Consider the following 144,179-nt stretch of genomic DNA (forward strand, 5'->3'; position numbering starts at 1 on the left):
AAAGTGAACATAGAAAAGAAAAGATGAAGAATGGAAAAAATTGAATAAGGTCTCAGGGAACTAAATGAGAGCAAAAGGCATGCAAACACACATGTCCCAGAAGGAGAAGAGAAGGGAAAAGGGGCAGAAGGAATATTTGAAGAAATAATGGTAAAAATTTCCCAACCCTATTGAAGGACATAGATATCCATGTCCAAGAAGCACAACGTACTCCCATCTGAAAAATTCCAAATAGCCCAACTCCGAGACACATACTTATCAGAATGTCAAATGCCAAAGACAAAGAGAGAATTCTGAGAGCAGCAAGAGAAAAGCAATGCATAACATGTAAGGGATGTCCAATAAGATTAATGCAGATTTCTTACCAGAAACCATGGAGGCGAGGAGACAGTGGTCTGATATATTTCAGATACTGCAAGAGAAAAACTTCCAGCCAACAATATTATATCCACCAAGACTGTCTTTCAAAAATGAGGACTAAATGAGAATATTCACAGATGAATAGAAACAGAGAATTTCTAAGCAAGAAACCAGGATTTCAGGAAATATTAGAGGGTGTGCTACAGCCTGAAAAGACAGGAGAGAGAGACCTGGGAGAGAGTCTAGAAATGAAGATTGTCAATAAAAGTAACTAAAGTAGTGAAATAAAATAGGTAAAACGCAAATCGTCAGGAATAAACTTAACCATTGGTATAAAGCAGTTGTATTCAGAAAACTGCAACTCAGTGTTAAAACAAATCATAAAAGCCCTAAATAACTGGAAGAACATCCCATACTCATGAATTGAAAGACTAAATATCGTGAAGATGTCAAATCTACTCAAATTGATACACAGATTTAATGCAATCTTGATAAAAATTTCACCAGCAATAAGGAAAAATTGAAAACAGGATCATAAAATTTATTTGGAAGGGTAAGGAGTCCTGAATAGCCAGAAACATCATAAAAAGGAAAAGTGAACCCTCATCTCCAGACTTTAAACCATATTACCTAGCTATAGTGGTAAAAACAGCATGCTACTGGCCTAAAGACAGACACAATAGACCAATGGAAGCAAACTGATGGTTCAGAAACAGACCTCACAGGGATGGTCAAGTGACGTTTGACTAGCCTGTCTAACTCACACAGCTCGGGCAAAACAATCCATTCAACAAATGGTGCTGAAAGAATTGGACAGCCATAGCAGAAAGAAGGAACTAGGACCCCTATCTCATACCTTATCCAAACATTAACTCAAAATGGATCAATAACCTAAACATAAAAGCAAGAATCATAAACCTTCTAGAAGAAATTATTGGAAAATATCAAGACCCGGTGGTAGGTGTTGGATTCTTAACGGAGCTAAGAGGAGGACTGAGTCGACTACTGATGTTTGAGGTATGTGGAAGTTTTAAGTAGCTTTACTGTAAAAGTGTGGAAAGGTATAGAGTGGATGGTAACATACAGTGAGTAACCTCTGGTTTATAAATGGGACTGTGACTGAAAATGGTAGTCTAGTTATGTAAATGTCAACTGACAGAATGCTAGAGAATAATCTAGGAACTGGCTAGCACTCTAAACCAAGAGGTGTACGAGACTTGTGGTTGATGGTACAGATGCAAGAGTGTCCTTTGTTAGCTAGAACAGTTGTCTATCACTACTGCAGGGTGTTGGGAATGTGGAGAAGCATGGGAAAAATACAGCTGGCGTGACCTCCGGACTGTGGTTAGTAGTAGTCATATAATATTCTTGTACCTATGTGAAAGATGTACTGTGTTGATACCAAGGCAGTATGTAAAATGTGAGTCAAATGAACACTATGGACATGGTATCAATCAGATGATATTATTTTATCTCAAGCAAATGATAGGCTACATTGTGGTGTGTTCATGGAGGTGTGTTGTTTGGGAATTCTGCACATATGCATGATTGTGTTATAGAAGTTACAGCTTCTGTCATAAAAAATATATTTAAAAAGTAATAAAGTGTGAGTTGGGGGAAAAACACACCAAATGCAAGGTAAGGTCTATGATTAGTAGTAAGATTTTGACAATATTCTTTCATAATTTGTAGCAAACGCCTCATGACAATGCAATATGGTGGAGGAGGGTTGATGTATGTGTCCCCTGTATGATGTTATGCATGTTTGCTCAGTAAGTTCACAACTTTTACTATGCACTTAATTTTGTTTATGTGTGTTCATATATAAATGACATAAGGGCAATGGTAATAGCAATGGTTGGGGGGAAAAATACTTTGTTTAGAACATTTTGACAATGCTCTTTAATCACTAGTTAAAAAGGCTTACCAACGATGCAAGTTATTGGTGGTAGGGTGAATTATGATGTTATACATGTTTGTTTTGTAATTCACAATTATCATTATACACTTATTGCGTATGTATGTTTATGAATGAGTGATATACTTCAATAAGGTTCTTTTAAAAATTGTACTCAACGAGACCAACGGGTAAAGTTGTAAAACCCCAGATAGGTTAGGCTTAGGGAAAAGGGCCCTAAAGAGTCGGTTTCCCCTCGGAGCTGGGGTTCGGTTAAGAGTTTGGAAGGAAAAAGGCCTAGCTTGGCCAGTGGAAGTAGAAAGAAAAGAGCAAAAGGTCAAAGAAGAGGAAGAGGCGACCTCCTACACGCCCCCCTGGGGGCTCGGGGGAATCTGAAGGACAGGGGAAGGAGACCCCGGCGGCCTAGTCCCTCCTCGGCAAGAAAGGAGCCACATCCCGCGGGCCGGCCCCCACGCCGGCGTCCCAGGCACTCGCGCTCGCGGGCGGGAGCGGCGGCGGGAACACGAACCTGGAAGCCTGCGAGGACCTCTAGGCAGCGCGGCCGTCCAGGGGCACCGCGGGAACCGAGAGCTCCAGACACCCCCGGCCTCCCACACCCTGAGGTGCGCAGGGTGCGCCGTGAAGGAGGCGGGGAGGCGGGCGGGACGCCCACTTCCGGTGCTCCGTGATTGGCCCCAGCTCCAGGCGGAGTTTCCTATTGGCCACCGCGCTCACCGTCTTATTGGTCGGGGCGCCGAGGTGGCGCGCTTTACCGTTAGTGCAGGCTGCGGGTCCGCGGGCGCGCGTTCCACGGCGTCCCCGGTGGGCCCTGCTCGGGTGAGGGTCCCTCGCGGGCGAGGACTCGGCGCAGGTGAGAGCCTGGACGGCGTTCCCCGGCCTGCGCCGCCCGCCCGGCCCTGTCGGCGGTCCGGGGCCGGGCGAGTAGTCGCCCTCGCCCTGCCCCCCTGCGGGTGCCGCCTCGTCCCTCCCGCGGCCGAGCTGCCCGCTGTGGAGACGGCGCGCGTGCCGGGCTCCCGGAGGCCGGGCCAGGGCGGGGGCGGAGCAGGGCCGAGCCCGCAGGCCGCTCAGGGCCGCGCTCTGGGAGGCCCGCCGGGGCCAATCCCGCTGCCCGCGTCTCCTTTCCCGTGGCCTGCGGTGCGTGGGGCGTCCTGACACACGCGGGGGTCCCGGCCCCTACTCGATCCCCTGGTTGTGGGGATTACCCCCTCAGGCGCCTGCAGTAACCGGGCTTCTCGGCAGGAGAGGCAGATGGCTAGTTAGGACAGGGAGCCGTGGCGTGTCCGTCACTGCCCTGAACAGAGCCGAGGACGCCCGAATGCGTCTTGAATTCAGATTATTCCTTATAATTTATCTATTCATTCGTTTAACTGAGTCTGCTGCTGCAGTCCATATGGATATTCTGTGATTTCCTCTTTTAATGTGTTGCTTAACACGATTCTTTTACCTTTTGATTTCGTTGTAGCTTAATTCGTCCTTAGTTGTCGTTTTCCGCTTCAGAGAAGCATAAAGCTCAGTTGTTGATTCCTCAACAGCGAAGATTTTGGTTTAGATTGTCCTAAAATCTTTTCTTACAGATTGAGACTTTTCCAGGTTAGACAGTGAACGGCTATGGAAAAAAGTCCACACGTCTTTTTGCAATCTCTTAAGGGGAAAACATAAATGAATTAATAAACGGTTTGAGTGGATTGGATATGTTTTCCGGTATTTGGTATGAATATGTGTATATTTGGTGTGAAATTAAGTGTATTGCTCAATTCGCTTACTCTCTTTAGTACTAGCGTCAGTCACATAGGGACCAATAATCCTATAATTTTAATGGAATTTTTACTTTTACCTGTTTTTAATATTTTTGAAAAAGCGCAAAGATACCTGAGATTTAGTGAGCACTACAATGTCTCAAGCATGGTTTCAAGTGCTTTACATGAATTATATAATTTATCAAGTAAGTAGTATTCCCGTTTTAAGGATGAAGGAGTGGAGGCACAGATAGTTAAGTAGCTTACCCAATGGTTCAGTTGTGAATAGCAGTGCGTGAATTCAAACCCAAGTGGTCTGACCCTGGGATCTGGGAAGATTCAGTTTCTTCAGGCCAGACACTACGTGTATTTTATGTCCAGCTTCTGCAGAAGTTCCTCTGTGACGGAATATAGGACCTAACTCAATTCCGTGTTCTCCTTTGATCCTTTTTAGCCCTCTGGATTATACTGTTTCAGGCAACATGGCCTCTAGCCTACGACATTAGAAGGAGTCAAAAGGTGGAATAACACTTCTAGTTTTCCAACTTTGAAGTGTTCCATTAACTTCTCTGCCTTCTGTCGTTCGCAGTTCAGATGACTGGTTTTATTTTGGTTTTCTATCTTGCTGAAGATTCCAGAACTGGGTTTTCATTGCTTCCTTTCTACACCAGAGTATCCCATTTGTTCCTCCCTCATTGTCCTGCCATTTTAATCCTTGGCAGTGGGTTTCTGTTCTCTTTGTTTCTGAATTTGCACCCCCCCACATACCGACTACCCCCAATTTCACAGAATCCCTATGCTTTGTTTTTATTTGTGTTTTTTACTTTCTTCTGAAAAGACTCCCCAATCTACGATCTACGCAGCATCCCTTCCCCCTGGCAGCTCACCACAATGCTCAGCGCTGTCATCAAGGCCCCTTGGGCTTATTTGTATTGTGTGCTTGTTCGTGGTTGTTTCTCCCATCTTAGAACAATGCTTAGCATTAGATTTCCCTGGTTATCTCTCATTTGAAAACTGTTCCCCAGACCAGTGCTTTGATGGCCCTGTCAGTGGCCTTGCAGATGAGAGCTCACGTTCACATTTGGCCCAGGACACAGTGATAGCTGCTTTGTCTCCTTCTGACTTTCCTAAACTGGATGACCGCTTTAGATGGACACTGCAGTGGGGTGTGCCTCTGCTTCTCTGGTAAGGCCCAAGGAGAGAGGGAAATGTTAAATTCCCCTGACCTCCCGATGAGCATGGAGGGAGCAGATGCCCTTTGTTTCATTGGACGGCTCATTTGAGCAGGGAGTGCAGGGCCACACCGTTTTCCCCTCGTCCCTGCCTTGATGGTCACTTCTGTCTACATCTCCCAACCTGGTTAGGAGGAAATGGAAAGGAAATGCAAGAGAGGAAGCTGAGCATATTGCCTTGCTGACATGGTAAGTCAAAAATACACCTGGCATTCGATCCCTGAAACGCTGCCCTTGTTTTGTCGTGTAGTCTAAGAATCAAAACGGCTCCCCTCGTCATCATTGATTCCATCACGGGCCCTGGGGACCCACCAGACACAGCCCGCAAGTTTGTTACAGAAGTACAGGACAGGACACTGCCAGATGATTTCTTTGCTCCCCTGCGATATGGATTATTGGGTAACATTTCCTGGTCTTGCTTTACTGTATTATTACTAGCTTTAACTCTGGTGTCTGAAAGCATCTTTCAGAACCATGAAATATAGTTGCAGGGGTTTTGTCTTTTTGCTTTTACTTTGAATGTTTGAATAGAAAACAAAATATGGAATTAAGTGCATCTTGTGTGAATGCTCCCCCAATCTTCAGCCCACCTCTGCGGAACTCCTTGAGTAGCAGTCTTAACCAAGAGTGCTCATCAAATTCAACCTGGGTCACTTCCAAAATATTAACCACTGAACACCACCTTTTGACTCCTTCTAATGTCGAGTGCCTGAAAGGGTAAGCCTGAATGCTGTGTCTTGGTGAAAAGCTCCTAGGTGACTCTGCAAGGTTCCTTTGTCTAAGAACCATACCTGTAGTGCAGGAGCCTCATTTGTAATCCTGGCTGCACATTGGGATCCTTGGGGAGTTTTGAGTAAATTCCATTTCCTGGGCCCACCTGCAGTGACTCTGACTGAAATGTTCTCAGGTAGTGCCCAGCATCAGTTGTTTTGAAAAGCACCCGGGTGAGTCTAATGTTTAGATTAAACTGTGCAGTATTGTTTAAAAATATCAAGATCAAGGATCAGCAGGATAAGTACAGTCAGGTGGGGCCCCATAGGGAGGATACTGGTCTCATATTCCTGGCTTGAGGTCTGTGCCCTTCACCTTCAAGAATCCCCCCACCTATCAGGGGATCTAGCAAGGGTGGAATTTGCTCTAATAAACAGTTGATCAGAAATTTGAGTTTCGTGACCCTGACCAAGAACAGTCATGTCTAAACGTAGGGGAATATTTTATAGCATTTACAATTGTTTTACTCAAAGCTTACTAATGGGGAAAGAGTTATAGGAAAATGTTAACCAAAATAAATGGGTTATAAAATACCATTTGTGTGTATGTTAAGATCAGGCTCCATCAAAATGTAACACCAGAATACCAGAATTTTAACAGTCACTATATTTAGGTAGTAGGTTTATTATAATTTTATGTTTATATCATTTCTTGTGTTTTCCAGTTTTCATGAGTGAGCATGTATTGCTTGAGAATTCCTCCAAAACTTTATTAAAGACAGGTGTTTGCAGCCTGCTCACCTGTTCTAGTCAATCCAATCCAAGACCCATAGGTGGGCCCCCCACTTCTCAACCCTTTCTTCATTGGAAAGAACATGGTGATAATTAAACAACCTAGAATTTAAGCTTTTAATTTAAAAATTTCTACCAAGTATAACAACAACTTAGTCTGTTTTCTTGCCGTGAAGTATAGAAACCATTCTTGATTTACTTTAACGGAGAAACATTTGTAGCAACTGATTGTTTATACTGCTGCCACACTTGTATGTTCTAGATCAGGGATCAGCAAATTGTGTCTGCAAAGGGCCAGATGGTGAATGGTTTGGGCACTGCCTGCCGTGTGGTCTCTGTCACCACTGTGTAACTACCATGGGAGCTTGAAGGCACCATGAATAGTACATGAATCAGTTGACTTGGCAGTGTTACAGTAAAACTTTATTTACACAGTAGTCCAGGGTAGGATTTGCCCCACCGGCTATAGTTTGCAGACCCCTACTCTAACTCAAAAATGTTAAGAAATGCAGGTCCTATGTTTTTTTCAAAACCTACCCAATTCATTAAGGCTTATGAGATATGAAAAATTTTTAAACAGTTCTCAAAAAGTATTTTTTTATTTCAGTTTGTCTTTTGATTTTATGTCACAAAGTAGAAGGAACATATCTGCATATTTACTGTTAAGAAAAAAATTGAGAAAATGGGAACCTATGCATTATTTTTCATTCCATCGATACGTGCATAGAATATTGTTTTAGATATTTTATTTATCTGTTCTTTGTATTTTTTAAAGCTATTTTATGTGTTCTCTATCTGCATTAAACTTTAAATTTATTGTGCACTAGGAATTTATTTGTGCTCTTTTAGGTCTGGGTGAGTCAGAATACACGTATTTCTGTAACGGGGGAAAGATGATTGACAGACAACTTCAAGAGCTCGGAGCCCAGCGTTTCTATGACTTGGATGTGCAGATGACTGTGAGGTGAGAAGAGTGTGCCTCACAAACACTTATTGGCCTAATAAACACTTATTTCCACAGCATGGGAGTTAATGAGTTTTGCTTCTTTTTTTTAATCTCCTGCACTCAAGAAGTTGGGCTAGAGCTTGATTCACCTCTTGATCTGCTTTTGTTTTCGGGTGTCCCTCCTTCAGTATCTGCTACTGGGAGGAACTAGAGAACATGCCTCCATGTAGTTGCGTTTCTTTTGAAGTGTGTATTTGCTACAATTAGCCTTTCCTTTAGGACTTAAGAGTGTGCCTGGGTGCCCCATCTCCTGTGCACCCCGGGGAAGACCTGGAGAACAGAGCCGCCCTTGCTGAGAGAGGACGGATCATTGGACTGTGGCCTCAGAGGCCCTCCTTGGTGCTCCGTCCCTCACCATCACAGCGTCCATTTGCCGCCTCAATTTCTGTGTTCCTGACTTCTATTTGATCTTGTTTTTACAACTTGATAAAGTTGCCAAAACTTCACCCTGAGACCTCCGGCTCAGGTCCTCCTCACGTGTTTATTCACAGATCTGACAGGTGCTGCCCTCTGACGCACTTGCCCCTGGCCTTTAACTGTGTTAGCCGGTGACAGCACCCACATCCTCACGATTGTTTTTGTTTTGTTTTCTTACTTGATGCATGTATTAAATGAACTTTCACTCATGAGAGATGTATTTACCAATGACAAGTTTGCTATTGTCTTGCATTTCTACATATTACCACTTTACTTTTGTGTGTCAGAGACACTTGTTATGTTTTCACTCAAGTCATACCAGCATCAAAATCTCCCACATCCAAATCTCCAACTCCCTCCTTTGCCGTGTCTTTTATCTTTGAGTCCCTACCCACCAAAGGGTGAGGAGTCAACACTCTGGTGATGGGGCCCAGTCAAAGCCCTAATCATAATTTAATCCTTCCCAGGTACAGACCAGTTTACAAACATAATCCGGTATGTATTTTTGGAATTCATAGCTATATCAACCTGCTACAGAGGATAACGGGTTGGAAAAACACAGGAGTAGTGTAAAATAGAAAAGATTGTTTCTATTTTACAAATGCAGAGAGTAAATAGTGGAAATGTAAGCTGTTACAGGCGAGTTGATCAATATTTTCCAAACGTCCTGATGCCGGGTTCGATGATAGAGTCACTCTTCGTCCCCCGTCTCCCATGGGTGCTCTGGGGCTGGTTTACCTGGAGTTCCCAGCGTGCAAGGCTGTGGCTTTCACTGGGGTTCAGGGTCAGCATCCCTAGAGCTCGTCCCTGCCCTTCCTGTCCTGGCAAGTGACCTACTTTCTGTCCCTACAGTTTTGCTTTTTTCCAGAATGTCATATAAATGGAATCAGTGCTCAACTTTTTGAGTCTGGTTTCTTGCACTGAGCATAATGCATTTGCGATTAGTCTGTGTTCTTGCTTGTGTCTGCAGTGTGTTCCTTTTTTATTGATAGGTAGTGTTCCATTGTATATACCACAGTTTATCTGTTATTGAAGTATATTTGGGTTGTTGCAGTTCCTGATGAGTAAGAGTAAAACCACGATAAACATTCAGGTGCACGCTTTTTCCTTTTCCTTTTTCTTGGGTAAATGGCTAGGCATGAGATTGCCGAGTTGTACGTTCAGTGTATTTTTACTTTTATAAGAAATTCCCAAGCTGTTTTCCAAAGTGGCTCTACCATGTTACATTTCCCCCAACAATGTGTAAGAGTTCAGTTGCTCTATGTACTTGCCAGTAGAGGCATTGCCAGGATTTTTAACCTGAGCTGGTTTTAATTTGCAATTTTATTGTTCTTGTTGGTTTTGTTTCCTATTTCCAATGAATGACAAATGATGTTGAACATCTTTTCATGTTTTGAGTTGCCATCCGTGTTTCCTTTGGTGAAATAACAGTTTGGGTCTTTTGACCATTTTATCTCGTGTTTGCTCGTTCAGTTGTAAGAGTACTTTATATATTTGGGATATTGGCCTTTAGTCAGATATGTGTTGTGTAAATATTTTCACCTAGTCTGTGGCTGGTCTTTCCATTCTCTTAAAAGTTTCTTTAGCAGAGCAGAAGTTTCAAATTTTTAATCCAGTTTATCAGCATTTTTCTTTCTTTTTTTTTTTTTTTAAGATTTTATTTATTTATTTATTTAATTCCCCTCCCCTCCCCCGGTTGTCTGTTTTCTGTGTCTTTTTGCTGCGTCTTGTTTCTTTGTCCGCTTCTGTTGTCATCAGCTGCACGGGAAGTGTGGGCGGCGCCATTCCTCGGCAGGCTGCTCCCTCCTTCGCGCTGGGTGGCTCTCCTTATGGGTGCACTCCTTGCGCGTGGGGCTCCCCTACGCGGGGGACACCCCTGCGTGGCAGGGCACTCCTTGCGCGCATCAGCACTGCGCATGGGCCAGCTCCACACGGGTCAAGGAGGCCCGGGGCTTGAACCGCGGGCCTCCCATGTGGTAGACGGACGCCCTAACCACTGGGCCAAAGTCCGTTTCCCAGCATTTTTCTTTTATAGTCCATTTATTGTTGTGTCTGAGAAATCTTTGCCTAACCAAAGGTCACAAAGATTTTCTACTTTGTTTTCCCCAGAAGTTTGATTGTTTTTGGTTTTCCATTTGTATCTTGATTCAATCTTAGTTAATTCTTGTGTAAGGTGTGAGCATCACTCCGGCTTTGTATTTCTTGTGTATGTATATTCAGTACCATTTGTGGGAAAGACTGTCTTTTTTCTGTTGAATTAACTTTACAACTTTGTGAAAAATCAGTCAAATACATTGGCTTATTGCTGATCTCTCTGTTCTGTTCCATTGGAGACTGTTTTGTGTTTCTGTTTCCAGCTGCTAAAACAAATGCCATGCAGTGAGTTGGCTTAACAGCAGGAATTCAGTGGCTGAGAGTTTCAGTGGCTGGAAGCCTGAGACTTCCTTGGCTTTTTCTTTCCTATGGCAGTGCTCGTGACGGCATCTTGTCCTTTCTCTTCCAGGTTCGGTCGACTTGCAGCTTCTTCCGTGACTTCTTTCTCTGTCTCACTTTCCCTCTGCTTAGAAAGGACCCCAGTTAATCCTGCTTGGAGCCCAGCCTGATGGAGTTAGGAGCCTGCTTACCTGAAGAACCATGGAAGAGACCACTCACTAAGGGTCCACACACCAGCATGCCGACCAAGGCCAGAAACATGTCCCCTTGGGATCCAGAATTCACTCCACCATACTTTGTCAAAACTGTACTGCCTTGTTCACTCTGAAAAATGAGGCTTAAAATCAGGTAATGTCAGTGTTCCAGCTTTGTTCTTCATTTTCAAAATTTCTTTGGCATCTATTTAATTAATTTTTAATGGATATTTCTCTAGAGTATGTTTCCTTGTATTTTAAGCAGAAATGGACAGAGATTTTTAAAAAAATAACTGTCATCATTAGTAGTAGTATTCAGAGCTGGCTTTTGCCCTCTTGAAGCATTTAGGACAGTTTGTTTCCTTTGGAAATCTCCTCAGATTTTTACCTCATTTTTACTTCTCTTGTTAGTTATACTGTCTTTTTATTTTTTTTTAAATGTTTTTGTTTTGCCCGTACTAGTTATGGTTGTCAGTAGATAGTCTTGAATGAAATTCTTAGACACATCCCCAGATAGAATTGAAGACCGTCTTTTCCAAAGTTTTATTTTTACTGGAGAAGTTGTGATCCTAGCAGCTGTAATGTCTTGCAGTAGTCCCCGTGTGCCTGTAGCAGTACCTCCTTTCTAATTTACCCTCTCTGTTGAGAGTGTAAGATGTTACCAATACATCTATCTGGAATTACCAGCTGTTCCTAGGCTAATTCCCTGCAGCTGTAGGTGTGAGCTGCATTAGTGTGGGGCGGCATGGGCTCCTCGGCCGCCTGCTGGCTCAGCTTGCTTGTGCCCTGGGGACCTAGTTTTGCTCAATACTGAACCAGCTGGCTCCAGATCCTAAGGGCATTGTTGCTGAGTTTTCTGGTCCTGGCTTGGCAGTTCCCACAGCTTGCGATGGGTAGTCCTGGTTTGTGATCCCATTGTGGGCCTTGCGCAGGTGCTCTGCCTCTCCCAGGGCCATGTTGTACCCGTCAGGAGAGGGTTTCAAAAGACTGTAATTCTCTGCTGCATTTAGCGTGGCCCTGTTCCAGGACGCTGGGGCCTGCGCTGAGATACTCCCCTTGGGGCTCACCCGCATGGCATCTGCGCCCCATCACTGATCTCTAACAGCATGCAGTCTTCTCTCCTGTGTAGTGCAGGGCGGCAGCAGGACCTTTTAGAGCTCCATCACCTGGGCCTGCTCCGGTACTGATATAGAATAGTCAAGCGGTATCAGAAACCAGCTTGACCCGATCAATGTGTAGAGAACAATATAACAGAGAGCTGCAGAATAAACTATCTTTTCACACATGCCATTGAAATTGTATAAAATTACTATATATTTGACCATAATACACATCTCAGTCATTTTAGAGATGAAAATCATGCAGTTTGTTTGATCATTGTGTAATTAAATTAGAATTCAATAACAGGTAACTAAAAATCTCTCCAAGTGCTTAGAAACTGCACAACTTTCTATACAACCAGTGGGTCAAGGAGCAAATTACCATGAAAATGAGAACACACTTTGAGCTTGTGAAATTTCCCCAGTACTCTAGAGAATTGAATGTATATGTCCACAAAATGAATTGTACAGGAGCTTTATTTACAGAGGTAACCTATAGTTAAAAACAACTCAGATGCTCATCGGTAGGTCAATGGATAAGTAAACAAAATATGGTTTATCTATATAATATATGTTCTTAGACACATACTAGGTGAGCAAGAGCCAGTTTTGGAAGGTCCTAAGGCACTTATTAGGGGTTTGGGCTTCCCCCGGAAACACTGGGGAGACTGAGGCATTAGAAGTGTGGAGCGATGTGGGCAGCTTAGCAGAGTGGCCCCAGACTTGGGGGCCTGAGTGGGGATGGAGCAGGGGTGCACAGCTGAGGCTGGTAGGCCTTCAGGGAGTCAAAGGGATTGCTTAGTCACTTCCGGAGGATCTGGGAAACATTCCTGTTTCTTAAACACTGGTACTGGTACTAAACACTGCTACTGTTTTCTTTTCTAGAGATGCTAAGAATATGGCCAAGGATGTAAACTCTGAAGGAAATAAGGCATAACCTTCTGATTTTATGAGGCTTTGTGGGTGTTCATTATCCTTTTCTCTAATCTTGTATATTTCATGTATTTTATAAAAGAAACCAATCAAAGAAAGTAGTGAGACAGAAAACCATACCATGCAAGTACTCTGACATACGTAACCATGTACATGTTGTATCTATCAAGCAAAATAGAAATAAGGTGAAAGCCTTCAAAGGAACAAAGAACAGTGGTTGTTATTGATAGGTATAACAAGAAAGCTTAACCATCAAAAACTTGCATGCACCTACCAGTATTTCTTATGACTTCCAAACTGATAGACCCAAAAGGGGAAAGTGACAAATCTTTAACCATCATGGGTTGTTGGGATCTGATCCAGGCCAAGTCGTTATCCACAGTTGTTCTTTCTCTTGGACACTGGTAGATTCCGAGTTTTAGGTTGATATTGGTCTGCTGTTTCCCCACAGTGGTTAATGGTGAAAATAAGTCTCTGTCCAAATTCTGCCATACGTACAGATGTTTATTAAAGATTGGTTATTAGCAGTCAGTACAAAGCATTGCCCATAGCCTGTTGTGTAAGCTTGATGAAGCCAAGCCCTGTCTTTTGAGGTGGGGCAGCCGCCTCTCACTGGCTCCCCGAGGTGGTTGTGATGGGTCCCAGGCTGATCCTCTTCCTGCCCAGTGGTGGGCACCGTGCTGTTTTAGGGCTAGGCCTCAGGCACCCCTTAGGGGTGTGTGTTGGGGGGAGTGGTGGGTAGGGCGGGGCTCTAAATTGCTCCAGCCCATCTCAGAATCTTGGATGCCACTAGTCTAACTTCAGTTATTCTAACAAGCTGCTGTTGTCCCACTCTTTTCAGGAACATTCATAGTGCTTACTGGTAGAGGTTATTGTTGATTGGTGAAGAAATTAACAGAACAGCTTGAGGTAGCCATCTCTGGAAGATGGATTTCCTGAGTAGATGCTCACTGTACTTAGGGGGTTCCTTATTTTCTGTGTCATAGAAACGTGGTGTGTGTGCTGAGGTATTCTAAGGTGAATTACACCCTAATATTGGGACAGCGAAAGGCTTCTTTAGTCATAAAGTGTCAGAAAAATGAGAGGGAAGATGAGAATTTGCATTTCACCATGAGCAAACTTGCTGTACCCAACGAATGGGGCACCCACGTTGATTTCACATTGCCTTATTTTATGCAATTTACTAAGTAGTTATGACCTAGATCATAATTAATTCTTAAAATGTTTCAAATTGGTTTCAAGTTGTCTTTAAATAATGAAAGATGCAAATAAAAACCATTTTTTATTTGCCATTTGTGACTCTACTTATTCTTTTGTGTAAATACCAATTGCCGTTTGGTGTAATTTTTTAAAATGAAATAATTTATTTATTTTTAATGTTACATTAAAAAATATGAGGTCCCCATACACCTCCCCACCCCCTGACCCCACTGCTCCCATAACTGCAACCTCCCCCATCATCATGGAACCTTCATTTCACTTGGTGAATACATTTCTGAGCACTGCTGCACCATGTGGTCAGTGGTCCACATTATAGTTTACACTCTCCCCTAGTCCACCCAGTGGGCCTTGGGCAGACATACAATGTACAGAAACTGTCCCTGCAGTACCACCCAGGACACCTCCAAGTCCTGAAAATGCCCCCACATCACATCTCTTCTTCCCATTCCCACCCTCAGTACTACCATGGCCACTTTCTCCATCTCAGTGCTACATTTACTTCCATTACTAATCACATTAGTTCCAGAAGAGAATATCAGTAAGTCCACTCTGGTCCATACTCTACTCCTCCATTCTGTGGACCCTGGGATGGTTACATCCACTCCACCTCTATATCGAGAGGGTGCTTCAATTCCGCTTGGATGATGGATGCAATTCTCCTGTTTGCAGTTGTAGGCACTCTTGGCTCCCTGGTGTGGTGGTTGACCTTCTTCTCCTCCCTGTTAGCTGGCTGGGGTAAGTCCAAAAAACCACAGGGTAGGAGTTGCAAGACTGTTGAGGCTCCGGGCCTGCCTATCACATTTGTTTGGTATAATTTTTATTCTCCTTGAGGAACTTTTAAGACGTCTTATAGTACAGGTCTACTGGCAAATAAATAGAACTTATTTTCCCTTTATTTTATTTTATTTTTTTCTTCTTTATTTTCTTTTAAATGTTCCTTTCAAAAAATATGAGGTCCCCATATACCCCCCACCCCACCCATGCCACCCCTCCCACATCAACAAACACTTCCATCATTGTGGCACATCCACTGCACCTGGCAAGTACATTCTGGCGAACCACTGTTAAAGATATTTTTGCTGGGTTTAGATCTCACATTGCTGGCTTTGTATTTTTTTCAACTTTTTAAAACTGTCCTTCCATTGACTTCTGGCTTGCATAGTTTCTGATGAGGTATCCAAAAAAATTTTCTTTTTTTCCCCGTTCATAATATATACGTCTTTCTCCTTCTGGTTACTTCTAGACTTTTAAAAATTATCACAGATTTCCATTATTTGAATGTAATGGGTTCTGTTACAATTTTTTTTATATATACTGTTCAGGGGGTGTTGAGCTCTGTGGATCTATGTCTTTAGAGTGCTTAAGAAAGATGAAATTGTTGGCCAGAATATATTTTCTCTACCTCTCCAATAACTTCTTCTTGAAGTTTATTTTCCATATTAAGTATCTTTTTTTAAAGATTTTATTTATTTATTTCTCTCCCCTTCCCCCCCACCCCAGTTGTCTGTTGTCTGTGTCTATTTGCTGCATGTTGTTCTTTGTCCGCTTCTGTTGTTGTCAGCGGCATGAGAATCTGTGTTTCTTTTTGTTGCATCATCTTGTTGTGTCAGCTCTCCGTGTGTGTGGCACCATTTCTGGGCAGGCTGCACTTTCTTTCACGCTGGGCGGCTCTCCTTACGGGGTGCACTCTTTGCACGTGGGGCTCCCCTATGCGGGGGACACCCCTGCATGGCACGGCACTCCTTGCGCGCGTCAACACTGCCTGTGGGCCAGCTGCACACGCATGGGTCAAGGAGACCCGGGGTTTGAACCGCAGACCTCCCATGTGGTAGACGGACGCCCTACCCACTGGGCCAAGTCTGCTTCCCCATATTAAGTATCTTAATGTTGTGTTCACAGAGGCTCCAATGATTTTTTCCATCTTTTTTTGCCTGTGTGATCTTGAGTTTGAATATTTTCTACTTTTCCATCTTTGATTACTATTTCCTCTTGTGCAGTATCTGATCTGATGTTTCTCCCAATCAATACCTTTTTATTTCAGATCCTTATATGTTTAAAGTTCAATTTCTTTCTATTTTTTAATCCTTTAGTTTCTCCAGTTGCTTTGTTCATATTTTCGTTTAATTCTTTGGGTATACTTACAACAGCACTTTTACAGTCTTTGCTAAATTCATCATCTTTGAATTTTCTGTGACTTTCTATTCACAACTTTCTCCTAGTCATGGTTAATAGATTTTAGTGTTCTTCCTATGTCCTGTAATATTTAATTGGATATGGATTCTGCCAATATTATTTCATCAAATGCTGAGAGTTTGTTGTCTTTCTTTTAAGCATATTGTGCATTCCCACAGTCACATGAGACAGTTTTACAAAACCTCTGAATATTCACAGATATCCTCTGTGAGTTCTCTTTTCCCAGCTATGCATGACTAATACCGGGTCTTTTATTGTAGTGATGTTTATAGAATGTAAACATCCTATTTTAACAACTGTCAGGTGTATAATTCAGTGACATTAATCGCATTCACACTGAGGTCGTACCGTCACCACATCCATATTGGACCTTTCAGCATACCAAAAGGAAAATCTGAACTTAATAAGCCATAATTCTCTGTTCTGGTACCACTCATGATCCTGGTAACCTGTAGTCTATTTTCTATCTCCATCCATTTCCTTTCTTTGGGTATTTCCTCTAAGTGGTAGCCTAAATATCCTTGCATTGCCTTATTCCACTCAAGATGTTGTCTTCAAGGTTCATTCATGTTGTGGAATGTATCACAACTTTATCTTTTATTGACAGGATAATATTCCATTGTATGCATGAAACCCAGTTTTTCTATCCTTTCATCTGTTTGATGGTCACTTAGATTCCTCTCTGACTATTGAGAAATGTTGCCGTGAACAATGATGTATAAATATCTACTTGAGTCCTTGCTTTCGATTTTTGGGAATCTACACGGAGAAGTGGGAATGTTGGTTCATATGTTAATTCTATACCTGACTTTCTGGAGTCCCAGGGGATTAATTTTCAAGAGGCTGCGCATGACTAGCAACAGAGCGTGAGGGTTCAAGTTTCTCCACATCTCTGCTAATGCTCATTTGCCATGTGCCTGTTGAGTCCTGAATCTCAGCAGAGTTGGCCACATCTACTCTCCAGCTCACAGGACTCATGCAGTACAACTAAGAAGAAGATCATGATGGACAGTACCCATCCCATGCATTTTTAAAAGTAGGAGCCATCTAGTGAGAGTGAGGGGGGCCTCCCAGTGGCTGTGAGTGGCATTTCCTTAATGACGATCTCTGTTAAGCACCTGTTCATGTGCTGCTTTGACAGTTTTCAGTGGAGAAATGTCTATTTAAGACCTTTTCCCATTTTAAGTTGTATTTTTCAATATTTTCTTGTATAGATGAATGTATTGTTTATGGATTCCTTATATTAATCTCCTTTCAGGTTTAATGTCTCCCATTCTTTAAGAAATCTTGTCAGTTTCCTGATAATGTCCTTTGATTTTAAAAAGTTGTTTTTAATTCTGGCAAAGTCCATTTTATCTGTTCTTGCTTTTTGGTGTTGTTCCTTTGGGTGTCATGTGTGTGAAGTGACTGCCAAGTCCAAAGTCATGAAGGATTTCCTTATGTGCCCTGGTGACTAACCCTGGATGACCCTGCCCTGGGGAAGGCTGGTCTTGCCAGTTGTGTGGAAGCTGCCCAGGAGGTCCTGGGATCACATCTGGCATTGATGCTCAGAGCTCATCCCAGATGGAGGTTCTATTGCTGGAGAGCAAAACCACAAGTGGGCATGGTCAGGTGGCAGTTCAATCATTAAATTCCTGTCCCTTTTAACAGACAAGTGAGGGATAATAGAGAGGCAGTAAGAGATGATTGCTTTGTACCCAAACATATAGCAGACAATGTATTAAGACATTACTTTGAAAATTTTGAAAATGAGTACTTCTCATTTCAATAGAATGATTGTTGTTGGTTACAAATTTATTTAAAGCTCTGCTCAGTTGAAGTCCTGTATAATCAAAACCATAGCTGAGGTAGAAAAGGTGGATTTTTCTGCTTCTTGTCCATGTCCAGTCTGCTCATTCACTCACTGACTGTGGGGACCCATAGATCTGGGGCTCCTCACCAAGGTGGAATTTAAGGTCCCATAAAATGGTAGGATTGGATTAACTGGCCGTCGGACTCTCCTGCCCTATTGTCCTTGACCTAGTCCTCTCATTACTGGAACTGAGCTTTCCACCCCTGTTAGCCTGATTACCCAGTGCACATTCCAGGCAATGGGCCTGAAACCCCTTTGAGTTCAGGTGCTTGCTTTTCCCTGTTGCTGAACAGAAACTCTCTGCAACAACCCCTCTTGCCCACATACACTTCCATGGTATCTGTCACCACTCCCATCCTGAACTCTACATTCTGCTGGAAAGACCAACCACCAGCCATTTTCCAAGCTGTGGATCCTGACCCTGCTCTGGACCATATTCCTCACTGTTCCCAACAACGCAGATGCTCAGCTATGTGGGACAGCCTCCCTTCCCTCCAGCATGCGTGCTGTCCCAGGAGAGAGCATTCGATGCTGACTTAAGAAGGACATTGCTATAAAACATTTTTATTGGAAGTTGTGAAGGTTTCTACCCATCCTTGTGATTGCTTGGATGTGTGGAGCGGACCCTGCTGTTGGACTAGTGCATCCATCTCCATCACAGATTCCCTCCTCTTTTCTTCCATTTCCCCTTGGATAGTTGCTCTCCTAAAGGACCATCCACTGTACACGAGGCACAAGTTTAGCCACCACGACGGGTGGACTTGGGTATGAACTCATTCACTGAGATGACCCCTCAGGGACCGTTCATTGTCCTGTAATGGCCTTGCCAGTGGGCAGCTTCCATAATTCTGGGACTCTTGTGAAAGCTTTGCACAGATTCCCACATGTACGCACCTCATTTGATTTGATGAAGTCTGATGAAAATTGAGAGGTCCTCTTCTAAGCTCCCAGTCTTAAATGTGGTTACAAATCCATCCTTGATTCCCTGCCCCAGCCTTCCTTGCAAACACTTCACATACTCTTGTCCATCAGCTGGGAAATTCTTTTTTTTTTTTTTTTAAGAGACACAGACCCCTGGTGCCACCAGGAATGCCAGCGGACACATAGGAACACACAGCAAATGGACACAGAGAGCAGACACAGTGGGGGGTGGTAGGGAAGAGAAATAAGTAAAATAAATCTTAAAAAGAAATACATTAGAGACACACAGCCAAGTTGAATTGCTTAAAGATAGAATTAGCGATTTCAGGGACAGAACAAAAGGAACTGCAAAAGACAGGAGAACAGAAAGGGACAAGAATGGAAAAAATGAAACAGGGTCTCAGGGAGTTGTATGACAATGCAAAACACAGAAACATATAAGTTATCCATGTCCCAGAAGGAGAAGAGAATGGGAAAGGAGCAGAAATATCTGAAGAAATCATGACCAAAAGCTTCCCAACCCTTAAAATGACATAACTGTCAATATCCAAAATAATAGTGCCCCTTAAAAATACAAATCCGAATGTACCTACTCCAGGACACCTACTATTCAGAATGACAAATATCTGAGATAAAGAGAATTCTGAAAGCAGCAAGAGAAAAGGAAAGTATCACATCGAAGGGAATCTCAGTAAGATTAAATACCAAAGTTTCATCAGAAACCGTGGAAGCAAGAAGAAAATGGTTGGAAACATTTAAGGTGCTGGAAGAGAAAAACTGACAGCCAAGAAATCTGTATCAGGCAAAACTCTTCTTCAACAATGAGGGTGAGTTTAAAGTCTTCCCAGAGAAAGAAAAACTGAGAGAGCACCTTACCAAAAGACCAGAATTACCAGAGATATTAAGGGATTGCTGCAGCCTGAAAAAAAAAAAAAAATAATGCTGAGAGAACAGACTTTGAGAAGAGTATAGACATGAAGATTAGGAAGGGTACTTAAAGGTTCAAATAACAGGACATACTAAGATGTGACAACAGAAAGACAAAGACAAAATGAGCTTCAGGGGGAAAAGGATCTGTGGGGGCTCCCTTCCTTTCTCTATTCCTAGTCCCTAGAACAGTGCCAGCCAGGGGCTTTCAAAACAAATACTTGCTGAATGAAGCCACTGGATGTGGGAGCAGGTCTCCTCCCCACACATCCGGCACCACCCCAGAAAAGCAGCAGGAGAAGACAGAGCCAGCTTTGGAAAATGATGTTTTGGTCGCTGTGTTTGCAGTGGCTTCTACAACACAGTGATCATGTCCCCGCAGGGCTCTCCTCAGCCAGCACCCCAGCCAAAGTGGGATGTGGGAAAGCCCCCAGTGTCTCAGGATGTGACGTGAGAGACCTGAGTTAAAGAAGCTACACAGAAAACTTTAGATGTCAAGTGCATCACCTTCAGCTCAGAGCTGGGCCATGCCCAAGATCCCTTCCCTGGGTGGTGCATTTCCTGCCCATGGCAGCCCAGCCCAGGGAGCAGGGTTTGGGGGCCTGGGTGTCACCCCAAGGCACAATACTGTGTCCTCTTACCCACAGGCTTGTAGGCATGGGGGGAGGCCAGAGGCTCCCTGGAGGTCCCCACCCCAGCACTTTCCTTTCCACCCCACCTGAAGCATCTGGAGTCACACATTGTAAAACACTAAGGCCAATGGGTTTTCCGTGCCCACACCTAAGAATCCCAGTTTCTCTGGGAGGCCTGGTGTCTTCCCCAAAGACTTAGAATCTCCCCCAGTAGGCTCCCTCTAGACCTATTCTCTAGGATAGGCAGCCCAGTGAGCACCGAACCAAATTGGGCTTTTCCTGCTGAAATCCTCACGAGGAACCAGGTCTCCACCTAAGTGATCCCCATGCTCCTGAATGCCCACCTGGCCTACTAAGTGGATGGAAATCAGGTGGGCAGTTTTCAGGATGTCCCAGGGATGATCGTCACCACAAGCATGATTATATGGACATATGCTGTCAACAATGCCATAGTCTCTCCTGAACAGACACTGCCAGAAGTGGAAAAGGTGTGTGGGATGAGCACTTGGAAGGAGCAGAAAATGGGGGGGGGGGGGGGGTTCCAGCTACAAAGAGAAGACTAAGAAAAAAGACAGCTTGTTGTGCTGTGTGCCCTGGTTGGAGTACCAGTCCCTGTTCCCCGACATTCCAGCTGACCTCATTACCTCCTTGAGCTGCAGTGTCCGTGCCTGTCAAATAATGAGAAAGACTCCCTGACCAAGTTGGACTCTGGGCCAGGTCCTAAGATGCTCCACATCCTGAATGCAGCACCGAGGGCAAGGAGATACAAGGAGAGAAGCAGGTCTGTGGAACTCACCATGCAAATGAAGCCCAAAGGGAGAGGGGATGGCAGGAGCCTGAGCTTCTAGTTTGGGGTGAAGACAGGTTCTGGACCACAAAGTGAGGATGGTTGCTCAACATTAAATGTACTTAAGACAATGATTTGCACACCACAACAGGGTAATAATAAATATTAATTTAATACATACCTAAAAAGAAAAAGTAAATATGACCATGAAAAATAAAGAACATAAGGGAAAATGTGATAATGAAGAATAAAATGACCTGCTCAGGAGGGGGAAAGGAAGGCTCTTTTTCTTGAGCAGGCCCAAGATAGAGACATACGGCTAAGCCCTGGTCTTCTGGCAGGGATTTTTCCTGCTCCTTAGAGGGCTCTCCTGGGAACCGTGATGTGGGAGCCGGGAATGGTCCTGTATCCAGCTCAACCTCTGGCCATGGTGGTATACATGCCAACATCTCGGGTATAGACACGAAGTGAAAACTCAGGGCTGGAGATCCATGAATGCACCATGATGCTTCTTCAAACTCCAAACCTAGTCTAACATCCAAAAATGGAAGAGGCTCCAGACCATCCTGTGCTGGTGCTGTAGCAGGAGCTGGACCTAGGACAGAGACAGACAATGGAGATGACAGCGTGGTTTGAAGAGGAGAAGGGCTCTCCAGCATGACAGGATTTTGGTGTCATATAGGAGCAGACAATAACCGCAAGCTATATAGATGAAAAAGCAGAAACCCACCACACCCAACCAAGGGAACTCTTCTATGTAATGGGAGAACTGATGGCCACTCTCGAGGTGCTTTTGCTCTTGGACAACCCCAGATGAGGAAACCTTGCATACATTAACCACCAGTGAATCAGCTCAGGCTCACAGGAACTGACACCCATAAATCTGGACCTCTGGATTGGACTCCATGGATTCCTTCACCTCAGGGTGGGGATGGTGCCACCCCTGAAATTCAAAGAAGTCATTTCATACCCATGAAAGTGTTCAGGCCCTGGAGCATCAGTGGGTCCTGGCACTGGGCAAAGTTCCCACAAGGATGGTCCACGAAGTTCTGGTGTGGATGGTCGAAGGCACTGTGAGAGGAGAGTAGACCGTAGATCAGAGAGGCCTTGCCTTGCCAGCCACATTCCCTTCCAAAGGGAACCGTGTGTGTGTTTCAGGAGAGTTGCTGTCTATGGCCCTGCCCACCCCATGTCCTGCAGCCAGTCCACAAACACTGTCAGACTGGGCAGTGGCTGACTGTCCCATAGCTGGGGACACAGGACTCTTGTCAGCCATAGAAGGCTTATGTCCAATATTTGAATGTATCTTGCCTTCAATAGGGACCCTTGACTCATTTCTGTCAGTCTTCCCGGTCCCCAACAGGGGCAAAAATAGTTTCCAAAAAGACAGGGAAAGGTAGCGAGTGCTTTAGTCAATGCTCTGCACTGAAAACTACCTGCTCTGAAATGCCTGGTGAATGGGCAACGGCTGCCCCCTTTTCCAGGTCCTAACTGTACCTCAGCCTGAGGCCGAGGGAGCAAGACCTGCCCTTTGCAAGCAGGCCTCTGAATGTCTCCTCCCTTTCCTACTGTTTCTTTCTTACCAGGGACACTGCCTTCTCCCTCCTTGCCTATGCAGCTGAGTTCCCTCAATAGAACCGGTAGGCAGAGTAATTAGCAGTTCGCCCAACACATCTATTCCCTGGGACCATGGATCCGGTTGGTGCGATGGCTCAGATGGGGACAGATCAAACCAAGAGGGGAAATGTCAAATCTTTGTGACACATGAATAGGACCTCCACTCCTCCCCTCTACAGCCACTGCACATTTCTGATGTAGCTGTGGAGTTTGGAGCCCTTGGTTCTGACCTACAGGACACTCACATTTTTAACGGGTGCAGAGTTTTTTTTATCTCCATGACAGACCAGGAGGACTTGTGCATACCTAGAGAGAGCTGTGATCATCACACCAACTTCCTGTCGAACCCCATGCTCCTGAGCTCAAGTGTAGCTGCTGACTCCCTAGGGGAGTGCAAGCTCAAGGGGGCAGGGAATTGTTCTCCTTCATTCCTCAAACGAAGGTAAATTTGTCAATGTCCCTCCACATATAGGGAGCCACAGTCTATATGTGAATTGAGCTCCATGATCACATTTCCCCATGTCACAGTGGGTCTGGACAACCGTCTGAAAGCCCAGAGAACGCTGCTATCCTAGGAATTCAGATGGGACCTCCGGGACAGATTCCTCAACATTCTTTCAACGTGGGAAAGAGTCCTGTCCCTTCCGAGAGGGTGTTGAAGGCTGTGACAGACGCTCCCCAGCAGAGGGAAGAAAACAATCTGATAAGCCCCTGGGCCTCGGTCAGCCCATCAGACCTGGTTTCAACTATCCACAGCTAATGTGCTTAGGTTCTGAATACGAAGCTGTGGTGTGTGTCCCCTCACTCCTACCACCTGATGGACAAGGAGAGATGTGAGAAGGGAGTTGACAGACCCAGTGAACAAGAAATGTGGAGTGAGTCATGGATGTGGAAGGGGCCTGGTTCTCACCTGGTGAGGAGCCTGTCCAGGATGAGTTGTGTGGGCCTCACAGTAAGGTCATGCATTTCAAAGCCAGAGGAGAATGGGAACTCCTCACCCAGGTGGTAGGGCCCGAGGTTATCTTCTGGCCCCTCTGTGCAGGGTGCAGAGATGACAATCTGCTTCCAGAAGATGTCCATCTCAGCTCCATCAGGATTGCTCTGAAAGGCTCTAAGAGCTCTGGCCAGGTAAAGGGCAGACCGTAGAAATAGCCATGGAATAGGCAGTTAGCACCAAGATGGTGCCAAAGCCCCAGGGGCTCCAGCTCTATAGGTGCCGCTTTGCCCTCTGCTGTGTTTGGAGAAGGAGACACCACTGCCCATGGAGCAGGCCATAGAATTGACACTGGAATTTGAAGAGGACGAGGGTTCCCCACCCAGGTATCTTTTCCATGTGTCTTTTAAAGGCAGAAAATAGCCCCAATTCTATCAGATGCCAAAAACCTAAACCCCCCACATCCAAACCAGGAAACTTTTCTAAGTAGTGGTTCACCTGATGCCTCATCAGAAGTCACTCTTACTCCCGGACCATCCCCGCCCTGGAAATCCTGCCTGGGATAACCTCCCATGCTGCCTGTTCAGGCTGACAGGCATCCATTCCATATGTCCTCACCTCCGGGCTTGGGCTCGCTGCATTCATGGCCCCCAAGTTGGGCATGGGAAGGACATGACTGCCATTTCAGTGTCACAGAAGTCATCTGCACATGCACGTGGGACATGGGTCCCTGGTGCATCAGTGCATCCTGGAGATGGGGAAAGTTCCCACGAGGATGGTCCCCAAAGTTCTGGCATGGATGGTCGAAGGCACTGTGAGAGGAGAGTAGACCGCAGATCAGAGAGGCCTTCCCTTGCCAGCCACATTGCCTCTGAAGGGAACCATGTGTGTGTTTCAGGAGAGTTGCTGTCTATGGCCCTGCCCATCCCATGTCCTGCAGTCAGTCCACAAACACTGTCAGACTGGGCAGTGGCTGACTGTCCCATAGCTGGGGACTCAGGGCTCTTGTCAGCCGTAGGAGGCCTATGTGTGGTATTTGAATGTATCCTGCCTACATCAGGGGCCTAGATGCATTTCTGTCACTCTTCCAGGCCCCCAACAGAGGAGAAAATAGTTTCCAGAAAGACAGGGAAAAGCAGCGACTGCTTTAGTCAATGCACTGCACCAAAATCGAGCCGCTCTGAAATACCTGGTGAATGGGGAACTGCTGCCCCCTTTTCCAGGTCCTAACTGTACCTCAGCCTGAGGCCGGGGGAGCAAGACCTGCCCTATTCAAGCAGGCCTCTGTGTGTCTCCTCCCTTTCCTACCATTTCTTTCTTACCAGGGGCACTGCCTTGTCCCACCTTGCCTGGACAGCTCAACTCCCTCACCAGACCATCCAGGCAGAGAGATTAGCAGTTGGCTCAACCCTTCTTCTTCCCTAGGAACATGGATCCGGTGATTGCTATGGTTTAAGAGGGTTAGATGAAACCAAGCAGGGAAAATGTCACATCTTTGTGACACATGAATAGGCCCTCTACCCCTCCACCTCTACAGGCACTGCACATTTCCGACTCAGCTGTGGAGTTTGGAGCCCTTTGTGCTGACCTATGGGCCACTCACCTTGTTAAGGGGTGCCCAGTGTTTTCATCTCCTTGACAAACCAGGAGGACTTGCCCATACCCAGAGAGAGCCGTGACCATCACACCAACTTGCTGTGGACCCCCATGCTCATGAGATCGAGTGTAGCTTCTGACTCCCTACGGGAGTGCATGCTAAGGAGGCAGAAATTTTTCTGCTTTGTTCCTCCAGCAAAGCTACATCTGTCAATGTCCCACCACATATAGGTAGGCAGAATCTATTTGTCAGTTGTGCTCCATGATCACTTTTCCCCATTTCACAGTGGGTCTGGACAACCGTCTGAAAGCCCAGAGAACGCTGCTATCCTAGGAATTCAGATGGGACCTCCGGGACGGATTCCTCAACATTCTTTCAACGTGGGAAAGAGTCCTGTCCCTTCCGACAGGGTGTTGAAGGCTGTGACAGACGCTCCCCAGCAGAGGGAAGAAAACAATCTGATAAGCCCCTGAGCCTCGGTCAGCCCATCAGACCTGGTTTCAACTATCCACAGCTAATGTGCTTAGGTTCTGAATACGAACCTGTGGTGTGTGTCCCCTCACTCCTACCACCTGACGGACGAGGAGAGATGTGAGAAGGGAGTTGACAGACCCAGTGAACAAGAAATGTGGAGTGAGTCATGGATGTGGAAGGGGCATGGTTCTCACCTGATGAGGAGCTTGTCCAGGATGAGTTGTGTGGGCCTCACAGTAAGGTGGTGCATTTCAAAGCCAGAGGAGAATGGGAACTCCTCACCCAGGTGGTAGGGCCCGAGGTTATCTTCTGGCCCCTCTGTGCAGGGGGCAGTGATGACAATCTGCTTCCAGAAGATGTCCATCTCAGCTCCATCAGGATTGCTCTGAAAGGCTCTAAGAGCTCTGGGCACGTAAAGGGCGGACCCTAGAAATAGCCATGGAATAGGCAGTTAGCTCCAAGATGGTGCCAAAGCCCCAGGGGCTCCAGCTCTATAGGTGCCGCTTTGCCCTCTGCTGTGTTTGGAGAAGGAGACACCACTGCCCATGGAGCAGGCCATAGAATTGACACTGGAATTTGAAGAGGACGAGGGTTCCCCACCCAGGTATCTTTTCCATGTGTCTTTTAAAGGCAGAAAATAGCCCCAATTCTATCAGATGCCCAAAACCTAAACCTCCCACATCCAAACCAGGAAACTTTCCTAAGTAGTGGTTCACCTGATGCCTCATCGGAAGTCACTCTTACTCCCGGACCATCCCCGCCCTGGAAATCCTGCCTGGGGTAACCTCCCATGCTGTGTGTTCAGGCTGACAGGCATCCACTCCATACATCCTCACCTCCGGGCTTGGGCTCGCTGCATTCATGGCCCCCAAGTTGGGCATGGGCAGGACATGACTGCCATTCCAGTGTCACAGAAGTCATCTGCACATGCACGTAGGACATGGGCCCCTGGAGCATCAGTGCATTCTGGAGATGGGGAACATTCCCACGAGGATGGTGCCCGAAGTTCTGGCATGGATGGTCGAAGGCACTGTGAGAGGAGAGTAGACCGCAGATCAGAGAGGCCTTCCCTTGCCAGCCACATTGCCCCTGAAGGCAACCGTGTGTGTGTTTCAGGAGAGTTGCTGTCTATGGCCCTGCCCATCCCATGTCCTGCAGCCAGTCCACAAACACTGTCACACTGGGCAGTGGCTGACTGTCCCATAGCTGGGGACTCAGGGCTCTTGTCAGCCGTAGGAGGCCTATGTGTGGTATTTGAATGTATCTTGCCTACATCAGGGACCTAGATGCATTTCTGTCCCTCTTCCCGGCCCCCAACAGAGGAGAAAATAGTTCCCAGAAAGACAGGGAAAAGCAGTGACTGCTTTAGTCAATGCACTGCACCAAAATCGAGCCGCTCTGAAATGCCTGGTGAATGGGGAACGGCTGCCCCTCTTCCAGGTCCTAACTGTACCTCACCCTGAGGCCAAGGGAGCAAGACCTGCCCTATTCAAGCAGGCCTCTGTGTGTCTCCTCCCTTTCCTACCATTTCTTTCTTACCAGGGGCACTGCCTTGTCCCACCTTGCCTAGACAGCTCAACTCCCTCACCAGACCATCCAGGCAGAGAGATTAGCAGTTGGCTCAACACTGCTTCTTCCCTAGGACCATGGGTCCGGTGATTGCTATGGTTTAAGTGGGTTAGATGAAACCAAGCAGGGAAAATGTCACATCTTTGTGACACATGAATAGGCCCTCTACCCCTCCACCTCTACAGGCACTGCACATTTCCGACTCAGCTGTGGAGTTTGGAGCCCTTTGTGCTGACCTATGGGCCACTCACATTGTTAAGGGGTGCCCAGTGTTTCATCTCCTTGACAAAGCAGGAGGACTTGCCCATACCCAGAGAGAGCCGTGACCATCACACCAACTTGCTGTGGACCCCCATGCTCATGAGATCGAGTGTAGCTTCTGACTCCCTACGGGAGTGCATGCTCAGGAGGCAGCTAAATCTGTTAATGTCCCTCCACATATAGGTAGGCAGAATCTATTTGTCAGTTGTGCTGCAGGATCACTTTTCCCCATGTGACAGTGCGTCTGGACAACCGTCTGAAAGCCCAGAGAACGCTGCTATCCTAGGAATTCAGATGGGACCTCCGGGACGGATTCCTCAACATTCTTTCAACGTGGTAAAGAGTCCTGTCCCTTCTCAGACGGTGTTGAAGGCTGTGACAGACGCTCCCCAGCAGAGGGAATTAAACAATCTGATAAGCCCCGGGCCTCGGTCAGCCCATCACTCCTGGTTTCAGCTATCCACAGCTAATGTGCTTAGGTTCTGAATAGGAACCTGTGGTGTGTGTCCCCTCACTCCTACCACCTGATGGACGAGGAGAGATGCGAGAAGGGAGTTCATGGACCCAGTGAACAAGAAATGTGGAGTGAGTCATGGATGTGGAAGGGGCCTGGTTCTCACCTGGTGAGGAGCCTGTGCAGGACGAGTTGTGTGGGCCTCACGGTATGGTCGTGCATTCCAAGCCCAGAGGAGAATGGGAACTCCTCGCCCAGGTGGTCGGGCCCGAGGTTATCTTCTGGCCCCTCTGTGCAGGGGGCAGTGATGACAATCTGCTTCCAGATGATGTCTTCCTCAAGCCCATAATGATCACTCTCAAAGGCTCTAAGAGCTCTGACCAGATGGAGGGTGGACCCTAGAAATAGCGATGGAATAGGCACCTACCACAACGATGCTGCCAAAGCCTTAGGGGGTTGAGCTCTATAGGTGCTGCTTTTCCTTCTGCTGTGTTTGGAGGAGACGCTACTGCTCATGGAGCTGTCCGTAGATTTGACACTGTAACTTTAAGGTTAGAAGTGTTCCCCACCCTGACATCCTTTCCAGGTGTCTTTTAGTAGGCAGAAAACAGCCACAATCCTTCCAGATGCAGTAAACCCATAGCAACCGCAACTCAACCCAGAAACTTCTGTGCGTAGTGGTGCACCTTATGTTGCTTCTGAGTTTCCTGTTATTCCTTGACAAACCCATCCCAGGGACATCATTCCTGGGTTTTCCACCCATAGTGTGTGCTGAGGCTTACAGCCACCCACTTACAGACATCCTCACCTTCTGAGGTGGACTCTCTTGGTTGACGAAAGTGAGATCTGTACTGTGCAAGATGGGACCTCCATTGAAGTGCGAAGCCCCTTATAGTCCCATGTATAGGGTCCAGCCGGTCCTTGGAGTTAAGAATGTCGTGTGGTTGAGAAGTGTCCCCACCGGCATGGTCCACCCTTGTGTGGAATACAGAGCAGATGTCATTGTGAATGGTGTGTAGACAGCAGATCCAACAGATTTTCCTATCATCCCATTTTCCCTCCCCAAATTATCCATGTGTATGTTCGAGGAGGGCTCCTCTACCCAACCTTGCCCATTTCCAGGCCCTGTACCTACTCCCCAATACTGTTATACCTGGCTAAAGCTGTTTGTCCCCTAGCTGCCGACCAATGACTGTTGTCCAACATTGTGGGCTTATGTCCAATATTTCGACAAATCTTAACCTTGTCCGAAACCGTTCACCCATATCTGTCTTTCCTGCTCTCACTACAGAGGAATCTGCATTCCAGAGGGCAGGTAAGGCAGTGACTACTTCTTCTTTGCACTATGCTTCAAAACATGGGCACTTAATACCTGGTGGGTGGGGCCCTCTACCCCACATTCCCATGTCCTAAGTGCATCGTATCCTGCACCCCAGGGACCAAGAGCTGCCACATTTTTTGAAAGCCTGTGAGTGTAACTCATCCAGGCCTTATTTTCCTCTTAGTGGCAGGAGCCCAGCCTAACCCCACTTTTCCTAGAGCTGAGAAGCCTCGACAGAACATCTCTACAAATTCTTTAGCATTTTGCTAAACTCGTCTCTTCCCTGGGACCATGGATTCTGTTCATAGGATGGGGCAGTTTGTGACAAATCAAACCAAGGTGTAAATCATGAAATTTTTGGGACAAAGAGATCTGTCCTGAGCTTCCCGGGACTACCCCACCTAAACTTTCTGACTCCACTGTGGACTTTAAGGCCCTTGTAGATTACATATATTCCACTCATATTTTCCTTAGGTCCATGAGTCTTCCTTGTCCTTAAGTGACCTGGAGGACTGTCTCATCCCTAGAGAAAGACACTGAAGTATCACACCTAACATTCATGGTCTCCCTGTGCTTACGAGGTCTAGTGTAATTTTCCGACTCCCTGTGGAATGGACGTCCAGCAGCAGGGATTTTTAGTCCTCCTTTCCTCCAACTACTAATCTGTGCAATTTTCCTACACACATAATCACTATTGATTGATAGAGCCCATCACATTCCCAGATGTCAGATTTGGCAGATTCTACTTCTCCAGCCCCCTCAATGCCTTTTGACTAGACCTTGGTTGAAGAAGTGCAGGACGGAAGTGTCAATCTTCCTTCAAAAAGGGAAAGAGGTTTGTGCTATGGCCTGTTGTAGTTGAGGACTGAGTCAGAGGCTTCTCCCTAGGTGAGTGGGAAATCACGGTGTCCATCCCAGGCCCTATAACAGCCTGTGACACACGGACTAACTTGGTCAACACTTCCTCTATCTCCTCCCATTTGGTCCTCTCAATAACTATTGCTGTTTGTCCTGCAGGCCCCTACTCATGCAAGGAGTCATCTGAGGCTCAGAGAAATGAATTGGCCCCCAGTGTCCAATGGCAATATCTGGCACCCCAGCCGCCATGGAAGGGCTACTGTGCTCACCTGGGGGTCGTTTTCGTCAGGGTTTGCCTGGTGGGGAGGACCACGTTCCTGTTCCCCAGGACGTCGGATGCGTCCAGGTCCTCCCTGCCCAAGTGGCCAGATAGCAGGTGTTGCTCCATGTTCTGGCTGGTTCTAAAGCTCTGCACCAAGCCGGGATCTATTATTTCCTCAGCCGTGTCATTTTCATCCTGGTAGGTAGAATGTTGGGACAAAAAGGGACATGCAGTCAGCAGCTGCAAAATGTCCAAAAAGATGGCTATGCCTCGATTTCACACTGGAAGTCAGTGACCTCCCATGACTGTGGCGGGATGTGGACTATGGCTGACACTTAGTGACAGGGCAAAGGAGACCAATCCTGGGTTCAAGCCCTGGATTTCAGTGACCTCAAAACTCTTCACTCTTCTCTTCAAAATTAAAGAGAGTTTTGAGGATGTGAGGCTACAGTAATAGTAGATTCTGTATGGGCTAAATTCCTGGAGATTCCAGGATGGGAGGAAGACTCTGGAATGCCCAAGGAAATGAGATGATGTGACAGGGAAGAGAAATTCCAAACAGTCTTGAAAATAGTCAAATCAAGTGTCGGTCGCCTTCCAGTGAAGCAATTGTAAATATGATTCTGCCTTGCTGAACCAGACAGACCAATTTTCAGACTGTTCCCACCCAATGTCAGCTGACTGCAGGGAAGCACCAGCCCTCACTCTTTTGGGATGACTGAAATGTTTCAAGTAATTTGGCCCCAGCCATTCAAACTCTAAATATGTATAACGGTTGACTGAGCCAAGCTGTTCCTAGTAGCCCATTCTGGGTGATCTGGAACCATTAGACTAGTCAAAGTCACGGGACATTCCTTGAAGCCCAGTGGAAATGGCAAAAGAAAGGAGTCCCGTCTAGGTCCAAGGGCTTTAATGCTGAATTTCTGATGTTCCTAGCCTCCCCTTTGGAACATGATACAGCCCTACCACCTGACCTGGAAGTGTCACAGTATTGACCTCTGTTGGATGGCAAGTTACAGAGAAATAGGTATTATACGATAATCTTCTCTCCCTTTTTGAGTTAAAAACAGCCTAGGAAATGTGAGGATGCTTAAGGATGGAGACACAGTCCAACTGAATGCAAGCAGAAAATAGGGGATGGGGAATGTAGGAGCCATTGGATTAAACATCCAAGGCAGGATCCAAGCCAAAGACTGTCTTGGTTTATGAGAAAATCTGAGTCATCATGAAGGGCTCTTTTCTGATATCCAACCCACATTGCACCTCGTCATGAATGGGTTGGGTTGTGGGGTAAGTGTGCATTCCCAGATTCCTGATAGTGTTGTACTGAATTCCAAGAGGGAGAATCCTTGGCAGGGAGCCTGCAGATTCTGCCAGGGTAGGGTCTAGGTCCTGGGGTCCCCTGACTGTCTTGGACCTGTGTGTGGAGAAGCCCTCAGCTCCCATCTCACCTCTCTTCTCTTCCGGCTTCTGTTGGTGGCCGTGTGCACGGGCACCCTGCTCAGCGAAGTGGTGTCGATGACACAGTCATCCTGCTCTGAGCTGGATGAGCTCTGCAATGATAGGGTCATCAGCAGGGTCACAAGGCATCAGGACCCTGACTGGTTATCCCCAGAGGAACAGCCCCACATCAAGTTCTACTTCCAGACGAGGCAAAGACCTATATGTTTAGACCTCCTCCCAGCAGGGAGATGACAACTCTGTAGATCTGGATCAATCTCTGGGCAGATGGGCACCAACCCCAGGCCTCTCCCTCTGTCCCTGCCAGCCATGACCTGGAGAAGAACATGATGCACCCAGCAGGTGTCCACCCCCAATCACCTCTCTCTGCCCAGCCTGGTATCCTCCAGACAGCCATCCTGGGAGTGGGAGGTGCTGAGGCTGCTCAGGAAGCCTGGTCTGCCTCCCCTGCCCTGGTTCCCTCGGTTACCTTGGATTTCCTTCTGCCAAACGGACAGACTCTTCCCTGTTGAGGGTTGAGCCAACGCCTACAACGTCGGAGCAGGCTCTCACTTTGGCTTTTCCTGCGGCCAAGGCCTTGCGAAGTAGGCAGGCAGCAACAAGAGAACATCTTCTCTCAAGCATCAAGGCCTGAGTGAGCTGTTCATTCCGTTAGTATCTAGAATGTGGGCCCTTGGTTACTGGGGTTCCAAGTTCTGTTGCGTTCCATCTCCAGGGAAGTGAGGTAACTTCCTGCTTCCCTTCTCTGTGCTCCCTCCCTGAATGACAGCTTCCCAAGGTCCCCTCTGGGCTGCTGACTGTTTACCCTCTGAACCATTGCATTTCCCATGTGTGCACAATTTCACCAATACGGTCCTCCTTCCTGCCTTGCTGGGGCCTCGGGGCATCAAGAACCATCTAAGGAGATGGACCTTGGTACACCACCATCCTCCTCCTGCCTGTTCTGTGATCCGGGACATGCCTTTCTGTTTCTCAGGGCTTCCCATGTCTCCCCTACTGCACAGTGGGTCAAATCTAGCTGATCCTTCCGAGGAAAGGCATCAGGTAGATCAGAGAAAATGCCTTGGAAACTTCAGGGCTGGTCTCACATGTAGCCAGTGCACATAGATAGACAAGGAAGAATAACAAGATGGAGTGGGAAGCAGCAGGGAACACAATCAAAGAGGGCTGAGTTCTGGCAGTGTCATCTTGAGAACGTCATGAGTACCTTGGCTTCATGTCACAATCCATGCCAAAATGGGCTTTAAATTCCATGAAAAGCAGTCTTAGTCACCTGCAGCGGTCAAAGCCTCCAAAGATTTCCCATTCCTTTTAGTTTCAGACCCAAGCCTCCTGCACGGCCTGACCTCTCCCTGGACTCCATAGATGATCCTGTGCTCTGCTGCGTCTCGCACACACAGGTCCTCAGTTCCCCAATCCTCCAAGCCTGTGTCTGCTCAGTAGGACACCGAGAGTTTAGAACACATTTTCTAGCACCCCAGAGTACCGTGGTCACCAGAGAGCCAAGGCCAAATAATTCTCCTGGCTGTGGCACACCTAGGGTTCCCCACTCCAAGCATTGCAGTTTATAGAGGGACGTTGAGGCCTCTGCAGTAGCCTCCCTCCACCCTGGGAGTGCATCTTCATCCCAGGTGTTCAGATCAGTGGAGGGAGGACCTCAGCTCTGTCCTCTCCTGCTTGCCCTGGGGATGTCCCTGCCCAGGCAGAACCCTGGGAACCTCGGAGATCCCACTGCCCATCCAGGTGGCATCTCCCCCTCCCCAGGCTTTGGCCTATGGAAGTGTCAACAGGAGAAAGCTGGCCCTGCCCCATGGCAGAGCTCCCCCATCCTCTTTCCTCTGTGTCCTTGCCACCTCCCTGGTTCCAGGTCCTACTCTGACTCCCAGGACATGATCCCTACCCATTTGGCCAGTGTGTGTGTGTGTGCGGGCGGTGCTCATGAAGTTCTTTGGGGATCCTGAGAAGGAAACAACTTCATATGGGCAGAAGCAGGCAGGGGTCCCCACGAGTTAGGGGCTGTGATTTTCAAAGTTTCTGTGCAAGAGGGTTGAGCCCTCACCTCAGATGCCAGAAGTGTCCAGGTCCTCTGGATTCTGCACACCCCGTGGGCCTTGAGCTTCACCTTTCTCTGGGTCTCTGTTCCTGAATTGAAAAGTGAGGGGTTGAAAATGGATCTGGGTAAGAAGATGCTCAGTGAGGACAGGGCCATCCTCCCCCAGCCTGGGAGGAGGTGGATGAGGCCACACTTGGGGCAGTCAGGGTGCTGAGCTCCAAAAGCCAGGAGGTAAAGCACAGCACACAGGGTGGTCGAGCTCATGCCCACAGCAGGGCACACACACACGTCCTTCTTCGGACAGAGGAAGGTGCTTGCAATGAACCCCACCTCTCTGGGCATGCGCAAGGAGCCAGTGGCTGCCTGCCTGACCCCCAGGGCCCTTCTCTGTGCTAGCTCACCCAGGGGGCCCTGGAACACCCCAAATCCAGCTAGCGTCATCTGCCTGAACATGTCTGGAGTAGAGACTGGTGTCCTAGGAGCCTCAGAATGCACTGCCTGTGAGATCCACAGGTGGGCGTGGATCTTCAATGCTGCAGTAGCCAGTGACACCAAGAGGAGGGCAGGGCAACACCCTTCCCTGCACCACCTTCCCCCAATCCAGATGGTGCAGCCGGGGTGGCAGGTAGTCCAGGAACGAGGCAGAGCCTCGTGCTGCCCAGAGTGGGATCTGCCATTGCCGCTTGCCAGGGAGCCCCTCTGGCCCCATGTCTGTTCCCCCTTTTGCAGGGAAGCGAGAGGTTCCAGCCCTCAAGGCCCCCAGCTCTCAGGTACTGAGCCCATCCCGCAGGTGGGACAGGGAGTCACTGCTCTGTACCGTCATAGGTGCCTGTGCTGCCACTCAGGGACTTTTCCAGGCCTGGAGACTCCCTGACCAAGTGGCTCCTGAGTCCAGGCCCTTCAGGATTGCACCTGCCTGGCTTTAGTCTCTGCACATCCTCATGGGTTTGGGTCCCTCACCCCCTTTGCCTTAAGGAATCTGAGGCTCTGAGAAGTCACCAGTTTTGGGAGGTAGATCTGAAGTGCCCAGGGCTGGGCAGGTCCCAGCAAGAAGAAGGCTCATGGGAGGGCATGTGCTTGATGGGGAGCTCCCTCAGGGCTGTCTCCCTGATCACGCTGGGGTCTGTCACCCAGGGGAGGAGTTTGGGGACTTCACTGCATGGAGGAAAAGGGGGACCCAGTGCAGCAGGACCTAGTGAGCAGGGACCCTGCCACAGCCACACCTAGCACAAGCTGGGATGAGGTCTGCCTCAGGGCCCTTCTGGGCACCTGGGTGCTTTGGTGGCTGTCTGCCTCCACACAGGGGTGAGCATGCTGGTGGAGGCCCAGAGCAGACTCCTGGTCAGAGCTGTCATTCAGGAGAAGGTGGTTTCCAGAAAGGTGACATCGGGGACATTGGGGGGCTGCCCCCAATCCCACTCCCCTGGAGTTTCTTGTACCTGTCACCATTATCCACGGTGTTGTAGAGAAGGGGAATCTGAATTTCCATCATTTTTGAAGGGAAATTTCTTTTAACTTGAATTGCCTTTCATCTTTCAGGGCCCCATCATACTACAAGACACTGCAATGTATTCTATTCATAAAATCTTAATATTAGAAATGCCTTTTATTGGGTTTCCATTTTTAAAGCCGAGTTATAGAGAATGCATAGAAAGCAAACAAAACTGCAGAAGAGAATGGTAAAGGCTACAAGCCTGGATTTTTCTCTCAGCTGAAAAGCTGTGAGAAGCAAGGGGTGAGGGCAAAGCTAAGCTGTGGACTAATCTCCTTAGCCTCCAGGAGAGGGAAGCAGCAGATCCTGTGTAAGTTGATCAATCAAATGATGGTTAATTTCATGTCAACTAGAATAGGGAAAGTGATGGTTTGATGAAAAATCATGTTTTCAAAGCTAAACTATTCCTGTGTGTATAAACGTATTTTAAATATGACTTTTTTTTTTTAATGAATCTAAAACTAACCACTTACTTTATCGTTTTTTTTAAATTTTTTTTATTTTTTATTGACTTTGTAATAATATTACATTACAAATATATATGTGAGGTCCCATTCAACCCCACCTCCCCACCCCCCCTCTCCCCCCCCCAACAACACTCATTCCCATCATCATGACACACCCATTGGATTTGGTAAGTACATCTTTGGGCACCTCTGCACCTCATATACATTGGTTCACATCATGGCCCATACTCTCCTCCATTCCATCCAGTGGGCCCTGTGAGGATTTACAATGTCCGGTGATTACCTCTGAAGCACCATCCAGGGCAGCTCCATGTCCCAAAGACGCCTCCACCTCTCATCTCTTCCTGCCTTTCCCCATACCCTTCGTCCACTATGTCCACTTTTCCCAATCCAATGCCACCTCTTCTATGTGGACATTGGATTGGTTGTGTCCATTGCACCTCTATGTCAAGAGGAGGGTCAGATTCCACCTGGATGCTGGATGCAATCCTCCCATTTTCAGTTGTAATCACTCTAGGCTCCATGGTGTGGTGGTTGTCCTTCTTCAACTCCATCTTAGCTGAGTGTGGTAAGTCCAATAAATCAGATTGTAAGTGCTGGAGTCTGTTGAGGCTCAGGATCTGGCTATCACATTGTCAGTCCAGAGATTCAAATCCCCTAAATATAAATATGACTTTTTGATTAGGTCAATTCAGTTATGTCCTGACCCAGACGTTATTCTTCTTCCTGGAGTCCTTTATAAACAGGATGAGTATGGACAGAGTCACAAGAGGGAGAGAAAGGCAAGGAAGTCAGAAGCTGTAAGCAACGACACCCAGCAGAGGGCCTTTGCATGTACAGAGGAGTCCAGGATGGTGCAGCCTGGCTTTGGGGAGAATGTATTACCTGACGGGGCCTTGATTGAAACATTTTCATGGCTTCCTCACTACACATGTAACCGAACACACCCCATGGGAAATTCCCCCAGTCCTGGTATAATACTGTCAGGGGCCGAGCCGACTAGAACAGTAATGGTGTCCAGTGGTTTGATCCAACAAGCACCGGTCTGATTGTTCCTATGAGGCTGTTTGATCACTTGAACTCATTAGTCAGGTGACTGCACCTGTGCCTGATCATGTCTCCCAGCAAGGAGGAGCTTGCCTTGAGCTTTGAGGGAAATCTTATTTCACCAGTTGAAGGCATTAAGGGAAGAACTGATGGTTGCAGCAGTCAGAAAGAGACAGGCAGTTTCTCCAGGAGAATTCGTTATGAACTTCATTGGGGTTTTCAACTTGCTGCCTGCCATATGGTTCTTGGACTTGCCAATACCCACAATTACATGAACCAATTCATCTTTTAAAAATTCTCTGAATATTTACATGTATTTATCTTGTCTGTTTTGACTAAAGCAGACTTTGGTCCTGAGAATGGTTCTCGTGAAGCAGAACGTTTAAGATTTCTGAGTTGAGCCTGGCATTTGACAATCGGTTGTCTAATATTATTTAAGATTGCTAAAAGGTGCTGGGAGCAATATACCAGAAATGGGTTGGCTTTTGCCCTGAGGCCTGATGAGGTTAAAAGCTTATGGTTCTGAGGCCATGAAAGTGTGCAGTCAAGGCATCATCAGGAGACCCTTTCTCCCTGAGCTCAGCTGTGGGCAGTCAGGCACATGGTGTCTCTGCTTGCCACTCCCCTCCCCTCCAGCCTCATAGCTTCAGCTTCTGTGTGCACCAGCTTCTCTGCAATTCTGTGTTCCTTTCATTTAGGCTTTAGGCTCCTGGGGATGTCACCCTCGGTTTCTGCTTTCCTCTCTATCTCTGAAGCTTTCTTTGGTATCGGTGGCTTTTTATAACGGACAACAGTAAGAGGTTTCAGACCCAACCTGAGGCACATAAGCTAATCGAAGGCCCTTGTGGCAGTTTGATACGGTTCATGAATTCCAGAATTAGAGTTTGCCTTATGTTTATAACCTGGTCTGTTCTTCTGGGTTAGGGATACCGTTAGATTGTATTGACTTCAGAGGTTTCAGTTTTACTGGTTTAAATTATGACTACGGCTTTGATTGGGCCACATCACATAGAAAACAAGAAAGCAGAGGAGACAGTTGGAGTTTTTGAACCTGGAGCCCAGGAAAGAAATCCATAGAGAAGCAGATGCATGATGAAAATGATCAGGACTCATTAGACATGGTAGAGTCCCTGGGAAGATCGACGAGCCTGTTTCTTGATAATCTAGAGCTGTCCTTGTGGACAGCACAGCAGCTGAGCCTAGAGAGAAACCAGCCCTGGGAGACATACAAGACTTATCCCAGTCTCCAGGTGATATTGGGAGAAGCTGAGCCCACAGAGCCTTAAGGGGAAGAGGAAGCCTGAACACTTGCAGATGTTGACAGTCATCTTGCTCCAGCAAGTAGGAGTAGGCCTCGGTGAGGGAATTAACCTATGCTTTATGGCTCACGTGAGTATAAGCTCCTACCCCAGATACATGTCCTTTATAAAGGCCAACAGATTTGTGTTATTTTGCATTGCATCTCTTTGGCTGAGTAGTAGAGCCCTTAAGTGAAGAAAATTAATCCAAGCATCTCACCTATAGTAAGTTTACATGCATAAGAATTTATTAGTCATAAGGTCATGAGTTCCACAAAAAACTTGTCATGGACCACCCTATCAACCTCAGAAATAAACATGGAAAATATATTCATTCCAGTACAATATATATTCATTCCAGTACAATATTTCAAAACCTTAACTCATTTTAGGAGCAGTTTTAAGTACAAAATCTCATCAAAATCAGTTATAGGCATGCAATCTGTCCTGGGGCAAAAATTGCCCCCTCCTGTGGAATTGTGAAACTTAAAAACTAAGTTAACTGCCTCCATTATACAAATGAGGGACTTTTATAAAATAACAATTCCCATTAACATAGGGAGAAATTGGAAAGGAAACAGATCAGAGGTCCCAAATAGCTGCAGGCCCAAAGAATTGGGGGGAGTGCTGGAGGAAGAGTTGAATATGGGAGAATGTCAAGTATATGTAAGAAGCTATAATATTGAGAAAACTCTTTAGAAAATAAGGAAGGGTTATGTGTCAGGGAGCTTTAGTCTGGGGCATCTGGTACAGGGCAAGCTTCTAGGAAGTATGTGAGTACTCATTTTGTCATAGTGTGTTCTGTCATTGGGTGGAAACCCATACAATGAGTGCGAAGTTGTAGCCACATCTTGGGAAGCCCTGATGTTCCCAAATAGAGGGCATTGGGTCTCTCAAGAGAATCAGTGGCTCCCAATTAGTTAGGGCAGTCTAGTATGTCAAGCCCTCAGCATGATTACAGTATCTGTAAATCTGGTCCCTCAAGTAGTGAAGATTGTTTTTCCTTGGGGGCTCTGCACGGAATGGGAGAGAGGTATAGAATAGATGTCAGCAGGGCAAGTGGGGGGCAATGGAAATGCTTCACGAGATCATGCAATGGTGGATATAGTACATGTAGACTTACACCAAAAGTGTGTAAAAGTCTATAAGCTAAAATGTAAACCATAATATAGAACATAAGGAAGCTAAAAATTTAGAAATTTGTACAGCCTAAAATATAAACCATGATGTAAACCAAAATGGAAGCATGGTTGATAGCTAAGTTTCAAAATCTGTACATCAGCTACAGCAAATATAACATGAAAAGTAAGAAGAAAATGGCTGGGGAATTTGTACAGTCTAAAATATAGTGTTGCAATCAGCTCACAATAGGTTGGCTTGAAGTGAAGGCAATGCAAAAGTTTACAAAATAAAGGGACAGAGAGAGTGACATGAGAGAGGAGATAAAGATTGGACCAGGGACTCACAGCTTCTGGAACTCAGAGCCTCAACCCTAGTTTCCACGTTGTATTTATTGGAAACTACAATGCAGCTGTTTGCTATTAGAATTGCAACACCATTTACACTAATAGGGAACAACTGCAACATCTATGAACTGCAACTTCTACAATAGAACAGGTTTAACATTTACAACAAGTAACAGGTAAGTCAGTTTCCCACTACAATAAACCATGATGTAAACCAAATGGAAGCATGTTTGATAGCTAAGTTTGAAAATCTGTATATCAGCTACAGCAAATATATCATGAACATGTAAAAAGATCATTGCTGGGGTAAGGGGGAAAGGGCTTGATGTTGGATATATGGGAATCCCCTATATTGTGTATGTGAATTACTGCAATCTAAAACTTTTTTGTAGACAAAATTTAAAAATTAGAAAAATAATAGCTGTAGACAGTTTGGAAGAAATGAAAGTGACTTGCCACTGTATATACAGGGCAACACCTATTACAGTGATGAAAGGCAAAATGTCTGAAACAAAGCTTTATAATATTTTTCATTTTATTAATGCACCAGTGTATTTTTGCTTTATTTTAGTATTTCTAAATTATGTATTCTATTTCTAAACTTTAAAGCCATCACTATATTTTAATTTCCTATTAAATGAATTTGGCTTCATTGTTGAAGAAGTTTTGAACCTGAGTTTCAACCACGGCAGGGGAACAACACTGATGTGGGATGTTACTGATGGGGGCACATGAGAGGGGGGGGAAGTTTCCAGGGCATGTATATAGGGAATATAAAAATTTTCTGATATAGGTTGGTTATTTTTATAGTAGTTATATGTTGGGTATTTTTATAGTAGTTACAGTTACAAATGTCAACTGCGGAAATGCTGAAGTCCTTCCCAGTGGAGCTCTGTCACATTCCGAAATGGAACAATACTCCCCTAAGTGCAACGGAAAAGACCAACAAGGAAGGATGGTACAATAACGAGTCCTTGATGCTGATGACTATGTTAATGAGCCTGCATGCCTGAAATATAAAGTAGGCTTATTGCTGCAGGGTGCCTAAGAGTTACCTCCTGAGAGCCTCCATGTTGCTCATATGTAGCTACTCTCTAGCCAAACTCAGCATGTAAATGCATTACCTTCTCCCCAGCATGTAAATGCATTACCTTCAGACATGACTCCTGGGGATAAGCCTCCCTGGTGGTGAGGGATTGCTACCAATCACTAACTGGTAATGCAACTAGAAAGAGACCTTGAATAAAAGAGTCAACTCAGATCAGAATATCTCAGCCTACATGTTTGATTAAGTGTTAAAACTGCTTTTTGACCTTGAATAAAAGGGGGAAATGGCAAAGACAAATGAGTTTATATGGCTGAGTCTTCCATAGAGTCAGGAGGTCATCAGAGGGGTCATGCTTACACTCACCTCAGGAGACCCCAGAGAGAGACAAAGTAGATACAACCCTAGGTGCCGGTTTTCCTGAAGGCTATGGAGATCCACAGAGTATACGGTCATGGCAGGTGGTTTTGGAGTTCTGTGCCATGCCAGAGGGCCCTGTTTTGGAATTTGTGCTCTGAGTGTGATGGAGCTGGACTTAGATGTGACCTTCCTACACATGCCTCTTCTGTCACAATACTGAACCTGTGGTTGTTGCTAAGGATGGTGCATATGCAGGGGACTTGGATCTCTGGACTGCCCATGTGCCAGCTGATCCCTCAGCCTCAGCAGAGTTGTGTCTCCTACTCTCTCTGGTTCATTGGACTTACCCAGGTCAGCTAACAGGGAGGTGAAGTTGGTCAGCTACCACATAGGGAATCAAGAGTGGCAACAACGGCAAGCAGAGGAGTTGCATCCATCATCCATGTGGAATCTAAGTCCCCTCTTGATCTAAAGGTGGAGTGGACATCATCATCCCAGGGTACACAGAATGGGGGAATAAAATATGGATTAGAGCGGACTTACCGATATCCTACTATAAGACTTTTGTGACTAGTAATAGTAGAAATTGTAGCAATGAGGTGGAGAAAGTGACCACAGTAGTTGCTGAGGGCGGGGGGGGGGGGGGTGTTTGGGACTTTGAGTTGTCCTAAATGATACTGCAGGATCAGATGCTGGATGTTATGTATCCTGCCATTACCCACTGAATGTACTGGGGGAGAGTGTGAACTACAGGGTAAAGTATTATCTATGTGGTGCAACAGTACTCCAAAATGTGTTCACCGACTGCAATGAATGTGCCACAATGATGGAGGAGGTTGTTGGTGTGGGAGGAGTGGGATAGGAGGGTGGGAGGTATATGGGAACCTGTTATATCTTTTAAGTTTTTCTGTGATGTATGTATCTTTTAAAAACATACAATTTAGAAAAATGATGTGGGGGCTGGGGGGAGGTATATGGGAACCTCTTATTTTTTTTTATGTTTTTTAATGTAATATTCTTTCCGATCTATTAACAGAAAATGTGTTGGTTCCACATTGTATTAGTCAGTGAAAGGGGTGCTGATACAAAATACCAGAAATCTCTTGGCTTTATAAAGGGTATTTATTTAGGGTAGGAGCTTATAGTCACAAGGCCATAAATCATAAGTTACTTCCCTAAGCAATGTCTGTTGCCATGTTTTAAGCAAGATGACTCCTGACATCTGCAAGGGTTCACCTTCGTCTTCTCCTTAAGGCTCTGTGCTCCCAGCTTCTACTCTCAGCTGTAGGCTGTCTTTCTCCCAGGGTTGGTTTCTCTCTGGGCTCAGCTGCTCTGCTCTCCATAAGGCCAGCTGTCAACTATCAAGCAAATGGTTCTTCTCTCTTCCCAGGGCCTCTGCCTGTCCAATGGCGCCTGTTCTTTCCTCATGCATCTGCTTCTCTGTGTATTTACTTCCCAGGCTCCAGGTTCCAAAATTCAAACTGTCTCCTCTGCCTTGTTGTTTCCTCTGTGATGTGGCCCAATCAAAGTCTTAGTCATAATTTAATCAAGTAAAAGTGACGTCTCTGAATTCAATACAATCTAAGGGTATCACTAGCCCAGAGGAACAGAGCAGTTTACAAACGTCATCATTATTTCCTTTTGGAGTTCATGAATAACATCAAAGTGCCACACACATGCAGGAATCAAGGTGAAGCAGGCTAGTTCAGGGAATGGAAAGATGAACTTGGGGTCTGGCAGCAAACCACGACTGTGAGACACGTGCCCTCGGGCCCCTCCCTGTGGGAAGGACCTTGTGAGAATTCCCCATTGGGAACAGGGTTTTGTCTGGGATCAAAGGAAAGTCCCGAATATTCTTAAGGTGCTCGTCATGGGAATTGAAAGGTGGGGCAAGTAATCAAAACAGACAGGTGGGACCCCTTCCCTGACAAAGGGTGATGTAATTAATGGTTTAAAAAGTCAGCACAGAGGCTAAGTCAGCCCTTTCCCCCTCTTTTTGTCCTTTCTCGCTCTGCCTGGACCAGCATGCAAGTCCACCTGGGGACTTGTAATCTGCAGTGGGGACTTGTAATCTGTAAATCAGCCCTTTTGACCCTTTTTAGCCCCTTTTCCCTCTCTCAGCCTGGACCAGCCCACAAGTACACCTGGGGCCCATACTCTGTTCTTTTCTTTCTCTTCTCTCTTTTTCTTAATAAACTACTGGCCTTACTAAACTGGTATGTTCTTAAATTCTCTTTTGTAACATACCCAAGAACCTAGAGAAAATCTGGCAACAAGGGGTCCAGGCTGTCACCTAGTGAGAATTTCTCCCCACAGATCCTTCCTAGATAACTGCCCTTCCATCCTGACTTACGGACAGTGACTGACTGCTTTCCTGGTTAGTGAAACCCTCCCATGGCGCCCTGTTCTCTGGGGACTCATTTTCCAGAAGCTCAGATTTTAAACTATGAATTTCTAGTTACTTTGTCCCTAAGAGTTTCGTTCTTCCCTTATCCCTTTCTTCCACAGTTTACTATGAATAGCAAGCAGAAGTCAGGCCACATTTCCACATTTAGTTTGGAAATTTCCTCAGCTAAATATCCAAGTTCATCACTTTCAAATTCTGCCATCCAACACCTGGAGTCAATTTGCCAAGTTCTCTGGCACTTTATAGCAGCGGTTTTTACCAGGGGGTCTCTAAGCCTGAATTGAAAAAAAAAAAAAAAATTCTTGTGGGGATGTATTGGTGTGGGTGTGATACATTTATTAAATAATATGCAATATATTGTGGACTTCGTGAGGGGTCCATGGCTTATACCTGACTGGTAAAGGGGTCTGTGGAACAAAAAAGGTTAAGAACCCCTGCTTTAAAGCAAGGATCATCTTGTTTCCAGCTTGCAATGACATATTCATTATTTCAAAGGTCTTGTCAGAAGTATCTTTTGCATCCAGGTTTCTACTAACAATCTCTTCAAAACAATAGAGGCTTTTTTCTATTAAGGTCTGACAAGTCTTCCAAAATCAACCCCTTAATCATTTATAAAACTATTCACACCTTCTTGGTGTTTGCATAGCAGCATGCACCCCACTCTCTTGGTATCAGTTCCTCTTATAATTTGCTGAAAGCTGCTGGGAGCAAAGTACCAGAAATGTGCTGGCATTTACAATGGGGATTTGTTAGCAGAAGAGCTTAGAGTTCTGAGGTTGTGAATGCATCCAAACCAAGGCATCATCAGGGCACCCTTTCTCCCTGAGCTGCAGCTAGGGGCCATCAGGCCCATGGGGGTGCCCACCTGTCCACCCTTTCTCCTCTGGCCTTGCTACTTTCAACTTCTATCAGAAGTGGTGTCCTCTCCGCTTTTTTTTTTTTTTTAAAGATTTATTTATTTCCCCCCCTCCCCTGGTTGTCTCTTCTCTGTGTCTATTTGCTGCGTCTTGTTTCTTTGTCCGCTTCTGCTGTCGTCAGTGGCACGGGAAGTGTGGGCAGCGCCATTCCTGGGCAGGCTGCATTTTCTTTTCGTGCTGGGCAGCTCTCCTTATGGGCCGCACTCCTTGCACGTGGGGCTCCCCTATGCCGGGGACATCCCTGCGTGACATGGCACTCCTTGCGCGCAGCAGCACTGTGCATGGGCCAGCTCGACACGGGTCAAGGAGGCCCGGGGTTTGAACTGTGGACCTCCCATGTGGTAGACAGACGCCCTAACCACTGGGCCAAGTCCATTTCCCCCTCTCCGCTTTTGTGCTCTGTTCATTTCAGCTTCTGGCTTCCAGAATCTTCTTGCTCAGTCTGGGTTCCTTTCTGTCTCCGTTTTTGTTTTGTTTTGTTTTTTTTGTTGTTGTTATCTGCATTTTTATTCCACCATTTATAAAGGACCACAGAATGGAAGAGACTCATGCAGAGGGAAGCAGATTTGGCTGAACTGATAGGGCATCCGTCTACCACATGGGAGGTCTGGGTTCAAAACCCAGGGCCTCCTGACTCGTGTGGTGAGTCGGCCTATATTCAGTGCTGATGTGTGCAAGGAGTGCCGTGCCATGCAGGGGTGTCCCCACGTACGGGAGCCCCACGCGCAAGGAGTGCGCCCCATAAGGAGAGCAACCCAGCATGAAAAAAGTGCAGCCTGCCCAGGAGTGGCATCGCACACAGAGAGCTGATGAAGTAAGATGACGCAACAAAAAAAGAGACAGATTGCTGGTGCTGCTGACAGGAACACAAGTGGACAGAGAAGAACACACAGAGAATGGACACAGTGCAGACAACTGGGGGGAGAGCGAAAGGGGAGAGGGAAAAAAAAAAGACTCATGCAGGATCATGCAATTTAATTAAATGCCCTTAACTACATAATTTGATCAAAAGGTCCCTCCTAGTATAGGTCTGTATGTACATGATAATATTCTGAGGTCCAGAAAAGCTTCAAACTACTGCAAATACGAGATTAAATAGCATTAAAGACTGTTTCCAATGACCAAGTGGGTATGGACACTCCATGCATGACACAGCAATAGAAATAGGAAAAATATAACCAATGAACAGTGCTATTTTGCTGAGACAAGCTCAGCAATAGGTTGGCTCGAAGGGAAGGCAACACAGAACTTAAAGACATAAAAGGACAGAAAGAAAGACACAAGAGAGGAAATAAAGATGGGACCAGGGGACTCACAGCTTCTGGATCAGAGAGCCTCGACCCTAGTCTTCACATCATATTCATTAGAAATTACAAAGCAGTAGCTTTCCATGTTTACTTTTAGGCTGTTTGTTATTAGAACTATGACCTTTACAATACTAGGGAACAGGCCATACAAAATCCAAATGCCTCCTCAGACCAACAACTGTTCTGCTGACAAGACAGTGTTCCATCTAGTCAAGGCCTGGTGTTCCTAACCCACACTTCTTATCTGTGTTATGGAAACATTCTAACTTCAAGCCAGGTTCCCATGTTCAAATTGAACCTACGTTCCCATAAATCAATTCATTTGACCTCTGCAGTAAGGTGGGTCCTGGACCCAGGAGAGAAGGTGGGGTGATCATCCATCTCAGTGTCTCCATTTCCACTTCTCTGGCCCATCTTGCCTCCCTCTCTTAGATCACATGAAAACTGATAAAGGTGATTGGGAAGTCTGGTAATTTAATATTCCCTGGGGGAAGCCGATGGAAGTAGGGGCATAAATTCTTTGTGGTTTCTGAAATCCTTTTTTTTTTTTTTTTTTGGCTTGTAAGACCTCTAGCTGATAGCATGAGGAGAACCCCCACATTGCTACATGAGACACATCTGCTTCCCTATATTTTATTGAAGAACTATTTCTGTATAATTATAATTATAAATGGTATAATAATTCAAAGTGCTGTCATCTGTTTATCCATTGCTCCTGCTCACCATATATTACATCTGTTAACAAAGTACATCAGGAAATGGGAGAAAGCATTTCTTATATTAGTAAGAAAAGGAAATGGAGGTTTCTAAAAGAGCATACTAGTTTCATTTACCAGATAACTGTTATAAGATGACAGATTTAAAAATATTCATTATGTTCACTTATTGTACTTGATTGTTTGACATAAAAAATCAAGTATCCATGATACTAATATTAAACTGAACTTGAGTTTTAAGTCAATCACTGACACCTGGTAAACACAGTATAAGGAAAATTAAAGGTTCCTTCCGTGTCTCTGAAAGATTTGGACAGACCCTTTGCAGATTGCCAAGTAGTTGAGAATTACGCAAAATGGCTAATTCACAAATAAAACTTGTTTTTCTACTGAGGCCCATAAAAACACACTTTTTTCATGATCTGAGTTCTGAAGTCACTATTCCTTCTTGTCAACAGTGAACCCCAGGGTTTTGAGAAAACAATTTTCTTTGTAAATATTCCACCAGTTCAAGCCTTGATTTTAGCATCTCAACCTCATGATAGGGGATCTGTTGTGGGAAAAAGAAGAAAAAAAGGAACTGGCTATTGTAATCCTTCACAACTGCAATTACCATGTTGAACTAGTTGGTCTCTAACAACCTGCCCCCACCCTTGCACACACACAAGAATGGAAGCTCCTTGAGGGCAAAGTCTCAGCTAACTTACTTGTGTACTCCCAGAGCCCAGAACAGGGCCTGGCACATAACAGGGGCTCTATAAATATCGATTGGATAAATAGGAGGGATATTTAAAGAAGGACCAAACACGATCCCTGTCCTCAAAGACACAATCAACCCTAGAAGGAAGAACAAGCTGAAGGAGAGAGTGTGAGGAAAATCAGCGCTCCAGCCCTCAGGGGGAGTCGGGGCTCTAGGCTGTGGGGAAAGAAGCCGCGTGTGGGTGCTGCTGACAGACACAATTTAGTCATGGGGAGATGCTGTCTGCAGGGAGAGGGGACACCTGGGCAAAGGAGCAAGGCAAGAGAGAAGGGGGGATGCTGGGGGGAAGGTGGTAACAAGGTGGGCCTGCAGGGGGTACTGCACGGCTCCTGTGAGCAGGAAAAGAGGCTCCTGTGAGCAGGAAAGAAACAAGGTTCTAATCACAGGCTGCATGACGAGAGTTTTCAGATTAATCTGGGGAAACGTACAAGAAGAACTGGACAAGAGGAAGCCAGAGAGGAAAGCAGGGAGCAGACTAGCACCAACACCTTAGAGAACTGGGAAAACTCACCAGCATTCTCTGGTCACTCATCATCGTTATGCCTTATTAAGTAACTTACAAAGGAAACAATAAGGTCTTAGGCATTAGGTGGTGATTAAGATACTGGGTTTAGTGAGTCGCTTGCACTCTTACCCTTACATAATATTCCAATAATTTAGTAACTCTAAAAGCAGAGTTGAGCATAGCTGATAAAGAATACAGGTATACTCTGCTTTGGGAAAACTGAAGGTCTGAAAATCCTGTATTTCAAAATGTAAGCCAAAGATTTATGAAAAAAATCAAGTATCTTGAAAAGCCTACTTAACAAAGTGGGTACTTAAATTAGAGATATAAGATTCATGGCCCACTGGGCTAGTGGACTATATAGGACCATGGGAAAAGCAAGTCTGAGTCGGGATTACTTTCGGGGTGGGGGGAGTGGAATCATACCTGGACAACTTGATAACCAAGTAACCGGAGGTGCCGCTGTTTAATAGCTTCTTTTCCTAGTAAATTTTTGCAGTTAAAACAAAATCTTCTGGGGCCATCAATGCACAGTGCTACTCTGAAAAAAAAAAATCAAAGAGAAGGAAATTTATTTTTTAAAACAATCCAAAATATTCTTATTATTTTGTTGCCAAAATTTACTTGGGATTTGGCTATTCCTAATGGCCAATATTTTCACATCAATCACCAATGTGTTATTCTTTAGTCTACTGAAAAAGTTCTCGGCTTTATTAATGGTGCTGTTTATAAAATTTTACAAGAAATTTCCAAAAAATATATCATGAAAAGTAGTTTTAATTTCCACAATCATCTATTTTTCTCACCCTTTTAAGAAAATGATCCTTGCCTACTCACCTCAACAGGCCTTGTAACATAAAAACCACAACAGTTTCTTTACCTTTTGTGTACATCTTCATCAACTGTAAATGGTAATACAAATCCTTCTTTATCTAATTTAATTTCAATATCTGGTGAGAGAAGAAAGGATAAAAGTCTTCGTGTGATAACCTCACAAACACTATCTTCCTTTACTTCTTTCTTTTTTGTGATTTCTTCCAAACAGTATTTATCAACAGGACTAAAGGCTGCAAAGTGATGACCACAACCAAATGAGGGTGAGGATGTTCACTCAGTCAGGTTCAAGAACAAGCCCGTCGGCCTGAAATTAGGGAGGCTTCCAGTGCTAAAGCAAGGAGTAGGTCCTCCAATCAGCAGGGGCGCAGTAGGAACCATGCACTTCCTCCTTCTCCTTACAAATGGCGGCACACCTTCAATTCAGTCAGTGAAGAAAATCCTCGAAGTTCAGCAATATTAGACACCTAAGCAACTCGACATGTCCACCGCTTCCAGTGCCTCCCGACAGCTAACACAGCTCACGACCCATGAAATGTGGCAGAGGGGCCTGCCTGGAGTTCCCTTCCAGCCCTCTGGTGTATGCCATTCCTTTTGGAGAAAGGGCCATGACAGTAGGAGAGGCTGAACATGCGACCATTTGAAGGCTATCAGATAAGGTGGAGGTAAGTATTTGTACAGGAAAGGGATAAAATGGGGCCATAGGGATATCTTTGGGTGGGGCTTTGTGGGCTTGAGGGGGGATAGGGATGGGAGGATGTGTAATATGGCCGAAGAAACTGGGGGGAGAGTGGGGGAACATATGAACATAGGAGATTGTCAGGTATGTGGTTGAGAGTATAATGTTGAGAAAACTTTTTCAAAAACATAAAGGTTACCTGTTTAAGATGCTTAAAGGAGAGAGTCTGACACAGGACAGGCTTTTAGGGAGTGTGTGGGTGCTCATTTTGTCATAGTGGGTTATATCATCGGATGGAGACCCATACAATGAGCATGAAGGTATACCCACATCCTGGGGAGGACTGACGTTCTCAAATAGAGGTAATTGTATCTCTCAAGAGAAATGGTGGTTCCCAATGCTTTAGGACAGTCGAGCATGTCAAACCCTCAACATTGTTGCAAGTATATTTGAACATGGTCCTTCAAGCAAAGAAGAGTGATTGTCACTGTGGGCCCTGAGGGGAGGAGGAAAGAGGTAGGTGGAATCAGTGTAACTGTGGGGCAATGGAAGTGTTCCACAAGATTATGCAAGGATGGATATAGGACATGTTAAATTACACCAAAAATGTATAGGGGCCTATAAGCTAAAATGTAAATCATAATGTAAAACATAAGGTAACTACAAATTTAGAAAATTTTATCGTCTAAAATATAAACCACAGTGTAAACCCAAGTGTAACCTTGTTTGAAAGCTATTGTCTCAATATCTGTACATCAGGGAAGTGGACTTGGCCCAGTGGACAGAGCATCCGTCTACCACATGGGAGGTCCATGGTTCAAACCCCGGGCCTCCTTGACCCGTGTGGAGCTGGCCCATGCACAGTGCTGATGTGCACAAGGAGTGCCGTGCCACACAGGTGTCCCCTGCATAGGGGAGCCCCATGTGCAAGGAGTGCGCCCCCTAAGGAGAGCTGCCCAGTGTGAAAGAAAGCGCAGCCTGCCCAGGAATGGCGCTGCACACACAGAGAGCTGACGCTGCAAGATGATGCAACAAAAAAAACCACAGATTCCTGTGCTGCTGACAACAACAGAAGTGGACAAAGAAGAACACGCAGCAAATAGACACAGAGAACAGATGACTGGGGCGGGGGGGGGGAAGGGAAGAGAAATAAATAAATAAATTTTAAAAAAAATCTGTACATCAGTAGCAGTAAATGTAGTTTGAATATGTAAAAAGATTATTTCTGGGGAACAAACAAAGTGTCTGATGTTGAATATGTGGGCGTACCGTATATTGTATATATGAATTACTGTGGTCTAAAACATTTCTGAAGACAAGCTTAATAATTAGAAAAAAAAAGAAAAAGAAAGGACATAGGCACTGAGTAAGAGACGAAGAAGTTGCCTTGCCAATGTGCATACAGGGCAACACATTGCAGTGATGGAAGGCAAAACATCAAAAACAAAGCTTTTGCATTTTTAAATTTTTTGATACCCCAATTTATTTTTACTTTAATTTTTCTAAATTAGCATGTATTCTATATCTAACCTTTAAACCCATCACTATATTCCATTTTACTATTAATGGTACCTGGCAATATATTGGGCTTCATTTTCGGGGAGGTTTTGGACCACAGAGGGGTTCGATGGTGGTGGGGGAGGAATACTGGTGTGGGGTGTTATTGGTGGGGGGGCGCGTGGTTGGGAGAGAGTTCTCCAGGGCATATGTGCAGGGTGCATAAAAATGTTTGGTATTTTCATAGTGGTTACAGTTGGGAATGACAGCTGGGGGAGCTCTGTCACATTCCCTAATGGAACAGCAACAATCCCCCTAGTGCAATGGCTAAGACCAATAAGGAAGGATAGTTCCCCAATGAGCCCTTGATGTTAATGACTATGCTTGTGAGCCTGTGTGCCTGAAATAAGAACTAGGCCTAGAGCTGCATGGTGCCTAAGAGTTACCTCCTGGGAGCCTCTGTTTGCTCAAATGTGGCCAGTCTTGAAGCCAAACTCAGCATGTAAATGCACTGCCTTCCTCGCAGCATGGGACATGACTACCGGAGATGAGCCTCCCTGGCACCGAGGGATTACTACCAAGTACCAGCTGATGATGTGGCTGGAGAATGATGACCTTGAATAAAAGGGTCAACTCAGACCAGCAGAATATCTCAGCTACATGTAATATCAGGAGTTAAAAATGTTTTTTGACCATGAATAAAAGAGGGAAATGGAAAGGACAAATGAGTTTATATGGCTATGAGTCTCCAAAAAAGAGCTGGGAAGTCATCAGAGGGGTCACCCTTACACACACCTCAGCAGAGTCCCAGAGACAGCTAAAATAGATACAACCCCAGGTATTGGTTCTTCTGAGGGCTACAGAGAACCACAGGTTCTATGGTCATGGCAGATGGCCCTACTTGCCATGTCAGTTGGCCCTACTTTGGAATCTGTGTTCCTGAGTGTGATGGAGTTGGACTCAGATGTGATCTTTGTTCACAAGCGTCTCCTGTCACTTTTACTGGACCTGTGGTTGGCGCTGGAGTTTAGTGTATACTCAGGGGACCTGAATTTCTGGACTGTCCATGTGACAGCCAGGCCCTGAGCCTCAACAGACTTGCAACTCCTACACTCTGGTTTATTGGATTTATCCCAGCCAGCTAACAGGGAGGCGAAGAAGGTCAACCACCACACCAGGGAGCCAAGAGTGCCTACAACTGCAAACAGGAGAACTGCATCCATCATCCAAGTGGAATCTAAGCACCCTCTTGATACAGAGGTGGAGTGGACATAACCATCCCAGGGTCCACAGAATGGAGGAATAGAGTATGGATTATAGTGGACTTACTGATATTCTATTCTGAAACTACTGTGATTAGTAATGGAAGTAAATGTAGTATTGAGATGGAGAAAGTGGCCATGGTAGCTGCTGAAGGTGGAGAGTGGGAAGAAGAGATGTGATGTGGGGGCATTTTCAGGTCTTGGAGTTGTCCTGGGTGGTACTGCAGGGACAGTTACTGGACATTGTATGTCCTCCCATGGCCCACTGGGTGGACTGGGGGAGAGTGTAAATTATAATGTGGACCATTGACCATGTGGTGCAGTGGTGCTCAGAGATGTATTCACCAAGTGCAATGAATGTCCCATGCTAATGGAGGAGGTTTTTGTTATGGGAGGAGTGGGGTGAGGAGGGTGGGGGGATATATGGGGACCTCATTTTTTTTTAATGTAACATTAAAAAAAATAAAGACAAAGAATTAAAAAAAAATGAAGCCTATCAGAGATGGTCCTTTTTGAGATGACTTTTTTTTTAAATTGAAAGAAGAGACTTGGACTTGCAGTCAGCACTATCCAGTAGCTCTTTCTGGGATGATTTCTGTGCTTACATCTGTGCTAATGTGGTAGCCACAAGCTACAGGAGGCTTTGGAGAACTTGAAATGTGATATACGAGTAGGGAAATGACTTATAAATTTTATTTAAGTTTAATTTAAATTTAAGTAGCCATCTGTACTAGTGGCTACTATACTGGACAGCGCAGGCCCAGAATATAAGAGCAGCTAAACAGTCACAAGCACTTCTGTGTTATTTCCTCATTTATTCCCTCTTGCCATAGGTCTTTGTGCTCAATATTCTTCTTACTCACATTTTACAGATGAGGAAGCAAACAGAAAAAGGTTAAAAAGGGTAAATACACTGTGCGAAGACATTCTGCTCATCTGTGGCAAGCTGGATTTAAATACAGTCTATATTCTACTGTCTACACTCTATAGCCTCATGCAGGGGAGCGAAGATTCCATTTTACATTCTGTGGCTACTAAGCCCCACCTATCTCTCAAAGAGAACACAACCACTAAGGTTCTGTAACAAACACCTACTACTTACCTATTGTATACCAATAGGGTGTTAACACTTTGGAAGCAAAGTAGGATCTTGCTCCTAAAAGGTCAACCAATCCAATCACCACAGATTTATGAAGGTGAAAATCCACAGGGGTCTCCAGGGAATGGCATGGAGTAAGAAATGATTTCACTTGATATTTAGGAAGAAGTTTGGGACCCTAAAAATTATATATACAAACATGAGAGAGAAAAATAAGATACAAAACCAGAGAATAAATTGAAGGTAGTGAGTCACCTATGTATAAAAGTTTGATATAAAATGACTTTAATACATGATATTTTTCCAGGACTTAGGACAGATATCTTCCTTCAAATGCCAATGAAAAATATCCTTGTTAGTTCAAGTCTAATAGCTCAAAATATCTTAGTCTGTGTTTGAAAAGTAGTTACTGTAAAAAAGAAAACTAAACATCAGGACAATGCTGTCAAGTTCAAGAAACATCTCTGAAACTCAGAATTGCTTTAAGGGCCTGAAGGACACTCAGTTAATTTTTTAATCCAAGAAAAAAATGATAAAACTGACATCTCAATTCAGTAAATAAAGGATAGCTATGGAATAAACAGTACTGGAAAATTGGTTATTTATCTAGAAAAGAACAGTTACATTCCTAGCAAACATCAGACTACGGGCATATCTCCTTGTACTGAGTTTTCTTTACTGCACTTTGCAGATAGCATTTTTTAATAAAATGCAGGTTTGTGGCAATCCTGTGTTGAGCAAGTCTATCAATGCAAGATTCCCAACAGCATGTGCTCACTTCATCTCTGTCACATTTTAATTGAGGTATATACATTTAAGAATAAAAACACTACTACTGTATACTTAAAAGACTACAGTATACATGCACTGGGAAACCAAACCATGCATGTAACTCGCTTTATTTAAGTGGTCTAGAATCTAACCTGCAAAATCTCCAATATAGTAAATCCCAGGTGGACTAAAGATCCAATGGGGAAAAATTAGTAAAATATTTGTACAAACGCATATTTGGTGAAATATTTTTATGCACCATGGGAATGTCAGGAGCCGTTAAAAGATGGGTAGATTTGGTCACACAAAACTTAAAAACACAACCCAATAGAAAGACAAAGTTAGGGAGCAAGAAGGCAATTCCTGGGAAATAGAAATGGCCAATAAACATTGGACAAAATGCTCAACATCATTAATGCTCATTCAAATGCAAATTAACCACGACGAGACACCCTTTTCCACTGAACTGAGCAGCGAAAGTTAAAGGGACTAACAACACTGTGCAGCGCAGGTGGGGGAGACACAGCCACCTTCACTCACTGCAGGGGAGACGTGACTTCTACCACTCAGAGTCACTATCTACTGACATTACACCAATAGTCCCACTCTTGGCATTCTAGTCTGCAGATTAAAGGATCATGGGCCCCAGTAGAAGGACATGCAAGGGTGATTACTCCAGCACTGCTGATAGAGACCAAAGGTAGAAAGAACCTGAAAGCCTATAAGCTGGGGAACGGGTAAGTCCCATAAAATATTACACCACTTTGAAAAAGAATATATTTGATCCACACACATTGGCTTCGAGGAAGGTCTATGATATACTGGACACAACAGCAAATTGTACAGTACTGTGAACAGTGTCATCCAATGAAAAGAAAATTGGTTTATATATTTGTGTACATTTCCCATAGAAAGCACAGTTACCACTTTGTTATTTCAGGGAAGGGAGGTGGTTGGGGTTAATTAATTTTAACGTTTATCTTTATATGCCTTGGTATTGTTTAAACTTTTTAAAACAGAACAGTAATGTCGTTCCATTTCTTTACCCTATACCAAGAACGTGATCCTGAGTCATGTCTGAGGACAAAGCAGAGGATGACCAAGTCTGGGGACAGTATTTCTGATCACACAAAAATGATGCGCTGTGAAAGTTACCAGAGTGAATCTTTATAGCACAGACGCCACCTAAACTAACTCTACCAGAGATGAATGAAATTTGACTTGGTTTAAAAATGCACTCAGAAATAATTAGGATTTGTAGAGCTCAGAGATTCAGACTTTTTTATCAAATGGCTACCGCGTGCTAAGGAGTACTAAGACTCATATGCCTTCAACACTTGAAACTGTCTAGAAATCTCATACAGCAGGAAGTGATCCTACAGGATGAGACAGAAATGGAACCAAGTTATCAAAGAAAAGGCTAGCTGCCACACCTAGCTCCAAGTAAATGAAAGTTTTCCTTTGAATAAGGTTATGGAGACAAGTCAAAAGAGAAGTGACTTAGTTTTCACAACAAGAAAACTGTTCACCTTCAGTGAAATACTGCCATACGCTTTGTGTTTTTACCTTATAGAATGGACATTCTAGGACCGAGGATAAGTACAGTTGTGTCAGTTGTGCCAGACTCAATCTGTCCAGATATGATTCTTCACCTGAAATAAAAAGCATCCCAGTTACATTTGAAGTTTGGTACATGTAATGAAAAAAATTATGAATACACAGCACTAATTCATTCATTCCAGAAGTGTGATGGGTTTTTAAGCGACACTAGAAAATGAACTTGCTAGAATTATGCCCTCTTGTTCAACCAGTGAAATCTCATTTTGACTTCTACAAACCCAAGCTCTTAACTTTTCTTAGTGGGATTAGTGGAAATCTTTTAAGTACAAGATCCAGAAAAGTAACATATCTGAAGTCAAGACGAACAATGCCATCCTCTCAAAGGATTAGAGTTGCTCTCAATCTACAGGATATTACTGTGTCTCACAATCATGGTATTCCCACAAGAACACAACTCTAGCTAGGGCAGCAGGATATGTGTACCCAAACTACTTTCGTCCCTTTAGAAGATGCTCTAACATTCTTTAACCTGGGTTTCTAGCCTGCCACTTCAGACATTTTCTTGGGATCATGAGGGAAGAGAAACAAAGGCAGAGCGTCGTTCAATGTAAAAGGTACACAGACCTTAAAGCATCACGAGTTCCTTCTTCCACTCTCAGAAGTTATAATCAACTCACCTTGGAGCCGCTGAAGAAAATAAGGGTTAAATAGTTTTGCCATAAAGTTGACTGGATGGCGTTCAATAAGCAAACATGAATGGAGAAGTCTCAGTAGTACTTTGGGTGGAAAAGAATTGAAATGTGTGAAGAGAATATTTTCTAGCTTCTTAAATAGAGCAGAGGCATTGGGTGGTAAATAATTGAGTTTTCCAAATGATTCCATTATCACAGAAATCTGAGTAAGTGAAAACTTTTCTGATTGGCAAACAAAATTTTCTGCCACTGTATCCAAGATGGGCTTTGAAAGAATCAGTCTTCTACTACAGTATTCCGTAATTTTGCTGACAATTTCAGGATTCAAGGAAAGACAAAGTGCAGCTATGTTTTGCTCCAGGGCTTTTGTAAAAAGTCTGTCCGTGTGCCCAAAGTAGATGAAAGCCTCCAAGACTTTACTTAGTTCCTCATTAGTGAAACTACAGAAATGCCTGACAGCATATTTACCCAATTTTATAACCAGAGGACGTGCCTGAGTTTGATCAAGGACCACTAAGGCCCTAAGCATTTGGCTGATCCATGTAGGACTCAGTTGAGAAACTACTGACAGAGAGTAGTTGTTCATCCTATCTAAAAACATCTGGAGTTGGTGCACTTTTTCAGGACATGCCTGCAGTAGTCTATAAAGGGCCACCATATCTTTAGCGGTCAATGCTTCCAAATTTTCATCTTGCAGTTGACATAGAATCAATTGTACTGTTGCACAACCTGGACCTTGCAGTTTAATCAGACTTTCTGCAAGAATACAGAGATTGTGAACTTCCAGGCTACCCTTTCTGAGACGACTCTGGCACTCTGCCACCAGGCTATCCAACAAGCCACTTTGAGGATCCCCATGCAACAGGATCAGAGCTTGCAGAGCAGTCACTAAACCAGTGTTTGACAGATGTGAGGGTTCCTGTTCAAACTGAAAGCATAAAGCTTTGAAGATGTTATTCTCTAAGATTTCTTTCGGCAGCCTACTGTGGCCCTCTTTTTTTTCCAGTTCACATATCCACTGCAGAGCTCTTGCTGCCACAGTTTCAGACAGAGTGTCCAACGTGCTTATAAAATTTAACACTTCTTTTGATGAAGTCAAGTTGCTTAGTTTTCTGTAAAATATCTGTTCATCCATGTTGTCAGTATTTTCTTCCAGCCTCTTCCAGGCCCATACTTGAGAAAACATTGGCTCACCAACTGGATGGGGGTCATTTCCATTTTCTGAATGGAACTTTTTACAACAGGCATGATGGAACCTGACCCTGAAAGGTGTGGACTGTTGTGAAAAGAGCAAGGGACATGGATGCGCTTTGGCTGCCTTGTGAACATGATTCGCAGCTTGATGTTTCAGAGCAGCCATAGCTCCATGTGCTAGACAATCCAACAAATGACAAAGGTTCCTCCGCAAGGTGATTAAAGCCATGCCATTGGAATTTCAAGTCCTCTTGATCTACAGCTAAATTAAAACAAAGTAAAACATGGTCAAATATATGGAAAACATGACTTGCCCAACATCATCAGTTCTTATGAAACTAACGCAGAGAAACAAAAAGAAGCTTAATAATTTTTTCACTAAAATAATTACAGGGAAAGCAGATGAGAAAAGTGAAACCCACTTTACACAGCTAGTTAAGGAGTTGATGAGATTCAAACTCATAGCCTACGTCTTAGCCACACCTCCTACATACATACGTACATATATGTAGGTTGAAGGAAGAACTACGTATGCTTAAAAGTATCCTTCCAAAATCTTAACCGAATCCCACTTCCGAGGGGAAACCAACACTTTAGAGCCCCTTAACCCTTTTTTTGACCTATCTGGGATTTTACAACTTTATTTGTTGGTCTAGTTGAGTAAATTTACTTTTAAGCACACGTAGTTCCTTCCTTCAAGTATGGCCAGTGGAACTAGAAAGAGAAGAGCAAAAGGTCAAAGAAGAGGAAGAGGTGACCTCCTAAACGCCCCCCTGGGGGCTCGGGGGAATCTGAAGGACAAGGGAAGGAGACCCCGGCGGCCAAGTCCCTCCTAGGCAAGAAAGGACCCATACCCCGCGGGCCGGCCCCCAATCTCGGCGCCCCAGGCATTCGCGCGCTAGCGGGAGCCGCGGCGGGAACAGGAACCTGGAAGCCTGCAAGGACCTCTACGCACCTCGGCCACCCGGGTGCAAACAGCACCGGACAGCACCGGCGACCCAAGGAGCGTCCCACGCTGCTCAGCCCGCAGCCAGGGCCGAGAGGGGACGGGGAGGCCGGTAGACCCGCTCCACTTCCGGCGCGCCGTGATTGGCTCTATCTCTAGGCCGAGCTTCCTATTGGCCACCGCAGCTACCTTTCTATTGGTCAGGGGGCGGATCCTGCGCCTAACGCCTCGCGTGCAAGCTGTAGGTTCGTGATCCCCCGCGTCTCTGGGGCTTCCCTGGTGGGCCCTGCCCGGGTGAGGGAGCGTCGCTGCGAGGACTCGGCGCAGGTGAGAGCTGCCCGCTGTGGAGACCGCGCGCGTGCCGGGCTCCCGGAGGCCGGGCCAGGGCGGGGGCGGAGCAGGGCCGAGCCCGCAGGCCGCTCAGGGCCGCGCTCTGGGAGGCCCGCCGGGGCCAATCCCGCTGCCCGCGTCTCCTTTCCCGTGGCCTGCGGTGCGTGGGGCCTCCTGACACACGCGGGGGTCCCGGCCCCTACTCGATCCCCTGGTTGTGGGGATTATCCCCTCAGGCGCCTGCAGTAACCGGGCCTCCCGCAGGAGAGGCAGATGGCTAGTTAGGACAGGGAGCCGTGGCGTGTCCGTCACTGCCCTGAACAGAGCCGAGGACGCCCGAATGCGTCTTGAATTCAGATTATTCCTTGTAATTTATCTATTCATTCGTTTAACTGTGTCTGCTGTAGGCCAGAGGCTGTTGCGTTCCATAGGATATTCTGTTACTTCGCTTTTTATTGTGTTGTTTATCACGATTATTTCATCTTTTGATTTCCTGGTGGCTTAGTTTGTCCTTAGTTGTAATTTTACACTCCAGAGAAACGTAAAGCTCTGTTGTTGATTCCTCAACAACCACGATTTTGGTTTGGGTTTCTCTGTAAATCTTTTCTTACAAGTTGAGACTTCTCCAGGTTAGACACAGTAGACCGGTCTGGAAAAAAGTCTACATGTCTTTTTTTAAGTACTGGTCATATCATAAGGGGGAAATATAGATGAATTAGTGAAAGGTTTCAGTGGGTTGGAAATGTTTCCACGTATTTTATATGTATATATTTGGTGTGAAATTAACTGTATTGCTTCAATTAACTTACTCTCTTTAGTACTAGCATCACATAGGGACCAATAATCCTATAATTTTAATGAAAATTTTACTTTTACCTTTTAAAAATATTTTTAAAAAGAGCAGACAGAAGGATACTAAGATTTAGTGGGCACTGCAGTGTCTCAAGCATGGTTTCACGGGCTTTACATGAATTATATAATTTTTTAGGTGGGTACTATTCGTGTTTTAAGGATGAAGGAGCTGAGGCACAGATCAGTTAAGTAGTCTCCCCAAAGGTACAGGTGTGAATACCAATCTGTGGATTCAAACCCAAGTGGTCTGACCCTAGGATCTGATTTCTCAACCACAGCATGAGAGTTTAATTCTTGTAGCCTCTCTAGTTTGATGAAATCTTTCTTTTTTAGACTCATTTAGAATATTAATGCTAAAAAGCAAATGTGGTTATTTCATATTGTGTAAACATCACTGCCACCTTTATTAAAGATTATGAGGGAAGAATGAATACCTGTGCATTGCTATTACTTCATAAAAATGAAAACCTTTTCTTCTCTTTTCCATGATTCAGTACATCTCTTCCAGGTATCTCATGTACCTTGACAGAATGAGGAGGTTTTTGTTCCTGTATGCTACACAGAAGGAACAGGCAAAAGCCATAGCAGAAGAAAGAGGTGAGCAAGCCATGAAACATGGATTTTCTGCAGAGCTTCACTGTATTAGTCAGATAAGGTAAGCGCCCTTATTCCAATGGCTTCTACTGTGTTGTGTTCCTTGAAGTGTTTTGATTACTAAGTAATGTTTGTTAAACAACAAAGTAGAAAACTAAATGCTACCATGTTTAATAACCAAAATTTTATTTAATCAACTGTACTATAAGATTCTTACCAGCATTTTTTTTTTAAGATTTATTTCATTTATACCCCCCTTGCTGCTTGCCTACTGTCTGTTCTCTGTCTCCATTAGCTACGCATTTTTCTGTGTCTGCTTGTCTCCTTTGGTTTTGTCATCTTGCTGCGCCAGCTCTCTGCAGGCGCAGGCCTTCAGCTCTCCGTGGGTGTGGGCCAGCTTGCCTTCACAAGGAGGCCCTGGGAAGCCAACCCAGGGCGTCCCGTATGGTAGACGGGAGCCCAATTGATTAAGCCACATCCGCTTCCTCCTACCAGCTTTTCATTATCTATAAATGTACGTTGGGATTAGGCTAAGTATTTTGGAAAACCAAAACAAGTAATTATTTCTCATTTTTCTCAATTATAAATGGAGGTTGTAATGTATGCTTCTTTATCTCATGGGGTATCTGACAAAAAATGAGATGTGTTGTAAAAGCTCTGAAAAAAACACAAAAATGTGAATGAGCGCATATATGCAATTTTTTCCTCATGAATCTTAATTTATGTTTCCCCCAAAGCACCTTCCATTCATTCTAGAGTTCCAACAAGAAAGGGCCACCTGAAATCTTTGAAATTGAATTTAAAGTAGAAGAGTGAGGATCTGGAGAAGATTCAGTTTCTTAAGGCCAGAGACTACATGTATTTTATGTCCAGCTTCTGCAGAAGTTCCTCTCTGAAGGAATATGGGACCCATCTCAATTCTGCGTTCTCCTTTAATACTTTTTAGTCCTCTGGATCATACTGTTTCAGGCAACGTAGTATCTAGCAGCAGGCAGGGACTTATTTATAGCGTAAGATGACATACGAGCCACTAAGCTGCGGCGCGGTTCAGTACTTCCAAAACCAAACTGCCAGTACTACGTTCTCACTCACACTCAAGTTTACAACTTCCTCCAGCCTTTTCCACATCTTCAGTTCAGAAGGCTAGACTGTCAACAGCACAGGTGAGTTACTAGCCTGGCTCATAGAAGGAGACTGCCTAGCTGCTTTGTGCTGCATTGCAAGCTGTCTCCAGATGTACTCACAGAGAAGGGGGGCACTGCAGGAGCCACATGAAGAAGCATAATCTGAGGCTATTACTACTAACAAAGGCAAAATCATCATGATGGAACACTAGCCCTGGCCTCGCCCTTTGGGGTTGACCTCCCCGACTAGGCCCACCGCTGTGTAACTAAGACCGGGGTGGCAGGGTCTCTCCAGTAATGCCACACGATCTAAGTGTCAGCTCCTAGCTCTCTGCTCTCTGCTCCTTGGTGGTGCTTTTCAAGGTGAAGTTCCACAAACTCTATAGCATGCAGCACACAATTTGTTGTAACATCCTGTAAGCATGACGCCGTCTGGTCAAAAGTTAGCTGTTATGTCAGCATGGAAATAAAGTGGATTCCTTGGAGCCAAATTAAGTGGTACCCTTGAGGCATTATGAATAGAGACAATGCAATCTTCTATTTGAAATACGTAAATTGAGGAGAGGATTAAAATGAAGAAACTTGATACATAAGACATGAAAACACTGGTGATCTCAGTTTGCCATTCCTGATTTCTCCACTGTCTGGAAATGTGGAGTCATTCTTGACGGCCAGGTTTCCTGGTGTCTTTGGAATAACACTACTAGTTTTCCAACTTTGAAGTGCCCCATTTACTTCTCTGCCTTCTGTTGTTCGCAGTTCAGATGACCGGTTTTATTTTGATTTTCTATCTTGCTGAAGATTCCAGAACTGGGTTTTCAATAATAATACATGAGTAAATTGACTTGGCAGTGTTACAGTAAAACTTTATTTACACAGTAGGTCAAGGGTAGGATTTGCCCCACAGGCTATAGTTTACAGACCTCTACTCTAATTCAGAAAAGCCCAGAAATCCAGGTATGGTGTTTTTTGAAACCTATATAATCCTTTAAGACTTAATGAAAATGTGAAATTTTTAAAAAAGGTTGTCAAAAAATATTTGTTTTATTTCAATTTCTGTGTTGTTTTTATGTTGTAAAGTAGAAGGAACACGTCTGCATACTTATTATTACTCAAGAAAAAATTAAGAAAATGGGAAGCTATACATTATTTCTCACTCCATTGATAAGGACATAGAATATTGTTTTATATGTTTTATTTAGCTGTTTTTTGTATTTTCTTTAGCTGTTTTATTCTTTGTATCTATTTTAAACTTAAAGTTTATTGTGCACTAAGAATTTATTTGTGCTCTTTTAGGTCTGGGCGATTCAGAATACACGTATTTCTGTAACGGGAAAGATGATTGACAGATGACTTCTAGAGCTTGGAACCCAGCATTTCTATGACTTGGATGTGCAGATGACAGTGGGGTGAGAACAGTTTGCCTCAAACACTTGTTTTCCTAATAAATGCTTATTTCCACAGCATGGGAGTTAATGAGTTTTTTCTTTTTAAGCTCTTGGACTCAAGAAGATCAGCTAGAGCTTGATTCACCCCTTGCTCTGCTTTTCTTTTTAGGTGTCTCTCATTCAGTGTCTGCTAATGGAAGGAACTAGAGAAAATGTCTCCATATGGTTGCCTTTATTTAGAAGTGTGTATGTGCTACAATTTACCATTTTCCTTAGGAAGTTTATATGAATTATTTTGGAAATGTAAGAGAGTACCTGTGTGTCCCCTCTGCTGTGCACCTGGGGGAAGGGCTGGGGGAACAGAGCCGCCCTTCCAGAGAGAGCATGGATCAGTGGTCAGTACAGACCAGTTTACAAACATAATCCAGTGTGTATTTTTGGAATTCATAGCTAAATCAAACTGCTACAGAGGATAACGGGTTGGAAAAAGACAGGAGTAGTGCATTTTACAAATGCAGAGAGTAAATAGTGGAAATGTAAGCTGTTACAGGCGAGCTGATCAATATTTTCCAAACGTCCTGATGCCGGGTTCGATGATAGAGTCGCTCTTCATCCCCCTCTCCCATGGGTGCTCTGGGGCTGTTTTACCTGCAGTTCCCAGCGTGCAAGGCAGTGGCTTTCACTGGGGTTCAGGGTCAGCATCCCTAGAGCTCGTCCCTGCCCTTCCTGTCCTGGCAAGTGACCTACTTTCTGTCCCTACAGTTTTGCTTTTCCCAGAATGTCATATAAATGGAATCAGTGCTCAGCCTTTTGAGTCTGGTTTCTTTCACTGAGCATAATGCATTTGCGATTAGTCTGTGTTCTTGCCTGTGTCTGCAGTGTGTTCCTTTTTTATTGATAGGTAGTGTTCCATTGTATATACCCCAGTTTATCTGTTATTGAAGTATATTTGGGTTGTTGCAGTTCCTGATGAGTTCCTGATGAGAGAGGAGTAAGAGTAAAACCACGATAAACGTTCGGGTGCACGTTATTTCCTTTTCCTTTTTTTTGGGTAAATGACTAGGCATGAAACTGCTGAGTTGTATGTTAAGTGTCTTTTTCCTTTATTAGAAATTTCCAAACTGTTTTCCAAAGTGACTCTACCATGTTACATTTCCCCTAACAATGTGTATGAGTTCCAGTGTTACTATGTACTTGTCAGTTAGAGGCATTGCCAGGATTTTTAACTTTAGCTGGTTTTTATTTGCAATTTTATTATTCTTACCATTGGTTTTGTTTACATTTCCAATTAAGGAAGAATGATGTTGAAAATCTTCATGTTTTTGATTACCGTCCATGTTTCCTTTGGTGAAATAACGGTTCAGATATTTTGACCATTTTATATTGTGTTGTTTGCTTGTTAAGTTGTAAGAGTTCTTTATATATTCGGGATATAGGCCTTAAGTCATATGTGTTTTGTAAATAGTTTTACCTAGTCTGTGACTGGTATTTTTCATCCTCTTAACAGTGTCTTTAGAAGAGTAGAATTTTAAAATTTTCAATCCAGTTTATCAATGATTTTCTTTTGTGGTCCATTTATTGTTGTATCTAAGAAATCTTTGTTAACCAAAGGTCACAAAGGTTTTCTTTGTTTCCCCAGACGTTTGATTATTTTAGATTTTCCATTTGTATCTGTGATTCAGTCTGAATTAATTCTTGTGTGAGGTGTCAGTATCACTCAGGCTTTATATTTTTTTGCATATGTATGTTCAGTACCATTTGTTGTAAAGACTTTTTTCTGGCGAATTAATTAACTTTGTGACTTTGTCAAAAATCAGTCACGTATATTGGGCTATTGCTGATCTCTCTGTTCTGTTCCACTGGTGACTCTTCTTTTGTGTTTCTGTTTCCAGCTGCTAAAACAAATGCCATGCAGTGGGTTGGCTTAACAGCAGGAATTCAGTGGCTCACAGTTTCAGCAGCTGGAAGCCTGGCTTCCTCCCAAGGTTGGCTCTTCCGGCTGGCCAGCAGCCTGGGGGCTCCCTGGATTTTTCTTTCCTATGGCAGTGCTCTTAGGGGCATCTTGTCCTTTCTGTTCTGGGTTCGGTTGACTTGCAGCTTCTTCTGTGGCTTCTTTCTCCGTCTCACTTTTCCCCTGCTTAGAAAAGGACCCCAGTTAATCCTGCTTGGAGCCCAGCCTGATGGAGTTAGGACCCTGTTTACCTGAAGAACCATGGAAGAGACCACTCACTAAGGGTCCACACACTAGCATGCCGACCAAGGCCAGAAACATGTCCCCTTGGGATCCAGAATTCACTCCACCATACTTTGTCAAAACTGTACTGCCTTGTTCACTCTGGAAAATGAGGCTTAAAATCAGGTAATGTCAGTGTTCCAGCTTTGTTCTTCATTTTCAAAATCGTTTTGGCATTCTGCTTAATTCATTTTTAATGGATATTTCTCTAGAGTATGTTTCCTTGTATTTTAAGCAGAAATGGACAAAGTTTTTTTTTTAATAACTGTCATCATAAGTGGTATTATTTGGAATTGGCTTCTGCCCTCTTGAAGCATTTAGGACTGTTTTTTTCATTTTGAAATCTCCTCAGACTGCTATTTATTTTTTACCTCTCTTGTTAGGTATAATGTCTTTGTATTTTTTAAAATGTTTTTATTTTGCCCCTAATAGGTATAGTTGTCAGTACATACTCTTGAATGAAATTCACAGACATAACTCCAAAAAGGTCTTAAGACCCAGTTTAAAAAAGTTTTATTTTTTTGTGAGCCTAGCAGCTGTAATGTCTTGCAGTAGTCCCCGTGTGCCTCTAGCAGTACCTCCTTTCTAATTTACCCTCTCTGTTGAGGTGTTAAGATTGTTACCAATATATTTATTTAGAATAACCAGTTGGTCCTAAGCTAATCTTGAAGCTCTAAGTGTGAGCTGCAGTAGTGCGGGGCGGCATGGGCTCCTCGGCTGCCTGCTGGCTCAGCTTGCTTGTGCCCTGGGGACCTAGTTTGGCTCAATACTGAACCAGCTGGCTCCAGATCCTAAGGGCATTGTTGCTGAGTTTTCCGGCCCTGGCTTGGCGGTTCCCACAGCTTGCGATGGGTAGTCCTGGTTTGTGATCCCATTGTGGGCCTTGCGCAGGTGCTCTGCCTCTCCCAGGGCCATGTTGTACCCGTCAGGAGAGGGTTTCTAAAGATTGTAATTCTCTGCTTTAGTTAGCATGGCCCTGCTCCAGGATGCTGGGGCCTGTGCTGAGATACTCCCCTTGGGGCTCACCTGCATGGCATCTGCGCCCCATCACTGATCTCTAACAGCATGTGGTCTTCTCTCCTGTGTAGTGCAGGGCAGCAGCAGGACCTTTTAGAGTACCGTCACCTGTGCCTGCTTCACTCAAGCAGCCTTTCTGCTCCCAGGTGTGGAACGGGCTGCCCCAGAGCCTGAGGAGGCCCTCCAGACTTGTTTCTGCGTGGAGTGAGATCCAAGATGCAGTACTACATTGTTGACTTGGGATGGGATGTCCTGCCTACCAGACTACTAGACTTAGGCCCTAAAGGTAGCATGGACGTGGCGGCCGCTCAGTCTGCCTCACTGCGGTTTCCTTCCCACCTCCTGGATGCTGGCCTGTGAGCTGCTGCTTGCTCATTGTCTGATTAGCATAATGTCAGTGATGTAGTGAACTAGTACGATGTTTTGCTGAATGTCCAGATGTTCCGGATTTATTTAGCCTATCTTATGTAAGAGCAGGTAAGGACATTATCATAGTCCTGGGGCAGAATTGTGAATGTATGCCCTTGTCTGTTCCAAGTGAATGTGAACGGAATCTAATCCTCTTTCGTTTTAGGGATGGTAGAAAGGGTGCACTGGGTAAATCAGTGGCTACATCCCATGGACCTGAGGCCAGGTCAGTCTTCCTTAGCAAAGAAATCACATCTGGCATGGAGGCCACAGTAGGAACGACTAGTTGAGCGTGCAGTATCTCATTCCCCAGAATCCATCTGGTTTTTGCAGAGACCAGATCAGCATAGTAAATGGAGATGTGGTGGAGACTCACCCCCTCATATTTCTCCCCCCAAAACCTTGAGATTTTTGAGGATAGTGTTGATTTCTGACATTTTTCCCAGGATGTTGTATTTTTTTTTTTTTTCCTATCTTGATGGGAGGAAGAGTGCTGTGAAATTCGGATCTTGGATGTGTCCACCACGATGCCTCTACCCACAGGTCAGGATCTCAGTGTGGGCTGGTACCGACTACTGGGCATGATGATTCTGATTGTACATTTGAAGACTCAGGAAATGATCCCTGTGGGGTCTTGGCTTCCGTGGACCTACTGGACTGGACTGGGACAGAACTGCCCTTGCTGCCTGGCTCCAAGTGTTCTTACTCTAGTCGGTGGGCCATGGTGACCCTCTTGGTCCCTGGGTATGAGCATCAGCATGGCCTTCTCTTAACAGTCTTGAAGCATTTGGGCAGCTCCCTTTTCCCTCTGAAGGGACTGGGAATCCTTACTGGATGCAGAGTCCTTCCCTTGGGGCCGCTCTAACCTGCAGTCCCTGGACTCTAGGTCTAGAAGCTGGTCAAGGCCTGGGATCTTAGACAGGCAGCTGCCCTCAGTTTCTGGTTATCCACCCTTGATTTGTCTTCATTTTAAATATTGGTCCAGTGCCCTTGTGGCCTGCCCATTTGCTTTGGCCCTAGAGCTGCTTTTTCCTCTTGGCCATCTTCGTTAATTCTACGGGTCAGGCCACTCCAGCCCTCCTAGCTACCAAGGTAATTGTGCCCACCCTGCATGGCTAGCTATGTACTATCAATTGCCCTGGGGGAGGCCCCACCGAACCCTTCAGGTCTTGCTGCTGTCCCCAGCTCGGTCCTGGTGGCCTTGGTAAAAGTGCCCCTGGTGCTGCCACAGAGCATCTCCATCTGCGGCCCTTTGGCTTACGGGGTGATCCCCCCTCTACAGCCACTGCTCTGGCCTTGTAGTCCTTTCAGCTGCTGGCCATGGCACTTCTGGCATTTCTGCCTGGCTGCATGCACGCTCCTGCTTTCCTCCTGGCTTCTAGTAGCCATGCAGTCAGCACGTTCCTGTCGACTCCAGGGGCTCTTGCCGCGGTGTGAAAGCCTGTGTCCTGGGGCTGTGCTCCCGATTAGAAAATCTCATACCCGCGTTCGTGCGGCCTACCCTTGTTTCTGGCTGGTGTACTCCACTGGCTCCTGGCTCTAGACTCTTCCTTGCCTTTCTTAGCAGACCCAGCATGTCTGCAGCCGGCTCTCTGGGGCCTCACCCCTGATTGTCAGCCCAGCTGCCAAGAGAGAAGACGGGGTGCAGTGGTGTATGGGGGAGCATGCCTTGTAGGGCCGAGGTCTCCTAGTTGTTTTCATGCCTAAAGGGAGTTCAGCCTTTGATGGGAAGGGGTGGGGGTTTCTGCAGGGTGAAAGGACTCAGGACGTTCAGCTGCAGGGGCCTCTCCCATGTGTCAGGGTCCCCTTCTCTCCCATGTCAGGCTGGTTTTAGCTTTCTCTCCCCTCAGGCTTCAGGAGATGAGAGCCCCATCCTCTGGCCTTCAGCTCCAAACTCCCACTCTAGCTTCTTTCTTGGGCCTCTCTTGCACAGTTTTCACAGCCTGGGTTCCGGAAGTCAGGCTATGAGGTGCATCTTAGGGCATCCCTGAGGAATGGAGGGGTGGCGGCACTGTCCACTGTGAGTCGCTGAGCTGTGACGCAGGCTCAGCAAAGTCCCCGCCGTGCCTACAGGGTCTCTGGAGCTGTGTGACCTTCAGAGGCACAGAGGCGCTGCGCCTTCCTGGTCACGGATCCGTGCTTGGACGTGGGCTGCCTCTGAGCAGAGGCGTGAGCTGAGGTGCTGAAAGCTCTCGGGTGCCTGGCACCGAGGGCCACGTCTGGGCAGCGCCCCTGCATTTGCTGGAGCCTGAAGGCAGGTGGGTGGTGCCTCTCGGTCCTTGCCAAACTCTACTCTCTGCCCTGACCCCTCTCCCAGCTTCCCACCTAACACTTAGCCAAAGTTAAGTGACTAGCCCCTCTTAACCTGTAGTTTTCTAGTTTAAAACTTGACAACTAGTTAGGAAAGAGGTGGCGTTCTAGTACAGAATTGGATTTCTTTGCGGTTACCTGAGACCTGTTTTGTCCAGTGTGGGAGCCATGGGCCACATGGAGTAGTTACATTTAAGAGGAAGAAAACTAGATAAGGTAAAAGATTTCAGTTTCCATGACCATCTGTCCACACACATTCTAGCCATCTTGAAATATCTGTCCTCTCTTACAGGACACCTTTCCTGAAATATTGACATGAATACCATTTTCTTTTATGTAGTTAATTAGAAGACTACTAGGCCTTTTCAGGAAAATGCTAGCTTCTGATGTTCTCAGAATGTATTTCAGAAATTCCAGTGTCTACTAGACAAGTACTTAGAAATATACATAAGATTCTTTATGAAAGAGTAAGAGTCAGTTTTTGAAAAATAACATCTATAGTCATTTACCCTAGAGGAGAATGTTTAAATGGCCAGGACATTTTATAAGATCCCATAGGTAAGCCACTTAGTTTAGCACTGGTATAATTGAAAATTGTATTGAGTTATGTGTCACCACATTTGTCTTTCAAGGGGGAAAGCCAAGCATCTGTGACTTCGGTGAATTCAGTTTTTCAAGTTCCAATTTCAAAGGCAGTTCAACTCACTACAGATGACGCCATAAAATCCACTCTGCTGTTAGAATTGGACATTTCCGTAAGTTCCAGGTGATTTCTCAGCACAGTTGAATTTTCAGGACAGTGCTCTTCTTAAGAAAGAGGCAGGCAGGGTGTGCTCTTACACAGGCGGAAGGACGAGGTCTCTGAGCACATCTGGCCTTGTGGTCCTTGACCGTCAGCTTGCCTTCCCCTCCCTCACGCCTGTTTTCCTTCCACGATGCGCAGAGGCACAGGTGAGAGGTGACCCTTGAAGTAATTTAATAGTTGAACAGTGCTGCTGCCTTCCTCATTAACGCCTGAAAGAACAAAGGGATCAGAACAAACCTTTACATATAAGAGGCCCAGGAAAGCCCTTTATCATCTCAGGTTGACCAGCTTGTTAGAAATAGAGCTGAGAGTAGGCAGTCATGTCAAGGTTAATTTCTCAGGCTGTGGTTCTCAGATTCCTTTGAGATCAGGGAAGAAATTATGACCTTCACAGAAAAATGTTATGATGTTATATAAAACCTTTTGCAAATACTTTTGGGGGCTCACGTACTACCCCTGTGAACTCCCTCCATCCCTTCCTCCCACACATGTCCCCCCATCCCGAATCCATGGACCTCAGGTCCAAAACCTGGTGTGTGATCCTGAAACTTCTGTGCTCGAGTGCATCTTCAGTCATTTAGTTCAGGCCATTGTTTGATGCAGGTACTCCAAGGTCAAGGGGTTGTGCTTTTCAGAGGAGTAAGAGCACGTCAAGTCTCTCTGTGTGGATTTTGTGCAACTTCCTAATAGAAAAAAGGAAATATGACAGGAGTCACAGCTAGGTAGTTTTGCTTGTATTCTAGGGAGTAGCTCCATTTATTGTTTTTCACTTTTTCACTAAGCCATATTATATCCTTGTAATGTAAAAAACGAGGCATTTTATATTCTGTTCTGACATTTGTCAGTTTTGACATGAAGAGGCTGGGGTTGACCACTTGCTGAGTCTGCCTCCTTCCTGGGTCACTGGACCCCGAACACAGGGGCTGCTCCTTCTCCAGCCCCCGTTTGCTGCAAGGGCAGTATTTTATGCTCATAAAGGAAAAGTAGTGTCCATCCTTCTTCCCCCTAAAGGGAAGAAGCAAAGTAAATAAAAGGAAATTGAGAGCCACACTGATGCCCTTAATTACTACTTTTGGTCATATTTTGTGTGTTTGGGTTTACAAGAACAGGATTTTACATGGATTGTTCAAACTGCTGCTTGGTTACGTACCTTATTCTATGGAAAACAAGGAAGGTCTTAATTTCCATTCTCTCCAATACACAATTTTAGAAAACAAAACATTAGATAACTCTGGAATTTCTCTTTAAAAATAGCTCCTAATAAAAATACATTCATTTGGATAGTTGCAGTTATTTGTTTGTTATTATTGTGGGTAGAATTATTTTATCCCTTTGTCCATGTGTTAACATGTTTATGTAATAAAACATGTATACTCCAATTCCTGAGGAATTTTATTTTTGGATTCTGGTTCTTCTCTAGAAAACAGATTTTTTTCCTTTCACACGGAGATTCCTTCACGTGATGTGTCTTAACAGTGATTGTGCAGTGCAGCACCTGCTCCAGAGACTGCACCTCGCAGACAGAAAAGAAGACTATGTCTTCTTGAAATCAAGGAAGACACAAGGAGGAAAGGTGCCACAGTCCTGATGACGTGACTTACTGGACCTGTGGGCTGGAGCTGACCGCAAGCGCGCGCCCCGCGAGCTTGTCCCAGAGGGCCTCTCGGCCGTGTGCGCTGCAGTGCAAGGTGCCTGCCCTTCTGCCCGTGTTGGTGGGCCAGGCCCCCCCAGGCTCTCCCGTGCTTTAGCTTTTGCGTGAATGATACAGCATGAGATGATAGTGGACTTCCTACTTACTGGACACTTGCTGGGCATTAAAAGTTAAACTAACTGTGGTCTTTGGGAAGCAACAGCCTAGAACCATTTTTTAATTGTATTCCTATTATGGATCATTCTCAGCATACTTATCAGCACTTATTTAGTATATAACATTAATTGTATTTTTCCTAATTAAGGGTTTCTTTTTTAAAACTTAAATTTACATTAATTATTTGCTAGAATGAACTTGAATTCACTCAGTTCTTAGTTTACTTTTGAGTTGTGCATTACCGATTTTAAGGGGCTGCTGCCATCTGTAGGCTTTGTTCCCTAGTTTTAGATGTCTCCTTGTCAGTGGCACACTGGATTTGGTAGGTAAGGCTCGTGTGATAGTGCTGTTGAATTTGTAATTATTATCTTTTTGTAAGGTTGCCTCTTGGGTTGTTTTTATTTGGGGGAAATGTTTTGGCTGAATAAGCATTCTACAAATCATAATTGTATTTTGATAGCACACTAATATAAAATAGTACGGGTGGTTGTGTTTTTTGGAATGCACACTGTTTTATTCTTTATTTTCTGTGTCATGAACTTTTTTCCTGTCTTGACTTGAAAAGGAGCAGCCTTTTGCCAGCATATACCTGAGCATTCTCTCCAATTCATCCTCACCTGGTGCTTTGAAATACAAGCAATTCCTAAAAAGGTATTTTTTTTTCTTCTTCAGGTAATGGTTAAAGAATATACTTAGCTCTGTGTAAGATTTATTAAGGAGGTTTGGTATTTATTTACCCTTTGGGGGTTTAAAAAATGTATTATTTACAACAGGTTTGCAAAATTAGTTCCCAAGAGTGTGTGGTAGGTATCTTTATAATTGTCGCAGTCAGATATTTTTATATTGTATTTACAATGAAAGTTTTACATTTTCTTTTGAAATGGTTTTTTTAAAGTAGGACTTGATTTTACTGGTCATTACCTTGATATAACATGTTAAACATGATGAAAACAGCCCTAATTGACTTCTTACATTAACCAAATACGCAGTGCCAGCATTTCTTGTTCTAATTCATGCCAGGAAGCTAATAGGGTCTTAGGGGCTTAAGTGTGTTTTTTTTTTGTTCTTGTTGATTGTTGTTGTTTTGCCCTCTCTCCTTGCCACCTCTTATAATTATTAAGATCCCATTTGTCCAATACTATATAATTATTGCTCAACCAGAATTTTCGAAGAGAAATTGAAGGTTTTGGTAGGCTCTTTATATGCTTAGATGATTTTGGAGAAAGATCCACTAGATGTCAGTGTTATACAAGGAACTTCAAATTCAGTAAATTCACAATTTTAGTTTAGTTCTACCATTTTTAAAAGATTTTATAAAGCATAGTTATTTCCCCCTATGAAAATAATATGCTCATTGTAAAAAAGTCCAGATACAGAAATGTTTAACTCAGAAAATGGAAGTCTTTTATAATCAAACTTTCAGAGTTAACAGTTGAATTTTGTTTTGCTAAGAAAATAATGGGCTACCGTACTGTAGATGTTGTCCTGTACCTTTTCTCTTTTTATTTAAAAAAGAAATCAAGAGCTCCATATAACAGCATTGAAAGATGTTGGAAATATTTTTAAAGGTTGTTTTTTGGATGTAGCATAATTAATTGTTGATTTAATCACAGCATTCGGTTTATTTTAAGTTTCTGATTATTAAAAAAAATCTGTCTAGTTGAACAGTCTTGTGTTTGAAGAATTTTTATAAGCAAATCCCTTTATTAGAATTGCTACTTAAAAATTGTATTAATTTAGTAAATGTCAACTTGTTTTCCAAAACAGCATAGTAACATTTTTTAGTTTTATAAAACTTCAATAGTTCGGAAAGTAAAATATATTTTAAAGGATTTATGATTGCCACTACTTTAGCCTGTACTGTAGGACATTTTAGTGACTTTAGATCCAAGGTGACGTTGGTAAACCATTTATTATCTTACCAAAGGTCTATGCAGAAATATGGGACATGCATTCATTCAGCACCCTTTTCCCAAGTGCTTATTCTATTTTTAGCACTGATGTTAGCTCTTTAAGGAATCCATGCAAACTATTATTCTCTGGTGTTTTAGGCAGAGATTCTTTTTTTTTTTTTTTTTAAATATTTATTTATTTTTTTTAATTACATTAAAAAAAAATATGAGGTCCCATTCAACCCCACCGCCCCCGCCCCCCACTCCCCCCACAGCAACACTCTCTCCCATCATCGTGATACATCCATTGCACCTGGTAAGTTCATCTCTGAGCATCACTGCACCCCATAGTCAATGGTCCACATCATAGCCCAGACTCTCTCACGTTCCATCCAGTGGGCCCTGGGGGGATCTACAGTGTCCCGTAATTGTCCGTGAAGCACTATCCAGGACAACTCCACGTCCCGAAAACGCCTCCACATCTCATCTCTTCCTCCCGTTCCCCACACCCAGCAGCCCCCATGGCTACCGTTCCCACACCCATTCCACATTTTAGGCAGAGATTCTTAAGACCGCCTCTCCTGCCTTCATGGATACTGTGCCATCATTCAGACATTCTTATTGCTGTTGTGTCTTATGTCCAACTTGAAGCTCAGCTTTGCTTTCTGGAAGTCGTGCCTTATTTGGAGGCCCCTGATAGCCTGGGACCCCTGCTGGAGTGGGTAGCCCATCTGCCTGTGAGCCCTTGGGCAGACGTCTTCTAGACCCAAAGCTCACCTGCCACAGGCCTGTTGTAAATACCTGTAGAAAACGCCAGTCAAAATCACCAGCTGAGACAAAAACAGGTGTGTCCAGAAACAGACTCTTGACTTTTGGGACTTCTTGAGCACATGTACTCCGACATAGCTGACACTTTTTAAGATCATGCTTGTGACCCAGGACTTTGCTTTAGGACCTCGGACAGGTGAGCAAAATCAGAAGGAGAAGGGGGATTTTTATGTCCCAGTAGGTGGACATTAAAGCATGTGGTGAATGAGATTCTCTTTTCCTGAGAACACTCCTTGTGACTCGCTTTTTCTTGGATAATCTTCCACATCCCCAGGCAGGTAATAAGTGACTATGCTAACAGCCCTAACCACGGGGGTGTGGTGGTTTACATCTGCTTCCTTCTTTCTGGCCACAGGCATTTTTGCGAGGCCTCGTGCACTGTCCCAGGATGGTGGTGACAAGCGAAGGCTTCAGGAGCTGTGCGGGAAGCAAGGGGCTGCTGAGTCCACCTGCTTTGTGAGAGACGCTGGCCTTGGCTTGCTGGGCTCCTCCACGCCTTCCATCTCATCGGTCACTGCTTCCTGTGCTGCTGGGTGAGTGGCCTCGGTCTCAGAGTGCACTGATGTGTGGGTAATCTTTCTGTAGTAAAGAGAAGTTGCTGTTCTTTTTTAACCTGTGGAACTTTATACAGTCATAGTGAGAAGGCATCAGAATTACATTATGATCAGTAAAGATTTTATAAATTGTCTTCAGGGTGCTATGACCTTCTAGAAGTGAGGGTCCCTCTTCCAAGCTATTTTATGTCCTGATTCTCCCACCAGTGGTCAGTCTTTATTCTTTCTCATCATTCTGAGAATTTAGCATGTTAGCGAGTTTAAGTGTATTTCATAAAGGTCATTTAGTCAAGTTTTATCTGGAAATGAGCTTCCCCCCAAATTGTCTCTTTCAAAGGTAATAAATTCAGGTTTAATTAACAGAGGTTCCCTCAGTGTGTGTGCTTCCTCCAGAATGTGGACATGCCCCATCCAGGCAGGTTGAGACAGAGCACTCCTTTCTCAGGTCAGAGGGCCGCTCACGCCGTCCCACTGGAAATCCACTTACTCGGATCTTCCAGGAGGTGAAGCTTGGAGAGCCCATCACAGAGTATTCCACATTTTACCCATATGGCCTCTGTATCTTCTAGGTAGGGATGATGACTGTAAGAGCGTCTGAAGGTATTTAAGCCCTTACTGCTTCCCTGTGCTTCTACTTGTGTCCTCTCTGTTTTCCTGTAGTGTAAAGCGTGAAAGTCTTCAATGTTTGCATGTGTCTTTGGTGACAGCAAAGAGTGTATCATCCTTCTTGCTGTTAGGCCTGCACGCTCCTTCTCGATGCCTGGGAAAGTTCAGGGCACTGGCCTTTGCAGTCGGGCCCTGCTTGCTCTGCCGTGTCTGCCTCCGTGTCCCTCCTCCTCCTCCCCTCAGTGGTTAGGAGGTGCTGCCAGGCGAGGCAGCTTTTCCGCTCCCCACACTCAGACCAGTGCTTGGAGCCTTCGCAGCTCAGCCTCACACCACTCACGTGGGGCGGGTGGCCTTGAGAGCCCCGGACAGAAGCTGTGAGGGCTCAGAAAGCCCAGTCCCGTGCGGCTGGTTCCAGCCCCTTTTGTGGATGTTCCGTTACATTTTCTAGCGTTATAAAAATAGCATTTATTACCTGGTTATGCAAAAAGGCATTGGTACTTAAAAATTTAAATTGTTTATCCAAAGTTTCATATGAAATTGAGCCCTCTGAAACCTTATTGTGGTATTAATTAAAGCTAAGCCAGTTTAGAAATGTCTTCTCATTTTGCTTAAATAACTTAAAAAACATAATATTGAACTGATATTTCTGAAGAGTGTCAGTTTGGACACTTTTCATATTGATTCTTTAACATGCTTTTAAAAGAGTACCTATGTATTCTGTAGTAGCCCCTGGCTTTCTGGATATTAGGTTTTAAAACGTTCATTACTTTTTGTTCATGATATATATAAACGAAAAAATGTTCAATCCCAAATATTTCTCAGAATCCTTAAAGTAGTGTTCTTAATCTTCAGGGGTGGGGGGGCCATGCCCTTATTGCAGATCTGAAGTCTCTGGACACCTTTCACCAAGGAGCTGCACCTATGCCTAGAAGCCCAGGGCCTTGATCTGCAGCCCTTGCACAGACCCTTTCTCAGTGTTCTCTGGGTTCAGAAACCCGCTTTTGGGTAGAGGTACTGATTTCAGAGTAAGGAAGTACAGTATATCTGGCTTTAATTTTAGGTATTGGGAAAAAATACCCAATAATACTTCACTTAGTCACAGTGAATTTACGTGTGCTCTAAAGTATGATTTGAAACTAAACCATGAATTATGTGTGAACAGGAATCAGTTTTTTATCCCTCAGATAGAAGGTTGATTCCCATAGCAGTGAATGAATAATTGCTTATTTTAATTTTGTTTCTAGAACATCTTCCCAAGTTTCAACCTAGACCATATTCCTGTGTAAGGAAATAATACTTTTTTATTTATTTTTTCACTTTCAAGGTGCTAATATTTGTTAACAGAGTAACATGTTACATAGTACATGGCATCTTTTCCTTAAAATCTTATAAGACTCAATCTTTTAAATCCTTAGTGTCTCCTCATTTCATGTCATTCAGTGAAAGCATATCCAATTTTAGGCATGAAGAAGACATATCTAACAAGCTTCTGTCCTCCAGGAGTTCATAAAGTTTGAAATCTTCTCCTGTTCCGGGTCCAATTCTGTGTTTCTCCACTTAAAGCAGTGAGCCTCGCTTTCTTCCGCCTGCCTCCTTTACTGGCTGACCCCCACATTGGTGGGGAGGGGGCAGCGAGAGGCAGGAAGGCCCCCATGAAGTGCTGGTCCCCCTGCACAGCACAGGCAGCCTCTTCTGCCTGGCCTCCATTCCATGGTCGCCACCATTTCCCATCTTGCACTACCCTTTGCTCCTCCGAGACAGGAAGGTGACAGAAGGCGGCACACTCCTCTATTGATTGAGGATTAACTCCAGGATGTCTGCCTGATCTGGCTTGCACTGTATCTTTAAAAGCTATTTCCAGTTTGAGTTTGTAGCTTTCTACATGTCGTCCCTCAGGCACTTTAATATTTTACCAGCTCAACAGTAACTAATCTATGGGGTCTGTGTCAGGATTTGCCCCTGGTCATTCACAACGTCTAAATGATGTCCTGTGGGTCTTCACAAGGAAACCTTCAAGGGCGAGTCAGTAGTTGGAAGTCTTCTCTAGTCTGGAAGGCCAAGAAGTAAAGGAAACCTTTCCTGAGTGGTATCGTAAAAGAACGCAAGAAATGTTTAGGAAGCAAAATTGCCTTTTTCTCATGGGGCTTCTCATTGAAGACCACAAGGAAATACTCCCCCACTGCAACTAGAAGAGGGGCTTAGAATCCTAATACGGATTCTGAGAACTTCCCTGTGTGCCTCTGCAGCTCGTGTTTATCTCACCCAGGGAAGCCTCATGTTGTTTTTAACGTCGTGGAGTTTGTGCCTAAGGCCATGACGGTGGTTTTGCGGAAGGGAGTCTGTACTACAGGCTGGCTGGCCATGCTGGTGGCCTCAATTCTTCAGCCAGGTACGCGTGCAGCACTCAGATGGCGGAGGAGCCCTGGCACCTGAGGTACGTGGAGAGTGTGCGATTGCAGCACCGCTAGAATTCTCTTCTTTGCCTCTCCAGGAAAGAAAAAAACAATAGCCATTGTCATGAGATTATTCAAAGGAAAATTTATGCTGTACTCTTAATTGTAAAATCTCTGTTGTAAAGGCAGGAAAATATTTATTTTCATTTCCTATGAATTATACTTTTTAATGTTTCAACTGTGCAGCCCAAAGCTGACTCATGTATTTTCTCAATGTGTAAGACACAAATTTTATAGTTTTCCATTTTGGGTAGTAAGAGCTCCCGTCCCTATTTTTTCAGTTTTTGTCATGGCTGTGGTACCTAGGATCTGAATTAGTGCTGTTAGTGAGAAGAAATCATTTTTAAAAAAAACACCTAGGAGAAAAATATACTTGATTTTCTGAACAAATTGTGGACTTATTTACATCTGTACTTTTTGATGTATTTTGTGTTTTGGTCCAGCACTCAGCACAATCTCGTTTGATACCCATGTGTAGGAACAATTTAAAGACAGTCCTCCTGGCCCATAAGGATGGTTGAAATGGAAAAAACAATCATGATCCCTCATGAAGTCTTCTCCCAGGTAATTTAAGAAATGCGTCATCTCTTCCTTTATCTTAGGATCATTTTGGCTTCTTGGTGTCATCAGAGTTGAAAGTTCATAGTCACAAGGGGTATTATTTGAAAGTGTTTATTTGAGAGGATTTAAGGGAAATCAACAGCTTGGAAAGGTCCTTTCGCTTTATATTTTCCTCATCTGCCTGGAATAGAGGTACCTTACAGTCTTGAGTGTATTCTTCACCCTCCCAACCTCCCCCCACCTCCAAAAAGCAGATACCTGCGTTAGAGACAGGACACCCCCCTTAGGTCCTTAGGCGGGAATGGAAAACTGGGAACTGAGGAACCTATTCCCTTCGTTAAGAAATACTCTAACACTGACCTAGAAATACCGCGTCGCTTTGTGATGTCGGCATAGTATAGGAACAGTTGAGTTATCTGTAAGGTATAAAAATAGCCAGGTGTCTCCAATAAGTTGTTTGTTTGTTTTTAAAGTATTCTAAGTACTAAGCATGGGTTACCCTTCTACACACTCTTTCCTCCCCTCCCCATCTCAACAGATTTTCTTGGCCCACCCTATGTGCAGGCACTGGAGCTGCAGGTATAAAGCGTACGATTGAAAACCTTGAGTTTGCTGTATGTGGTAGAACACGGTGTAGAGAATGTCAGTGCTGGCTCATCCATAATTCCCGTTCCACCACGATGCTGAGGTGGGTGGGACCACTGTTGCCAAACCCCCAGACACACCTTCTGCTCATGAGAGGTATTTCTCATCAACCAGTGTTCTCCAGAGGAAAGAAATAATAGGGTTTATATGCACAGACACATCTATAAAGATATGCAGTTCAGGGAATTGCCTCACAGAATTGTGAAATGAAATCTTAGGGCAGACCAGGAGATTGGGACCTCAGGCAGGAGTGATGCTCAAGGTTAACCTTCAAGTCCACTGATTGCAAATGATAGGCACCTGTACACAGCCATGCCTAGACTAGCATTGGATTAAATAACTGGGTGCTGTGTCCTAGCCAGATTGGCACATAAATTCACCATCCCATTCACCATTAAAGCTCACACACTCCACCCCTCCCCAGCACCCTTCACATTCATGGGAGAAGTAGATCCCTGCCCATTGATGATTAGCTCATTCGTATGACCAGCTTTGGCCAGTGAGATGGGAGAGACAGGATGCCCCTCATCTGAGCAGGCGCACTCCACGTGGCATGATGGCATGTTATGTCTTGCCCTCTCTCTTCCTCTCTGTCCTAAGGACACAGGTCATCCTGCTCAGGGCTGCTGCTTTAGGAGCTCCATGGTGCAGAGCCACAGCCAGACTGCAGCCTTCATGTATCAAAGCCATGTATCAAAGCCAGTGTTGGCTCTTTAAGCCATTTCAGATTTGGGGGTTGGTTGTCACCGTAGCGAGAGGTGACTAGTATTCCAGTCTCTTTACCATCCCTAAAATGTAGGAGGTTTGCTCTCATCCCACTCACTCTGCCCTCTGCCAGGAACTCTATCCCATCAGACACCAGGGCCAGACATCTTCTCCCAGAGCTAAGCTAAGTCAGCAGCTCCATCCTCCTGTGCTTTCCTTCAAAGGACTTAGCGCTCCCCACCAGCCTGTTGGCAGGTGTTCTTCCTGCTGGAGTGTAGGGTACATGAAGACGGGGACTTTGCTTTGCTCACTCCTGCCTCCCCCGGGCCACTTCTATCGAGTGCCTTAGTAAAACTGTTCACAGAGGAGTCAGTTCCACAGGTCAACACAACATTACAAATGCAGTGTCATTTGAAATAAAGCCTTCATTTGAAAGATACGGTGTTCAATCTGTTGTTGAACTTCATACAGCTTTCCCTGAGTTAAAGGCTGAAATGTGTAAGATGATTCTACCTTCCAGTGTAGAGTAGGATCCCACCATTTTATTTAAAACTTTTCTACCTGATCTAGATGTTTTGTGTCTCTCCCTATTATATATTATGGGTTGCTTACTAGAGAGATCTTATCCATGGACCTGGAAGAAGAATTTGATTATTATTTGTTCAGTGTTCTACCTTGAAAATAACATGCCTGTCATTTTGAAAACACTTCTAATTTGGTTAGATGGAAAAATGTACAAGACAGACTTGTTTATTTCTATGGAGTGACAGATGCACTTGTGGTTTCAATAAGATTTAATGCTGCTATTTGATTTAATGCTATTTCAAAGAGAATTTGTACTTTTCTGATTGCTTTAGCAGAGATAATCTTGCTTATGTGCTTTTGCTTATGTTTTCCTTCAAACTTGCCATCATGATTGCTTTAATATTCCAGATATCCATCTCTCTTTAGTATTCATTCAGGTTTTGTCACACATTTTACTCTTTTTTTTTTTTTTTCCCCATCTCTCTTTAAACAACAAATTCTTTCCATTTACCAAATGACCCTTCAAACCACATTATAATGGTGGGTCCTGGAGCTGACATAGCACCTTTTACTGGTTTCCTACAACATAGGTAAGTGCTTCCTGAGTATTTTGGAAGTAAAAGCCCCTTTTGGCTAGAAGGACCACAACCTTGTGGTTGTGGGTGTAAACGTAATAGGTAGCCATTTTTTGTTGTTTCATTGGTAGTTTTTAGAATTTTGCACTTTGGTGGTGAAACTTAGTTTTAAAAAATTACCAAATGTAATAGCATAACATAATTTGTCACCACAGGGAAAAGTAAGGACAATATCAGAGGGATTTTGCTCTGTAGTGGAACTTTTTTTTTTACTGTACCACTTCTGTTTTTCATTTTGTTTCAGCAGTACTGTGGTTTATGGCTTATGCAATTGTAGACAAATTTCAGGCATACCTTCCTGATGTGATGATGAAAACAATCATAGCAGAGATCTAGTTCCCCAGAAGTTTCAAAGTTAAATCCCAGCCATCAGTAATATTAACAGGATGATATCAGTAGGTGTAACTTGGTTTCCTAAGAGTACTATGTGATATTTTTAAAAAATAAGCAGAATCATGTTTCTCTCCAGATTTGTGAAATGATGAACAATTTGTATGCACTGCTCCCTAGATAGTGGAAAAGTGTCCTTTTGCACACAGTAATTTTGTTTCATTTTTTAGTTTTTCCTTAAGAAAGCAAGAGAGTAACGTCAAATGGACATACTCAATGTGTTCATTATTTCAGAAATACTTTTTAAAATAGATTGTTGTTGTTCTACCTTTTAAAGGCCAGGCTCCCTGTACCACATCTCCAATAATAATTGAGAGTTAATTTTATTCATAAAAGTTGCTGCTAACATTATTTAATGTAGCAATTGGCCTAGGTTTCCCAATGTAATGCTTACAGTCTCTTTGGACACATGCCACATGGCCCCCGGCCAGCTCATAGTGCGCTGGGACTCCTGGAGGTGCTGCCTTAGCTTTGTGTTTGCGGGAGTGGCCGCGTCACCCTGTGGTAGTGAATGTTAATTGAGTGAATGAACTTCAGCGAGTGCAAGGATGGCTTTTACACACCCTGGGTTTGGTGGTGGTATTTCCTGATAAAAGAGAGAGACTGGTTTTACATGTTTATATAAAACATCTTTACTGTGTTTTTCACTTAGAAACTCCAGGAACAACATCCTAATGGAAACTTTGGAGCAGTGTGGCTGTTTTCAGCTGCAGGCATAAGAACAGAGATTATTTATTCAAGTATGCCACAGTTCTAGGATTTTAATGCTTAACTACCGAGTGTACGATTTTAATGTTCAGGTATGTTTTTAAATATTTTTAACATTTTTTTTTTAGGAGGTACCAGTTGGAGATCGAACCCAGACCTCGTAGGTAAGAAGTTGGCACTCAAGCCACTGAGCTACCTGCTCTCCATCATTCAGGTACTTTTAGCTTAAGTTACCCACCTGCCAGTGACCCATTCATTATGTATTCTCTTTCAGAGAGAGGAGCTCAGCTGTTTTCCCAAGTGTGGGGTCTTAACTGACCTGAAGGTTTCCTTCTCGAGAGATGTGCCTGTGGGGGAGGATGCCCCAGCCAAGGATGTGCAAGACAACATCAGCTTCACTGCAAGCAGGTGGTGAGAATCCTCCTCCATGAGAGCGGCTCTATTTACATGTGTGGGTAAGTGGCCATCCTGCGTACAAGCTGGATAGGAGAAGGCAGTGGATGTTTATAAAAGAAACAGAAGTCTCATCATTTGAGAATCTAGGTGTGCAGTGTTGACATATCTGATTCTCAAGTACGGGAATAGAAATGCAATTGGGAAATGATTCTAACATACGTTTCATAGCCAAGAGTTGTCATTATTAGGGAAATAGTTGGAAAAAGTAGTTGTGTCTGGTTTGATTTTGTTATATATAAGAATTGGTGATATCTGCAGTTGAACTAGGTACAGAAAAGAAGTATGATTTTAACTTTAAGAATGTGCCTGCTAAGATGATTTTCCTGCAAGGCAAAATTTGTGGTGTCCAAGTTGACATATGCCAGGAGACACTGAGGCAAGATCTATTAGAGAAATCCATAAATGCCCTAAAAATATGTGTGACACATTTGGATGAGTCCTATTCTGTTGTATTATTTCATTAATTGTAAATGACCCCTGACTTGACCTCATGACCCATTTTGAATTCTGAAAAACATAGCCTTGGGTTGATGAAGAGAGTCTGGACATCATTTTGGTGTATAGTTTCATTTAGTTTTTGATGAAGCATTTGATCTTCACTTTTCCTTTGTGAATAGTGCTGACAGTGGGCAGATCATGCCAAATATCTTGTAGTGGAGAACTTGGGAGTCATCTTAAATGGCCAGGCGCTGAAAGCATTACCCTTGAACCAGCCCCTCATGGTCATAGTGAGAAGATCACGTAGGCTCATCTTCTCAGTAAGATTGGAGACTCTGGCAGTGTCGTTAGGACTGGAGGCTGTGAATAGTTCGTCATCTATTTCCCACTTGTCTGCAGTCAGGATTCTGCTTTCCTCTACCTCCCTCTAGTCCAGAAAGAGACAACAGGTGCCTAAAACCTGAATGGTCTTGCTTGCTTCCTCACTTGGACCTCAAGTAGTCAGGAGGGAATGTCCACAGGTTCCCAGCTCCTGGAGTCCATGACCGCGCGCTGTGCACCATGGCCCTTTCGTTGTCTGTCCCAAATCCCGTCCCCTCTTTGTCTCCTCAGACTTTGCATTGGCAAATTTCTCCCCTTTCTCTTCCATTTTCATATTTCTGTTTCTGTTGGCTCATTCCCATCAGTATACAAACATGTGGTTAATTCTCTGTTTAAAACAAAAAAACAGAGTTAAAAATTTAGTGAAGATATAGAATAGTCAAACAGTATAAGAAACCAGCTTGACATAATCAATATGTAGAGAACGATATATCAGATGACTGCAGAATAAGCCTTCTTTTCAAACAATGCCAATGGATTGTATAAAATTACTGTATATTTGACCATAAAGCAAATCTCAGTCATGTTAGAGATGAAAATCATACAGTTTGTTTGCTGGCCATTGTGTAATTAAGTTAGAATTCAGTAACAGGAAACTAAGAAAATCTCCAAATGCTTAGAAATTACACAACTTACTTCTGTACAACCTGTGGGTCAAAGAAGAAATCACCATGGAAATGAGAACATACTTTGAGCTTGTGAAATCTCCAAAGTACCTGAGAGAATTGAATGTATATGTCCACAAAATGAGCAAAATCTATTTATATAGATAACCCATAGTTAAAAACAACTCAGATGTCCTTCAGTAGGACAATGGATAAATAAATATCATGGTTTATATGTATAATATATATTCTTGCAAACATTTAAGGTTAGCACGACCAGATTGGGAAGATCCTAAGGCACGTATTGGGGGTTTAGGCTTCCCCTGGGGACACTGGGAGACTGAGGCATTAGAAGTGTGGTGCGATGTGGGCAGCTTTGCATCAGAATGGTCCCGGACGTGGGCGCCTGAGCGGGGATGGGGCAGGGGTGCACAGCTGAGGCTGGTAGACCTTTGGAGAGTCAAAGGGATTGCTTAGTCACTTCCGGAGGATCTGGGAAACATTCCTGTTTCTTAAACACTGGTACTGTTTTCTTTTCTAGAGATTCTACGAATATGGCCAAGGATTTAAATGATACCCTTGTGGAAATAAGTAAGGAGGCTGGAGTTGAAAAACTAGAAGCAATGAAAACATTGGCTACTTTAAAAGAAGAAAAGCGTTATCTTCAGGACATTTGGTCATAAATCCAGAAAGGAAAGGAAGGAAATTAGGGTTTTTGTGGGTTTTTTTTTTGCTGAAATATACTAAAAGACAACTTTATTGAAGCTGAGACTTTCAATTTTGAAAGTTATTATTTTTTGACTATTTCCTAGGAGAGGTGGGGGAGAGTGGGTCTCTTACACTGGATATCTTACCACTCCTGATTGAGTTCTCTCTGGTCACCTCTGCCCTCGAGTCTCTCCTGTGCCTCTGACCCCCCTCGCCCCCATCTGCCCCGGACAGTGGGTGCCCTCGGCTGAGAGGCAGCCTCACTACACCTTCAGCACCTGCCTGGGCCTTCCTTACCCTCCTTACCTCCTGGAGAACTGTGCAGTGGTCTCCTGATACGGGCCCCAGTCGCCTGGGTCAATATTTGGTGCTTTGAACTGATGATGCCTTTATTTTTTTTTTTAATAACATAATACTTTATTATTTTTCTATGAAGTATGCACAGAAAATTTTTTTAAATTAATGTATTTGAATTATACATGTAGAGCATATCGAATTCCATGTTTATATAACTTTATCAAACTTGTTTATTCCCAAAACTCTACTTCTGATGAGATATTTATATTAAGGTAATGCTGCTGTGGATTTTTTTTTAATGATTCTAGATATGTGAGTTATGTATTGAAATTCCTCTGAATATGATTTATCACAATTCTTTTTATTATAAGAATTCTGGAATTTGGGGATATTAGCATTCAATTTAAAGACCCTGGCATACACATATTCAAGTAAAAGTGATAAACCATTTTCCTGTCTCTATCTCCCCAGTTCTTTTCCTTTCTTCTCCTCCATGGCATATTTTTGTGTTTTTCCACATCATTTATCATTCCTCCATAATATTGCTGTATCTAAAATTTAGAATACCAGCTTTAATTAATAGTCCTCTATTTTTTTAATTCCCAATGACAAAATCCTCTCTTAAAATTTGTCACAACTGAAAACAAAATGTGAAAGGGTATGATAACTTATCTCATTGGCTCTAGTATATATTTGTTTTTTATTCAAGAGTTTGGTATTTAAAAAACAAATCTCTTCCTGAGAAATAAAGATCTGAAGGAAATAAGGCATAATCTTCAGATTTTATAAGGCTTTGTGTTCATTATACTTTTCTCTATTCTTGTATAGTTCATGTATTTTATAAGAAAAACCAATCTAAAAAAATAGTGAGAAAAACATACCATGCAAGTACTCTGACATACGTAATTATATACATTTTGTGTATATCAACCAAAATAGAAATAAGGTGAAACATTAAAAGGGATAAAGAACGGTGTTCTTTATTGATAGCTGTAACAAGAAAGCTTAACAATCAGAAACTTGCATGCACCTACCAGTATTTCTTATGACTTCCAAACTGATAGACCCAAAAGGAGAAAGTGACAAATCTTTAACCATCATGGGTGTTGGGATCTGACCCAGGCCAAGTCGTTATCCACAGTTGTTCTTTCTCTTGGACACTAGTAGAGTCCGAGTTTTAGGTTGATATTCGTCTGCTGTTTCCCCACAGTGGTTAATGGTGAAAATAAGTCTCTGTCCAAATTCTGCCATACGTACAGATGTTTATTAAAGATTTGTTATTAGCAGCCAGTACAAAGCATTGCCCGTAGCCTGTTGTGTAAGCTTGATGAAGCCAAGCCCTGTCTTTTGAGGTGGGGCAGCCGCCTCTCGCTGGCTCCCCGAGGTGGTTGAGATGGGTCCCAGGCTGATCCTCTTCCTGCCCAGTGGTGGGCACCGTGCTGTTCTAGGGCACCCCTTAGGCACCCCTTAGGGGTGTGTGTTGGGGGGAGTGGCAGGTAGGGCGGGGCTCTAGATTGCTCCAGCCCATCTCAGAATCTTGGATGCCACTAGTCTAACTTCAGTTATTCTAACAAGCTGCTGGTGTCCCACTCTTTTCAGGAACATTCATAGTGCTTATTGGTAGAGGCTATTGTTGATTGGTGAAGAAATTAACAGAACAGCTTGAGGTAGCCATCTCTGGAAGATGGATTTCCTGAGTAGATGCTCACTGTACTTAGGGGGTTCCTTATTTTCTGTGTCATAGAAACGTGGTGTGTGTGCTGAGGTATTCTAAGGTGAATTACACCCTAATACTGGGACAGCGAAAGGCTTCTTTAGTCATAAAGTGTCAGAAAAATGAGAGGGAAGATGAGAATTTGCATTTCACCATGAGCAAACTTGATACATAATGCTGTACCAAACATGGGGAATGCTCACTGACCCCAATGGAATAAAATACAACCCAAAAAGTCCATAATGAAGAATTTTAAAGCACATGCAGATGATTCATGGCCAAAGGAGGAAGTGAAAATGGAATATATAGAATATTTAAGACTGCACTATTTTAAAGTAGTATGAGTACACATGGAATGAAACCAAAACAATACTTATAAGGAAATTTCATTTCACAAAATCTTGCATGCATGCTTTGCCAGATACTATTCAAAATGCTGCAGTTAGAGCAGTGAAGGAAATAATGTTTCTGTTCTCAGGAAGCTCACATTTCTTTTGTTGAGAGAAAATAATGAATGAACAGGTGAGCACAGAGAAGTAGGGTGATCAGACATTGCATTCCCTTGGGGCCATTGTGGGATTTGGCTTTTACTCTCTTTTATTGAGACTAAATTAGGCCAAGGATTGAAGCAGGGAGAGAAAGAGCTCTTGAGGGAACTGAGAGAATACACATTGTCAGATTGACAAGTCAGATTCAAAAGAGAAATCTTAACAAATATCAAGCTTTACTAATAATATCAAGGATGATAGGTAATTCCAGAACACTGGAGAAGCTTTGTGAAATCCAGAACTGCTTTTACCACTCCCCAGCTGCTTCCTTGCTGCATTAGGCCGCTCCTTGACCAAAATTAGCACATGATGCATCTACTGCATATGGAACATCATTTAGACAAAAGAAACAATTTATTTAGGTCATGAGATCACTCCATTTTATACTGAAACACCACTAACATGACGTTTTCCAGAGAACCATGCCCCATAAATCTATACATCCTGGGTTTATTTACAGTGAGTACTCCAGCAATTCAAGTATATCCTGCTAAAACATTCAGTAATTGTATTGTGTAATTGGAATAAACCCAAATGAAAGAAATATCAAATCCACTGGTTTTGCTGTTTAGAAGAGACTTTTTTTAAAGAGGGATTTTAAAAAAATCTTTATTTCTTAAAGATGCATAGATCACACAAAATGCTTCTTTAAAAAATATGAGGCTCCCATATATCCCCATTCCCCACCCTCCTCACTCCTCCCACATGAACAACCTCATCAGTGTATTGATCAGCCAAAGGGGTGCTGATGCAAAATACCAGAAATTGTTTGGTTTTTATAAAGGGTATTTACTTGGGGTAGGAGCATACAGATACCAGACCATAAGGTGTAAGTTACTTCCCTCACTAGTCTATTTTCACATGTTGGAACAAGATGGCTGTCGACATCTGCCAGGGTTCAGGCCTCCTGGGTTCCTCTGGGCTCAGCTCCTCTGTTTCCTCCACAAGGTCAGCTGTAGACTATCAGGCGAATGGCTCTGTCTTTCTTCCTTGAACTCCAGCTTTAGCATCAAACTCCAACATTAAAAGGCTCAACTCTGTCCTTTGTCATGCCTTTTTTCTGTGAGTCCCCACCCACCAAAGGGGTCCCACCAAAGGGTGGGGACTCAATGCCTTACTGGCACAAGAGGTTTACATAATTACTTGGTCAAGTAAACCTATGAATCCAATATAATCTAATATGCCCAGAGAAAAAGATCAGTTTACAAACATAATCCAATATTTCTTTCTGGAATTCATCAATAATATCAAACTGCTACAATCAGTGTGGCACATTTATTGCATTTCATAAGTACAATTTGAAACACTGCTATACAGCATGGATTATAGCTTACATTGTAGTTTATACTCTCTCCCAGTCTATTCAGTGGGTTATGGTAGGATATATAATGTCCTGCATCTGTTCCTGTAATATAGGTACAGAAAGGTTTAAAATTAATGGAAAAGGGTGTGTCATGCAAACACAAATGTATAACTGAATTATTATAAAAAGGATTCGAGGCAAGAAATATTACTAGAGAAAAAAGCATTTTCATAAAGATTAAAGTGTCAATTGAAGAGAAAAACACAAAAATGCTAAATACATAAGCACTTAATAACAAAGCTTGAAAATATATAAGCCTAGTTCAGAACTAGAAGAAGAAAAAGCCAAATCAATGTCAGTTGGAGAATTCAACATACCACCCTTAGAAGCAGAAAGAATAGACAAAAGATTCAAGCACAGCAAAGATTCTTGACCTAATTCTTAGCTGGACCTAATTAACATAGAACATTAAAATCAAGAACTTCAAAATACAGTCTTTTCTGGTTCCTGTTGAATATTTACTAGACTAGACAAACTTTCAAAAAGCATATGTTCTCTGAGAATTAAACCAAAAGTGAATAACAAAGTAGAATAACCCCCACATATTTTGAAAATAATACAATAATCCATGAGTCAAAAATCACAAGGGGAATTAGGAAATATTTTGATGAAGATTAAAAAAAACGACTAAAATTTGAGTTATGCAGCTAAAGCTGCACTCTGAGAGAAATTTGTGGGTCTAAATGCTTATTTTATAAAAGAAGAAAGTCAATGATCTAAGCTCCTATCTTGGGAAGCTAGAAAAAGAACAATAAATTAAACACCAGGGATATAGAAGAAAGCATACAATAAAGATGAGAAAAGAAATAAATGAAATGGGGAAATTTTGTAGTAGAGAAAACCAACAGCACAAAAGCTGATTCCTTAGAAAGATTAATAACAGTTGTTAAACAAGCATGAATTAAGGGGCAGAAAGGAAAAATTTCCAATACCAGGAATGAAAGATAATTTTTATATATTGTGCAGAATTCAAAAAGGTAATTTTAGATCATTTGGACAAATTCCTTGAAAAACTGATCATTTAAACCTTATTATTTGATATAATGTAGAATTTGAGATAATGACAGAAAAATAGAAGAGAGTGCCTAGAAATAGCCCTACAGGTATACCTCAACCACAATATGTACCACAGCAAATTAGCAGGGAAATAGTGGTATTTCCAATAATGTGCTGGGTCAATAGGATGTCTACTTGGGGAAAAAAAGTACTTAAAACTATACCTCTCATCACTCATAAAACTTAATTTGAGATGGATCAAAAATAAATATGACCTCTTATATTTTTTAATGTAATGTTTTGTGTGGTCTATGTATCTTTAAAAGAAAACAAGATAATAAAAAAATTCATAACAGAAAAGAAAGAAAGAAAAAGTAAGAATGTAAGAGGTAAACCAATAAAGTTCCCTGAAGAAAGCATGGGAGAATATATTCTTGGCCCGGAGATAGGCAGACATTTCTTAAACAGGATACAAAAGACAGTAACTGTAAAAGGAAATATTGCTAAATTATACTTTAATAAAAATATATTATTAAATAAAAGATAATATCCTCATTAAAATATACCAAAATGGGGGAAATGCAAACTAAGACTGGGATATTTATAGTACTTACATCCAAATACATTTTCATGTCAGGAATACAAAATTATGAAATTTTGTAGGCTATGAGTTTATCCTACAAATTACAGGCATACATTGTTTTATTGCCCTTCACTTTATTGTGCTTTGTTGATATTGGGTTTTTTTACAAATTGAAGGATTGTGGCAACCCTGTGTTGAGCAAGTCTATCAGTGCCATTTTTTCCAACAGCAGGTGTTCACTTTGTGTCTGCGTCACATTTTAGTAATTCTTGAAATATTTCAAACTTTTCCAGTGTTATATCTGTTATGGTGATCTGTGATCAGCTTTATTTGATGTTAACTATTGTTGTCGTTTTGGGGTGTCACAGTCCATGACATAAGACAGTGAACTTAACCAATACATGCCAAGTGTTTTCTGACTGCTCCACTGACCAGCCATTCCCTCCACTGTCCCTCTCCTTGGGCCTCCGTATTCCCTAAGGCACAATATTGAAATTAGGCCAGTTAATAACCCTGCAATGGCCTCTGAGCGATCAAGTGAAAGGAAGAGTCACATGTCTCTTACTTTAAAGCACAAGCTGGAAATGATTAGGCTTAGTGAGGAAGGCATGTCGAAAGCTCGGCCTATTGCACTCAAGCTGTGACTGCAAAGTTAAAAGTTCTTGTACGAAATTAAAACTGCTGCTCCAGTAAACACAAGAATGATAAGAAAGCAAAACAGCCTCATTACTAATATGGAGAAAGTTTTCATGGTTTGGATAAAAGGTCAAACCAGCTACAACATTCCCTTAAGCCAAAACCTAATCCAGAGCAACTCTTTCAATCCTATGAAGGCTGAGAGAGTGAGGAAGCTGCAAAGGAAAAATTTGAATCTAGCAGAGGTTGGTTCGTGAGGTTTAAGGAAAGAAGCTGTCTCTAACATAAAAATACAAGGTGAAACACCAAGTGCTGATGTAGAAGCTGCAGCAAATTATCCAGAAGCTCTGGCTAAGATAATTGATGAAGGAGGCTACACTGAACACAGGTTTTCAATGTAGTTGAAAAGGCCTTCTATTGGATGAAGATGCCATCTAGGACTTTTATAGCTACAGAGAAGTCAAGGCTTGGCTCCAAAGCTTCAAAGGACAGGCTGACTCTTGTTAAGGGCTAATGCAGCTGGTGACTTGAAGTTGAGGTCAATGCCCATTTACCATTCTGAAAATCCTAGAGTCCTTAAGAATGATGCCAAATCAACTTTGCCTGTGCTCTAATATGGAACAACAAAGCCTGGATGACAGCACATCTGTTTACAACAAGGTGGATGGAATAGTTTAAGCCCACTGTTGAGACCTACTGTTCAGAAAAAGTCCTTTCAAAATATTACTACTCATTGGCAATGCACCTGGTCACCCAAGAGCTGATGGAGATGTACAATGAGATTAATGTTGTTTTCATAACTGATAACACAATATCTGTTCTGCAGCCCATGAACCAAGATTATGTTTGACTTTCAAGTCTTATTATTTAAGAAATTCATTTCTTAAGGCTTTGCTGCCATCGACTGATTCTTTTAATGGATCTGGGAAATGGTGATTGAAACCTTTTGGGAAGGTTCTAAATGTCATGAAAAACATTCCTGGTTCAATTAAAGAGGTCAAAATACCCACATTAACAGGCATTTGGAAGAAGTTGATTCTCAGTCTCATGGATGACTTCGAGGAGTTCAAGACTCCAGTGGAGGAAGTAGCTACAGATGTGGTAGTAATAGCAAGAGAACTAGAACTAGAAGTGGAGCCTGAAGGTGCTACTGAATGACTGCAATCTCATGATAAAACTTTGATGAGGAATTGCTTCTTATGGATAAGCAAAGAAAGTGGTTTCCTGAGATAGAGTCTGTTCCTGGTGAAGATGCTATAAACATTGTGGAAATGACAGCAAAGGGTTTAGAATATTACATAAACTTAGCTGATAAAGCAGTGACTGGGTTTGAGAGAACTGACTCCAATTTTGAAAGAAGTTCTGGGGATAAAATACTATTAAACAGTATCACATTCTTCAGAGAAATCTTTCATGAAAGGAAGATTCACTAGACCCAGTAAACATCATTGTTATTTTAAGGCCCATCCTTCCCCAACCACCACCCTGATCTGTCAGCAGCCATCAATATTGAGGCAAGACGCCCCACCTGCAGAAGATTACAGGTCCTGAAGACTCAGATGATGGTTAGCATTTTTAAAGCAGGAAAGTATTTTAATTAAGGTCTTCACATTGCTTTTTTGGACACAAGGACACAACACTATTTCACGCTTTATAGAGTGAAGTCTAGTGTAAACACAACTTTTATATGCTTTGGGAAACCAAAAATTTCATTATGACTTGCTTTATTGTGATATTCGCTGTATTGCAGTGGTCTAGAACCAAAGTCCCAATATCTCTGAGTTATGCCTGTACTGAAATATTTACAGATGAAATGATACAATGGCTGGAATTTACTTTGAATTGCTCAGTGGGGAAGGTTGGGTTGATGTGTGGGGGTTTAGAAGAAAAAAAGATTAGCCATGAGCTGTTGATTGCTGAACCAGTAAAGGCTACTTAAGGATTCATTGTACAATTCTTTCCCATTTTGTGTGTGTTTGAAAATTTCCACAATAAGAAATAAAGCCAAATATTTCAAAGAACAGGAAGGATGCAGGATATTAGGGGCTGTTTCCATGCCACACAGGGAGGAGGGAAGACTGTTTAGGAGAGATTCAGAAGACACAAGTGTTTCGCCAGTTTTCTCCAGGGTACCACGTGGTCATGCAGGACCAGGGAATAGTGCCCTGGTTAACAGCAGAAGTTCTGGCGTCAAACCTTCTTGCTTCAGATTTTGACTCTTGTGGTTGCTCTAGTTCCTCACTGTCTCAATTTTATCTGTATCAAGGGGCTAGTAAAAGGACAACTACATCATAGGGTTCTTTTAAGGATTAAAGGACAAAATAAATAAAGGCCCTAGAACCATAATTGGCTTACAGTAATCAATGTCCACCTTAGTTACAATTTTTCCTTCTACTCTCCCTTTCTTTTTCTCTTTATATCAATGCTTCTCTCTCCACCTCTTTCTCTTTTCATTTCTTCCCTCTTTGCTTATTCATCTCTTCCTTTCCTCTTCTTTTTGTAGTACCAAGGCTAGATTAAGAGGCTTATAAGCAAATTGTATTCACCGAGGGAAAAATAAAGGATGTTATATTTCTAAACATCCAGACTGTGACTATAAGTTTAAAGCTAGATATATAAAAAATTAACAGGTACCTTAAATAATCCTTGACCCTGGATTTTCTGCTCCAATTTCAGTGTTCCTCTGTCCTCCCTCTGCCTGCCATGTGCCATCTAAATTATTCCTTGACCTCAAGGTCAACACCTGCAACACGGTGGTTTCCCACAAACTGGGCCTTGTGAGATGTGCTTACTTTCTCACCTACTGCAGTGTATGAATTTATTTCACTGGGAATGACTTGGCTTTTATTGAATTTCCCTAAAATGTTCTTGTCAGATGCACTGTTTTTCAAGTTACTCTTATCAGTTGGAACATGCCCATATTAATAAATTTTAAGCTTTAAATTCTTGACATCAAACATGGAAATGTTTATATTTTAAAATTATTCTTAGAATTGTATGTTCTTACAATTGAGGACTTTTTATTCATTTATTTACTATTTAGAAGTTATGATTCATACCGCTTTTAATGATGGGGGCAGACATTCTTCTCAGTCCAATGGAGAGTTACATCTGCTTCGAAATGTTCTTGGGGCATCACTGTGGTATAGACGAGAGCAAAGCTCATACATAAGCTACAGAGTCAGAAACTTAACAGCTGCAGCTCCTTGGAGAGGCAGAGAGCATAATGGTCAGAGCACAGAATTAGCAGCCTGACTGCGTGTCTGAAACCTGGCTCTCAAACCTGGTTTGTGTCACTGGGCAGTTACCCCACCTCTCTTGTGCCCCAGTCTTGTATAAATGGGTGTCCACCTCAAGGGTAGTTATGCCAATTAAATGAATTAATTTTGTGAAAAGCACTTAGAATGCTTTCAGTGAACCCTATATAAATATAGCTACTATTATTAACAATTTAATGCAAAACTTTTCTTTTCTGTGTGCTATTTCCATTTTTTTTCCTGTGAAATGTGGCCTAGGTATAGAATAGGATCTCTTTGGGTCCCCTAATTTCCTCAATTTATTTTGCTTCTGAGACATTAATGATAAATACTTTAAATGTCCAAACATAAAAGTGAGCATTCATGAATGTGAATCGGTTGAATTAGATCAGCTCACTTCCAGAGCTGAATTAAACATTTTGGTGAGATGAATGCTCGCAATCCCATGGCACCTGCCTGGTAGACCATCTTGTGTTCCAAGATCTGGGTGGTTTTGATTCCCTTCTGTCCTGTGCATTGTGGGAATTAGCCCCGGAAGTTCAAACCCTTCTGGGTCACACAGTGATGCAGTTTTTCTAGTGTGATGTGAACATGAACATCAAAGTGTCTGATTTCAATCAAGATTGTGAAAACTGGGGAAAATTAAACACACCTGAAACATTTGAATGTCTATGATAAGCTTTCTCCATTCAGATAGGAGCTTTAACGCAAATGCTAATAAATGCAGTGTTACTTATATGACCGAAACCAATTCTTCCAGGCTTTCAACTCTGGTTTATTTAATGCTAATATTTTTGTTTTTAAATGTGGTTTGTTGACATCTCACAGAAATCCAAATACTGCTTTTGCTGTCCATTTTCATGACTGGAGGATCTGATGGCTTTCCTTTAGGAAAGGGCAATAATTTTTCCCTTAAAAATATTCTTTTAGTGTGAGAGAGATGGTAAAGTGGAGTTGGCTGAAGTAGGCCCAGTGTGTTTTATCCATCTCTCCTAATTCACGGTTTGAGTCTAAGAATGTGTGCAGCCCACTGCTCTGAGTTGTGGCTTGGCCAGAGGAGCAGCAGCCCGGGAAGTGCCCCCGCCGCCATGTTCCTTTTCAAGGGGGTTAACCATAATCTTTTATAAAAAAATTTGTTTATGTTACAATATTTTATTCAGAAAATGAATTATATATTACAAATATTATTTTATAATTCATAACAAAATGAACACCCATAAACTTACACCTTTTTTTTTTTCTTCTACAGGAGTGTTTTCGCTATTCTTGGGTCTTTGTGTTATGGATTTAGTTATGTTCCTCACAAAGACATGCTCTGGCCTAACCCTCAGCCCTGTGAATGTGAACCCACTTGTAAAGAGGACCTTCGAAGATCCTATTAAGATGAGTCCAAACTGAATGGCGGCTGGGAGGGGGGTGTTGCTTAATTCAACATGACTGGAGTCTTTATAAGCAGAAGAAATTTGGAAGTAGTAGAAGCAGTGAGAAGACAAACGACCATGTGACAGAGGCAGAGATTGTTGACAAGCCACCACCAGAATGCTACAGATTTGAAGAAAGCATGGAGTATTAGTCTGTGGATGCAAAGGACAAGAAATCTGTTGGCTTTTATAAAAAGGTAAAGGCTTACAGTTACAAGGCCCTAAAGAGTCCAACTCAAGGCTGCTCTCTCACCAAAGTCACTTGCCATGCGTTGAAGCGAGATAGTCACTGATCTCTGCCTGACTTCTCCTTCCTGGGCCTCCACTTCCTCTTCAAACTCCATGGGCCCAGCTCCTTCCTGATCTCAGCTGTAGACTGGCTCAGGGTTTGTCTCTCAGGGCTTCCTGAGTCAGTCTCTGGCATAGGGTTCATTTCTTTCCAGGCCTTCTCTGCTGCTCAGCTGCTCTGGTTGCTTCTCAAGGTCAGCTGCAAATGATCAGGCAGATGGCTCATCTCTCCCTGGAGCTCCAGGATCCAAAATGACTATTCTCTCTCTTCCTGTGTGTCTTCTTGAGGGAGTGTCCATTTCTATGGGCCCACCAAGGGGATGTGGACTCAACATGAGTTACGCCTTACCGACATAGCCCAATTGGAAGCCCTAGATGGATTTTATCAAGTAAATTTATTAGAGACCCCTCACTCAATTTAATACAATCAAAGGATCTCACACCCAGAGGAATAGATTAGTATTACAAACATAATCTTTCTCTTTTTTGGATTCATGCATAATCTCAAACTGCCATACATGGTCTGTTGTCACCTTGATTTTGGACTTCTGGCTTTCAAACTTGTGAGACAGTATCTTCTAGTTCTTTGAGCTAAACTATCAGTGGTGCTTTCTCACCAGAGTCAGCTGCCACATGCTGAAACAAGATGGTAGGCCATGTCTGCCTCCCCCTCTGGGTTCCTCTCTCAGGTTCAGCTGCCCCACTTTCTTCCCAATTTCAACTGCAGCGTGGCCTTGGAACTGTAAGCTTTTACCCCCAATAAATCCCCATTTAAAACCCAACAGATTTCTGGTACTTTGTATCAGCCCTTGGCAAACTAAGACACTATGTAAGGTTTGGAGTCAGCTTTTCAAGTTCATCAGAACACCTGAAAGATGTTTTTTATTGGAGTTGGCTTGAGTTGAAATATTTGCCATATTGTGTCTTGCTACCCATGAAAATGGTATTTCTCACCATTTCTTCCATTTGTAATGTCCTTCAATAAACTTTTATTCATACAGAATTTGTACATATTTTATTAATTTTATTCTTTGAAACACTAGGTAGTCTGTGGCCCCAAAATTATTATACTTCCTTAAAAACTTTGTTTCAAGAACTTGAAAATCTAGTTTGAAAATATGATTTAAGATAAGGTTCATCCAAGGGATTTAGAAGATAAATCAAATAAAATTAAATGACTGATTAAGGCACACAATAATAATATTATTAGGGAATTTATTCTGATGGGATTTAAAAAAAATTAAACTCCAGGCTTTATTCAGATTTCACCACTTTTCCCACAAGCATTAGATTTTGTTCCAGGATCCCATCCAGGACACCAAAATGCATGGAGTCATCCTGTCTCCTTATTCTCCTCCAGTCTGGACAGTGTCTCAGTCTCTCAGTCTTTCTTTCTTTCATTTTTCCATGGCCTTGAAGCTCTGTAAAGTTCAGGTATTTTGAATGAGGTCCCTCAATTTGGTATTTGGTGAGTATTCATGATTGCATTGGGTTTATGATATTGTGAGGATACACCAGAGGTGAGTTGACTTTCTTATAGCTTCATATTGGGGTTTACATGGTGTGTTACAGGAGATATCTGTAAATATTGTGAGATTTTATAAAATTGTCTCATGAGACTGTGGGGATGCACAAGTCCAAATTCCTAAGGTCGGGTGCAAGTCAGGAACTCCAGTGAAGGTTTTTGGTGAATCCCCCAGGAGAAGCTGGCTGGCTGCAGTAGAGATGGAAATTCCCTCTTCTGATGGCTGAAATCATCACGTCTCCTTTTAAATTCTAAAATGGCTGGATGAGACCTCGATCATTGTTGAAGGCAATCTCCTCAGTCGATTGTAGAGGTAATCAGCCGTAGATGCAATCAACTTATGAATTAAACCCACAGAATGTTCTCACAGTAACAGGCCAATGCTTGTTTAACGAAACAACTGGCACCATAAGCTGGCCAAGTTGACACTCAAACTTAACCATCACACATGATATAATTGATTTATCACAGTGGTATTAATGTTGCTCACTTGGTTAACGCAATATTTGCCGGGTTTCTCTACTGTGAAGTTACTAATTTTTCTTTTCCTCATTCTATTCTTTGGAAATGAGCCACTAAGTCCAGCCCAAATTCAAGGGGAGAGAAATTAATCTTTACTTCCTTGTTGCAGGAGTATCTACATATATTATTTGTAATTCTTTTGTAAGGAAAATGTGTTCTTTCTCCTCATTTATTTATTAATGTAATCATTCCTATCGGTATGGACCCTTCCTTGGATATGTATTTATTACTTTGGGTTATAATATGATATTACATTATTTTGTTGCTTAATTCTAGCTTTCAGGTGTCCTTTTGACAGTTCTCCTCTGATTTGTTTTTTTTTTTTTTTTAATTTTTTTATTTTTTATTGACTTAGTAATAATATTACATTAAAAATATATATGTGAGGTCCCATTCAACCCCACCCCCCCACCCCCCCTCTCCCCCCCCCCAACAACACTCGTTCCCATCATCATGACACATCCATTGGATTTGGTAAGTACATCTTTGGGCACCTCTGCACCTCATATACATTGGTTCACATCATGGCCCATACTCTCCTCTATTCCACCAAGTGGGCCCTGTGAGGATTTACAATGTCCGGTGATTACCTCTGAAGCACCATCCAGGGCAGCTCCATGTCCCGAAGACGCCTCCACCTCTCATCTCTTCCTGCCTTTCCCCATACCCTTTGTCCATTATGTCCACTTTTCCCAATCCAATGCCACCTCTTCTATGTGGACATTGGATTGGTTGTGTCCATTGCACCTCTATGTCAAGAGGAGGCTCAGATTCCACCTGGATGCTGGATGCAATCCTCCCATTTTCAGTTGTACTGATTTGTTTTTTTGAGCACCTCTTTCTTTCTAGCATCTGAGATGCTCCAGGTTCAACTTGTATTTTCCCTGCCCCAGCATCAGAATCAACCATTTCTCCAAAAAGCCCAAATACCATTTATTAGGGAATGGTATTTAGAATCCAAGATATGGATGCTGTGTGTACTTATTGCTATGGGATGTCATTGCTTCTAGGTCCTCTCAGTGGACAAAGCTAAGGAAATAAATGTATGCTTACTAACTCATATGTATATACATATCTTTGTTTACCACATTTAAATGGTAGATGCAAAATTTTAAAATGTTAGCATAAAGATTATAATTGCATAGAAATAAAACTTGACTCACTTCAGTTCTGTAATTCTTTGTGACCACCTGAGGAGTTTCTTCACGGTGACATTTCTTAAAAAATTAGAATGCAGTTATTCATTCCTTGCAGTCTCACCTCATAGATGAAAAATGCTTCAGAACATAGGTGTAACTGTGACAGGACTGTCCCTGATGACATGGTGTGCTTATTATGAAGTTCTGTGTGCAGTGAAGACACATGTTGCAGAGTTTAGCTCAACCTTTGAAGTTAGTGCAATCTGAAAGTTAATGTGTACATGAGGGAATCTGCTCAGATTTTGTTCCTCTGCAGTCTGTGACTTTTTTTTTTTTTCTGAGCTATTCTTTCTCCTGGTATGAAATTTTAAATGAAGGAAAGTAGATATAAAAATATTTCCAAACAGCCAGAACCAGCCCTAAAAAGATAAAGCGAAACACCCAACTTTAAAATCATTTGTTGAAGATCACCACACAGAAATTGTAAAGAAAGCCATTAACATTGCAGCAATAAAATATAAGTAAATGGACATTTACTTAGAAAAAGAGAACCCAATTTCAAGGAGGAATGCCAGGAGAAAGGACAAAAGATGCTCACTTTCCATTGTCAGAAGGAATCCAGGGCATGTTCGAATACTTTATTTCTGCCAATCTGTTGCTGTAAAGCAATATATTAAACATTCTCAATGTTTTCTAACAGTCAGCCATTTTCTCAGATTCTTTTTGGAAGAAGAAGAAAAACGATGGAAGTTTTCACCAGATATAATAGAAATTTACAATGAATTTTCTGGTGAAGATATTTTAGGGGAAATTTTCGACTGTGGAGACATCTGAAAGCTATTAGCATCAATTTCAATCCTGAAGAAACAAAGACATGCACAGTATTGCAATTTCTGGAACTTATGGTGAAATGTGGTATTTATGAATCTGAGAAGCTTATCATCCTCATGTTTAAGACTTTTCCTAACTATTCATATGTCTCGTACTTCATTGGGAAAAAACTTCTGAAATTAAAATTTAAAAAGGTTTCTTCAATTAACTTTGAGTGAAGGTAGGTGGCAAATCTTTTATATATTTATTGAAAGAACATGAATATGCAAAAAGATCAATTTGGACACATATGCAAAATTAAGGATGGACCAATGTGTACGTTTCCTCATTGGGAGTGGATGTGGCTCAAGTGGCTGAACACCTGCTTCCCACATGGGCGGTCCTGGGTTCAGTCCCTGGTGCTTCCTAAAAACAAAACGAACAAAGAACAAACAAATGAAAAACACCAACTCCGGGGAGATGATGCGTCTCAGTGGCTGAGTGCCGGCTTCCCACTTAGGAGGTCCTGGGTTCAATTCCTGGCCCCAGTACCTAAAAAAAAAAGCATTAATGCAATTATAGAGAATTAATCCATTACTTTCCATTACTTTTATTTATTTATTTTAATATTTTTTTTTTTTTAAGATTTATTTATTTATTTAATTCCCCCCCTCCCCCGGTTGTCTGTTCTCTGTGTCTATTTGCTGCGTCTTGTTTCTTTGTCCACTTCTGTTGTCGTCAGCGGAACGGGAAGTGTGGGCAGCGCCATTCCTGGGCAGGCTGCACTTTGTTTCGAGCTGGGCGGCTCTCCTTACGGGGCGCATCCCTTGCCCGTGGGGCTCCCCTACACGGGGACACCCCTGTGTGGCAAGGCACTCCTTGCGCGCATCAGCACTACGCTTGGGCCAGCCCCACATGGATTAAGGAGGCCTGGGGTTTGAACCACAGACTTCCCATGTGGTAGACGACGCCCTAACCACTGTGCCAAGTCCATTTCCCTCCATTACTTTTAAATCAACCTATACAGTAATATCTATTTACTTTAAATTTTTTTTTATTGACATGATTATGTTTATATGAGGTTCATTAAAAGTTAGTGTTCACTGTTTGTGCTTCTATTCTGACCATTGTTTTTATGGGATTCTTTACATAATTATTACTGAAAATAGTTTTGTCTCATGGAGGAAATGTCAAATTCATGGGGAACAACACTGAAGATGCAAAGTTTGGCTGGGAAAGAGGAAGCAGCATGGAGTCCTAACTGAACATCTCCTGAGGGAAGAATTTTCTATCATGCTAGAGGAAATATTTCATTTAAAAAAAAGAAAGGAAAGGAACCATTTTCTTTAATATGCTGTATTTTCTCTAGGATGTTAAAATGCAGAAATTGGAACTGAGACTGTCTAACACATTACATGAATTCTTTCACTTTCAATATTTTTGTCACTTTTTAAAAAAGTGCAGTTTCTTAATTATTTAGCTTCCTACACTATCTGAAGACAACCAGTGGTGAGTGTGGGGTTGCTAAAGTAGTGCTGTAAGGATGCTGAGTATTTAATCACAAAGGGAAGAGGATTTGCTCAGGAATGCTAAGTTCCCCCTGCCTTGCAATTTGACCATGTCCTGACCATGCCTGCTGCTGCTTTCACAGCTAAGATAATTCAGGAATAAAATGAAATCACCGGCAGTCATGGGTTAAGTTTCCTGAAATCCTACCCTGGCTAGTGTGAACTAGGACCCGCCTTGTAGATTGTAAGATGCAGTTCCATGGAGACCGGGCATTCCTCATATAGCAAAGTGAGAGGCCCAATGTCTTTTTTATTTTTCAAACCCTACCCAATTAAAGAAGAAATGAATGATGGTGTTCCTGTGTGTATTAAGTACATCTGATATCTGACCATTCACCTGTTTTTAACTTCACTTTTCAGATACATATAACCAAAGATAATCACTGTAAATATTAGAATATAAATCCAGAACAAATGCAGTGCTCATTCATAAAGGCGTCTTCTATTCCCTCCAACCTGGCTAAAAGGCTGGGAGGCTTCTTGGGTCTTTATGGTTTCTGATCCCAAACACAAATCCATTGACACTTTCTTGGTGTCAGTTTTCTGAAAGAGTTATGGGACACTCCTCCTCTCTGTGCAAAATGAAACTTAGTCACATGGCATTTCTTAAGTGATCAACCATCAAGTCAATGATGGATAAGAATTAGACTTCTAGGTCTTTCTTTCTGAAAAGAATCTTGACCATGTTTTTGAGCTGGAGGCTCTAAATATACAATAGAAGGAGCAAAGCTTAATAGATCTGTACCTATTGATCTATTTGCCTTCTCATGACAAAGGATTTTGCCATGAAGACTTGTGTCATAGCCTGGATTGCATTGCCTTTAGTGAAAATCATTAAATTTTTATCAATATTGGCAATTGGTTGGAAATTGTAACCTAAGTGAACATAAGTTTTAATGATGATTTATTAGCTATAACACATAGAAAGTGCCAAGGGCTGTGCTTGATGCACAAGCATATTTTATTTTTAATACACTTAAATTTTTTTTCTTTTTAAAGAAACTTAGATTATATAAATGTTGCAGAAAAATATAGTGGATTCCCATATGCCCTACTTCCTAGCTCTCTCACATTTTCCCACATCAACAGCATCCTTCATTAGCGTGGTACATTTGCCACAACTGATGAACACATCTTGGAGCATTGCCACTAAGCATGAATTGTAGTTTACATTGTAGTTCACACTTTCTCCCTCACATTTTTGTAAGTTGTTGCAAGATATATAATGGCCTGTACCTGTCATTGCAATGTCATTCAGGACAAATCCCAAGTCCTGAAAATGCCTCTATATTACACCTCTTTTTCTCTCTCCCTGCCTTCAGAACCTCCAGTGGCCACTGCCTCCACATCAATGGTGAAAGTTCTTCCATTGCTAGGATCACAAGTCTACAGTAGAACAATTATAAATCTACTCTAGTCCATCATCCATTCTCCAATCCTGAGGATTCTGGGATGCTGATGCCCACTCCACCTCTAATTGAAAGGAGGCTTAGATCCCATGGGGCAAATTGATGGGACTTTCTTGTTTGCAATTGGGGACTATCTTTGTTCCTTGAGATGATCATTGTCAGTCATCATCTCCTTGTTAGTTGTCTTGGGTGAGTCTGATGTACTGGAGAGTGGGTATTGCAAATGTGTTGGCTCAGGGCCCAACTGGCACATGGACAGCCCAAAGATTTAAGTCTCTTGGATGTAAGTGTATTTTATTTTATTTTTAAAAAAGATTTATTTATTTATTTAATTTCTCTTCCCTCACCCCCCCCCCCCACCCAGTTGTCTTCTTTGTGTCCACTCGCTGTGTGTTCTTCTGTGACCGCTTCTATCCTTATTAGTGGCACTGGGAATCAGTGTCTCCCTTTGTTGCATCATCTTGTTGTGTCAGCTCTCCGTGTGTGCAGCTCCATTCCTGGGCAGGTTGCACTTTCTTTTGCACTGGACGCCTCTCCCTATGGGGCGCACTCCCTGTGCATGGGGCTCCCCTATGCGGGGACACCCCTGTGTGGCACAGCACTCCTTGCACACATCAGCACTGTGCATGGGCCAGCTCCACATGGGTCAAGGAGGCCCAGGGTTTGAACCTTGGACTCCCATGTGGTAGGCGGACGCCCTATCCATTGGGCCAAGTCCGCTTCACCGTAAGAGTATTTTAAATGTGTTATGATTCCTAATATTCTCTCCTGCTACTACAACTGCTTCTATCACTTCTGCATTTCTTCCTGGAGAAGCAGCATTTTGTTGACTTGTGGGCTGTGCTCTGACTGCCTTAGGGGTGACTGATGTATGCAGAGGTCATTTTGATACATTTTCATCTCCCCTGGCACATGCCCAACCCTTTGCACAGGACTGGAATGGACATCTGTCCCCAGGATTCTTTATTCCATAGCAGTTAACTAGCCCCTTCCACCAACTTTAATTCACCTTCCAAAGGTTAACAGGTAAAGGGACAGGCTCAGAAAAGGTCTAAGTCATGTTTCCTGTACTTCTAGATGGATGACTTGAGCCAAAGAGCATGGTTGCATGTGGGTAAGAACAGTTTAGTCCCACCTTTATTTCACAACATAGGTGTAACTTATGAAGGTGGGTTGTTTTTTGTTTTTGTGGGTTTTTTTTTGGTATTTCTAAGGGGATGTGAAAAAGTTACACTTTCTTTTTTTTTTTTTTTATTAATTTTTTTATTTTTTATTGACTTTGTAATAATATTACATTAAAAATATATATGTGAGGTCCAATTCAACCCCACCCCCCCACCCCCCCCTCTCCCCCCCCCCCAACAACACTCGTTCCCATCATCATGACACATCCATTGGATTTGGTAAGTACATCTTTGGGCACCTCTGCACCTCATATACATTGGTTCACATCATGGCCCATACTCTCCTCTATTCCATCATGTAGGCCCTGTGAGGATTTACAATGTCCGGTGATTACCTCTGAAGCACCATCCAGGGCAGCTCCATGTCCCGAAGACGCCTCCACCTCTCATCTCTTCCTGCCTTTCCCCATACCCTTTGTCCATTATGTCCACTTTTCCCAATCCAATGCCACCTCTTCTATGTGGACACTGGATTGGTTGAGTTACACTTTCTTTGTAAGAAGTTGCTCCATATATGTGAAGTACTATCACAAGCCCTATTAAAACTAAGGGACTTTTCCATGTACACACATTGCTTTTTCATCTCTATTTAATAGCAACCACAAAGAAATAAGGTGGAGTTGTAGCAGACTGCCATCACCTGTATTTTTTGCCTTACTAATGGCAAACTTGAGAGTGTAGTTATAGAAATAAAGCAGATACATGATGCAAAATTAGAAAACATTGCCTTCTAGTGACTCTGAGAATGTTTTCAGAGTGCATTTTAACTTTCCCTTTGTGGAGCTTTCTAACAGTTCTTGAAAGGGCTGGGAAACCCTCTGCTCCACTATCAATAAGTCTTGGCTACCCTGGAATCATGACCCTGGGGAAGCCACAAGTACCCTTGCCTGCACCTACCCCTGGAATACCAGGAATGCAGCACTTGGCTGCCCAGGTAAGTGGACTGAATGAGAAGGCAAGCTCTGAGAAAGCAGGGCCCCTGCAGAGGTGCTCATCTTTGACTTTGGCTGGCTTACCTGGCTTTGTATTGGGATTTGTGTCTTTAAAACATGTCCCAGGTGGAGTTGTGACACATCACCATGTAGAATTAAACCAATGTGGCTAAAGAAAAAAAGGAAGGCTGTTGAAGGGATCCCTTAAAGAAGCTAAAGGTATTAGCCAATTCACATTTCATTAATTCCTCTATGTGAGCATCTCTGCTAGAAGCTGTAGTGGAGACTAAGGTGAACGGGATAGTCAAGGAGGTTTTGTCTGATGTGCTGACTTACAGTAATAAATAATTTAAATTTAAAAACTGAGAATACACATACAGATTGGAAAGAAAAAATTAGAACTGTATTTGCAGATTACATACTCATGTATACATGTACATAGAAAATCTTAAGGATCAAAAAAATAAATAAAAATAAAACTACTAGTATTAATAAGTGAGAATAGCAAGGCCCTAGGTTATAAGCTCAGTATACAAACGTCAATTTTATTTCTATATACTAGAACTAAACAATTGGAAAGTGAAATTAAAAATACCATTTACAGAGTAAGGAGTTCCAAGAGTCAGCTCCTCCTGTAGGGCAGTTAGTGATCCCCCAGAGCTATCTAAAGCACCTGTTTGGGGGCTCCAGGAGCCCAGGAGAGCATCCTGCAACATCCTTGAAGGAGTTGAGGGAGGAGACTGCCCATCTACAGAGAAGATTCATGAATAGAGCACTCCCTGCGGGAGAGCCCAGTGCCCATCCTCCACTGCTGGTGCAAACTTCATCAGGAGCTATTCCATGGCTGGAGTTGGAAGCTCCATTTCCCAAAAACAGGGAGGAAGAGACAATTGGGCACTGACTCCAGCTACCGATTAGTAACTCAGCTGGCTAAAGTATAATAATATGAACAACTTAAGTTTGAACCTGTCTAATTTGGAAAGAGGCCAGTAGCTGTCATTTTAACTTTGCCCCTAGCATGAGGGGAACCTGGGCTGATTGAATAAGTGGGTGGGTGGATGGATGGATGGATGAGTGGATGGACTTCTTTCCACTCAGATGGGATTGCAGCTTGTATTAGTCAGGCAAAGGGGTACTGATGCAAAATACCAGAAATCTGCTGGCTTTTACAGAGGATATTTATCTGGGGTAGATGCTTAGAGTTACCAGGCCATAAAGCACAAGTTACCTCCCTCACCAAAGTCTATTGCCATGTGTTAGAGCAAGATGGCTGCTGACATCTGCCTTCCTGGTTCTTCTTTCCTGGGGCTTGCCTTCCTCTGGGCTCAGCTGCTCTGTATCTCCACAAGGCCAACTGTAGACTATCAGGCAAAAGGCTAGTTTCTCTTCCTGGGGTCTTCTCTCTTTCCTCACAACCAAGCTCCTCTGTTTGCTTACTTCCTGGGGCTCCAGCTCAAGACTACAGCATCCAAACTCCAACTCTGTCCTTTGCCATATCGTTTATTTATTTATTTTTTAAAAATTTTATTCATTTTGTAAAAATATTACATTCAAAAAATATGAGGTCCCATTCAACCCCACCACCCCCACCCCACCACTCCCCCCCCAGCAACACTCACTCCCATCATCATGACACATCCATTGCATTTGGTATATCTTTTATCTGTGAGTCCCTACTCACCAAGGGGTGGGGACTCAACACCCTACTGACGTGGCCTAATCAAAGCCCTAATCATAATTTAATCACACCCAGGTACAGACCAGTTTACAAACATAATCCAATGTCTATTTTTGGAATTCATGAACCATATCAAACTGCTAAACAGCCCTAGCCTAGGTTGCAACCTGACCTCTGGCAGGGAAAAAGCTGGGGGAAACTGCACCAGCCTCTTCAGGTAACTGCAGGTGCTTCCAGCTGCACAGACTGAATAGTCAGATATCTGGGGCTCCATCCACACACCCCAATAGGTGTTTCCTTGGCCTCTCTGGGCAACTGCAGGTACTTTCAGCCCACATGAACTGATTTGTTGAGTGCCTTCTATTCCATCTCCACCCTCCACCCCTTAGGATAGGAGGGGGCTGGGATTTCCACAGCAGCTCTGGGTAACTATAGGTGCTTTTGCCCACACAGTTGCATTTCCACTTGCTGGGTAACTGTAGTTTCAGTAGCCCAAGCCAAAAATAGTCCCCTACAAAGCAACTCTGCTGAATCCATGCCCTGCCTCTCTCAAAGGAACTCAGCAGTGCCTAAATAGGGCTCAGTTCCTCATTCCACCCGCCACAGCTGATCAGAGCCCAATCCCAAGTCAGTTCAACCTGTGTTAGAACTTGGTGTCTCCTGGTCTTTGCGGTGTGGATAAGATAGGGCCTGCCTGGAGAGGGGTGCCCCTCTGTGGATGATCGACCAGAGTACAGAGCACTCAGAGTAGACCCCTTTCAGCAGAATGCCGGCCCCCAAGGCCACCCCCTGAGAGAGCTCTGCCATGGGGAAGAAGGGGTGAATTGTCAGAGCCTTAGCAAGTGGGGTCAGCCTGAGGCAAGTTGGTTTCTGGAATAGTTGTCAAAGACGGTTTTTAGAAGGAGGAGGAATTTTTCTGGGGTTTATCAGCCTTTGGGCAATTTGGATTTAGCAAGAAGGGGTTGGCAGAACAGCTGTGGGGTCAAGGTATTAAGGAAACATCTAAAGTGTCCGGCTTGACCACTAATCACTTAAAATAAGGACACCTGACAGGTGAGTCCTTGCAGTGGGGGGTCTCTGAGATGGGCAGTGCCCCTTTGCACTCATCACCCACTGCAGCCTCCATACCTCTCTTAGGAGTCGAGACTGGAGCTCGGGAGGCCAGGGTGGATGAAGGCACCTAGACCTTCCCACGCCTCCCAGCCTTGTTCCCATTTATAGCACAGACCCTAATGTAATGATGTCACTCCCAGCCACCCCAGCTTCTCTCCAGCCTGTGGGGTAGGAACACTTCCACTCTATGCTGGGGGCTGTGGGATGGACCTGGCTCTGTGTCCTTCCTGTCCACTCAGCATCAGCTCGGCTGGGAAAGCTGGATGAACAGAGGAGGCTGGAGAAATTCAGGTAGAAACACACCCAGGAGAGGCAGCCCAGCCATGAGCACGGGGACGTCACTGGGAACCTCAGCTACAAAGATGGGAACTGTATAGTTTCAGTTATATATATGTATATGTTTATCCATCCACCCACCCATCCACCCACCTACTCATCCATCCATCCATCCACCCACCCACCCATTCGTCCATCCATCCACCTACTCATCCATCCATCCATCCATCCATCCACCCACCCACCCACTCATTCACCCAACCATCCATTCACCCACCCACCCACCCACTCATCCATCTACCCTGCCCCCGCCAGGCAAATGCTCATTGAGCACCTGGTACAAACAGCTCCTTGATGGGTGCCCCTTAAGGAACTCACAGTCTAGTAAGAAAGACAATTATGTATTTAATATAATTAGATATTTCACAAAACAGTTTGTTATTACTAGAAGCAATAGCAATATTACTGATCTCTCCAGTCCCTTCTACCAGCGCACCAAGCCTCAATTTATATTCCGGCAAGGCAGAACTGCTTGTTCCTCCAGGAAACTATGCTACACTTTCATGCTTCTGTGCTTTTACATATTTCATACCCAATGTTTGGAATGACTCCCATTCCGGTCCCTATTGTCCGTCTGTGCAACTCCTGCCTATCCACAACAGCAGCCTGTTGGGGTAGCTGCCGTGGCTCAGTGGGCCCTTCACTGACGAGGCCACGGCCTCCTGTCACCAGCCCAGTAGGGGTGACCCTCTGGGCTGGCTTTATTCGCATGATGCCTCCACACAGAACCCTGAGTCCCTGTCTGACCCCAGGCCACATTGCTGAATCTCTGTAGCCTACAAATCATGCCCAGTGGGGTTAGCCTGACAGGTTTGCTGGAAAAGAAGATGAATGAATGACTGCCTGAATGAATGAAGGCTGTGCGCTGGCAGCCGGGAAGGTCGAGGAGCTTGCTTCCTGGCCCCTCAGCTCTGCCTCACTGTAGACATTTCTCGAGGGCGCCCCGCCCTGCTTGGAGCTGAGGTCCCTGCCCCCGTGGAGCTGCCACCAGACAAAAGCCAAAGACAGAGTCAAGCACCAGGAGTGACGGCCGACGAGGGGTGGAGAGCTGGCAGGCACGGCCGGTGCCCCCTGCCCAGAGCCCTGGGAGGGGAGCCAAGACGGGACTGGAATGATGCCGGGGCAGGTCAGGGGCTCTTTAGGGGGGTGTGGCAAACGCAGCCCTGTCTAGGAAGCGGAGCTCTTTGGCTGGTTGTGGTGACGCTGTAGGTGCCTGGGGCCTGGTAGGTGAGAGGCAGACCCAGAAGAATGGAAATATTTGGCAAAAGATGGAGTGAAAAATAAGGGAAAAGGAGCCCACACGAAGCTGCCCGAGAAGGGAGCCCACGTGAGACTGAAGAGGCCTTGCAGGTCTTCCATTCTCCTTAACCCGGAAGCTTCTCCTTCCTCAGCTTTCAGAACTGAGTCCTGAGGGCGAGGAAAGGGAAGAGGACAGTGAGCAGTGCGTGTGAGCCTCACGCGTGGGAATGGCTTAGGAGCCGCGTTTCTTACAAATTCCCATGCACAGCTCGGGGACCCTCATCCCACTCACATTCCCAGCAGCGCTGTTCTCTCCACATCCCCAGAAAGCTGTGCCCTGTAGGGCAGTTTATTCTGACACGGGAAGGGCGGATGAGGAAGGAGACCTATGAGGTTAGATCTCTGAGGAACTGGTGCAGGTTTTCACCGGACGACAGCTTGGATCAACACCGTTTGAAGTAGCCCAGGGAAGAGGGCGTGCATGGGTCTCTGATGTCAAGGCCATGGTTCTAGAATGGTGGAGAAAGTGCACATTTAGGCTTTTATGTGCAGAGACGTCTTGTGATATAAAAGCCAGGGAACCCCAAATCGCAGGGCTGGCTCCAGGGTGGGCTCTGACACCTTCTGGAGGGCTCATTAAACCCTGACACCCCGTCCCCCCGGTGAATCCCGCCAGCCAAGCTCTATGCCCCCCGAGGTTTCCCTCCTGTGAGAAAAGGCCAGGATTGTTTGTTCCGCGGTGTGTGGGCTACGCAAGCTTGAACTGATGTTATAGACTCAGAAAACCCCTGAAGCAAATGTTCTATTGAGAGAAAAACAATATTCGAGAATATTATAGAAAATCATAAACGGCGAGGCCAACACCTCTGCGTTCTTATTTCTGCTATTAAACTTTTGCTTTTCTGTGTGCTTTGATGAGGTTAATACTTACAAACCATTGACAGTAAATGAAGTTTACCCTTACTTGTGTAGGTAGGCCTCATTCAGTCAGTTGAAGGCCTTCAAAGCAAAAACCGAGATTTTCCCAAGAAAAGAAGCTCTGCTCGACGCAGCAGCTCCTGGCTGAGTTCCCAGCCTGCCCGCCTGCCGCACAGATTTCAAACTTGCCAGGCCCCACAAACGAGTGACCCAATTTCTTAAAATAAATTTCTTAAGACACATATGTACATGTGTGTATGTATGTATGCGTGTGTGTGGTGTATACACACATACATATTTACATATACATGCACGTACATTTGCATACACACATCCTTGGTTCTGTTTCTCTGAAGAGTTCTGACTGATACATGTGGGCCTAAGTTTCCCAAAGAGGTTTACTCTTTTAAACTCTCATCAGCAGTGTCAGGATGTTCCTTTGCAGCATGTCCTCACCACACTGGTTGTAGTCAACCTTTTAATTTTTTTAAAGATTTATTTATTTATTTCTCTCCCTTTCCCCTCTGCCCCCCCTCCACCCCGCCCCAGTTGTCTGTTCTCTGTGTCTATTTGCTGCATCTTCTTTGTCTGCAGCATGGGAATCTGTGTTTCTCTTTGTTGCGTCATCTTGTGTCAGCTCTCTGTGTGTGCGGCGCCATTCCTGGGCAGGCTGAACTTTTCTTTCGCGCTGGGCGGCTCTCCTTACGGGGTGCACTCCTTGCGCGTGGGGCTCCCCTGCATGGGGGACACCCCTGTGTGGCACGGCACTCCTTGCATGCATCAGCACTGCGCATGGGCCAGCTGCACACGGGCCAAGGAGGCCCGGGGTTTGAACCGCAGACCTCCCATGTGGTAGACGGACGCCCTAACCACTGGGCCACGTCTGCTTCCCATGGTCAACCTTTTTAAATCTTCATCGATCTGTTGTTTGCACTGTATCCCATTGTGGTTTTAATTTGCATTTCCCTAATGGCTAGTGATGCTGAACTCATTTTTATGTGCTTATTTGCCATCCATATATATTCTTTGGTAAAATGTCGGTTCAAAACTATTGGCCATATTTTAAATGTTATGAAGTCATTAAGAGTTTTAAAATATATTCTGGACACAGGTCTTTATCAGATATATATTTGGCAACTATTTTTTTCCCCATTGTGTGCCTTGCATTTTCATTTCCTCAATGTATCTTTTGAAGAGCCAACATTTTAAATTTAATTTGAGTGTTTAATTTTTAAATTTTTTATTGTTAGTGCTTTCTGTGTCCTATTTTAAAAATATCTGCCAACTCCAAGATCTCTAAAATCTTCTATTTTTTCTTCTAGGAGTTTTACAGTTTTTTAAACTTAGGTTGATGATCCACTTTGAAAAATATTTTTATATTGTATGAGGTAAGGGTCAAGGTTCTTTTTTTAATTTTTGCATAGCATTAACATCACTTCAGCACTGTTTTATTTACAAGATTATTCTTTCCTCATTGAACCACCTTTGTCAAAAATCAACTGATCTTATATATGTGGGGCTATGTCAGAACTGTCTGCTCTGTTCCACTGATCTATGTCTGTCTTTATCTCAATTAAAAACTGCAATAATTAGTACAGCTTTGCGAAAGTTTCTAAGCCAGGTCAAGCCCTCCCACTTTGTTCTCCTTTTCCATTTTTTTTTAAACAAATCAAATTTTTTAAAAGATTTATTTTTTATTTCTCTCCCCTTCCCCCCCACCCTGCCCCCGTTGTCTGCTCTCTGTGTTCATTTGCTGTGTGTTCTTCCGTCTCTGCTTCTATCCTTATCAGCGGCACCCGGAATCTGTGTTTCTTTTTGTTGCGTCATCTTACTGTGTCATCTCTGTGTGTGTGTGGCGCTATTCTTAGGCAGGCTGCACTTTCTTTTGCACTGGGTGGCTCTCCTTATGGGGTGCACTCCTTGTGCATGGGGCTCCCCTACGTGGGGGACACCCTGTGTGACATGGCATTCCTTGCATCAGCACTGCACGTGGGCCAGCTCCACACGGGTCAAGGAGGTCCAGGGTTTGAATCGCGGACCTCCCATGCGGTAGGCGGACGCCCTAACCACTGGGCCAAGTCCACTTCCCAACAAATCAATTTTATTGATACATATTAATAAAGCATACAGTTCATCCAAAGTGTACAATCATTGGTATTTATTATAATCACATAGTTGTACATTCATCATTTCAATCATTATTAGAGCATTTTCATTTTTAATAATAATTATTATTATAAATAAAAAGACAAACCAACAAGAAAATTCTTCACCTCTCAATCCCTCTATATTTCCCCTGCTGTACATGACTGCTATTTCTGGGTATTTTTGTGCAATTATTTATTTATTAAAAGTTTTATTGAGATACATCACATAACATATGATCTAAAATGTATAATCAATGGCTTTTAATATAATCACAGTGTTTATTCTACATTTACAAATCTTGGCAATCCTAGGTATACTGCATTTCCATTCAGCTTTAGAATCAGCATGCCAGTTTCTCCAAAAACATAACCTGTAAATTTTATTTTAATTGTACTGGGAAAATTGACATCTATACAATAGTGACTCTTTCCATCCTCAAAAAGAATATCCTTCCATTTAGTTGGATGTTATTTAATTTTCTCAGAGAGTTTTGTAAGTTTTTATAAACATGTTTTAAAGATCTATTGTCAAATTTATTTAAATATTTCAGGTTTTTTTCATATGATTATAAATTGTATTTTTTAAAAAATTAACTTCCAATTATTCATTGCTGGTGTAGTGAAATAAAATTGATTTTTGTATATTGAACTTTTGTCCCGCAACCATAATAACTCAATTATTAGTTCTAGCAGCTCTTTTTATTTTTATTTTTTATTTATTTATTTTATTCATTTTTAAAAAATATTACATTAAAAAAATATGAGGTCCCCATTCACCCCCACCGCCCCCACCCCACCACTCCCCCCACAGCAACACTCTCCCCCATCATCATGACACATCCATTGCATATGGTGAGTACATCTCTGGGCATCGCTGCATCTCATGGTCAATGGTCCACATCATAGCCCATACTCTAGAAGCTCTTTTTAGACTTAAGATTTTCTTCTATAGTCATGTTGCTTTCAAAAAGACAAATTTACTACATTATTTCGGTCTGAATATATTTTATTTCTTTTTCTTAACTTATTGCACTGGTTATCTCTAATGTAATGTTGAACAGAGTTGGAGCAAATGGACATCCTAAATTATTTGGAGTTTATATCATAAATGGATGGAGGATTTTGTTAAATATCTATTGCATCTACTGAGATGCTGATGAGTTTTTCTTTATCAGTCTGTTAATGTGGTAAATTGGTTTTTCTTTTTTAAAGATTTTATTTATTTATTTTATCTCTCTTCCCTTCCCTCACCCCCACCCCAGTTGTCTATTCTTTGTGTCTATCTGCTGTGGGTTCTTCTTTGTCCGCTTCTGTTGTTGTCAGCAGCATGGGAATCTGTGTTTCTTTTTGCTGCATCATCTTGTTGTGTCAGCTCTCCGTGTGGGCAGTGCCATTCCTGGGCAGGCTGAACTTTCTTTTGCTCTGGGCAGCTTTCCATCTGGGGCGTACTCCTTGCATGTGGGGCTCCCCTACGCGGGGGACACTCCTGTGTGGCACGGCACTCCTTGTGCGCATCAGCACTGCACATGGGCCAGCTCCACACGGGTCGAGGAGGCCCGGGGTTTGAACCACAGAACTCCCATGTGGTAGACGGACGCCCTAACCCCTGGGCCAAGTCCGCTTCCTGGTAAATTGGTTTTTTAAATGATAAACCAGTCTTACATTAAGAGGACAAAGCCCACTTGGTAATGTTATATATTGCTGGGTTTGGGTTAAACATTAAAAAAATTTTTTTTAAAAAATCTATGTTGCTTTGGTTTGAACGGCATTGTCCTAAAAAACATGTTCAAGTTGTAACCCCTTCCTGTGAATGTGGTTGAAAATGTGATTAGTTAAGATGAGGCTAAACTGGATTAGAGTGGACCGTAATTCAGTATGACTGCTGTCCTCATAAGAAGGGAGAGGGGCACAGACAAATACCCAGAGAATGCCTAGTGCCGACTGAGGCAGAGACTGAAGTGCTGTCAATCACGTCATGCCAAGGATTACCAGCACACCGGAATCCAAGAAGAAGCAAGGAAGGACTCTCCCCTACAAGTTCAGGGGAAGCATGACCCTACTGTTAGGTACATTTTCCCCATCTACCACATTCTTAATATGATCCAGCATGTTTTCTCTTCTTCATTTTTTTTTTCTCTAAACAAGGAGACCATGACTATGTCATTTACCTAATCTGTGTTCATCTGTGTACCTTTCTGAACACTGGAGGAACAGCTGAGTTAGGAGTTGGAATTAGATGAAATAAGAGTGCCTGGACAGAACTTTCTAGGAGCAATGTTTCCATAACTTGTTGAGCTGTCTTTTTCTATTATTATTTATTTATTTATTTTGAATTTGAAATAATGTTTGAATTTAAAAAGGGTTTATATTGATTAGTTATTTCTTTTTGAGTGAGATTTGATAGTTTTTGTCTTCCAAGGCATTTGTCTATTTCATTTAAGTTGTAAAATGTATTGACTAACATTGTTCATAATAGTCTGTCATTATTCTTCTAATGTCTATAGGATCTGTAGTAATGTCTTCTCTGTCTCTTTTTACTTTTATAAACATTAATTTTATTTATCTCTCCTCACTGCCTCATTGTTTGCAGTTGCTGTGTCTGTTCATCTTCTTTTGTATCTTTAGGAGGAACCAGGAACTGAACCCAGGACCTCTGATGTGGGAGGGAGGAGCCTAATTGCTTAAGTCACCTCCATTCCCTGCTTTGTTTTGTCTCTTGTTATGTTTTTCCTCTTGTGTCTCTTGTTGTGTCATCTTGTTCACATCAGCTTGCCATGCCTGCCTGTCATGCCAGCATGCCATGCTGCTCGTCCTCTTTTGGGAGGCACTGGGAACTTCTGCTCCCTGCTTTGTTGTGTCTCTCACTATGTTTTTCTTCTCATATCTCTTGCTGTGCCATCCTGTTGCATCAGCTTGCCACATCTGCTCATTGTGCCAGCTCACTGTCGTCTTTAGGAGGCACTGGGAACTGAGTCATGGACCTCCCATGTGGTAGGCAGGAGCCTAATCACTCAAGCCACAACTGCTTCCCTTCTCTGTTTCTTATGGTCATAAATATTTGAGAGAGGAATTTTGAATCTCCAATTATAATTCTGGACTTAAGTTTTAGTCCCTTTAGTTCTATCAGGTTTTGCTTCATATATTTGGAAAAAGTCTGTTTTATTATTAGGAGTAGAAACATTTAGGACTTTGTGTATTTTTGATGAATTGACCTTATTTTTCCTTATGAAACTGTCTTCTTTATCCCTGGGAATAATTTCTTATTCTTAGATCTAATTTATATGATATAATATAGCTTTCTTTTGGTGATTTTTTTCATGGTATACCTTTCTCTATCCCTTCCTTTTTTTTTGTATTGCAGGCTAGAGATTGAACCCGGGACCTTGTATATAGGTAGCTGGTGCTCAACCACTGAGCCACATTGGCTCCCTGAGTTGGGTTTTTGTTTTGCTTGTTGTTTTGTTTTTTTAGGAGGCAAGGAACCAAACCTGGGTCTTCTCATGTGGGAAGCAGGTGTTCAACTGCTTAAGCCAAATCTGCTCCCCTATCTCTTACTTTTAACCTGTTATATTAGTCAGCCAAAGGAGAGCTGATGTAAAGTACCAGAAATCTGTTGGTTTTTATACAGGCTATTTATTTGGGGTTAAAGCTTACAGTTACAAGTCCCTAAAAAGTCCAACTAAAGGTACCATTAAGAGGTACTGCCTCACTCAATGTCTGTTGACACTTTTTTTTTTAAAGATTTATGTGATTTATTTCTCTCCCCTTCCCTCCCACTGTCTGCTCTCTGTGTCCATTTGCTGTGTGTTCTTCTGCATCTGCTTGCATTATCCAGTGGCACTGGGAAACTGTCTCTTTTTTGTTGCATCATCTTGCTGCATCATCTTTCCATGTGTGCAGCGCCACTCCTGGGCAGACTGCGATTTTTTCACATGGGGTGGCTCTCCTTGCGGGGCACACTCCTTGTGTGTGGTGCACCCCTACGTGGGGGCACCCCTGCGTGGCAGGGCACTCCTTGCACGTGGCAGCACTGTGCATGGGCCAGCTCACCACATGGGTCAGGAGGCCCTGGGGATCAAACCCTGGACCTTCCATATGGTAGGCTGACACTTGATCAGTTGAGCCATGTCTGCTTCCCTGTTGTTACATATTGAAGCAAGACGGTGGGCAATGTCTTCAAAGGCTCAGCCTTCCTCTCTCTCTTAAGTCACAGGGGGCCAGCTTCTTTTGATCTAAGCTGTAGGCTGGAGGGCTTGTTTCTTTCCAGGCTCAGCTGCTCTGTTCTCTTCATGAGGTCAGCTATAAACTGTCAGGTGAACAGCTCATCTCTCTCTGGGGCCAAGTTTTCTTCTCTGCTGTGTATATGGAATTCTCTCTACTCCCATGTATTTTCCTCTATGTATTTCTTCTGTGTTCTTTATTGAGCATCCATTTATATAGCCCACCAAGGGAGCAGGGGCTCAACCCATATGACGTTTGAATTGAAGTCCTAATATTGATTTAATCAAGTAAATGTAAAGCCTTTGAATTTAAATCAGCCAAAGGGTATCATGCCCAGAGGAACAGACCAGTTTACAAATATAATCAACATCTCTTTTTGGAATTCATAAATAATATCAAACTACCACATCTGTTAAAAGTTATTCTTTTAATTCTTTGAAATACAGATGGTAGACAGTTTTATTATTGCACCTAATCTGATAAGCTCTACCTTCTGTTTGGAGTGTTTAGCTATTTACAATTAATGTAATTATTGGTAGATTTGGGCTTTTATCTATAACCACAATATTTGTTTTATATTTTTTAATATCTTCTTTGGTTTTCTTTTTCTTCCTTTCCTGATTTCTTGGGATTAACTGAGTATTTTTCATGATTCTGTTATATCTCTACTTCTAACTCTTTACTAGATCTTTGTTTTATTTTTACTTTTCAGATGTTTGATTGACATGTTTTATAGTGTTTCTCTATACACAAACATATATAGTGAACTAATCATGGTAGTCTTTCAAATGATATACCAGTTCACTTATAGGTTGAGAATCATTCAACAGTATGGGTACCACTTGAAATAAAATTGAGACACTATATGTGAGTGTAGCAGTTTGATATAGTTTATGAATTCCAACAATAGATATTGGATTATGTTTGTAAACTGATCTGTACCTCTGGGTGTATTAGATTGCATTATCTTCAGAGGTTTCATTTTTACTTAATGATTAAGACTTTGATTGGGCCACATCAGGAGGACATTGAGTCCCTGCCCACCAAAGGGGTGGGAACTCACAGAGAAAATGACAAGGCAGAGCAGTTAGTTGGAGTTGTTATGCTGGCACCCCAGGAAGTAAATACACAGAGAAGAGGATACATAAGGAAGGAGAGAAGACTCCATTAGACACGGCAGAGGCCTCGGAAAGAGAGATGAGCCATTCACCTGAGAGTTTACAGTTCACCTTGTGGAGAGAGCAGAGCAGCTGAGCCTGGGGAGAAACGAGCCCCGGGAAAAAGACAAGACTTATCCCAGCCTGCGACTGAGATTGGAAGAAGCTGGGACCACAGAGCCTTAAGAGGAAGAGGGAGGCTGAACCCTCACAGACGTTGGCAGGCATCTTGCTCCAACAGACTTTGTTGAGGGAAGTAACTTATGCTTTATGGCCTGGTAACTGTAAGCTATAATAGTAAATACCCTATGATAAAAGGCAACAGATTGCTGATATTTTGCATTAGCACCCCTTTGGCTGACTAAGACAGTGAGACACTATTTCCTGGGTCTAGCTCTGACATGGAGACATACACAATGTACTAATATATACATGTATATATGTATGTATATGTGTATATGTGTGTATGTGTATACATATATTTATTCCTGAAGATATTAGTAAAAATTAACATTTGTCTTATAAAGTTCCTTAAAGATAAATTCCCCCAGTCATTAAAACTGGCCTTTTTTAGAATTCTAAAGAAAAAAACTGTAAGCTTACAAATGGATAATGATCACCATTTGATTTTCAAATTGTCCTTGTACAACACAGATGACACATTTTTAAAAAGGGAAAGGGCAATAGGGGTTGAATTGCTTTCATTATTTAATGTGATCCTTATTTCCATTTATATGAACGATAATTCATTATTTTTACTCTAACTCTAAACAACTTTAACAACTGTTGTGGTTTTGTGGTCTTCAGAGTATGGATTTGTAGAAAACAATTTCTGACTTGAATTTAGTTCATTATTTTAAGATTATTTTTCTAGAACAATGGTTTCCATTGTTTTGTCTGTAATCAGATTTCCCTCTGATAAGGACACCGGTCATTTGCGTTATGGCCCGTCCTAATAAACTCATCTTAACAATCACACCTTTGAGACCCTATTTCCAAATTGGCTCCTAGTTTGGAGCAGAGGACAGCCCTCAGGGCACAGGCTTTTCAAGAAGGCCAGAACGTGCAGCTCTGCCCACAATTGATTCTGGACTTAGAGCTCCCAGAACTGGGGGAGAATTCATTTCTATTGTTTTAAGCAATCCCGTTGGAAGTACTAAGAAGCCTCCAGAAGAACATGGCACAAAGCCAATCTCGCCCTAAAATGCTGCTTCTGTGTCTGGACCAGCTGTGCCACCTGCTACACAGCCTGGAAGCAAGCCTCCTGGTAACGCTGATTGACCTTACAGAAACTGTAGTTACTCCACGTTCCTCAGAACTGGTGGTTAACTCTAGACTGCTGACGTTAGCACATCAAGTTAGTCAGCTGAGACATGATTAGGTGGCTCTTATTTTAGGATCAATAGATAAAACGAACAAAAACTATCAGACGCTGCCACTTTAGTATGTTTAGGGTGTTCAAGGAGACAACATTGACATCTTATTATTATTGTTATTATTATTATTTCTGTTGTAGCACAGAAAAGCAGCCACCTGAACCACATGGGTGGTTTCCATTCCATTTTTACTGCCCAATAACAACCAAAGAAAAAAAGCGTATTTAAAGGAGAGTCACACTAAGCAGATTCAAAAGAGATTTAATAGGCTGTATTTCTCCTTATGCAGAAAAACGTTCGCCTACTGAGATTTCTTAGAGAGCGATTTTTAGTGTCTTGAGGCACAAAGAGCACATATGGTCATAAAGACGTCAGCCGCCGCCCCCCCAGGCACCTGCGGGGATGACCGTTTGGCTAAGGGTAAAGCATCCGCAGACGGGGGCGCTGCGTCACCTTCTGTGTGTTGTGATGAACTGCCTGTCGATGCTGCAGGAAACATTTTTACCAGCACGTGACACTGGCCTGGGGGCCCCGGCGGCTGCGCTGGAGAGCGGCAGCGCGTGCGCAGTCGGCTCTGGCTGCCTCAAGCGCAGCTTCAGCGCTGCAGGAAGGAGCCTGGGGGCGGCTGGGGAAGCCCCTGGGTGCCGGATCCAAGTGGGAAGGCTGGGATTCTCCAGAAGCTTTGAAAAAGTCAGGGGAGGTAAATGGCCGATGAAGCTCCGGCGCATCCTCGCACCATCATCGGATAAGCCAGAAGGGAAAAGCAGAAGGAAGCTGCATGAGTGGGTGATGCTGGTGGAATGTTCTAGACGTCCGCCTGGATGACCCATGCGCGGGGCGACTCCCTCAGGAAGGGCTTTGTCCTTTCGGGGTGCTGGTGCGTTTTGGAGTTGGTGGCGGGTGGCGGCCGACCGCGGAGCAGGGAGAAGGGCCTGCTGTCGCCTGTCCCTGCAGCGCAGGAAGCGGCCTCGTCCCGGGGCCCTGGGGCTGGTCCAGGAGCAGAAAGGAGCCGAGGCGCGCGGGCCAGGCGCCGGCTCCGGGTCACAGGCCGGGGACCCTGGCGGCCTCGCTCCCCCGAGCCTGGCTAGTCTGCGGGGTCCCGGCGCCCCCCGGTGAGGTCAGGTGAGGAAGGCCTCGGCGGGGCCCTCGAGCCCCAGCAGGGACCCTGGGTGCTGGGTGACGGGGCCGGGACGCCCGGTGCGAGCCCGGGAGCGCAGGCCGCACGGAGCCCTCGGGGAGGGGCAGGGGGCGTCGGCAAAGGGCGCGAGGAGCACCCAGCCAGTGAGTCACCCTCAGGCCCTGCGAAGGGGCCGCTGGGCCCCGTGACCAGGCTCCTGGGCGGGTGCGGGGGACAGACGGACAGGCGCCACTTACCCTCCCCGCACCAGCCCTGAGGCGGGGGTGGGGGGCAGCCCCTTCGACCCAGAGTCCAAAGCCGAGGGACGCTGAGCAGACCTCCCAATGGGCCGTCCCTCACTGGGCATCCGCCCCCCCGGCCCCTTTTGCGCCCGCAGTGGACACTGTCCCCACCAGCTCCTTCCTCACGCCCCTACCTTGTTCTGGCCCTGCCAAGGGATTTAGGACTGACTGGGAAAGGGGAAGCGGGAAGGGGGAAGGGGGAGGGGAGGAGGAAGGAAGAGGAAGAGGAGCCCTGTTCCTGTCCTCCTTGCTCCCCAGAGGCCAGCATGTTCGGCGCGCTGGCATGGGGCCGAGCAGCTCCAGCCTGGCTGCTGCTCCCCCTGCTCATCCTCAGCTGCCGCCAGCGGTAGCAGCAGTGCCAGATGCCCCCGTCTTCCAGGCCGTCTCCCCTGCCCCGTAAGCACCAGCGTAACTGACCCCATCAGCCAACTGGACAAGTACGACTTGGGAGAAGCCATCAGGGGAAGGGAAGGGTTGGCAGGGACAGCCGCAGGCAGAGCTGCAGAGCAGGGTGGCCCCTGAGGCTGTTAGCCAAGCCCGAGGGGGCCGTGGACACAGGGCAGAGGGCCGGGTGGGATGAACGCAGCTGTCAGCTTTGCTTCACTTGTGGTGCAGCCTCATCTCACCTTGGGTAAGCGGATTATAAAGGAACACAGTGGAAGCAAGGACTCAAGACCTGCCCAATGTCAGGCGGGTGGCCAGTGTCCAGCTCTGCCTCAGCCCCACACTGGGAGTCTTCTGTGCCTGGAGCCTTGCTTTTGTCAGGGGGGCACTCCTGTGAGGACCCACCAGCAGCTGGCAGTGGTCTTGAGGAGTACTGAGGGAATCGAGGGTTGAGTACTGAAGGAATTGAGAGTTGAGTATTGAGGGTGTTGAGTATTAAGGTATTGAGTCAGTGACAGTGGATTCGAGGAGCAGGGTATCACTTCAGGGTCGTCACTTAACAACTTTTACAGTATTTTCTAATGTACCTTCAAATCCTTTCCAAGTGTAGTAAAGGTTCTTTGAATCTTAGAAAGCTATGCTTCACATTTCTCATGTGAGGTGGTTTGTTTTGCTAATTTTCCCCCCAATGACAATGAAAACACTAGTGCTTAACCCGGATGTTTCCTATAGATGGCCGATCTCCTGCTCTCCAGGATGAAGGGCTGGGAAGGACGTCAGCTTTGGACCTGACCCACCTGGGCTCATGGTCAGTTCTGATACTTCTTGCTTAGACAAGCCTTGGCAAGTATTTCACACACCCCTGAGCCTCCACTTCCTCATCTGTGAGTGGGACATAATCATGGCTTCCAGGACTGTTGAAAGATTCCAGTGAGATAATTTATATGAAGTGCCTTGAACAGTACCTGGTGCATAAGTGCTCATTAAATTGGGTCTTCATTTGAGACATTTGCATGGTAGCTCAGGGCACAAGGCTTGGAAGAAGATGACCTACAGGAGTTTTTTATTAGCTGTGTGGCCCCGGGCCAGTACTTATCTTTTTTGTATTTAATTTTCTTCCTTTTTTAAGATGCTTATAATGACAAGTGTTTCCATATTGTTTACGGTTCAAATTGGCTAATGTGCATAAAGCCCAGTGCCCAGGGCAGAGTAGCTGGTATTCTTATTGTTTCTTCATTAGAGGCTACCAGGGGGGCTGAAAATACCACAAGGGGTCTTGTCTACGGCACCCACCTCTCCCATCATTTACATGAATGAAGGACATGCTCCTTACCTAAGTAAACTAAAGATTGATTTTCTTATTAATTTGATGACTTTCCTTAAAATTCTTTAGGGGGTGTTTTGATGCCTTTCCTCTTTTTCCCATGACATTTTCCTTCCTAATTCAAGTTCCTTCCAACCAATTTGATGCTGCGCTTTGGGCCTCTTATTAAACCAAGATTCAGAATCTATCACCTCTTCATGTGAGCCAGAAGAAAGAGTCAGGAGGTACAACCTGTCATGGCCATTCAAGTCTAGACTCCCAGAGTATGTGGAGGAGGTAAAGTTTTCATGGCTCTCTCACCTTCCCCTATCTGAGGAGTAGTGTGGAATTCTGGAGAACTTAACACTTGAATTTCCAGAATGATAAAAACGGAGCTCCTCTGTGATTCCTGTTGACAGCTCTTTGGTGCCTATTACGTCGGGCATCTGCAAAGTAACTTAATGGATCCTGACTGCATTCCTGGGGTGCAAGAGTCTTTTAAGTTAACCAGAAATCTTGCTACTACATGGGCTGGGGACGGGGGCTGCACTCACCACTGCCTGGTTGGTCACAAACCTTAGAATGTTTCCCTGTGATCCCGCTCATGCTGGACCCGGAACACTGACCTCTGCCCACTGCCCTTTGTCGTGTTTGATGATCCTTTTGATATTTATTCCCAACCTGTGAAAGTGTAGCCATTTGAAATTTTAGGTGATTATAAAGACCAGTAACAAGGAAGGAACAATGCCAAAGGTAAGTCCACCAGTCTTCTGCAAACTGTACATGCCATAAATAAAAAGAAATCCAAACATCTGAAATAAGACAGATTTACTTGAAGAAGGTGTTTTAAGAATGTTTATGATTGTATTTTGTATGGTCATCAGAAATCTACTTATATTTCTATTCAGCCTCATTGATAACATTTAATAGCATTCTTTTTTTTTTTTGAGTTAATTTTTTTTGTCTTTTTTTTTAATGTTACATTAAAAAAATATGAGGTCCTCATATGCCCCCCACCCCCCTCACCCCACTCCTCCCCCCATAACAACCTCCTCCATCATCATGAGACATTCATGGGACTTGGTGAGTACATCTCTGAGCACCACTGCACCTCATGGTCAATGGCCCACACCATAGCCCACACTCTCCCACAGTCCACCCAGTGGGCCATGGGAGGACATGTCTGGTAACTGTCCCTGCAGCACCACCCAGGACAACTCCAACCCCTGAAAATGCCCCCACATCACATCTCTTCCTCCCTTTAGTAGCATTCTAAATGTTATTTTGGAATCAACAAAGTTTGATGAGCTTTTTGGTGGATCTTCTAAGCCCTCTGCTATTATAGTAATCAATGATTAGCTTGCATTGGAAACTTGCCGACAAAAGAAAAATAGATTGAAAAAATAGAAAACTCTCAGCTAATTTAGTTAATAGACAAGTCCTCAGAGATGTGAATAGCTGGGGTAAAACTAAGTGGGAAAACACATTTTTTAAAAAAATCTTTCTTTTTTTTTTAAAGATTTATTTATTTATTTAATTTCCCCCCCTCCCCTGGTTGTCTGTTCTTGGTGTCTACTTGCTGAGTCTTGTTTCTTTGTCCGCTTCTGTTGTCGTCAGCGGCACAGGAAGTGTGGGCGGCGCCATTCCTGGGCAGGCTGCACTTTCTTTTCACGCTGGGTGGCTTTCCTCAGGGGCGCACTCCGTGGGGCTCCCCCACACAGGGGACACACTTGCGTGGCAAGGCACTCCTTGTGTGCATCAGCACTGCGCATGGCCAGCTCCACACGGGTCAAGGAGGCCCGGGGTTTGAACCGCGGACCTCCCATATGGTAGACGGACGCCCTAACCACTGGGCCAAAGTCCGTTTCCCGAAAACACATTTAAACATGAAGGGATGTTAGGAGAGGGCTCAAATTCTGAAGCAATCCTTTCTTTCTCACACATTACTTACTTTTTTTTTTAACCTTTCCTCCCCTCAGGAATTTTACAACAAAACTTGATTCTAAAGAAAAGAAACAAAGACTTCAACCCACATATCACCAGAAAGACCTATTCTAATGCATATTTTATAGATCTTGATCATTTTAGGCTTATGACTACCAGTACCCCTTATATTTTTGGTTTCTCCTATTGCTCTAATGCTTATGCTTCATAACTTCCTATGTTTCTGAGGCTTCAGAGAGGAACTTTGGTACATATCTAGTGCATTTCAAGTTATGAGTACCCATTCCTGTGAAACAGAAACAAAAGCTTATATTCCTTAACAGCAACAGAACATCTGACAGAGTGAAAATTTGGTCTACAACCCAAGATCAGTGGTGAATGAACCACGGGAAGCATTGGTGGCCCTGCTGGTGTTTAGCCAGACTGCTGCGAGCAGGGGCCCCCACCCTGCAGTCCCCCTGCAGTCCCGGGAGTGCGAGTGTGAGCTGGACGCAGGGCCCACCCAGGTCCTGCCAGCTGACTAAAGAGCACCTGTGCAGCTCTCCACAAGGACCCACATGGACCCCAGGACCGGCTGAGTGGTGACGCAATCCTGCTGGGGCTGTTTCGGGAACCTACAAAGCAGGAGGTGTCTGGACGTTGATCTGGAGAGACTGTGACAAAATTAGTGCTTCCTTAAGGTAAAACTATGGTTTTCTAACACTGAACTCAGAAGCTGTGGGAAGGTAAATCCCTTCCCCCTAGGGCAAAGGGCTGCAGCTTTCCCTGAGAACTACCAGGCACACGGCGGAGTTCCCAAGCCCTGTGTTCCCCTAAATGCATGAGCCCTAAGCCCATGTTCCCTGAACCCCCACAACCTGCATCTCACAGACCCATGTACCCCGAGCCCACATTCTCCCAGGCCTCTGTTTCCCAAACCCAGCACTCCCGGAAATCCAGCATTGCCCTAGCCCACTGGGCTAACTCTGGAAGTATGAGGGCTTAGGTGGGAGGTGCAGAGGGGCCCAAAGAATGCAAGTTCAATGTTCTGGTCCCCTCCTTTTAATGAGTTTGGAGAAGCATACCAGCTGACTTGGGGAGAGCCTAGGAAGAAAGGAGAGGCGAATCTGTTGAGAGAGCCTGATTTACCTAAAGCCCTGGGATAGGGAACTTGGTCTGGGATAAGGTGGAGTGAGAAAATTAACTAGCCCCTCTGTAGCACACCTAAGGGAGAGGGACAGTAGAATGTGCTTTGCAGGCTTACAATAGCATATTTAGGGCTCCTGGCAAGGGGTGGATGTTCTCTCTCAAGAAATTAAGAAACATTATTTTCTGAGGTGAGGTGGTTCACCAAGATCCCATTTGAATCTCCTATGGGAGCCCTCACACAGCCTTCCCACTGCCCAGGGAGAGAGAGAAGTGAGGAAGGGAGAAATGGGGAAGGTCAGACTCCTAAGCAATTATTCAATTGCAAAGAGAATTCCTTTCTTGAGGCCTTGTCTGGTCTTTTTTGTTGGCTTGTTTTTTCATTTTTCCTTCCTTTTTATCCCCCCATGGCCCTTTTTTCTTTTCCCTTTCTCTTTTTCTTGCTTGCTTTTTTCTTTTCTTTTCCTTTTTCCCTTCTTTTTTCTTTCATTTTTTACTATTAGATGCTGCAAGCAACATTTCTTATTTGCTGTGCTTCCTTGTCCTCAATTTCCTCCTTCCTGTGTGTACTGATTTTGGCTACCAACTCTATCCCCTTTCCTTTACACCTTTCTATCCTCCATCATTTATTGTTTCTCTTACATTCCACCTCTCTTTGTTTAGCCCCCAATATTTCTGAATTTTTATCTCTAATACCTCTATTTTTTCTATCTTTTATTCACTCTTTATATTATTGTCCTTTCTTTTCTCTTTCCCTCCCTCTGGACCACACTGGCATTTTAATTCATACTATATTCCTCCCCATATTCAGTTTACTATCTCATTATAGATGCTCTACTTTTTCACTGTTATAACCCTACACAGTTTACATGAGTTCAATATCCATTCTCCTAGATCTCACATGGTTCTTCTGCTAACATTCACTATCAATACTACTATTATCTTTTTCTTTTCTTACCCCTTTTGCTTTCTCTGGTCCTAATATTTTCCTTCAAGGAAACTTAGCCAACAATAAAGAAATAGAATAAGAACAAAGTGACAAAGGGAAGACTCAACATGCACACAAAAAGAACAACTAATAGAACCCTGACACAAAAAAACTAATCAACTGGATAAACCCATCAAGATACAATGATGACAGCAATAAAACTCTACAAACCATACCAATAATCAGGAAAACATGACCCAATGCAATGAACAAACCAAAAAACAGGAAGAGGAGTGGAACATTGAACAACTAATTAAAGCTCTCAAAACATGTATCATGAACCAATTTAATGAAATGAAGGAAGAGATTAATGATATTAAGAAAATACTTGGGGAGCAAATAGAAGAAATTGTAGTCATGCACAAAAAGATAACGGATGTGATGGGGATGAACAGCACAATCCAAGAAATAAAAAAGTGCACTCTCAGCAAACAACAGCAAATTTGAAGAGGCAGAGATAAGAATTAGTGATGTGGAAGACAGTATATCTGAAATCAAACAGATAGTAGAATTAATCAACAAAAAGACAGAAAAAATTCAGCAGGGACTTAGGGACCTGAATGACAACACAAAATATACAAACATATGCATAATAGGCATCTCAGAAGGAGAAGAGAAGAGAAAGGGGACAGATGGGTGTCCAAGGAAATAATGGCTGAAAACTTCCCAAACTTACTGAGGGAGATGCATGTACATGTCCAGGAAGCACAATGCACCCCAAACAGCATAAATCCCAACAGGCCAACCCCAAGACATATACTCCTCTAATTATCCAATGCACAAGACAAAAAAAATACTAAAAGCAGCAAGAGAAAAGAGAACCATCACTTACAAGGGAGGCTCCATAAGATTAAGTGCTGATTTCTCATCTTCTTGGAGGCAAGAAGGCAGGGGTATGACATAGTCAGTGTACTAAAAGAGAAGAATTTCCAACCAAGAATACTCTATCCAGCAAAGCTACCATTCAAAAGTGATGGAGAGTTCAAAATATTCACAGAAAAACAAACTAAGAGAGTATGCCAACAAGAAACCTGCCATTTAAGAAATACTAAAGAGAGTTCTTCAGGAGGAAAGAAAAAAACAAGAGAGACAGAGTTGGAGGAGAGTGTAAGAACAACTAAAAAGACAAAAACAGGAAAAAAAAACCCAAAAAAAACAAAACCCACAACATATGACATACAAAAATCCAAAGAAATTATGTCTAATGTAAGTAATTCCTTGGAAATAATAACACTGAATGTCAATGGATTAAATTCATCTGTTAAGAGACACAGATTGGAAGAGTGGATAAGGAAATATGACCCATCTATATGCTGTCTATAGGAAACACATCTTATACCCAGGGATTCAAGGAGATTGAAAGTGAATGGCTGGAAAACAATCTTACAGGCAAAAAATAACCAAAAAAAAAAAGGGCAAGAGTAGCTATATTAATATCAGACAAAATAGACTTTAAATGCAAAACTATTGTGAGAGACAAAGATAGACACTACACATTAGTGAAAGGGATAATCTTTCAAGGAGAAAGAACAATCAAATATTTATGCCCTTAACAAGGGTACCTCCAAATATGTGAGGTAAACACTGAAAAACTAAGGGAAGGAATAGATGCAATTATAGTGGGGGACATTAACACACCACTGTCACCATTGGACAGAACATCTCAAAAGAGAATCAATAAAGAAACAAAGACTTTGAACAATATGGTAGAGGATCTGGACATCATAGACATATATGAAACATTACACCCAAATACAGCAGGATATACATTCTTCTCAAGAGCACATAGATCGTTCTCCAAGATAGACCACATGCTAGGCACCAAGGAAAGTCTCAATTAATTCAGAAAGATTGAAATCATACAAAATAATTTCTCTGATCACAGTGGAGTGAAACTGGAAATCTGTAAAGGCCAGAAACCCAGATTTAGCACCAAGATTGGAATTTAAACAATACACTCTTAGAAAAACAGTGGGTCAAGGAGGAAATCTCAAAAGAAATCAATAACTACCTTGAAACTAATGAAAATGATAACATATCAAAACTTATGGGATGCAGCAAAAACTGTACCATGAGGGAAATTCATAGCCATAAATCCATATATTAAAAAAGAAAAAAGTGCTAAAATTGAAGAACTATCTGCACAATTGGAGGATTTAATAAAAAAAATAAGTTAACCCTGAAGAAAGAGGAAAGAAAGAAATAACAAAGATCAGAGCAGAACTAAATGAAACAGAAAAAAAGCTCTTGAAAAAATGAAGAGCTGGTTATTTGAGAAGATCAATAAAATTGACAAACCCTTAGCTAATCAAACAAAGGAAAAAAGAGTGAAGATGCAAATACACAAAATAAGAAATGAGAAAGGGGATATTGCCACTGACCCCACTGAAATAAAGAATATCATAAGAGGATACTTTGAAAAACTATATTCCAACCAGAAAGATAATTTAGAGGAAATTGACAAATTCCTAGAAACACACAAGCAGCCTACATTGATGAAAGAAGAAATTAACCTTCTCAACAAACCAATCACAAGTAAAGAGATAGAATCAGTCATTAAAAACCTCCCAACTAAGAAGAGCCCTGGGCCAGATGGTTTCACAGGTGAATTCTAACACACATTCTGGAAAAACCTAACACCAATCTTGCTTAAATTTTTCCAAAAAATCAAAATAGAAGGAACATTGCCTAACTCATTTTATGATGCCAACATTACCCTAATACTGAAGCCAAACAAAGACACCACAAGAAAGGAAAATTACAGACCAATATCTCTAATGAACCTAGAAGCAAAAATCCTCAACAAAAATACTTGCTACTCACTTTCAACAACACATTAAATGAATTATACAGCATGACCAAGTGGGTTTCTTTCCTAGTATGCAAGGATGGTTCAACATAAGAAAATCAATTAATGTAATACACCACATAAACAGATTGAAGGAAAAAAACCACATGATCATATCTATAGATGCAGAAAAAGCATTCGATAAAATACAGCACACTTTCTTGATAAAAGCACTGTAAAGGACAGGAATAGAAGAAAACTTTCTGAACATGATAAAGGGTATATATGAAAAACCCACAGTTAATATCATTTACAATGGTGAAATCCTAAAATCTTTCCAAGATCAGGAGCAAGACAAGGATGCCCACTATCACCCCTTCTATTTAACATTGTGTTAGAAGTACTTGCTCAAGCACTAAGGAAAGAACCACATATAAAAGGGATCCAAATAGGAAAGGAAGAAGTCAAACTTTCACTATTTGCAGATGACATGATCCTACACATAGAAAGTCCTGAGAAATCTACAACAAAGCTTCTAGAACATATAAATGAGTTCAGTAAAGTCGCAGGTTATAAGTACAATGCTCAAAAATCAGTAGCATTTCTGTACACTGATGATAAGCAATCTGAAGAGAAAATTGAGAAACAAATACCATTTACAATAGTAAATAAAAAAATCAAATACCTAGGAATAAATTTAACTAAAGATATAAAAGACTTATACACAGAAAACTACACAATACTGTTCAAAGAAATCAAAGAATACCCAAATAAGTGGTAGAATATTCCCTGTTCATGGATAGGAAGACTAAATATTATTAAGATGTCTATCCTACCAAAACTGATCTATACACTCAATGCAATTCCAATAAAATCAACACAGCATTTTTTATTGAACTAGGAAAACTAACTATGAAATTTATTTGGAAAAGAAAGAGGCCCTAAATAGCCAAAGACATATTGAAAAAGAAAAATGAAATCAGAGGAATCACACTACCTGACTTCAAAACATACTACAAAACTACAGTAGTGAAAACTGCATGGTATTGGCACAAGAATAGACCCACTGACCAATAAAACAAAATTGAGAGTTGTGATACAGATCCTCATATATACAGTCATCTATGTTCAACAAGGCTACCAAGTCCACTCAACTGGGAAAGAATGACCTCTTCAATAAACGGTGCCTAGAGAATAGGATATCCATATGCAAAAGAAGGAAAGAGGATTACCATCTCACACCTTATACAAAAATCAATTCAAGATGAATGAAAGACCTAAATATAAGAGCCAAGACCATAAAGACCTTGGAAAATAATGTAGGGAAGCATCTACAGGACCTTGTAATAGGAAATGGCTTCATGAACTTCACTCCCAAAGCATGAGCATCAAAAGAACAAATAGAAAATTGGGACTTCCTCAAAATTAAAGCCTTTTGCACTTCAAAGGAATTTGTCAAGAAAGTGAAAAGAGAGCCTACCCAATGGGATAAAATATTTGGTAATCATATATCTGATAGGAGACTTATATCCTGCATATATAAAGAACTCCTATATCTCAAAAATAAAAAGACAAACAACCCATTTGAAAAATGGGCAAAAGATCTGAACAGACGCTTCTCCAAAGAAACACAAATGGCTAAAAAGCACATGAAAAATTGCTCAAAATAACTAGCTATTAGGGAAATGCAAATCACAACTACAATGAGATACCATCTTATTCCCATAAGACTGGCAGCTATCAAAAAACAGAAGATTACAAGTGCTGGAGAGGATGTTGAAGAATGGGAGCACTCCTCCACTGCTAGTGGGAATGCAGAGGGGTCCAGCCACTCTGGAGGACAGTTTGGTGGTTTCTCAAAAAGTTAGCTATAGATTTTCCATATGATCCAGCAATTCTACTGCTGTGTATATACCCAGAAAGACAGAAAAAAAGGACACAAACTGATGTATGCACATCAATGTTCATAGCAGCATTATTCACTATTGCCAAAAGCTGGAATCAACCCAAATGCCCATCAACACATGACTAGATAAATAAAATGTGGTATATACATACAATGCAATACTACTCAACTATAACAAGGAATACAGTACAAACACATGTGATAACATGGATGAATCTTGAAAACCTTATGTTGAGTGAAGCAAGCTAGGCATTGAAGGACAAATACTACATAACCTTTCTGATATGAAACAAGCAAACCAAGCTGTCTCAGAGAACTAGAGACTGAAGATAGGCTTAAAGGAATTGGGGGGAAGAAAGGAAGTTTGCAAGCTGACACCTACATGGGCTAAGTCTATGATAAGCTGGAGGTAAGTATTTATACAGGGAAGGGATAAGATGGGAGCATAGGGATACCTTTGGGTGGAACTTTCTGGGCTTGAGGGGTCTAGGGTCAGGAGGATGGGTCAGATGGCCCAAGGAATTGGGAGGAGGGCTGGAGGGAACAGTTGAATATGGGAGACTGTCAGGTATATGGTTGAAACTATAAGGTTTGAGAAAACTCTTTAGAAAATATAATAAGGAAGGATTATGTGTTTAAGATGCTTAAGGGGGGGGGCATCTGGCACAGGGGCAAGCTGCTAGGGAGTGTGTGAGTATTCATTTTGTCATAGTGTGTTAAATCACTGGGTAGAGACTTTACAGTGAGTATGAAGGTGTACCCACATTCTAGGGAGACCTGATGTTCTCAAACAGAGAGAGAATTGTGACCCTTGAGAGAATTGGTGGTGGCCAATGGGTTAGGGCAGTCTAGTATGTCAAACCCTCAGCATTGTTGCAAGTATCTGTAAATCTGGTTCCTCAAGTAGTGAAGATTGATTGTCACTGTGGGCCCTGAGGGGAGGGGGAGAGTAGTATAGAATAGATGGAAGCAGGGTAACCAGGGGGCAATGGAAGTGCTCCACAAGATCATGTTAACAATGGATATAGGATATGTCAAAATACACCAAAAATTTATACAAGTCTATAAGCTAAAATGTAAACCATAATGAAAAACATAAGGAAACTAAAAATTTAGAAATTTGTACAGTTCAAAATATAAACCATAATGTAAACCAAATGGAACCATGTTTGAAAGCTATGTTTCAAAATCTGTACATCAACTGCAGCAAATGTAACATGAACATGTAAAAAGATCATTGCTGGGGAAGGGGGAAAGGGCTTGATACTGGATATATGTGAGTCCCCTATATTGTATATGTGAATTACTGTAATCTAAAACTGTTTTGAAGTCAAAATTAAAAATTAGAAAAAAATAAAATAAAATAAAGAATGGATGTAGACACTGAGGAAGAAATGAAAGAAAGTGCCTTGCCACTATATATACAGGGCAATACCTATTACAGAGATGAAAGGCAAAACATTAAAAACAAAGCTTTGTAATATTTTTCATTTATATTAATACAATTTATTTTTACTTTATCTTAGTATTTCTAAATTATTATATACATTTCTGTTCTTTAAACCCATCACTATATTTCATTTTCCTTGTAATTGAAATTGGCAATATATTAGGCTTCATTGTTGAAGAAGTTTTGGACCACAGAGAGATTCAACTATGGCAGGGGAGGAACACTGGTGTGGAGTGTTATTGATGGGGGACACATGGTTGGAAGGGAGTTCTCCAGGGCATGTATATAGGGGACATAAAAATGTTCTGATATATGTTGGATATTTTCATAGTAGTTACCATTACAAATGGCAACTGAGGGAGTGCTGAGTTCTTACTCAGGGAGCTCTGTCACATTCTCCAACAGAGCAGCAATAATCCCCCAAGTGCAACGGCAAAGACCAACAAGGAAGGATGGCCCAACAATGAGCCCTTGGTGCTGATGACTATGCTTATGAGGCTGTGTGCCTGAAATATGAACTAGGGCTAGAGCTGTGGGATGCCACAGAGTTACCTCCTGGGAGCCTCCATGTTGCTCAAGTGTGGCCACTCTCTAAGCCAAACTCAGCATGTAAATGCAATACATTCCCCCCAGCATGGGACATGACTCCCAGGGATGATCCTCCCTGGCACTGAGGGATTACTACCAATCACTAACTGGTGATGCAGCTAGAAAAAGGTCTTGAATAAAAGGGCCAACTCAGACCAGCAGAATATCTCAGCCTACATGTATGATCATGTGTTAAAAATGGCTTTTTGACCTTGAATAAAAGGGGAAAATGGCAAAGAAAAATGAGTTTATATGGCTAAGAGTCTTCAAAAAAAGAGCCAGGAGGTCATCAAAGAGGTCGTTCTTATGTATGCCTCAGCAGGACCCCAGAAACAGCTTAAGTAGATACAACCCTAGGTACTGGTTCTCCTGAAGGCTACAGAGACCCACAGGGTATATGGTCATGGCAGATGGATGTTGCGTTCTGTGCCATGTCAATGGGTCCTACTTTGGAATTTGTGCTCCTGAGAGTGATGGAGCTGGACTCAGATGTGACCTTTCTACACATACCTCTTCTGTCACTTTTAATGAATCTGTGGTTGGTGTTAAGGATGGTGTATACTTAGGGAACTTGAATCTCTGGACTGCCCATGTACCAACTGGGCCCTGAGCCTCAGCAGAGTTGCAACCCCTATTCTCTGGTTCATTGGACTTACCCAGGTCAGCTAACAGGGAGGTGAAGATGGTCAACCACCACACCAGGGAACCAAGAGTGCCTACAACTGCAAGTAGGAGAATTGCATCCATCAGCCATGTGGAATCTAAGCCCCCTCTTGATATAGAGGTGGAGTGGACATCACCATCCCAGGGTCCACAGAATGGAGGAATAAAATATGGATTACAGTGGACTTACTGATATTCTACTATAAAACTATTGTGACTAATAATAGAAGAAATTGTATCATTGGTGTGGAGAAAGTGGCCACAGCAGTTGCTGAGGGCAAGGGAGAGGAAAGAAGAGATGTGATGAGGGTGCATTTTTGGGACTTGGAGTTGTCCTAAATGATATTGTAGGGTCAGATGGTGGGCATTATATATCCTTCCATAACCCACTGAATGTACTGGGGGAGAGTGCGAACTACAGGGTAAACTATTGTCTGCGTGGTTCAGCAGTGCCCAAAATGTGTTTGCTGAGTGTGATGAGGGTTCCACAATGATGTTGTGGGAGGAGTGGGGTGGGGGATGGGGGTGTATGGGAACCTCATGTGTTTTATAATGCAACCTTTTTTGTGATATATGTGTCTTCAAAAAATACAATTTACACAAATGATGGGCGTGGGGGTGGGGAGTGGGTTACATGGGAACCTCTGTTTTTTAATGTAACATTCTATGGGATCTATTAACTTTAATTTAAGAAAATGTGTTAGTAAAAAAGTGGCTGTGAAAAGATGGGGACCTGGCCACTCCCAAACCAAGTGCTATGGAAGCTCCAGGGTAGGAATCTATGATCTGCATGGCCATGGGGATGAGATGGTCTATGCCTTGGGCTTTTTCCAGAATCAACTGTACAGATTGCAGGAGCTTTAGCTGAGACTATCCTTATTCCCTTATTTATTTGCAAAAGGATGACAATTAGCATATTTGCCTGAGTATATCCCCCCAGAGTCTTTGGGAGATTAGTCGACCAGCTCTTCAAAGTTGTGGACAGAATGTGAGCATGAGAGAGTCCATGTTCCTAGAAGGCTAGGTAAGGGGACTCATTAGAGATTAAATTAATATCAAAGGGCATTTTAGTTTAAAAATATGTCACATCTGTGCCCAGCTAATCATTTTATCTGAATACTTCCTTTGTTCCCCTGAAGGCACAACCTTCAATTTATAAATATGTTTAGGATTCTTTACAATATTTTTCTTGATTTTACAATGAATCATGAACATCTCCCCATCATGGTCAAACCACTTTCTGCAACAAATTTTACCAAGGCCATCAACTTTCTTTAGCCCCAAGATATCTCCTACACTTTGTTTGGTTGGTTTTGTTCATGGCTTTTGGAGATCACTCCACTGTTTATATCTGAATTCAGCATTTCTATCTCAAAGGATGGCTCTGGGTATCTCAAAGGATACCTAACAATAGCTAACAATTGCCACAGGCTAATACAATAAACTGTGTCTGCCTCAGAACAGCTGTTCTCCATGTGGGGGCAGGGGTAGGGGTTGTGCTGAAGTCCCACAACTAAAATAGTAAATTTCTGTGCAGGTAGAGTATTAAAATGATAACTTTAAACCAACTCATGTAAGCTGTTTACAATTCTTTTTAAAAAAGATTTATTGAAGTATATCACTCATACATAAACATACATAAATAATAAGTGTATAGTAATAGTTGTGAACTTACAAAACAAGCATATATAACATGATACAGGACTCTCATACCTCACCCTATCACCAATACCTTGCATTGCTGTTAAAAATTTTCAACTGATGATTAAAGAGCATTGTCGAAATATTACTACTAACCAAAGCATTTTCCCCCAACCCACCCTAATGTTATCTTTATATCATTTATATATGAATATACATAAACAATAAGTGTATAGTAAAAGTTGTGAACCTAGAAAGCAAACATGCATAACAACATGGAGGGTCCCAAACATCCTCCACCAACACCTTACATTGTTGTGAGATATTTGTTACAAATTATGAAAGAAAATTTTCAAACTCTTACTACCAGTTATAGTCCTTATCTTACATTTGATGTATTTTTCCCCAATCCACCCTATTATTTTTTAAATGTATTTTTATGATAGAAGTTGTAAACTTATAAAACAATCAAGCACATATGCATAATTCCCAAACAAGACCCCTCTATCAACACACCACACAGTGGTGGAACATTTGTTACAGGAAAGATAATATCTGATTTTTACCATGTCTGTAGTGTATATTTGGCATACAATTTCCATACTGCCCCATTATCAGCACAGTACATCTTTGGCATAGATGCAAGAATATTATATTTTTACTGCTAGCCACAGTCCATAGACTACCTGTATTTTTCCCATGCTTCTTTACATTCCCACCACCTTGCAATAGTGATGTACATTTGCTCTAACTCACAAAGGACACTCTTGAATCTGTATCATCAACCACAGTTCTCATCTACCTCTTGGTTTACCATGCTATTCAGTTCCTAGATTATTCTCTAGCATTCTGTCAATTGGCATTTACATCCCTAGACTACCATTTTCAGCCACATACCCATTTGAAAACAGCTGTTACTATTTGTTACCATCCCCTCTATACATTTCCATACTTTTACAGTAAAGCTAATTAAAACTTCTACATACATCAGTAGTCCATCTCAGCCCTCCTCTTATCTCCTTTAAGAACCCACCACCTACCACCAGGTCTTAAAGATATTTTCCTAAATTTCTTCTAGAAGTTTTATGGTTCTTGCTTTCATTTTTAGGTTTTTGATCCATTGTGAGTTAATTTTTGGATAAGGTTTAAGACAGGGTCCTCTTTCCTTCTTTCAGCTATAGATATTCAGTTCTTTCAGCACCATATATTGAATGGGCTGTTCTGCCTGATCTGTGTGGGTTTGACAGGCTAGTCAAAAATCACTTGGCCATACATGTGAGGGTCTGTTTTTGAACCATCAGTTTGGTTCCATTGGTCTATGTGTCTGTCTTTATGCCAGTACCAAGCTGTTTTTACCACTATAGCTAGGTAATATGATTTAAAGTATGAAGATCAGAGTTCATTTTTCCTTTTTAAATATTTCTGGCTAGTCAGGACCCCTTACCCTTCCAAATAAATTTGATAATCATGTTTTCAATTAAACAATGCTGGTGTAATTTTTATTGGGATTGCCTTGAATCTGTATATCAATTTGAGTAGAATTGACATCTTAATGATGTTTAGTCTTCTAATCCATAAGCATGGAATGTTCTTCCAGTTATTTAGGCCTTTTAAAATTTAACATTGAGTGGCAGTTTTCTGAATATTTCTTAACATTGGTTAAGTTTATTCCTGATTATTTGAGTTTTATCTGTCATATTTTATTTTCACCACTCTTTTGATATTTTGTTACTTTTATTGATATAATTTTCATTTGTAGACTCTCTTCTAGGCCTCTTTCTCCTGTCTTTTCAGGCTCTAGCACACCCTCTAGTATTTCCTAAAAATTTAGACTCTTGGTTAGGATTCTCTCAGTTTGTTTATCTGTGACTATTCCAAACTCGCTCTCATTTTTGAAAGACAGTCTTGCTGGATATAAGATTCTTGGCTGGAAGTTTTTCTCTTGTAGTATCTTAAATATATCATACCATTGTCTTTTTGCCTCCATGGTTTCTGGTGAGAAATCAGTACTTAATCTTATTGGGTATCCCTTCAATGATATGTTTTGCTTCTTTCTTGCTGTTCTGAAAATTCTCTCTTTGTCTTTGGCATTTGGCATTCTGGTTATTATGTTTCTCAGAGTTGTGCTATTTGGATTTTTTTTTTTTTTGGATTGGAGTACATTGTGCTTCTTGGACATGGATATCTGTGTTCTTCAATAGTGTTGGGAAATTTTCTACCATTATTTCTTAAAATATTCTTTCTGCCTCTTTTTCCTTTTCTACTGGGACACCCATGACACATACTTTTGCATGCATTTTTGCTGTCATTTAGTTCTCTGAGACTTTGTTAAATTTTTTCTATTCTTTTCTTCATCTATTCTTTTTTATGTTCACTTTCAGAGGCCATTTCTTCAAGCTCACCAATCCTTTCTTTTGCCTCCTCAAATCTTCTAATATATGATTCCAATGTTTTTAAAATTCCGTTTATTGTGCCTTTCAATCCCATAAGATCTGCTATTTTTCTATGTATGCTTCCAAATTCTTCTTTGTGTTCATCCAGTGTCTTCTTAATATCCTTAATCTCTTTAACCACCTCATTGAATTTATTAAGGAGATTTGTTTGAACATCTTTGATTAGTTGTCTCAATGCCTTTATGACATCTGGAGGCTTATCTTGTTCCTTTAACTGGGCCATGTCTTCCTGTTTCTTGGTGTGGAACATAATTTTTTGTTGGTGTCTTGGCATCTGGATTACTAGAATATTATTCTGGGTGCAGTTTTTCTCTTTAGTTTAGGGCTTCCTGCCCTTTCTTCCTTGCTGTTTGTGAAGTAGGAGTCAAGGATGTAGTTGGTGCTATAAGCTCTGGAAGCTCAGGCAGCTCTCATTACTCCAGGGACCAATGAATCATCTCCCAACTTTCTCTTTTGTAAAGGGTAGGACAGAGTCACAGCTGTGTGGAATAATACAAGTCAATAATACAAGACCTAGACTATAGTTTCCCAGAGAGACTGATGAATTTTCACACCTCTTTCTTCTCTGCCTGGGGTGGGGACTAAACTGCAAGTGAGGGCTGCAATCCATGCAGTGCTGGTTCAAGATGACCTCAGTTGCCCAGGTAGACCTCCAATTATTCAGTTTGTGGCAGGCAAATGTACCTGCAGTTACCTGGATAGGCTGGTGCAGGGCCCACCAACCTCTTCCCTACCAGAAGTGGGGCTGAAGCCTAGGCTAGGGCTGCAGGCTGATCTGGGTGAAAGAAACCAGTTCCTACTGTCACTGTGATTTTTGGTCAGCCTGGCTTCCCCTCATGCTGGAGATGGGGTCAAAATGGTGGCCACCAGCCTCTTTTCGACTTGGACAGTTTGAAACTCTGTTTTTAGGGTTATGCTTTAGCCCGCTGAATTTACTCATTAGTCACTGAAGTTGGTGCCCAACTGTCTCTTCCTCCCCCATTTTTGGGAAGTGGAGCTTCCAGTTCCAGCTGCAGAACAGGTTCCAAGGCACCTTGTGCCTCCAGTGGAGGATGGGCACTGGACTCCATGGCATGGATTGCCCTACTTATGAATCTTTTCTGCAGATCAGCAGCCTTCTCCTTCCATTTCTTCAAGGATATTGCAAGATGCTTTTCTGGTCTCCTGGAACCCCCATACAGGTGCTTCAGCTAGCTCCAAAAAGCTCTGGGTATTTACTAAATGTCCTATAGCAGGAGCTGACTCTAGGAGCTCCTTACTCCACCACCATCTTGCTGGTTGTTCACCATTCTTTTTAAAGTGGCTGCATTTGTCCTGCCCAACACATCTGTTCATTCTAACTTCTCCAGTACTTCATGGGAAACTTAGCAATTCCTGATGGCATGACATAGCCCATGTCTGAATACCTATATGTGGATAATCTATGGAAGATTCCAGGGAGTCATTCTGAGTTCCTTGTTCTCTGTTCAGTGGGTGTGAAATAGGAGAATGTGAATTAATATTCTCTTTTACCTGAGAAATGCACAAAAAGGAATACCAAATATTGCTCAGTGTGATACCATGTAGGGCAAACTATTTGGACCAAGACTTCACTTTGGAATTTATTTCCGTTATTCTCCCATTTTGGTGTTAATAATAATTGATTTATAATTGATTTTGTTTGTTTCATAACTCAATAAATGCTGAACCAAGGCATTCAGGTTATGTTTTGAAACTACAAAACCAAATAAAAGATGTTGTTCTAATCTTTGCCTTTATTTTCTTTTGGAAATTAAAAAATAATGAACAAGGTGCATTATCCCAGCCTGCCTGCCTGTAGCAGTTTGATATGCTTCCAAAAATAGATATTGGATTATGTTTGTGATCTGATCTGTACCTGGGCATGATTGAGTTATGATTAGTGCATTGAGTTCCCAGCCCTTTTTGGGTGGGGATGCACAGATAAAAGGCTTGGCAAAGAACAGAGTTGAGGGTTTCTGATGTTGGAGTTTTGATGTTGAAATTTGATGCCAAAGACTTAAGGCGGAGCCCCAGGTAGTAAGCTCCTAAAGGAAAGAGAAGCCAGCCCCAGGAAGAAAGGAACCTTGAACCCAAAGAAAAACAAGCCCCAGGAATGTAGGAACCCAGGAAGCCTGAACCTTCACAGACATTAGCAGCCATCTTGCTCCAAATAGACTTTGGTGAGGGAAGTAACTTATGCTTTATGGCCTGGTATCTGTAAGCTCCTACACCAAATAAATACCCAATTTCTGGTATTTTGCATCAGCACCCCTTTTGCTGACTAATACACTGCCCCTTTGCAGTGTTGGTGGTGATTTCTAAAGTGATGTTATTTCATACTCCTTATTTAGTGGACTTATATTAAAAATAAAATATGCACTCATTTTAGCATATTGAACACTGTTGCATTCAATTTTAATATCATTTATTATCAGAGGTTTGTTACCAGAGCAGCAGGAATAGAGATTGGTTCTCTTCTTTAAATATAGCCCATACTGCAAAGTTAGTTACAGCACAATAAAATCTAATTCAGAGCCCAACACAAAGTGTGTGGCTCCTAGTGAAATTTGTCTATAGAGTATTTTCTAGAGATCATATTAGCTCTGTCATTGAAAAATAAGCAAGCTTATTACCCACTGTGGTGGTTCAAAGCTGTATTTACCCCAGAAAAAAACATGTTCTTAAATCTAATTCATTCCTGTGGGTGTGAACTTATGGTAAGTAAGATCTTCTGAGGAGGCTACTTCAGTTAAGATGTGACCCACTGAATGAGAAAGGGTCTTACTCCTCTTTCAGACAGAGGGAGAAAAAGCCATGGAAGCAAGAAGTTGAAAGCAACAAAACCTGGAGGAGAACAGAGATGCCCGCAGATGCCATCAACTCTCTTGTCATGAGACAGAGGAGCCAAGTATTGCCAACACCTGGTCTTTGGGAAGAAAGCATTACCTTGATGGTGCCTTGACTTGGACATTTTCTTGCCTTCAAAGCTGTATACCAATAGATTCCCACTGCTTAAGCTGAACCATTTCATGGTATTGCTTTGAGTAGCCTAGGAAACTAAAACACCCATGATTGTAGTTGATATCAGATTTAGTTCAGGCAAACTTATTGAATTGTCTTGACAAGGTAAAGCTAGCCAGTGAAGGACACTTTCACATCAGAAAGAAAAACAGTGAAATTCTTTACATATTGCTAGTAACGAAAATTCACTACGGTATTTCTAAACGAAATGGTAAGTCAGGCAAGAAATTTTACTCCATCTCTCCTTGTTTAACAAGTAATCAGAAGCCATTCATTCAAACATGATCCCAATCTTTCTGGACTTTTTGGCAATTTAATGCTATGAAACAGGTAAGACTTAAAATGACTCAATATTAGATAAAGACTTTCTTTTTTTTTTAATTCATTTTTAAAAAAATATTACATTCAAAAAATATGAAATCCTATTCAACCCCACCGCCCCCACCCCCCACTTCCCCCACAGCAACACTCTCTCCCATCATCATGACACATCCATTGCATTTGGTAAGTACATCTCTGGGCATCGCTGCACCTCATAGTCAATGGTCCACATCATAGCCCACACTCTCCCACGTTCTATCCAGTGGGCCCTGGGGGGGATCTACAATGTCCCGTAGTTGTCCATGAAGCACCACCCAGGACAACTCCAAGTCCTGAAAACGCCTCCCCATTTCATCTCTTCCTCCCATTCCCTGCACCCAGCAGCCACCATGGCCACCCTTCCCACACCAATGTCACATTTTCTCTGTGGACCTTGGATTGGTTGTGTCCATTGCACATCTATGTCAAGAGGGGGCTTAGATTCCACATGGATACTGGATGCAATCCTCCTGCTCTCAGTTGTAGGCACTCTAGGCTCCATGGTGTGGTGGTTGACCTTCTTCAACTCCATGTTAGCTGAGTGGGGTAAGTCCAATAAATCAGAGTGTAAGAGCTGAAGTCTGTTGAGGCTCTGGGCCTGGCTATCATATTGTCAGTCCAGAGATTCAAATCCCCTAAATATATCTTAAACCCCAACACCAACTACAATTCCAGTAAAGTAGCATGAAAGTCTTGTGAAAGAGATCCCATCTGAGTCCAGTTCCATCATGTAGAAACACCAGCTCCAAAGAAGGGCCATCTGACATGGCAGTGAACCCCTTCTGCCATGACCATAGAACCCATGGGTCTCTTTAGCCCTCAAAAGAACCAATACCCGGGGTTGTATCCACTTTATCTGTCTCTGAGACTCTGCTCAGGTGTGCATAAGGGCAATCCTTCTGACAACCTCCAGACTTTTTTTTAGAGACTCGTAGCCATATAAACTCATTTCTCCTTTCCATTTCCCCCTTACATTAGGTCAAACAGCATTTTAAAGTCATGTTATTATATGTAGACGGGGATATTCTGCTGAGACTTTCAAGCTGGCAGGGAAATCTAGATTCTGGAAAATCCAAACTATTATCATGTTGCTAAGGAGAGAGAATTTTTAGCTTCCCCTTCCATAAGTACAGACAGTTTTAGTGTCCAGGAACAATTTGCCATAGCCTTGTTTAAGATGATGCTTAGCATTAGTAATGGTACTAATTAGAAGCAGCGACTTAATTGGGTGTATTTCATGAAAAATCACCAGAAACCTCTTTGAACTCAGGAGTAGAAAATGATCAAGAAACACATCATGGTGTTCTCTCCCACCAAACCCATCATGGCCACTGCCCCCAGACCTGGTGTTGGGTGCTTAAGTGACAAATCTGACCTCACTGGCACATTCAAGCAACAGAAAAGGAATGCATGCACTGAAAAAGGGCAACTAATAAACATGCCAAAATACCAGAATCTGATCACATAAAACAACTTAAACACTTTCTTGGAACCTACAATAAACTTACAGGAACCTGCATTTTGGACTGTGTTAAGACTTCCCAACAAGAGAAGTAAAACCTGAGGAGACCACCTGTTGAGAACATTGCTTACAAGAATGTTTAAAAATGACACAAAGAATACCCATGAGATTTCAGGAATATCACAATGAGCAGAATGAAACCCCGGCGGCCCAAGCAGGACTCCTTGGACAACAACAATAGAGAAGTCCTGATGGATGGGTCATCAATGAAAGATTGCACTGGAAATGGGGATTTGTTTACTATAACCCCCCTGAAAGCAGCCGCCGTCATGTTAAACCACCTGTCATGGCATTTGAAAGCCCTGGAAGAGCAAAATTGCTTTTTATCAAGAATAATCAAAATGGAAGGTCTTATTGTTCAATGCATATAATAAGATATAATATGTGTTGAAGCTTTAAGATTCAGCAACTTAGTCACTTGAGTAGAAAAACAAACCTTTGTTTCCTCAGTTGTGACTGTTAATTTTAAAGCAAAATATGTGTTCAGTCAGGTATGAGAGAGAAAAAGATTATTACTCTAAGTGAAATAAATGGAAATATCAGTGAGCAGGTGTTTATACTATAGAAAACCATGGTATCTGAACTGTGAATATGTTGAAAAGTTTTTCAATCAGGATCATCCTACAAGCATTCATTTTCATTCATGTCAGCCTCAAATTGCTGGTAAATACATAAAAGAGTTACTTGCTAATAAAGAAAGAAAGAAACTTGTCACCATCAGCTGTGATTTTCATCTCCAATGGGGATGTTGTCCCAGAATAGGTGGGTAGTATGTTAAGAATTTAGGTCAGCCAAGCTTCTACCTTTCAGAAACTGACATCATTCCAATTTTAACATCTTCCCCAAAGCACTCTGTGCTTGTTCTGTAAGAGGAATGTCAATGTGATGCCTATGGAACTTAGCAGATTTCTTGCTCCTCCATTCCTGGAAAATCTATAGGAATAGGAAAACAAGACATAGGCTGGCAACAAATGGCCTGGATAGGGTGTGTGACCAAATGGGAATCACCTAAATATCAATTTTAAAAAAATTGAAGTCTATTTCTTTTTTATTTGTCATTTTTTCCCTATTTTTTTAAGTGTTACATTCAAAAAATATAAGAGGTCCCCATATATCTCCCACCCCCTCACCCCACTCCTCCTACATCAACAACCTCTTTCATCATCGTGGGACATTCATTGAATTTAGTGAATACATTTTGGAGCACAGTTGTTGCTACACAATCTAATAGAAGATGTCATGCTTAGTTTTGGTTAAGAAAGGTAACAGTGTTTTCCTGCTAAAGTTTATTGCTTTTCCCTTATACCATGACCAATGCTGGACTTGAGGTTCTGAACTTTGAGAGGAAGTACAGTATGAACCTTCAACCTGAGCCTCTAGAATCACCACTGGAACATCATTTGCATTTCTATATCATCTGCAGAGGGAATGCACAAACCTGATCCAACATAGGATTCTTCCAAAGTGAGTGACAAAACTTTTTTTTTTTTTTTTTTAAAGATTTATTTTTATTTTATTTATTTATTTCCCCTCCCCTCCCCCGGTTGTCTGTTTTCTGTGTCTTTTTGCTGCGTCTTGTTTCTTGTTTCTTTGTCCGCCTCTGCTGTCGGCAGCGGCACGGGAAGTGTGGGCGGCGCCACTCCTGGGCAGGCTGCTCCCTCCCCCGCGCTGGGCGGCTCTCCCCATGGGTGCACTCCTTGCGCGTGGGGCTCCCCTACGCGGGGGACACCCTGCATGGCAGGG

The 144,179-nt window shown here is 43.1% G+C and overlaps 2 protein-coding genes and 1 long non-coding RNA gene across 45 annotated transcripts; 1 reads left to right on the forward strand and 2 right to left on the reverse strand.

Moving 5' to 3' along the window:
* Positions 1-3,015: 3,015 nt before the first annotated feature.
* Positions 3,016-85,574, forward strand: LOC101414242 (uncharacterized). Of its 40 annotated transcripts, XR_011645416.1 has the most exons (15): positions 58,750-58,873; positions 60,223-60,383; positions 62,743-62,855; positions 66,231-66,370; positions 68,566-68,750; positions 69,435-69,557; positions 71,028-71,295; positions 71,980-72,065; positions 74,490-74,667; positions 77,541-77,728; positions 78,191-78,311; positions 78,847-81,948; positions 82,045-82,080; positions 82,191-82,371; positions 84,338-85,574. It is a non-coding gene; the product is annotated as an uncharacterized lncRNA (long non-coding RNA). The 40 variants fall into 40 exon arrangements; XR_011645420.1 differs by lacking the exon at positions 66,231-66,370 and having other exon boundaries at positions 69,435-69,568; XR_011645421.1 differs by lacking the exon at positions 66,231-66,370 and having other exon boundaries at positions 58,763-58,873; positions 60,237-60,383.
* Positions 21,518-35,048, reverse strand: LOC101444587 (uncharacterized). Its single transcript, XM_071218000.1, has 13 exons — positions 35,000-35,048; positions 34,627-34,758; positions 34,232-34,314; positions 32,163-32,264; positions 30,719-30,906; positions 29,079-29,245; positions 28,437-28,668; positions 26,823-27,016; positions 26,181-26,412; positions 24,534-24,727; positions 23,892-24,101; positions 22,335-22,435; positions 21,518-21,959 (listed from the first exon to the last, which is right to left on the reverse strand). Exons 1-11 carry the CDS (start codon positions 35,046-35,048, stop codon positions 23,929-23,931), a joined length of 1,746 nt encoding a protein of 581 aa, XP_071074101.1. The 3' UTR covers positions 21,518-21,959; positions 22,335-22,435; positions 23,892-23,928.
* On the reverse strand, positions 36,310-58,666 carry LOC101445033 (FAST kinase domain-containing protein 3, mitochondrial-like). Of its 4 annotated transcripts, none has more exons than XM_058306606.1 (7): positions 58,556-58,666; positions 56,392-57,862; positions 55,721-55,806; positions 53,387-53,561; positions 48,893-48,962; positions 48,439-48,553; positions 36,310-42,907 (listed from the first exon to the last, which is right to left on the reverse strand). In XM_058306606.1, the coding sequence occupies exons 2-7, from the start codon at positions 57,827-57,829 to the stop codon at positions 42,755-42,757; spliced, it is 2,037 nt and encodes a 678-aa protein (XP_058162589.1). In that variant the 5' UTR covers positions 57,830-57,862; positions 58,556-58,666; the 3' UTR covers positions 36,310-42,754. The 4 variants fall into 4 exon arrangements, 3 of the variants coding, with proteins under 3 accessions (XP_058162589.1, XP_058162593.1, XP_071063527.1); XM_058306610.2 differs by having other exon boundaries at positions 58,528-58,646; XM_071207426.1 differs by lacking the exon at positions 36,310-42,907 and adding an exon at positions 45,685-47,297.
* Positions 85,575-144,179: the final 58,605 nt, after the last annotated feature.

The sequence above is a fragment of the Dasypus novemcinctus genome, chromosome 2 (genome assembly GCF_030445035.2).
Source record: "Dasypus novemcinctus isolate mDasNov1 chromosome 2, mDasNov1.1.hap2, whole genome shotgun sequence".
In the NCBI taxonomy this organism is placed as follows: Eukaryota; Metazoa; Chordata; class Mammalia; order Cingulata; family Dasypodidae; genus Dasypus; species Dasypus novemcinctus.

Excerpts from the sequence above, each read along its gene's own strand:
- LOC101444587 (XM_071218000.1), bottom strand. The coding sequence starts at position 35,048 with ATGACGGTACAGAGCAGTGACTCCCTGTCCCACCTGCGGGATGGGCTC. Across the intron at positions 30,907-32,162 it reads GAAGCCGGAAGAGAAGAGAG|GATGAAAATGACACGGCTGA; the intron begins GTGAGATGGGAG and ends TCTACCTACCAG. Across the intron at positions 29,246-30,718 it reads CTGACGAAAACGACCCCCAG|GGTGGACCATGCCGGTGGGG; the intron begins GTGAGCACAGTA and ends ATTCCACACAAG.
- LOC101445033 (XM_058306606.1), bottom strand. The coding sequence starts at position 57,829 with ATGGCTTTAATCACCTTGCGGAGGAACCTTTGTCATTTGTTGGATTGT. Across the intron at positions 55,807-56,391 it reads TTTTCTTCAGCGGCTCCAAG|GTGAAGAATCATATCTGGAC; the intron begins GTGAGTTGATTA and ends TTTTTATTTCAG. Across the intron at positions 53,562-55,720 it reads TAGAATGTCCATTCTATAAG|GGTCCCAAACTTCTTCCTAA; the intron begins GTAAAAACACAA and ends TATAATTTTTAG.